The sequence below is a fragment of the Hyperolius riggenbachi genome, chromosome 8 (genome assembly GCF_040937935.1).
Source record: "Hyperolius riggenbachi isolate aHypRig1 chromosome 8, aHypRig1.pri, whole genome shotgun sequence".
NCBI classification, from domain to species: Eukaryota; Metazoa; Chordata; class Amphibia; order Anura; family Hyperoliidae; genus Hyperolius; species Hyperolius riggenbachi.
In genome coordinates, this window is record NC_090653.1 from 84,404,173 (window position 1) to 84,548,351 (window position 144,179).

General features: G+C 45.3%; 2 protein-coding genes across 2 annotated transcripts; both read right to left on the reverse strand.

Moving 5' to 3' along the window:
* Nucleotides 1-19,149: 19,149 nt before the first annotated feature.
* Nucleotides 19,150-45,853, reverse strand: LOC137528997 (cytochrome P450 2G1-like). The gene is made up of 9 exons (XM_068250850.1): nt 45,674-45,853; nt 37,771-37,933; nt 36,478-36,627; nt 35,665-35,825; nt 32,530-32,706; nt 31,507-31,648; nt 31,223-31,410; nt 21,657-21,798; nt 19,150-19,345 (listed from the first exon to the last, which is right to left on the reverse strand). The coding sequence occupies exons 1-9, from the start codon at nt 45,851-45,853 to the stop codon at nt 19,158-19,160; spliced, it is 1,491 nt and encodes a 496-aa protein (XP_068106951.1). The 3' UTR covers nt 19,150-19,157.
* An 11,276-nt stretch (nt 45,854-57,129) lies between these two features.
* On the reverse strand, nt 57,130-109,869 carry LOC137528995 (cytochrome P450 2G1-like). Its single transcript, XM_068250848.1, has 9 exons — nt 109,678-109,869; nt 100,914-101,076; nt 98,817-98,966; nt 93,872-94,032; nt 87,983-88,159; nt 78,407-78,548; nt 60,989-61,176; nt 60,039-60,180; nt 57,130-57,805 (listed from the first exon to the last, which is right to left on the reverse strand). The coding sequence occupies exons 1-9, from the start codon at nt 109,855-109,857 to the stop codon at nt 57,624-57,626; spliced, it is 1,485 nt and encodes a 494-aa protein (XP_068106949.1). The 5' UTR covers nt 109,858-109,869; the 3' UTR covers nt 57,130-57,623.
* Between the last annotated feature and the right edge of the window lie 34,310 nt (nt 109,870-144,179).

Genomic DNA, 144,179 nt, shown 5'->3' on the forward strand with positions numbered 1-144,179 from the left:
TTTATTCTTCCACTGTAGAGAGGGCATTAGCACCATAAACATCCTCTACTACTAGAGCCAACTAAGCAACCTACTGGAGCCTTGCAGGCCTCTCAGAGATGTGAAAAATTCAGATTAGGTCAGAAAACCAGGCCAACCATAAACACTTTAAGTAAACCTGTAGGGAAAAAAGTGCATTTTGGGGGTACTTACCTCAGGAAGAGAAAGCCTTGGTATCCAAATGAGTCAGGCTTCCCAAGTCAGCTCATTCCAGTGCTGGCTCCCCTACAGTGACACACACAATAATATTTACATGCAGTGGTACATGGAGGTGCACTAGCAGCCTCAGAAATAGCTAAGCCCGATAGGGTCCACTGTACTGGGCAGGTGCAAACCGTCTGTGTCTGAACAGTACAGTGGACCAGATCAGGCTCAGCTATTTCCAGCCCATCGGAAGGGTGATACTGCGCCTGCGCGCAGTGGTAACAAGGGAATTATCTTGGGAGCCAGAGCTCGATCCCCTCTGGTGAACAGGAAGGGGGATGACCCTTTAGGATCCAGAGGCTTCCCTTTCCTGAGGTAATTACCACCAGGAGCACTGAATTGTGGAAGATCCAGGACAGGAGGCGGAGGAGGACGGCGAGGGACCGAGCAGCCTAAAGGTGGCTGGAGGAAGCCCCAGGTATGTATAAAACTTTTTCTCATTCCTCTCAGGTACTCTTTAAGGCATACATGTAAAATGGCAGTGGCCAAATTATGGTGCAGGGTGAAGCCAAAAGACGGCTAACCCTGCGCCTTCTGAAAGTCCGAGGTGGCGTTAATGCTATTCCCCCTCCAGGTTGTTGCAACTCGGACACATACACACACAAAATTATTTTGCCAGCAGCCAAATTACCTCTTTTTTTTCTAATTTGAGCTTCGCCAATCACGGGCACCCAAATTAGTCACTGAGCGCTACTATAACCGTAATTCTCATTACGACCTATGGCGGTGTCAAAATCATTGGCGCAGCTCTGTGGCGAAATAAGCTCTCGCCCTTAAAGGAATACATAAGTGAAAATAAAAAATGATCTTTACTCACCCGGGGCATCCCTCAGCCCCCTGAAGCTGTATGGTGCCCTCGCAGCCCCGCTCCGATCGTCCTGTCCCCGCCGGCGGCTACTTCTGGGTTCGGCGACAGCCGCTGACAGGCTGAGAACGCGGGTGATTCTCCGCGTTCCCAGCCGCTATATCACCCTCTATGCTGCTATAGCGGCTGGCGCCGAACCCGGAAGTAGCCGCCGGCGGGGACAGGACGATCGGAGCGGGGCTGCGAGGGCACCATACAGCTTCAGGGGGCTGAGGGATGCCCCGGGTGAGTAAAGATCTTTTTTTTTTTTCACTTAAGTATTCCTTTAAGACCTGGTAGCCATTGACATCAAATCTGATTCACCTAGGAATAAATAGTATAGGTTTTCCATCATATTTCCATACGATTAATGCAATTAATGCCAACCTTACGGAAATCAGTGGGATTGTCATTGGACACCATATGAATGTGTCAAGATGTCATTCCTCATTGTGGTGTATTCTGAAACCAAGAAATGAATTTCTCTGATAACTACTCCGTGTTTGATATGTATTAACACCAGAGAATGTGATGCATCAGAATTGATCATATTTATTGTCTGATGCATGACCAGGGAATTATGATTTTCCTCATATTTCAGACTGATTTCTTCCTCTAATGAGAGAGGCAAAACTAGATCAGATGGCAGAGTCTGCACATCTCTCATTACGATCTCCACTCCAGGAGAGAGGGGGCTAAAAGGTTTGTGCTGCCGAGGGTCCTTCCATGCTCAACCCTGGATCTATCCTGGATCTATCTGTTGCCCGATTGGACTCCAGGCTCAACACCCTTTTATCTGAACTATTAACAATGGACTTTCTCCCATCCTGTCGGACTTACAATTCCAATAGACATGGTAATTCCATACACTGCACAAACTTTATTCAGTTTTTGTTTCTACTTTTAATTCCCAATATTTTACTATAGCATGCCATTCTGTTGTTAGATGATTTTCAACATTTGTAGTCTCTTAAGCATGATTTTGTAGAAAAATAAACAATTAAAATACTTTCAGCCTTTAGTGCTTGTTCTGAATATGCTCTGAAAAGAATCCTGTTTTCCGGAGAGAATGTTACAATAATTGTGTTATTAGCATATTGCTATGTCTAGCTATGTCTAATTGAACCTTTTTTCCTACAGGATTAGCTAGACTTAGAATTTCATCTTCTCACACTAATGAGAAGCAGTGGCAGCTTAGCCAATATCTGATTGCAAATTGTATTAATTGTGCAAACAATCAAAATTGTATTCTGTGTGGACTCACCTTGGGCTCTCCCCTCTGCGCTCCCCTCCAGCATCAATACGATTGTGTGTGCAGTGGCAGATACATACCTTCCGTGCGCTCCAGTGTGGACGTTCCTCTCTCTCTCTAGCCTCTGACGTAACTTCCTGTAAAAACAGGAAGTTGGGTCAGACACTACAGAGAGAAGCGTCCACGCTGGAGTGCACGGAAGGTATGTATCTGCCACTGCCCGCCACTGCATACACAATCGTATTCATGCGCAGAGGGGAGCGCAGAGGGGAGAGCCCAAGGTGAGATGGGAGGGACCATCCCCCCCTCTGTGCTGAAGTGCAGCATGGCTTTCCCCTCATCCAGCCCCCCAAAACGGCCCTAAGCGGGCCCAAGGGGGGGGGGGGCTGCAGGCCCTATTGTTACGCCAGTGTGTCAGCCTCCATATCCCTCTTACCTCGGGTTCCCTTGAAGAAGTTTCCTTGGGGTCTTAAATATTGCAGACTGCACATGGAGAACTTTCATATGGACTTGTCATTGAATTCTACACATCTGCTTAACCACGGGCCATGGGCTTAAACCCCCCTAGTGACCAGACCATTTTTCACAAAATAGGCCACTGCAGCTTTAAGGCCTCACTGCAGGGCCGTACAACTCAGCACACAAGTGATTCCCCCCCTCCCCTTTCCTTCCCACCAACAGTGCTGGGTGATAAGGTTGGTGGTGGTCTCTGATGCTCCCAGGATGTTTATTTTTTTTTTTACAAATATTTATTTCTTTTTTTTTACTAATAAAAAAACTGTTTTTTTTATTTTCATACCCCTCCCTCCCGCCCTCCCCTCACTAGCCAATCACCGTGATCGGCTGTCATAGGCAACATCCGATCACTCCTGAGCCTCTAGAGGGGACAGCCGTGTTACACAGCAGTCCCGAGTACAGCACTGCTGTAGGTTGCAGCGCTTTACAAACTAAATAGATGGAGGTTTCACCATCTAAAAGTCTCTTAGCGGCGATCGCCGCTGAGAGACTGATGACGGAGCGGAGCTGCGCGTGCATCGGCGCGCACAATCTCCTGCAAATCCTTGCCCCAGGATTTTACGCCGATCGGCGTTAGGCTATCCTGGGGCTGGCGCCACGTCCACGCGGCGGCATTAAATAAACCTCTCCTATACAGTTCTCTGGCTAAACACAGTTCCCTGGTGTCTAGTGATCCCCACTATCCTCCATACAGTTACCTGGTATCTAGTGGCCTCCTCCATCTTCCACACTAGTGTGTAGTGTGCCCCCTCCATTACCCATACTATAATCCCCGGTATCTTGTGTGTATAAAGCTATCTTGCTCTGTTATTGATATCTATTTCTTTCATTCATTATCCACTGTTGCACCCTTGTGGGATTGTACTGTAAGCCTTTGGGAAGGGTCCTCTTCCTTATATCTCCTACCTGTTCACGCACCTCCACTACTATACACCCATCCTATGGAACTGAGTGAACTCTTGAGTGAACTCGACTTACCTAATCCCCTTGCTCCCATCCAGTGACTGACTAAGCATTACCTTGTACTCATACTGTGCTGCGGCATCTGGTTTGCCTGTATTCCTGTATTGTCTTATTGCTGTATGTCACCCCTAAATATTGTCTGTAACCTTAACTAATGTGCAGCGCTGCGTAATATTTTAGCGCTTTATAAAAACAATAAATAAATTAAATAAATAAATACCCATTGCACTTCATGATCACCTGCATTAGCACTTTTTATGTATATTCCTTATTTGGACCTGTGATTAAACTATAACATCAATTTGTGTTTTTGAATATTGTTTTACAATATAGCACTAGCAGTTTAGGTAATTTGTCCTCCTGGTCATATTATTTGTGAATATATACTACATATGCTCATCATTATTTATTATATGGGTGGTTATTTTCGTAAGCCCCTCCCCGCCATAAGTATTTATGTTTTGAGATATGTTTAGTGTTAAGCAGCGATGTACAATAAAGATTTTTATTCAGCTCAAAAGAATAAGACGGACTCTGGCACTCTTCAAGTTAAGTTCCTTTATTACACCACAAAGCACAGGTACAACAAAATGGCCCTACAGTCTACAGCTGTTTCTCGTACGCGGCACTCCTCCACAGGACACGTTTATTAGGACTGACAATTATATCTGGAGTGGTGCAGTGTTTTGAGGCTTATGCCGTTGTTTTGTGAGGTGTGATGTATAGTTTTAACACATTTCTAAAACATTGCCAATAATGGTACATGTTCATTAGATAAAATACACAGAAACACAAGGGGGAGGTCCCTACCCTTGTAAGCTTACAATCTAGAGAGTAGTGGGGTGGAGACACTATGGGCTTGATTCACAAAGCGGTGCTAACAGTTAGCACGCTGGTGAAAATCCCTTTATCACGCCTAAACTCAGTTTAGGCATGATAAGTTTAGGCGTGATAAGTTTAGGCGTGATAAGTTTAGGTGTGATAAGTTTAGGTGTGATAAGTTTAGGCGTGATAAGTTTAGGCGTGATAACTATATCACCAACTGGGTTAGCACCGCAGTGCGCAGCTGATCAAAAGTTTTGCGCTAGCAAAGTCTGGTGCACTTCGCATAGAGTTTAATGGCGCTGCTTTGCGTGCAATCTAAACTTATCTAAACTTATCACGCCTAAACTTATCACGCTTAAACTGGCTTTTCACCAGCGTGGTGCAATGGTTATCACGCCTAAAGTCTCTAACTGGGTTAGCACCGCTTTGTGAATCGAGCCCTAAAGGAGTACACAATGGTGTTAGCGGACGAGGCATTAAGCCTCAAATTTTACCTATAAAAAAAATATAAGCTTGTCTGAAAAGGTCTGTCCTGAGGGTATGTTTTCAGGCTTGGAACATTAAAGGACATCGGAGGTGAAAATAAACTGATAAGATAAACAATTGTATCTATGCTTCTTCTCCTAAAAATTACTTTTTTAGATATCCCACAGTTTTATTTTATATTTAAATCTAGTTTTTAAGTTTTCAATGACATGTGCATTGAAGTATGTCAGAGCTCAAATCTATGAACCATTGACCATTTATTTTATTTCTTTCCTGCTCTCAGAAGCCATTTACTGACAGGAAAGTGTTTTATGACTGTAATTACTTATCAGTGAGGGTTATGCTATAGTTTGACTCATTCCTGACCCGGACAGAAACTGTCACTTACATACCTGATTTTTAACTCTTTCAGGCAGAGAACGAAAAAACGGAACACGGCATAGTTATTTGTGTGCTTGGCACTGTACATACACATAGCTATCTAATCATGCCACATGTCACCTTGGTTGTCCTTTAAGAACAGGTTGTGGGAGAGAGTTCCAAAGGAGAGGTGAGACTCGTGAGAAGTCCTGAATGCGAGAGTGAGAGGAGGTGACCAAGCTGGATCACAAGAGAGTCTTGTGGGAGGACTGACGGTTCTGGGAAGGATGATATCTGGAGATTAATGAAGAAATGTATGGAGGGGAAAGCTTACGTAGAGCTTTGTATGATAGTGTTAGAAGTTTGAATTGGATCCTTTGGGTGATTGGCAGCCAAGGGAGGGATTGGCAAAGAGGGGTGGAATCAGAAGAGCAGGAGGAGAGGTGGATGAGATGAGCAGTAGAGTTCAGAAGAGACTGCAGAGGTGCCAGTCTGTTTTTTTGTTAGGTCACAGAGGGGTAGTTTCTAATGGGTGAGCAAACAGGCAGAGAGGAGGAAGATGGAGAAGGAGGTGGTGGTTAGACTGGTGAAATGGGTTGCATTTTGAAGCTATTCCGTATTGTATCAGTTTTGATAATAAAATATGATACAAAACCTTCACATGATAAACGTGGTTGTAAATAATGTACAACCTCATATAATGTTTCTTATCTTTGACGAGTGTTCTTTGACCTGGATGCTTAGCACAATTTAACATTGAGTTATGCAATGATCAGTGTGCTTACTGTTTACCAGCAACCAATGTAAGCTGGTCATTTCTGACATCAGTTCAGCTGCTCTGTAAAATTACAATGGGTATCTAACTGACTATTACAGTATGGATCAAAAGGATCCATTCAGAATACCCATGTTGGGTATATTGTTTATATTGTACTGTTGTAAAATTCTATACATTTAAAATAACAAAAAAAGATACATGTCTTTGAAGTATTTTATGAGCTAGTTCCATATCTTGAAACCCCTACTCCAGATGTCGAGGATGCTAGCGGCAGTGACAATAACTAGCAAGTGTGTCTTGCTGTCAGGAGTGATTTGCATATTCAGTGGTGATACATTTTTGGGGTTTCTTCTGGCTTAGATAAAGCTGAATCTGTTTTAAGAAAGGCAAATGTATATTGAGCAAAGCTCAAGATGCCGCAGAATGAAAAATGGGGGGTGCAGGCATGTGTTGCCCGGGAGCGCTCTACGCATGTGCAGGGCCGGATTTAAAGCTCAGGAGCCTAGGCACAGAAGTTCTGGTGCTCTAAGCCCCACCCACCCAGACGCCACCCCAAACCACACCCTTTTTTCTTACAAAAGGTAGTGTAGATTTTACCAAAGACAAACAGAACATACCAATAATGTTCAGATAATACCAGTGACATGCAGACTTTAGTAATACTAACAACACAAACATTGTGAGAGATAGTTTCTAATTACAGGCTGGTACTAATAAGTAGATTTTAGTGCTTTGTAGATTCTAGTGATAGCAGGGTTGGACTGGGCCACAGTAGCACAGTATTTTCCCTCGGTGGGCCCCGCCTCCAGGTCTCTGGTGGCCCCCCCCCTCCTTGTCTGACAGAGCTCCAATTGCTGCCTGCAGCACAAACATTTCTCTTCTCAGTGCTGTAATCACTCATGCTGAGAGCAGTGGTGTAGCTAAGGAGCTGTGGGCCCCGATGCAAATTTTACAATGGGGCCCCCCAAGCACTCTATACATAACAATTGATACGACGCACCAAAACCTGCCAATGGCAACTACAGTGTCAGAGGTGCAAGAAGGGGATGGGTAATAGCTTGTTAATGATTACCACTGCTCAAAGTATCTATAGAAGTGATTATTATTAGAGTTGGGCCGAACCTCCGATTTTCGGTTCGCGAACTTTCGCGAAAGGTTCGGTTCGCGTTAAAGTTCGCGAACCGCAATAGACTTCAATGGGGATGCGAACTTTGAAAAAAAAAATAATTATGCTGGCCACAAAAGTGATGGAAAAGATGTTTCAAGGGGTCTAACACCTGGAGGGGGGGATGGCGGAGTGGGATACATGCCAAAAGTCCCCGGGAAAAATCTGGATTTGACGCAAAGCAGCGTTTTAAGGGCAGAAATCACATTGAATGCTAAATGACAGGCCTAAAGTGCTTTCAAACATCTTGCATGTGTATACATCAATCAGGTAGTGTAATTAAGGTACTGCTTCACACTGACACACCAAACTCATCGTGTAACGCACCGCAAACAGCTGTTTGTGTAGTGACGGCCGTGCTTTACTGGTGCGCACCATGGCGAGAGTGCAGGTTTTGGTGGCTTTACAGCCCATATGGTCACCTGGCTGATGTAGCTGAATGACAGAACAGTGACTGTCCAGCTGATCAAATTTGGTCTGACCACAATGAGGCAACGACCTTATTATCGTGGGTGTGCCCCCCGAGACACTCATCTAGGCGCCGGTCATTGCTCCATTGTGATACGCAAGCCCCTTCACCACGGCAAGGTAATGATCACGAAGGGGAATGGGCGCATGTACATGCCTTTTCTTTTGTTGTTGCAGCTGCCCGCAGTGCAGCCAGAAAAATTAGGCAGTCATGTACACGCACCCGAAAAATTATTACAGCGGCCGCTGCTAGCAGCGGCCTAAAAAATTCAGCAATCCGCCTGGAGTCCCGGACCCTGTTGGTGGTGGCGGAGAAGGTAGTCAAGCGGCCTGCAGGCAGACATGCTGTGTGGAGGGACTGGGAGCGACTTAGTCTTCTTGGGGCAGGCCAGGCAGCCAGTCACACGGCGTGCAGGCAGAGATGCTGTATGTGCGGGGACTGACTTAGTCTTGGGGCGGGCAGCAGCCCTCCGGGATCCATGCCTCATTCATTTTGATAAAGGTGAGGTACTTAACACTTTTGTGACTTAGGCGACTTCTCTTCTCTGTGACAATGCCTCCAGCTGCGCTGAAGGTCCTTTCTGAGAGGACGCTTGCGGCAGGGCAGGAGAGAAGTTGGATGGCAAATTGGGACAGCTCTGGCCACAGGTCAAGCCTGCGCACCCAGTAGTTCAAGGGTTCCTCATCGCTGTTCACAGCAGTGTCTACATCCACACTTAAGGCCAGGTAGTCGGCTACCTGCCGTTCCAGGCGTTGGTGGAGGGTGGATCCGGAAGGGCTACGGCGAGGCGTTGGACTAAAGAACGTCCGCATGTCCGACATCACCATGAGATCGCTGGAGCGTCCTGTCTTTGACTGCGTGGACACGGGAGGAGGATTAGTGGCAGTGGTACCTTGCTGGCGTTGTGCCGTCACATCACCCTTAAAGGCATTGTAAAGCATAGTTGACAGCTGGTTCTGCATGTGCTGCATCCTTTCCACCTTCCGGTGAGTTGGTAACAGGTCCGCCACTTTGTGCCTGTACCGAGGGTCTAGTAGTGTGGCCACCCAGTACAGCTCATTCCCCTTGAGGTTTTTTATACGGGGGTCCCTCAACAGGCAGGACAGCATAAAAGACGACATCTGCACAAAGTCGGATCCAGTACCCTCCATCTCCTCTTGCTCTTCCTCAGTGACGTCAGGTAAGTCAACCTCCTCCCCCCAGCCGCGAACAATACCACGGGAAGGTTGAGCAGCACAAGCCCCTTGCGATGCCTGCTGAGGTTGTTCTCCTGCCGCTGTCCCCTCCTCCTCCTCCTCCTCCTCCCCCAAAGAAACACCTTGCTCATCATCCTCTGAGTCTGATTCGTCTTCTGCACACGACTTCTCTTCTTCCTCCTCCTCCCCCCTCTGTGCTGCCGCAGGTGTTGAGGAAACAGCTGGGTCTGATGAAAATTGGTCCCATGCCTGTTCCTGCCGTAACGGTTCCTGGTCACGCTCATTCACAGCTTCATCCGCCACTCTACGCACAGCACGCTCCAAGAAGTAAGCGTAGGGAATTAAGTCGCTGATGGTGCCCTCACTGCGGCTCACCAGGTTGGTCACCTCCTCAAACGGCCGCATGAGCCTGCATGCATTCTCCATCAGTGTCCAGTTGTCGGGCCAGAACATCCCCATCTTCCCAGACTGTTTCATTCTACTGTAGTTGTAGAGGTAGTGGGTCACGGCTTTCTTCTGTTCTAGCAGGCGGGAGAACATGAGCAGGGTCGAGTTCCAGCGAGTCGGGCTATCGCAAATGAGGCGTCTCACCGGCATGTTGTTTTTGCGCTGAATTTCCGCAAAGCGTGCCATGGCTGTGTAAGACCGCCTCAAATGCCCACAGAACTTCCTGGCCTGCTTCAGGACATTCGCTAAGCCAGGGTACTTTGCCACAAATCTTTGAACCACTAGATTCATGACATGTGCCATGCAGGGTATGTGTGTCAGCTTCCCCATATGCAAAGCGGCAAGCAGATTGCTGCCGTTGTCGCACACCACGTTGCCTATCTCCAGGTGGTGCGGGGTCAGCCACTCATCCACCTGTTTCTTAAGAGCAGCCAGGAGAGCTGCTCCAGTGTGACTCTCCGCTTTGAGACAAGCCATGTCTAAGATGGCGTGACACCGTCGTACCTGGCATGCAGCATAGGCCCTGCGGAGCTGGGGCTGTGTAGCTGGAGAGGAGAACTGCCACTCAGCCAAGGAGGAGGAGGACAGCGAAGAGCATGTAGCAGGAGGAGAGGAGGTGGCAGGAGGCCTGCCTGCAAGCCGTGGAGGTGTCACAATTTGGTCCGCTGCGCCCTGCTTGCCATCGTTCACCACCAGGTTCACCCAATGGGCTGTGTAGGTAATGTAGCGGCCCTGCCCGTGCTTGGCAGACCAGGCATCCGTGGTCAGGTGTACCCTTGACCCAACGCTCTTCGCAAGAGATGACACCACTTGCCTCTCAACTTCACGGTGCAGTTGGGGTATGGCCTTTCTCGAAAAATAAGTGCGGCCTGGCATCTTCCACTGCGGTGTTCCGATGGCCACAAATTTACGGAAGGCCTCAGAGTCCACCAGCCGGTATGGTAACAGCTGCCGAGCTAACAGTTCCGCCACGCCAGCTGTCAGACGCCGGGCAAGGGGGTGACTGGCCGAAATTGGCTTCTTCCGCTCAAACATTTCCTTCACGGACACCTGACTGCTGCTGTGGGCAGAGGAGCAGGAACCGCTCAAGGGCAGAGGCGGAGTGGAGGAGGGTGCCTGTGAAGGTGGAAGGGAGAAAGCGGCAGAAGCAGATAATGCACCTGATGGAGGAGGAAGAGGAGAAGGAGGGTGGCTTTGCTTTTGTGTGCTGCTGCTGCTTTTGCTCAGGTGGCCATCCCATTGCTGTTTGTGCCTTTTCTCCAGGTGCCTTCGTAAGGCACTTGTCCCTACGTGAGTGTTGGCCTTTCCACGGCTCAATTTTTGTTGGCAGAGCGAACAGATGGCTTTGCTCCGATCTGAGGCACACACATGAAAAAATTTCCACACCGCTGAGCCACCCTGGGATGTGGGCACTATGGGGACCTCAGCAGCTGATGCTGAAGGGCAAGTTGGCTGGCTGTACATAGGTGGCAATACATGGTGCCGGACACTGCCACCAGCTGTTTCTGACGAAGAGCTGCCCCAGCTTCTTTCAGCAACTTCTCTCCTCCTCCTACTCTCTGACTCCCCCTCTGAACTGTCCCCCTCTTCATCTCCTCTATTGGGTACATACAGAGGATCCCTATCATCGTCATCATCGTAATCATCCTGCCCAGCTTCGCTTGCCTCAGACAAATCCAAACATGCACCAACATCAGTAGGTCCTTCATCCTCCTTACACGTTACATCCATAATGTTGCCGCGTAACTCAGACATATGAGCTGGTGAAAATTCATCTGGCTGTAACAACAATGGCTGTGCATCAGTGATTTCACCACTAAATAATTCTTGCGAAGTGTCAAATGCAGCGGAAGTGGTGCTAGTAGTAGCACTGGTGGCTGAGCAAGATGAGGTGTTCTGTGTCGCTAAATACTCAACCACGTCCTGACAATCTTGGGAGGTGATGGGACGTGCCTTCTTCCGAGCACTGTACTGTGGGCCAGGTCCACACGAAATTACATTTACACGACCTCGCGCAGACCTGCCGGGTGGCCTTCCTCTGGCTCTGCCACTACCTCTTCCTCTACCTGTTTTGTCCATATCGGGTATGCACGGAGTGGTATATCACACTGCGTGCACTCACGTAGGTAGGTGGGTTCACTTAACTGCACAGGTATGCACACTGATGCGGTGGGTTCACTGAACAGAACAGGTATACAGTGGCGGGTTCACAGAACAGGTATGCAGTGGCGGGTCCACTGAACAGAACAGGTATGCAGTGGCGGGTTCACTAAACAGAACAGGTATACAGTGGCGGTTCACTAAACAGAACAGGTATGCAGTGGCGGGTCCACTGAACAGAACAGGTATGCAGTGGCGGGTTCACTTAACTGCACAGGTATGCGCACTGATGCGGTGGGTTCACTGAACAGAACAGGTATGCAGTGGCGGGTTCACTAAACAGAACAGGTATACAGTGGCGGTTCACTAAACAGAACAGGTATGCAGTGGCGGGTCCACTGAACAGAACAGGTATGCAGTGGCGGGTTCACTTAACTGCACAGGTATGCGCACTGATGCGGTGGGTTCACTGAACAGAACAGGTATGCAGTGGCGGGTTCACTAAACAGAACAGGTATACAGTGGCGGTTCACTAAACAGAACAGGTATGCAGTGGCGGGTCCACTGAACAGAACAGGTATGCAGTGGCGGGTTCACTTAACTGCACAGGTATGCGCACTGATGCGGTGGGTTCACTGAACAGAACAGGTATGCAGTGGCGGGTTCACTAAACAGAACAGGTATACAGTGGCGGTTCACTAAACAGAACAGGTATGCAGTGGCGGGTCCACTGAACAGAACAGGTATGCAGTGGCGGGTTCACTTAACTGCACAGGTATGCAGTGGCGGGTCCACTGAACAGAACAGGTATGCAGTGGTGGGTTCACTAAACAGAACAGGTATGCAGTGGCGGGTCCACTGAACAGAACAGGTATGCAGTGGCGGGTTCACTAAACAGAACAGGTATACAGTGGCGGTTCACTAAACAGAACAGGTATGCAGTGGCGGGTCCACTGAACAGAACAGGTATGCAGTGGCGGGTTCACTAAACAGAACAGGTATGCAGTGGCGGGTCCACTGAACAGAACAGGTATGCAGTGGTGGGTTCACTAAACAGAACAGGTATGCAGTGGCGGGTCCACTGAACAGAACAGGTATACAGTGGCGGTTCACTAAACAGAACAGGTATGCAGTGGCGGGTCCACTGAACAGAACAGGTATGCAGTGGCGGGTTCACTTAACTGCACAGGTATGCGCACTGATGCGGTGGGTCCACTGAACAGAACAGGTATGCAGTGGCGGGTTCACTAAACAGAACAGGTATACAGTGGCGGTTCACTAAACAGAACAGGTATGCAGTGGCGGGTCCACTGAACAGAACAGGTATGCAGTGGCGGGTTCACTTAACTGCACAGGTATGCGCACTGATGCGGTGGGTTCACTGAACAGAACAGGTATGCAGTGGCGGGTTCACTAAACAGAACAGGTATACAGTGGCGGTTCACTAAACAGAACAGGTATGCAGTGGCGGGTCCACTGAACAGAACAGGTATGCAGTGGCGGGTTCACTTAACTGCACAGGTATGCAGTGGCGGGTCCACTGAACAGAACAGGTATGCAGTGGTGGGTTCACTAAACAGAACAGGTATGCAGTGGCGGGTCCACTGAACAGAACAGGTATGCAGTGGCGGGTTCACTAAACAGAACAGGTATACAGTGGCGGTTCACTAAACAGAACAGGTATGCAGTGGCGGGTCCACTGAACAGAACAGGTATGCAGTGGCGGGTTCACTAAACAGAACAGGTATGCAGTGGCGGGTCCACTGAACAGAACAGGTATGCAGTGGTGGGTTCACTAAACAGAACAGGTATGCAGTGGCGGGTCCACTGAACAGAACAGGTATGCAGTGGCGGGTTCACTAAACAGAACAGGTATACAGTGGCGGTTCACTAAACAGAACAGGTATGCAGTGGCGGGTCCACTGAACAGAACAGGTATGCAGTGGCGGGTTCACTTAACTGCACAGGTATGCGCACTGATGCGATGGGTTCACTGAACAGAACAGGTATGCAGTGGCGGGTTCACTAAACAGAACAGGTATACAGTGGCGGTTCACTAAACAGAACAGGTATGCAGTGGCGGGTCCACTGAACAGAACAGGTATGCAGTGGCGGTTCACTAAACAGAACAGGTATGCAGTGGCGGGTCCACTGAACAGAACAGGTATGCAGTGGTGGGTTCACAGCACAGGTATGCAGTGGTGGGTTCACAGCACAGGTATGCAGTGGTGGGTTCACAGCACAGGTATGCAGTGGTGGGTTCAATGAACAGGTATACAGTGGCGGGTCCACTGAACAGAACAGGTATGCAGTGGTGGGTTCACAGCACAGGTATGCAGTGGTGGGTTCACAGCACAGGTATGCAGTGGTGGGTTCACAGAACAGGTATGCAGCCAGACAGGAACAAGCTAAGCCTAACTAATCTTTCCCTGAGAGACAGTCTGCAGCAACTCGCCCTACTCTGACTAATGCAGGCACACGAGTGGCCGTAATGGCCGCCGCTGCCTGCCTTATATAAGGGGGGGTGGGGCTCCAGGGGCTAGTGTAGCCTAATTGGCTACACTGGGCCTGCTGACTGTGATGTAGAGGGTCAAAGTTGACCCTCCATGTGCATTATGGGGCGAACCGAACTTCCGCAAAGGTTCGCCTGCGGGACGCGAACGCGAACCACTGAAGTTCGCATGGAACCGTTCGCAGGCGAACCGTTCGGCCCAACTCTAATTATTATGAGCACAGGACCAATCGAGAGGTATACTGTAGTTGAGGGAAGGCCCTTCGGGGCCCCTTTGGCCTAAGGGCCCCGATGCGGTCGCAACCTCTGCAAAGTAAGACATTACTTTATATTGAAGGAGGGAACTCTATGCAAAGTTTTGCTGGGCAGCAGTGTCTCTGAATTACAATGCTGCTAAAATCATGTACATTTGGCCCTGTCCATAATACATCATGACCACGCCCACCTTCCGGTGCATGGTCACGCCCTTTTTTCACTGCAATCATGGGATGTGTGGGCCCCAGGTTGAAATTTCTTTGGTGGGCCCCCAGTGTCCCAGTCCGACCCTGAGTGATAGTAAGGTGGTGGTAGGCAATATGGGTGGTGAGTGAGTTGATGCAAATTTGGTTGCAAATAATCTGCAGGTTGAAAGTGACCCCATTCAAAATCAGCAGCAATGGTATTTGACTGGTCCAATGTAAATCAGTGAGGCATCTTTCAGATGGACCTCATGCTTGTCGACCAGTTTAGCATCCCAACTGCCACTCGCCAGTGAAATTTAAATGCAGCGGTAGTAACACTACGTGTGTCAAGCACAGGCACTTGATAGTGTTACAGAGCAGCAGAGGGCCGTGACATGTGGAGTCTCAGCATGGCTGCGGCTGCGCTCTCATCAGCCTCCATGGTGGAACCGCCTGTCTAGTGCCAGTATAGAGAGCTAGCAAGCACTCGGCATAATACAATATCAATAATATCAGTACAATATCTCCCGAATCATTGATTCTAGTGCCAGTCTGGTATTTCTTGATTCTAGTGGACGACAGGTAGTGATCAGTTTATCTTAGTGCCAGGCTGATAGAAATTGGCAGATTCTAGTGTCAGGCTGGTAGTGATCGGTTAACCACCCTGGCGTTCTATTAAGATCGCCAGGGCAGCTGCATGAGGGTTTTTTTTAAATAAAAAAAACACTATTTCATGCAGCCAACTGAAAGTTGGCTGCATGAAAGCCCACTAGATGGCGCTCCGGAGGCGTTCTTCTGATCGCCTCCGGCAGCCAAAAGTAACACGGAAGGCCGCAATGAGCGGCCTTCCGTGTTTTGTTTACTTCGTCGCCATGGCGACGAGCGGAGTGACGTCATGGACGTCAGCCGACGTCCTGACGTCTGCCGCCTCCGATCCAGCCCTTAGCGCTGGCCGGAACTATTTGTTCCGGCTGCGCAGGGCTCAGGCGGCTGGGGGGACCCTCTTTCGCCGCTACTCGCGGCGGATCGCCGCAGAGCGGCGGCGATCGGGCAGCACACGTGGCTGGCAAAGTGCCGGCTGCGTGTGCTGCTCTTTATTTGATCAAAATCGGCCCAGCAGGGCCTGAGCGGCACCCTCTGGCGGTAATGGACGAGCTGAGCTCGTCCATACCGCTAAGGTGGTTAATTCTAGCGGCAGGCTGGTAGTGATCGGTTGATTCTAATGGCAGTCAGGAAGTACATTGGTGCATTGTTCCCCTCCTTCCAGCCAGTGGGAAGCTGCTCTGTTGTTCCTCCTTACTCTATAGAAACAGCACACTGCTCAGGTATACCCGAGGGATGTTGCACTAAGGATTAAGGGAATGAGCTTGATCCTTACAGGTGACATTTATTATAAGAGGTGCCTCATCAGCCCTTAAAGTGTACCTAAGACTTAAGAAAATAAACGTTTTATACATACCTGGGGCTTCCTCCAGCCCCCTCCGCGCAGATCACTCCCTCGTTTGCTCGGTAGAAGCCCCGTTAGCTTGGAGGAAGAGGTGGAGGGAGGGATCTGCGCTGAGGGGGCTGGAGGAAGCCCCAGGTAGATATCAAACTTTTTTTTTCTAACATCTCAGGTTTGCTTTAACCCTCACTGATCTCCCCACTTCTCTGAGACTACAATATCTCTCTCCCCCTCCCCCCTTCTGAACAGTTTTCCCTGCTGAGGCAATCCTATTGTGCTTCCCTTTAATATTTCAAGTGGTCCCCCTCCCCATTTGACGCCTATGACCTGGCTTCCAGCAGTGTTTACCAAGGTAGACACCTCAGCACTGACCAGCTGTCACCTGGCCTGATCAGAGCAGCAATGGCATCTGATTAGGTCAGGTGACAGATGGACAGAGCTTTGGTGCCGCCCTATGGAAACACTGGGAAGCATCACAGGATTGTCTGAGCAGAAGACACTGTTCAGGAGGAGGGGAGAAGATCAATAAGGGTCCCAAGCCTCTGCACTGCCCATCAGTCACTGATGCTGGCTACAGAGCTTGCTGTACAAGGCAAGACTTCTGTGTGACTGCAAAGCTGGCTGTGAAAAGAGCAATATAAGTGGAGCAGTAATGGCACTTCTCCACTTAACCATTAAGGGTTCATTTTCCCATAAAAGGAGAAAACAAATTCACACCAGAATAAAATAAACCTTTATTTTAAAACTAAACAACAAATATACACAAGGTAACAAAAGTGGTGGCAAAGCTGTTACTTAATGAAAACGGACATAGTTAAAATGTCAAAATTGCTCTGATGTATAAGGTGTACAAGTTAAAGATACATATATATAAAATCCCGTTACTTACCTCAGCAGGGTGAAGCCTCTGGACTCTAAATAATGAGGCTTTCCCTGTCATCTTCAGCCTCAGGGATCCAGTGCTGGAAGCCCCCCCGGACAGCACACAGCAATATTTACAAATATTGCCGCATGCTGCAGCTTCTACTGCGCCTGTGCGCATCACCGGTAAACTTGTCAGTGGATATTTCAGGGCTGCCAGTGCTTGATCCCTGAGGATGAAGAAGATGGGAGAAGCCTCATTAGGATCCAGAGGCTTTCCCCTTCTGAGGTATGTACTCTATAGGGGCATTTTCTTTCATAACGGATTTACCTTACCCATAGGCTTACACCCCCCCCCCCCCCCCCCCCCCCCCAGTGACCAGGCCATTTTTTTAAATTCAGCTTTAACAGCTTGCTTCAGAGTCATACACTTAGCACACAAATGAATCTTGCCCCCATTTCTTGCCAGCAACAGAGCTTGCTGTTGGTGGCATTTGATTTCTGCTGCAATGTGTGTGTTCTTTTTCAATTAATTTAAATATTCTTTTTTTTATAATAAAAATTTCATTTTTTTATTCCTTCCCTCCCTCCCCTCTCTGAGAGCCAATCAGTGTGCTCGGCTCTCATAGGCATTAACCTATTAGAGCAATCACTTCTTGAGTCTGTCCTGGGGACAGCTCAGTGAGGGCTGGTGCACACCAAAACCCGCTAGCAGATCCGCAAAATGCTAGCAGATTTTAAACGCTTTTTTTTATTTTTATGAGGCGTTTTGCTAGCGTTTTGTGGATTGCTGCTGCGGTTTTCAGTATAGTAGATTTCATATATTGTTACAGTAAAGCTGTTACTGAACAGCTTCTGTAACAAAAACGCCTGCAAAACCGCTCTGAAGTGCCGTTTTTCAGAGCGGTTTGCGTTTTTCCTATACTTAACATTGAGGCAGAAACGCATCCGCAATCCAAAAAATGCCTCACCCAGGCATTTTTCGCTTCTGCAAAACGCCTGCCGCTCTGGTGTGCACCACCCCATTGAGATACATTGACCAAGCAGATCCGCAGCTGCAAGCGGATCTAAAAACGCCCAAAAAGCCGCTCGGTGTGCACCAGCCCTGACAGAGCTGGCCCACATACAGCACTGCAAGAGATCACAACACTGTACAAACAAATACTGTCTCGTTTTTTCTATTTTACAGACTGTCAGCCGTGACCACGGCTGGAACGCTGAACACACAACTCTGCTCCATGTCTCGGCAGAGTACAATCGTGCATGTGTGCTAGCGATTCATGCTAATCCACCACTCACCGCTCTTGGCGGTCCTGGGGCTGCCACCCTCCCGGTGACAATCAGCGTTAGGCGGTCGGGAGGGGATTTAATATGCTTTACCAAAGGAGGTGAGGGAACTTAATTTTGGATTGAGTAGGTATTGAATCTAATGCTGGGCATACACGGCAGCTTCTTCCTTATCAATCGAGCCGCTGATGGCTCGATTGATAATATCCGACGTGTCCGATCACCGCGGCTGTTCGATTCTGCGCTTGATCCCCGCTGGTGGACAATAGAAAAAAATGGGGATGAGCGGGAATCGATCCACACGCCCGCACGGACGAGCGGGGACGCGCCGGCATTGAGCCAGCGGCTCGATTCCGGTGCATAAACGCACCATGTATGCCCAGCATAACAGGTAGCATCTGCTACCAGTGAATGAGCTACTGTTAAAAATTGTTTATTATCCTGAGTCACTAGCAAATCAGCGGAGAATGACTGGCAACATCAGCAATTGAGAAATCCCATTGTTGATCTGAAGTGGCTAGTTATCACTGGCTCACAACCAGAGCCATTTCCAGACTTTTGCTACCTGAAGCAATACATACTGCTTCCTCTCTGACTACAGCGGCACCTCATGTGACCTGACAGCATGTAACAGGTCACACGAGACATCACTGTAGCCATGGATACAGGATGCTGGACGGGGAGGTGGAGATCCAATCGCTGGAATGCTGAGAGCAGGTAAGTGAAGCGGTGCTGTGCATCTAGGGTGGGGGAGACAGGAAGTGCCAGGATGGGGACATTTGGGGAGGGCTTGCTGCCCTCTAAATGTTGCCACCCTGAAGCACGTGATTCACATTGCTTCATGGAAGAACCGCAACTGCTCACACATTTGCCACAGGGTTAAGCTATAACTGTTAGCATTGTCAAGACGAAGAACTCATCAACTTCAACAATGTTACTATTTTTTTATTGTTGACTGTTTATATACATTTATACTTGACGAGGTATAAAGGATAGCTGGTAGTTGATGGGAAGATTTGCAAAGCCAGTCATTCGTGGGGCAATATCTTCTTCTGTGAATTTTGTCTCAGAAGAAAGCGTGAAATTTTGCAGAATGGTCGTCAGAAATAGAAATAGCTCCATACGAGCGAGGCCTTCACCCAGGCAAATCCGCTTCCCTGAAACAGAGAACACTGCATCAGTACCATTGATAAGCACTGCTATAAACAGGGAGGGACAAAAGCTACAAGCTGCAGATAAACAAAAAAATGCAATGGGTATACAGAGTGGTACATTTATCATTTAGGTCAGGGCTTTTCAACCCTGTCCTCAAGTACCACCAACAGTGCATGTTTTGTGGAAATCCACAGAGGTAGTTAATCAGCTCTGCAGAGACACTAATTACCTCACCTGCGGATGTTTGTGGTTTTCTGCAAAACGTGCACTGTTGGTGGTACTTGAGGACAGGGTTGGAAAGCCCTGATTTAGGCAACCATGAGCTCGAGTGTAAATATTATAATTCCCTCCCCAAATGCCTTGGTGAAGTCATACCTCCCCCACACTTCCAAACATTGCAGTCACATTGCTCCCTATAATAAACTCAACTATAATACCCGTTCAGCCATCATCCCCAAAACATACTGATAAATTCATTGGCTTTCCCAAAATTGGCCTCAGACTATGCCATGGATCAGTGGCATAACTAAGGAGCTTGGGGCCCCTTTTTCGAGTTTTACATGGGGCCCCAAGCACTCTATTAATATGGAGCCCCGAAACCTACTAAGGGCAGCTGTTGTGTCAGAGAAGTGTAATCAGAGTAAGGAAACAGTTTGTTAAGGATTACAATTATTTAATGCACATATAGCGGAGTTCATAATTAGCATAGCACCAATAAAAAGCTAATAAGATGGATGAGGAAGTTGCCCTTCTGGCCCAAGGGCCCCAATGCGGTCGCTACCTCTGCACCCCCTATTGCTACGCCACTGCCATGGACTTAAGACTGAATATGACAGGGATTAGATTGTGAGCACCTTGGAGAGATTCTTAGGGCTCAGACACACTATAAGTATTTTCCGAGCGCTTTCAGGTCATCAGAGCTTTCTAAAAGCTTTTTAAAAAACGCTCCCATTAACTTACATTAGAATTGCAGTAAAATTGTGGTAAAATCGCAGTAAAATCACACAATTTTACGTCAATTAGAGCATTTTTTAAAACGCTTCCAGAAAGCTCTGATGGCCAAAAAGTGCTCAGAAAAGAGCTTTTAGTGTGTCTGAGCCCTTAGTGGCGAGACTGTGGACTTTGCAAAGCACCGTGAAAGATGTCATCAGTATATAAATATGCAATGATTATAGAAAGGTCCACCCACCTACCCACTGCTACCACTATACCCCTTTTTAAATGTGGAACCATCATGCACCTTACATAACAAATATAGTAATCATATTCCTCAGATAATAATTATAGCCATTATGCTCCCTATATAACAAGGCCTACATTTAAAAAGAGCGTCTGGAAATTTGGGTTCTGCTAGTAGAAAATCGGCAATATTACTGATATTCCACTATTGGGTGCTGGAAAGTGCTAATAGTAGAATATTGCCAGTAATTTTACCAATATTCTACTATCACTTTACCTAACCTTCCTTCTTTCCAGTGAAGGAGGATAAAGAATCCATTCATTTATTGTCAACATTTTTTACCTTTTCTGTCAAGTAATAATGGGAATCTAAAGACATAACAACAAAAGTTGTTTAGGTGATACCTTTAATCACTAACTGTACAAATTAGTCATTAGAGGTATCATCCAAACAGCTTTCGTTAAGTATTCGGATTATCTCCACGACTAACAAAATATTCCCAAATACAAACAGTTGGTACGGTTTTGTAACAGCTTTGATACCACCCTACAAGAGAAGTAGTAATAGAAACAGAGAAGTTGTTGGGACACAGTCTTTGTACTGCTTAGAAATGTTTGACAGGTAATGTAATGTCATGTGAGAGGGAGTGGATAATTAAATACCATGTACTCTTTTCCTGGGGATAGAAGGACGTTCCAGCGCTGAGAACCCCGAAGCTCACAACCATTCAGCATGAGAATGAAGCCTGCACAGTAACATGGAGCTGCCGATTTAGCTTGTTCGAAAAAAGCAGAGTCTCTTTGGCATTGTGGCTGCATTTGTTCTCGTACAGGAGCGTGGCCATGAGCTTTGGGGGGTCTCTGTGCTTGAACAGCTTAGTGGATCCTCCAGAGGCGTCCCTCGACCAAGGTAAGGATCTTATTTTTTGTGCCTGCACAGTGCAATCGAGTCTGGATGGAGGAAGCCTCTGAATTATCCAAAGTCTTCCCTCTACCTAGGTAAGTACCCATTTGAGGCACCTTTTCACTACAAATACAATTTAAAGTCACAGAAAATGATTCACATGGCAATTCTTTATTTTGTCTATGTGCAGAAGATGCTTTCTTAGATTGCTCATGCAATAACATTTTTACCTGTGGAAAATGGCATGAAGGCATCACTCTTTTTAAAGCCTCCAGCCTCATCGAGAAAGTGTTCGGGGTTGAACTTGTTAGGTGTGGAGAACTGACTTGGATCTCTCAAGACAGTGCAGAGCAGAGGGAACACCTCTGTGCCCTGGGTCCAGAAAACAAGCAAAGCAAGGAAATCTTATTAGGGGATAATTACAGAATAGAGAGGAGAAATGCAAAACATGCCTAGTATCTATCTATCTATCTATCTATCTATCTATCTATCTATCTATCTAGCTAGCTATCTATCTATCTATCTATCTATCTATCTCTTCAGCCGAAACAAAAATATGTATATGCTATACTGTAAAATGTATATGTTATACTATAATATGTCTATACTAGTAAAATATGAGCCCTCCAGGAGCAAAAGTATACCATATAAAGAAGGTCCAACAAAAAAATCTAATTTACCATTACCATAACAAAGTATATTAAACATTTCCTGACCGCTGGTATGCAAATTTACGCCTCTAGAAACTTCATTTGCACACCAGGAGCGTGAATACGTGTACTAATTTGTTTACTTCGCTGTGGCCGAACGTCGTGGCGCTGCCATTCTTTTCTTTCGCAATCACACTGTTCCGTAATCGGTGAATGGGAACAGCTTGTTCCAAACCAGATCACAGTGCCTGTGATGAATGAGATTTGGCGTCACAAAAGTGAAAGTAAACAGTACTTCCGTGTACTGTTTACAGTATTTGGAAATTACATTTAGCACCATCTTGTGGCCAAAAAGTAAAAATGCTCCCACAGACATTATTATAAAGAAAAATGCATACATTTTAATTAATTTTTAATACCTTTCACTCCTACCCTATAGTTACCAAAATATACACGTATAAAAGAAAACGGTCCTGGGGGAGCCACCTTGCAGCCGCCGATCGGTGTTAGGCGGTCGTAAGGTGGTTAAAATGCATATAAAATATAATTAGCAAAAAGTACCACCCAAAGAAAGCCTAATTATCACATTTCAATGTGATAAGTAACAATAAAGTTATTGGCGAATGAATGGGAGAAGTGTGATGTGAAAATCGCTCTAGTTTTCTTATCAGCTACTATTGTAATCACTTCATCAACCCGTACCAATATAAAAATGTTTGTGTCCTTATTCAAACCTTTGTCCACAGCTTTGAACCAATTTATAAATGTTGTCTTTGCTATTCATCTTTCTTTCTATCTTGAACAATTTTTTTATATTGGTATGGGGTTGATGATATTCAATGCCCTCTTTCTCATCGTATATTGCACTATTAACTATATTAACTCTGAATTCAATATGCCCCTGTAATATTCTGAGTCCCAATTTTGTGAGGATTGAGTAAACTTATCTTTTAATTATAAATGAGCTAACATCCTCTCATCCCATGTAGATGTTCTGTTTCAGTTAAGTCATCTTAATTACATGTATTTATGCTTGCTAAAAACCTATGTATCCCCTTTTGATGTTGCATGTATATAGCTGTCTGTTCCAACATCTTGTAAGCAAACAGGATTGTAGTCTGAAGAAGGATACACAGCCAAAAGCTTGCTTACTCTTATTCTTTTAAGAGTTACAAAGTACCCAGCAAGCTCATGGTGTACCTGAACTCCTAGGAGTGTGTAAGGGGCTACAATGGACCAAAAAACCCTCTTACTAAATTGCTATGAAAAACAAAAGTTGCATTTCTTAAAACAGAAAGTATTTGCAATAATTCAGGTTGGAGTGAGCTCCGAGATGTCTCCCAGAGCAACACTGCTGAAATATGCAAATCACCAATTGTTGTCCCTGTAAGCTAAACACACCTCCAGATCCACAGGAATCCAATGATGTGTCAGCTTGTAAATATACAGAGCCACAGCAATGCAACATGCATACAGACTGTTTCAGATTGGTTGATCGTCATCATTGCATGCCGTAGAGCAGGGGTGCCCAATAGGTCAGATCGCGACCGCCTGATCGGTAGGCCGCGTCCCATTGAATTTAGCAGCCAGCAGCTGTATAACGCAGTTTCTGCTGCTGGCCGCTGGAGGAGAGAGCCTGGCCAATCAGCGGAGAGGAGGAGAGAGCCTGGTCAATCAGGCGAGGGGAGGAGAGAGCCTGGCCAATCAGGGGAGGGGAGGAGAGAGCCTGGCCAATCGGGGGAGGAGAGGCGCGCAGTCAATCAGGAAAGGAGAGGCGCGGCGCGCAGCCAATCAGGGGAGGAGAGGCGTGCAGCCAATCGGGAGGAGAGGCGCGCAGCCAATCGGGACTCGGAGAGGCGGAAAACTTCCGAGTTCCGACTCCACTCACGCTGCCCACCGGAGCCAGGCCTGAAGACCTGGACGCCACCGCGGGAAGACACCGGCCCTATACCCAGGTAACCTATACTGAAGGGACCTATACCCGGCTAACCTATACTGAAGGGACCTATACCCGGCTAACCTATACTGAAGGGACCTATACCCAGCTGACCTATACTGAAGGGACCTATACCCGTCTAACCTATACTGAAGGGACCTATACCCGGCTAACCCATACTGAAGGGACCTATACCCAGCTAACCCATACTGAAGGGACCTATACCCGGCTAACCTATACTGAAGGGACCTATACCCGGCTAACCTATACTGAAGGGACCTATACCCGGCTAACCTATACTGAAGGGACCTATACCCGGCTAACCTATACTGAAGGGACCTATACCCGGCTAACCTATACTGAAGGCACATATACCCGGCTAACCTATACTGAAGGGACCTATACCCGGCTAACCTATACTGAAGGGACCTATACCCAGCTAACCCATACTGAAGGGACCTATACCCGACTAACCTATACTGAAGGGACCTATACCTGGCTAACCTATACTGAAGGGACCTATACCCGGCTAACCTATACTGAAGGGACCTATACCCGGCTAACCTATACTGAAGGGACCTATACCCGGCTAACCTATACTGAAGGCACATATACCCGGCTAACCTATACTGAAGGGACCTATACCCGGCTAACCTATACTGAAGGGACCTATACCCGGCTAACCTATACTGAAGGGACCTATACCCGGCTAACCTATACTGAAGGCACATATACCCGGCTAATCTATACTGAAGGGACCTATACCCGGCTAACCTATACTGAAGGGACCTATACCTAACTACATTTCCGGGGAGGGGGGGGTGCATTTGAAACATTGGTAGATCTCCTGGCCTCGGCGAATTTTAAAGTAGCTCGCGAGCCAAAAAAGTGTGGGCACCCCTGCCGTAGAGTAATATGGCTCTATATGGGGTAGGACTTGAAACACCCAGAGGTACAGACTAACCAGCAAGCTCATGGTGAACCAGAACTCATAGGAAGTGAGTGTAATGATCTGCTCTGCTGTCTGCACAGGCAGACAGCTTTTTGACCATTTTGTAGATCTGAGTGCTGCAGGTCCCTGGAAAAGAGACCTGTCTTCGCTCTGCAAGTTGCAAAGTTGCTCTTCTGGTGAGGAATTTGCATCCACTTGTCATGCAAATTGCTTAGCTGCTTCCTTTGATGGCTTGCAGTATAAATACCATTTCCTCACAGAATTCCCTGCTGGTCATTATGGTTTGTTCCTGCTAACTTACCTGGAGTCTCAGCCCTTTGCTTACTCTTTGCTAATTTTTCTATCTTAGAGTAGTTCCTTGGGAGTGCCCTAGCATCCCTGTTAGCATAGTCAGGTTGTTTGTTACCTGTATTGCTTTGTACTGTCTATCTGTTGCGATTGTCTTGTCGCCAGCGGCGGGTCGACAGGAAATTGTTCTGTCTGTTTGGATCGCATTCGCCCTAGCGGTAGAGGCTGTGGTTCCTTCTGTATTCTGCCTTAGGAGTGTAGCCAGAGCAGCGGTTGCTACTGGTTGCTCCATCTGTCTGTCTGTTTGGATCGCATTCGCCCCAGCGGTAGAGGCGGTGGTTTCTTCTGTATTCTGCCTTAGGAGTGTAGCCAGAGCAGCGGTTGCTACTGGTTGCTCCATCTGTCTGTCTGTTTGGATCGCATTCGCCCCAGCGGTAGAGGCGGTGGTTCCTTCTGTATTCTGCCTTAGGAGTGTAGCCAGAGCAGCGGTTGCTACTGGCTGCTTCATCTGTCTGTCTGTTTGGAACGAACGCTTGCTGTCGTCTCTGTGAGGTAACCGTTTAGCAAGCGTTTGCGTTCTCTTTTGTTTTCGTGCTTCTTTGGTTAGACAGGGTTGGTACGCTTTGTCGCTATTGCGCTTCTTGTGTGGCGACCGTGCCACGCACGCGCTTTGTCGCTATTGCGCTTAACGTGTGATGACCGCGTGTAGTTAGTCCTATCTGCTCCTGTGTGTTGGATTACAGTTTGTTATCAGTTCTGTCTTTATTCTGTTCCTTTGCTCTGTATTACTCAGTCTGGTGTCGCTATTAGTAATTGCCATTCTTGCGATTGCGTTCCCACTTGGTTTTCGTTGTTGTGTGTTCACCGGGTGGTGACTAGATTGGTGGACACACATACATTCTGTCTCTGTGCTCTCTATCTCTCTCTCTCCAAGGGCTATCTTGCCCTATATTGCTTCACCTTGTACAATTCCCATCTGGCATCTGTGGCAGTGCAGAGGGTTTATTCCTCTGCACTCCACAGCTCCATCTGCCGGTGGAAATTTCCCTCTACAGGTGCATAGCACCATAGCTGGGTTCTGTTATTTTATACGCTTGTGGAGGATTTCCGCAGTGTCAGCACGCATCTTGTGCGCTGACCACGGAAATAATTCCCCAATCGTTACAGTATGACCAGCCAAACCGAAATTCCTAGTGTAGAGGGAATTTCCGATTTGTACGATTTTTCTCAGGTTTCATTACCCCATGCAAAAGCATATGTGGATTCTATGATAGGCAGAATTATACAGTATATTTATAAAAAAAAAAACCCTCCCACAGCCTCCCTGGCGATCTTAATAGAACGTATTTTGTAGTATATACAGGCGCTGATCCAAACTTTATCTCATGTGTATGTTCCACCAGCTGCTCAGGATAAACCACATCCACAATCGGTTCCAAGAAAAATGCATACAAATCCACAGCGCTTGGTACTCAAATCGGCATCTGCAGTAACCCCACAGTGCTCAAAAGCATATTTTCACAGTGACCATCACCAGAAATATATTGAGAAAGGTCACTTCTCCATCCAAGAATCACATAAACATTTATTAGAAGCTGAATCTACATCACATATACAATGACTTACTTCCAGGGTCCTTTTGACAGGGATCCTTAGTAGTTAAAAGCTTATAGTGTAACCCAGTACACATTTAAAATCCAAAAAACAATCTCATATAAGTTGCCCAGTCTCCAGTTCCTACCGGTTTCGGCCTTGCGCCGTCATCAGGGAACACTGGAGACTGAGCTGTGGGCAAAATATATAAAGATTACCTTGTAATCACTCGATCGGGGCCATTGCAGGCTCTCAGCAGAAAGTTTTCCACTTGCCGGTAATGCGCATACTACGTAATTTATATATGTCTAATGTATGTATTTATTTATTTCATTTATTTAAGTATTGCTGGGATTCGAACCCGGGACCCGGCGTTGCAAGGTGGGAGCGCTGGCCACTGCGCCACCGTGCTGCCCATGCTGCCATGTTATTTTTATGTAATTGAGTTGCTGAGCGTGGAGAGACTGGAAACTACACTTCCCAACATCCTCAGCGTCTCTTTCAGCCAATTACGCGCGAGCATGCTGGCTCATGTGACCAGCCCGACCAATTGCATTATTGCCCCAGCTCTGTAGTGATGTCATACCATCCCAGAGCCACTTGCACCTAACCACCTGACCGGAATGAGCCTATCAGCTATGCGCATTACCGGCAAGTGGAAAACTTTCTGCTGAGAGCCTGCAATGGCCCCGATCGAGTGATTACAAGGTAATCTTTATATATTTTGCCCACAGCTCAGTCTCCAGTGTTCACTGATGACGGCGCAAGGCCGAAACCGGTAGGAACTGGAGACTGGGCAACTTATATGAGATCGTTTTTTGGATTTTAAATGTGTACTGGGTTACACTATAAGCTTTTAACTACTAAGGGTCCCTGTCAAAAGGACCCTGGAAGTAAGTCATTGTATATGTGATGTAGATTCAGCTTCTAATAAATGTTTATGTGATTCTTGGATGGAGAAGTGACCTTTCTCAATTTATTTCTGGTGATGGTCACTGTGGAAATATGCTTTTGAGCACTGTGGGGTTACTGCAGATGCCGATTTGAGTACCAAGCGCTGTGGATTTGTATGCATTGATCTTAATAGAACGCCAGGGAGGTTAACTGCTCTGCAGGATTTTGCGTGCAGTAAGATTAGAGTTAGGGAGTCAGTGTTTGTTCCTGTAGATATTCCGGTGCATCCTGTTTTTGATGATGAAATTCAGTCTCAGCATATTGTAGACCCATCCCTGGGACATTTGCCCAGTCCGCAAGATGTATTTGATGTTTTGCCCTGTATCATGGATAGTTCAGAATCCTCGATGACTTTGTCAGAACACTTGGGAAATGATGCTCCTGAGGTTTTGTTTGATGTTCTGGAGGTCTCCAAGTTCCTCCCAAAGGGTGCAGAACTTCTAGGAGATGCCTCCTGCCCCCAGGTCCTTCTGAGGTATTGTCCACTTCAGTAGGCATTGCTGTTATGCTGACTACCTTTGCAGCTCTTGTGGAGCTTCAGTCATGCGTAGTCAATGTAGAGTTTTTGGTAGATACAATTACAGTCACAGAGACTTCTAAGTCTGAGTCCAAGTCTTCTTTTAAAAGACCAGTACTTGTGACCACTACTCGTGATGATTTTCTGCCCGGTCCTGGTTTTGGTCTTGTCGTGACAGACTCTGACGTTTGCAGTTCCTCAACGTGTCCTGAGGTTTCTCTTGTGCTAGTGTACCCCTATGCGCTCTGGGAGCCAGAATGCCCAAGTGTGTCTCGGTTACCAGCATGCTCAGATGCTTCCTCGGTGGAGATATTGTCTGCCTGCCTGCATGCCCAGAAGTGGTCCCTGAAAGCCCTGATCTTGATGGTTGTCCTGGTAATCCTAAATCCGGAATTGTCATGGGTTCCATAGGGGTTCTTGGTAGTTCTCCATGTGAGCCTAATGAGCATTCTGGCCTCTTGGGATCTCTGCGGAGCTTCAAAGTGTTCTGGGAGATTCTGGGAGAAATTTGTTTTGGTACCCTGGATGGGATCAACAGTGGCTTCTGTGTTGATAGGGACACTTCGAATAGGTATTGTGGGAGGTTTGGTATTTTTAGATGGTCCCTGGAAGGTGGTGGGTATTGCTCGGAGAGTTTCGATGGGTTCTTTTCTGGCACTCGCAGTTCTGATGGGTGTTACGCTGAGGCTTGTAGTACTGATGGGCATGTTTCAGTGGCTTCTGCTTCCGATGAGTTCGGTTTCGGGAGGATTGACTCTGGAATTGGGTCTTGTCGGGCTGACCCGACCTTCATGAGTGTTCAGTCAGATTTGTTTTTCGGAAATATCAGTTTTGAGAGACATCTGGAAGCCGTCCCTAGACGGGGGGGGGGGGGGGGGGGGGTACTGTAATGATCTGCTCTGCTGTCTGCACAGACAAACAGCTTTTTGACCATTTTGTAGGTCTGAGTGCTGCAGGTCCCTGGAAAAGAGACCTGTCTTCGCTCTGCAAGTTGCAGAGTTGCTCTTCTGGTGAGGAATTTGCATCCACTTGTCATGCAAATTGCTTAGCTGCTTCCTTTGATGGCTTGCAGTGTAAATACCATTTCCTCACAGAATTCCCTGCTGGTCATTATGGTTTGTTCCTGATAACTTACCTGGAGTCTCAGCCCTTTGCTTACTGTTTGCTAATATTGCTATCTTAGAGTAGTTCCTTGGGAGTACCTTAGCATCCCTGTTAGCATAGTCAGGTTGTTTGTTACCTGTATTGCTTTGTACTGTCTATCTGTTGCGATTGTCTTGTCTCCAGTGGCGGTCGACAGGAAATCGTTCTGTCTGTTGGGATCGCATTCGCCCTAACGGTAGAGGCTGTGGTTCCTTCTGTACTCTGTCTGGGAGTGTAGCCAGAGCAGCGGTTGCTACTGGTTGCTCCATCTGTCTGTCTGTTTGGATCGCATTCGCCCTAGCGGTAGAGGCGGTGGTTCCTTCTGTATTCTGCCTTAGGAGTGTAGCCAGAGCAGCGGTTGCTACTGGTTGCTCCATCTGTCTGTCTGTTTGGATCGCATTCGCCCCAGCGGTAGAGGCGGTGGTTCCTTCTGTAATCTGCCTTAGGAGTGTAGCCAGAGCAGCGGTTGCTACTGGTTGCTCCATCTGTCTGTCTGTTTGGATCGCATTCGCCCCAGCGGTAGAGGCGGTGGTTCCTTCTGTATTCTGCCTTAGAAGTGTAGCCAGAGCAGCGGTTGCTACTGGCTGCTCCATCTGTCTGTCTGTCTGGAACGAACGCTTGCTGTTGTCTCGGTGAGGTAACCGTTTAGCAAGCGTTCACATTCTCTTTTGTTTTCATGCTTCTTTGGTTAGTCAGGGTTGGTACGCTTTGTCGCTATTGCGCTTCTCGTGTGGCGACCATGCCGCGCACGCGCTTTGTCGCTATTGCACTTAACGTGTGGTGATCGCGTGTAGTTAGTCCTGTCTGCTCCTGTGTGTTGGATTACAGTTTGTTATCAGTTCTGTCTTTATTCTGTTAATTTGCTCTGTATTACTCAGTTTGGTGTCGCTATTAGCAATCGCCATTCTTGCGATTGCGTTCCCACTTGGTTTTCGCTGTTGTGTGTTCACCGTTGCCGGGTGGCGACTAGATTGGTGGACACACATACATTCTGTCTCTGTGCTCTCTCTCTATCTCTCTCCAAGGGCTATCTTGCCCTATATTGCTTCACCTCGTACAATTCCCATCTGACATCTGTGGCAGTGCAGAGGGTTTATTCCTCTGCACTCCACAGCTCCATCTGCCGGTGGAAATTTCCCTCTACAGGTGCATAGCACCATAGCTGGGTTCTGTTATTTTATACGCTTGTGGAGGATTTCCGCAGTGTCAGCGCGCATCTTGGGCTTGATTCACAAAGCGTTGCTAACCTACTTAGCACGTCTAAAGTCTTTAGACGTGCTAACCAGGGTGCTAAGTAGGTTAGCACCGGATTTCTCAATCAGATCGCGCGCTAACTTTGCGCGCGCAAAGTTTTACGCGCGCAAAGTTTTTATGCGCGCTAAGTTCAATAGGCTTTAATGGGCACTTCACGCTGAGCGCCCTGCGCTCTGTGCAGTGCGCGCGTAAAGTTTTACGCGCATAAAGTTTTATGCGCGAAAAGCTTGTTTAGACGTGCTAAGGGGGTTTTCACAGGCGTGCTAACAGTTAGCACCGCTTTGTGAATCAAGCCCCTTGTGCGCTGACCACGGAAATAATTCCCCAATCGTTACAGTGAGGGGCTACAATGGACCTCTTACTAAAATGCTATGGAAAACAAAAGTTTGCTTTCTTAAAAGTTTGGTTAGCCAATAAATGGTATCATCCTAATTCAAAACTTCTTGTTTTAAGATACAGTAAATGATTCAATAACATTAATATTCTGCAACACAAGTTATGCCCCTTGCCTTGGGAATGGTAAATCCTCTGAACTTGGTGTCCCTTATTACTATGTGTGGGACATTCAATGGAATTACATCACTGAACCTTTGGATCTCATGGATCACGGCATCCATATATGGCATTTGGCTGCGGTCATCAATATTTGGACTGCGGTTGTGTCCAATCACAACGTCTATTTCCTTGTGTAACTTTTCTTTAAAAATAAATAAATAATACATTAGAAATTCAGTTGCATTTGATCTAATTAAGTTATAGTGTATGATATAAGTGCTCAACTATAATGAATTACCTTGTATATCGGGATATTTTATAAGAATGAGGAATGCGTGTCTGAGTGTTGTACTGACAGTCTCTGTTCCAGCAAAAAATAAATTGAGCACCGTCAGAAGTAAGTTTCTCATGCTGAATTCAGAAGTGGGATCTTCGTTGTCCTGAAACAATAAATATTGTAGGCTAAGTGCAGGTAATGTCAGGTGTCAACAGATGTCATAGGGGGACTCCTTATCAAGAGTGTCTGAGACAAAATACTGTCTCAGACATCTTAAGAAATCACTAAATAGTGCAGTTTCCTTCTTGAACTGTTCTAAAACTGTTCTAAAACAGGACGCGTTAGGAAGGTTTCTCAGACAGTGCAGCGTGAGGGAAATTGCTGTTGCTGAGGTAACCAATACATCTGCTATATTGACACGGAAAAGAGAAGTTATAATAGCATACATATATTAGTTAGGGTACATTCTTTTAGGTTAACTGACAAGATGTAATGTAAATAAATATACAGTATAATATAAATGTATTACAGCTAAAAAAAAACAAAAACACAATTTTAGGAATTAGCAGCACCTGATTTTGTTTCCCCCTTATCTTGCTCATCTCTCCCACACACTTTTTGGGGGACATTTATCAAAAGTGTCTGAGACAAAATCTAAGGTGGGGTTAGGAACAGAGCAGCTTCACAGGATTCAGCAGGGGACGAGCACTTCACAAATCATGTCTACATTGCACTGCACAATCTGTAGAAGTGCTGTTAAGCACGTCTTAATCTGCAGCAGTTTAGGGATGGATTTCTACTTTTCTTAACTGTAGTGCAGTTCTACAAATTCATGCTAAACTGCAACTATTTAAGTAGGATTTAAGAATTTTCTTATCATCATGCAGAACAGTTCCCCTGCTGGGTAGAACTGTTTAAGAAGAAAAAACTGTTGGTAATGATACATTTTGATAAATCTGGTCCATAGTTTCATAAAGAGAAGGACTGCTTTTTTGGCAATGCTACAGGTGGTGGAGCTGTTTTGCTGAGTCATTTTGATTGTACCTTTTGCATTTTGGTGATAAAACAATCAATGTAATCTCTGGGTGAAGTTTGGTCCAGTGTTGCTTGGTTCATCTTGACTCTTTCGGACACAAATTCCAGAAGTGTTTCAGTAATGGTGGCTATTCTTTTGTGTGGTCCAGGAATGAAGTCCATTATCTTAGGGAACATTTCCTGCAACTAAATATAACAGTGCTTTTGAAGATGAAATGAAATGATTTGATAAATAAATTCACCATGCTTCCTTCAACGTGTCGCACACATTTTAAATTGTCCAAAATAATATCTCACTTAAAGCAAACCTGTTACCTGATCTGAAACTTACTTACTTACCTTCCATTTAGACTACTCCTCAATGTCTTTCATCCTGTTTTTCCACTGTGATCAATGGAATTTTCCATCCTCCATTTTAAAAATGGCGATGACCCCTGAACAGCTTCCGTGTCAGCACAATGTCAAACTGTAATATCGTCCACTTGAAACATAGGGAAACATGGACATTACCTTGCACATCGGTTTTCCTTTCAGTTATAACTGTCAGCAACTGATATATAACTGACAGCAACTGATATATTTCAGTTCTGACAAAATGTTGTAAGAACTGGAAGGAATCGTTGTTAGAAGAAAATGGTGAGTTTCTGAGAGGAATTGATGGCGAGGTAAGTATGTAATATTTATTGCAGGTACATCATGCGTTTATTTTAAATAATTGTACTTGGTTCAGGTTCCCCTTAAAGCAAGAGCCCATCTCTGCCATGGTGTAAATACATGCACAAGTTACTATTGTGCATAGAAAGTGTACTGGTTAAGGGCTCTGCCTCGGACACAGGAGACCAAGGTTTAAATCTTGGATCTTCCTGTTCAGTAAGCCAGCACCTGCTCAGTGAGGAGACCTTGGGTAAGACTCCCTAACACTGCTACTGCCTATAGAGTTTGCACTAGTGGCTGCAGCTCGGGCGCAGGAGAAAAGCGTGATATAAATGTTCTGTGTCTTGTCTACTATTGTACAATAGTAGACAAACCTGCTGCTCTGAGCGCAAGATACAGTATGTTATCTTCCTTTGTGGAAGTTCTAAATCTGGGTACACAACAATGCAATTTTCACTTCAGATCCTATTTCCAATTGAGAAAATTATCAGATCGGACACAAATTATACAACCTACTAACTGCCAGTGACCAGCCCAAGCTCAAAATCGATCACTTACTCAATCAAAAACAGATTGGACATGATGAAAAATATAGATCGAAATACCAGTTATCGTTCCGAGTGTATGTTCTTTCAATTTAGTTTTCATCAGGATCCATTTGGAAATATGATTAGAAATCTGAAACAAAGCCATACATGTATGCTAGCTTTCTTCTATATCCAATCCATGCCAGATCTAAACGGCGATCTGATCACTCGCCCAAATCAGATCTGAAGTGAAAATTCCATGGTGTAAGTGACATTCTTGCACTTGCATTACAAAACATTATCTCTGACTTCAAACTACCATGACATTAAAATGTTATACTAGAAGTTCAAATAGATCAAGCAATCAGATAATGCTGTTGCCTTGCCTCTTCACAAACATGTATATCTCTTGAAAACAGCATGAGATGTGCAAACAAAAGGTGTGTGTGGAATTATCTTCAAAAGTATCAAACATTTCAAGGCTTAACCTTCCTGGCGGTATGGACGAGCTCAGCTCGTCCATAGCCGCCGAGGCTGATATCTCTGGCCCTGCTGGGCAGATTTACTTGAAATAAACTGCGCCACACGCAGCTAGCACTTTGCTAGCTGCGTGTGGTCTTCGATCGCCGCCGCTCAGCGGCGATCGCCCGCGAGCAACGGCGGAAGAGGCCCCCCCCCCGCCAGAGCCCTCCGCTGCCCGGACCAAACACTTTCGGGCAGAACAAAGGGCTGGATCTTAGGCGTCTGACGTCAGGGCGTCGGCTGACGTCCATAATGTCATCCCGATCGTCGCCATGGCGACGGGGTAAGCCCAACAAGAAATCCCGCTCTCCGCGGGATTTCTTGTTACTTGTGATCGCCGAAAGCGATCAGAAGGGCGCACCATGTGCGTCCTCTAGTGGGCTTTCATGCTGCCAACTAAATGACATGGAAAAAAACCCTGCCGCTGCCATCCTAGAAATTTAAATAGAACGCCAGGGTGGTTAAGAATGTGACAGGGGATTAGGGATTGGAGGGCTAGAGTCAGGCCCATGATAGTTTTATTGAAAGGTTATGGTTATTGGTTAAGGTCTGTACACATACTGGATTAAAGTCGATTGAGGTGGCCGATACCGACCGGCTCTCATGATAATTTGGTATGTGTACACGTTCGGCTGAGCGACGCCCAATACCTTTGTTCTCCCAGCCTCCCATGTGACGTCACATCTGAGCTGCTCCATCGGCCCTCTGCCCCCACATCTCAACAGGACACGTTGTTATCCTACAGGCTAACAACGTGCCGGTACAGCCTCCGCGCAACGATGTCCCCAAGGGATCGGGTCCATATCCATCTAGTGTATGTACGGGCCTTTAGATGACAATTTGATAAGGTGATCAACAGATAAAGTTCTCAACTCGCATTAAACAAACACGATGCATACCGCAGATCTGGTCAAAAAGGATAGAGGACTGTGTGGACTAGTAAGACAATGTTATTAAGTTGAGTAGAACATAGAAGAGATTAGATCCAGTGAAGGCAGGGATGGATTTCTGGAGAGGCCACAAAGGGCAGGACCTTGGGTGGCTGCAGGCCAAGGGACATCTGGACATGACAAGGGGGTTACTACAAATGAAAGAGGAGGGTGAAAATGGGGAGTAACACATTAAGGAAAGTGATGCTCAAGGGAGCTGTTTATGAAAGAAAGGAGTTGCTGTACATGGATGATACACATGGAAGAGGGGACTGCACATGAATAATACACAAGGAAGAGGGGGCTGCTTATGGAATGAGGGGGGGGGGGGAGGGCACTACAGCACAAAAAAGAGTCACAACATACTTGGCCTAGGGCCTCAAGAAGTAAAAATCCAGCCTTAAGTGAAGGAAAGTTTGGGTTCAGATTCATCTTTATGGATTTCAATATGTTGTAGTGAGTTTCTTTTTCTATACACCTTTAACAGCCTCTGCATATTGACTTGACTGTACCTGTCCCCAGGTGGAGCTAATCAAAACGAAGGTTTCATTGAACATGTTAATAAGCTTCAAAAATGTCAGGTCTTCATAGTCAAATCGGTTTCCAAAGACCACAGAGCAGATGACATTGGCAACAGCTTGATTGAGGATATTTCTAGGTTCTATGGGCCTTTCTATGGATGAAAAACATGCAAGTTATTGAAATAATAAAACAAAGTGGTTCCACTAGTCAAAACAACCATATTTATTCTCACTAATGTTCTCCAGTGTCCACCTCTGCTCTCCAGCCTTAGCAAGTCCCTTTTAACCTATTTGGTGAACGGGAATATATGCTTCCTGAGCTAATGAGATTGACTTTTACCATGAAAAATATTTTTTTTTCCTCAGTTCATAGTGAAAAATACACTCTGTAGCATTATTTCAGAATCAAATATATTCACCATAAATTGTGACCGGAACATAAAGTTTTGAGATAAGCAGTGAGAATAGCCAAACAAAATTTGTGTTTTTTATCTACAGTAGACCTTTTTATTTTTAAACTGGAATTAGAAAAAACACATTATTTCTCAGTTTTACCATTTTTTTTCCTGGTTTTCCCATTAAAATTTATAGAAAACCAAATTGTTCGAGGACAAAAATGGCATACAATGAAAGCCTAGTTTATCTTGAAAAAAACAATACATATTTCATTTCTATGTCATAAGTAGGGATAAAGTTATTTCAGATTAAATAAGGACATTGCTAAACTGTCAAAACTGTTCTGGTCCATAAGTGGGAAAAAAGGTCTGGATGCGAAGTGGTTAAAGAATACAAGTAGACACATACGTTTGTAAGTTTTGATCTCCTTGACTAAGAACTGGGCCTCCTCCTGGATTCTTTCCTCGATGCTTCTCTTCCCCATCCCAAAGTTCCTCAGGGTGGAGAGGGAGAACCGGCGGAGCTGTTTCCAGCGCTCACCATTACTGAACACAACACCTAAAAAAAATCCAACCAGCACAGAATGGTGAACTTAATTAACATGTTACAGTCTGTAGTGACTATAGGTGCCTAAGTGAGCATATCATTAAGCAATTAATAATCTCACAAAAGTGTGTACAGCGTTCACATTTTTTTTAACAGGACAGGTTCTACTCAGAAGTCAGAACAGACTTCCCCATGGTCAGCTAAAGAAGTTGAGTGCATGTACTCAGCATCATAACCAGAGGTTGTCTTTTGCAAATAGATGAGTGCTGGCAGTATTGGTTCAGATGGTTTTAAGTGTGTGTGGTGGCAACCAGGTGAGAAGTACAAAGACAAGTGTGACTTGTCTACAGTCGACAATGGTGCTGGGAGTGACATGGGTTGGGGTTCCATGAGTGCTGTCGGGACTGTGGAGCTACAGTTTAATGAGGAAATCATGAATGCCAACATGTACTGTGACATACTGAAGCAGAGCATGATCCCTTCCCTCTGGAAACTGGGCAGCAGGGCAGTAGTCCAACATAATAATGACCCCAAACACACCGCTAAGATAACCACTGCCTTGCTAACTAAACTAAGGAATCAGCCAGTTCATCACTTTACTGCTCCTTTCACACTATATGAAGATTAAATTGCTATTGCTTCTCAATCACATCACAACGTATCCAAAAAGTTGCATCGCATGTTAACGATGAGGGGCGACCATACAGTGAGGCATACAGTGTGATGAAAGAATGCCTCACTGCCAATGTAAACACTCACGTTACCCTGTAAATGCGCTGTATGCAGTGAGCTATCCTTACGGAACCCATCACATCGCACCACGATTGATGTGATAACCCCATAGGAATATCATTGCATTTGCATTGTGATGAGATGACATTGTCCATTGCGATGCATTTGACATTGTGTGAAAGGAAGTAATTTGGAGTCAAAGGAAGTCCTTCTTTTTGGCGAGTGGCCACTTCAAGTGAATGGAGCTATGTGGATCGCTATTGTGGGGCAAATAACCGATTGCCGCAGTGAAAATTCAGATTGGCCTTTTATAAATATGGAAACATGAGAAATTAATATATTGCTTCTTCAGCAGCCTATATTTTTGAAATGACACATTGTTTTGATACAGGGATTTCCGATAACATATATAACAGTTCTCACCAAACCCATCAAAGATTTTGTCCACAGAGGCCATCTTCCCTCTGCCGCTGAACTCCTCCGCTTGGTCAACAAGAGCTTCCTTCACTGCCTCATAACCACTAAGCATTACAATTGGTCGATGTCCAAAGTACATGGTGTACACTGGACCATACTGATCTCCCACCTGTGCAAAGAGACAGCAAAAGATCATATAAGGAAGTTAGTAGTAATGTAGTGCATATTTACACAGATAATACAACCATGCACTTTCTTACCCACTTTCTCAAGCTGGTATTACAGTAAGCATGATGTAAGTTCTTTAAAATGAAATTAGGAAAATCAAATTACCCACCTTGCTTTACTGCTTTACTATTGGTCTTAGAATTGACAAATCAGCAAGAGTATGCTTATAAATATAAAAAACCTGATAAATGGTAACTACTGGAAAATGGTCATATAAACAAACATAAAAGGCCTTGAGTGAGTTTAGAAAAGCAACCAAAATGATGCTTTATTCAATAGATAATTTGAAATACATATGATAAATATTTATTTAGTTGACCACTTAATTATTAAAAAATAATGAATACTACATAAACTAGCTCTAAGTAAATGTTAAATAACGATTTGCCAACAATATTGAAAGGATATTGAAACCAATTGGTAAAAGAGTACCTATATGTAAAATCCAGTAGGTTACTTGCCTACATAACTTTCTGAACTTATCATGGACAGCCCTAGCTGAAATACCTTTAATTAGTACACCTAGGTAGGGTAAAAACTTTTTTATGAACTGAAGCAATGTGTCTACCAATGTGTGTACCAACCATACACAATAGTTCAAGTTTGAGGCCCCTTGTACACTTTCAGACTTAGTCAAATGCTTCGTACGCTTCCCTAACGCTTCCCCACCATAACCAAAATCACTGCAATCCCGACGCAAAGTCTGCAGCATGTTACTGCATGATCCATGCCTACCACACAGATGTGGCTGGATTGTGTAATAATTAAGAGCTCTACCTCTGATATAGTAGACCTGGGTTCAAATCTCGAGTCTTCCTATTCAGTAAGCTAGCACCTATTCAGTAAGGAGTTCTCAGGCAAGACTCCCGGACACTTCTACTGCTTACTGAATGTGTTCTAGTGGCTGCCTCATAAGCGATTTGAATCCAACAGGAGAAAAGCGCTATACATATATAGGAATTATTATTATTCAGTAATACAAGTCAATGGGTGACGCAGTAAGTTGCATGATGGGAGCGTGGTGCGACACGGCATGCATGCGCAGAACGACAGGACTCAAAATGACATACTTCCTTCCCAGCTGGGAGTACTTCCCTAGCCGGGGGTGGTGCTATGCATATGACCCCACCGTGGCGCAGGGTCATATAAAGCCTAATGTTTGTGGTGTGATATCGCAAATTTCTAGTGTAAAACTGGCCTAAAGGGTACTTAAACTGACATGTGACATGATGAGATAAACGTGTATGTATAGTGCCATTTCTGCACAGAACTAGGCTGTGTTCTTTCTTTCTATGTAAGGGTTAATAATTAAGGTATGCAAATTACAGTTTCTCTCCAGTCTGACCTAGCCGGACTATGGTGTAATGCTTACTAATAACTAATTATAAGTCATAAAACTTCATCTTCATCTCACTTCCTCAGAGAAAAGATGTTAAGTGCATAGAATAGATTAAAAGGTCAGTAGTTCATAGATTGTGGCTCTGGAACACAAAGTCTCTGTTATAGCGCAATTGTTTGTCCGTTTTGCCTCTTCTGAAAAGTTTGAGTTGAACAGATCCTATTTATTAATACTTGTCAACGTGATGCAAACAGTTGTTTTTCACTTTAGCGGTGCTGCTGATATTTCTTTTTTTACTTGTCAACGTGTAATTTTGCAGACCCTGCAATTTTTACCAGACTAGTGGATGCTTTTCCCATACAGCCTATGGTGGAAAGGCATCTGCTCCAGGCTCCAACAGGACCACAATGGACCAGTGGAGCAGACACTACACTGTCCTCACCTGCTGGCCGTTGGAGGCCCAGCTCAAGTGAAAACCTAGCCTTAAAGACTGTATCATTCTGAGACAATAAAAACATTAAATCTACTTTATCAGCTTTTAAACACAAAATTTAACTTTGGGATTCTAAAAAACAAAAAAAACAAAAAAAAAAAACACTTAGAAATAGGACAATGCAATTGTTTATCTTATCAGTTTATTTTTTAGTTCAGTTTTGCTTTCAGAAGATTTAATTTAAATTTATTGAACCTGCTGTGGAATGGTTTTACTGTTTTACCAACGTTGGTACATTTGGTAATTTGGATCTAAAGACCAAAATCCATGCAACTGGAACTGGTGAAAAGGGTTTGCCATTGTTGTACAGCAGTGACATCTAGTGGAATTACATTGAAACAAGCAATTAGGTGCATTAGAATTCAAGTGAAGTGAAGGAAAACTGCTTAAAGGGAAGGTCCAAGCAAAAAAAAAAATGAGTTTCACTTACCTAGGGCTTCTACCAGCCCCATGTAGCCATCCTGTGCCCTCGTAGTCACTCACTGCTGCTCCAGTCCCCCGCTGGCAGCTTTCTGACCTCGGAGGTCAGGGCCACATTGCATACATTTTTACGCATTCCAGCTAGTGCAGGAACAAAAACTTACGCGTTGCACCACTAACGTGTAAAAATGTATGTTTTAATGTTCCTGCACTAGCGGGAATATGTAAAAATGTACGCAATTTGGCCCTGACCTCCGAGGTCAGAAAGCTGCCAGCGGGGGACTGGAGCAGCAGTGAGTGACTACGAGGACACAGGATGGCTGCATGGGGCTGGTAGAAGCCCCAGGTAAGTGAAACTCATTTTTTTTTTTTTGCTTGGACCTTCCCTTTAAAAAATGCTAAGATCAATTATATTACCTACTTTCTATAAGCATCTAGAAGTAAAGATGGGTTTATCTGGTAAAAACTTTTTTTTAAGCAATATAATCACATAATAAAATTGGCCAGAGTTTCTCTAAAGTCCCTTCATTCTCATTGTTTCGTTCTGAAAATGCATTATGAAATTGATCTGAATTTTAAAATCAGATTCCTCCATGTGGTTCATTCCTTTGAATTGGAAATAGGGCACATTTTGTAACCAAGATGTATCATGATCTGAGCTACCAAATTCTAAATAACTTTTTGCCTTCTAGGTGGTCTTCTTTGTTGTCATCTTGTCTGAAGTAGCCAGTGTGCCACCATGTTGATTGCATTCTTCACTATGGTGGTTGAAAGGATGCTACTTCCAGATCTTCAATCTCCACAGCTCAACTGAGGTGACCCTGCCTATATCTATAGACCCAGCTTGGTAAAGTGCTTGCAATAGATGATCGCCACCTTCCTCCTACATGCCTCTCCTTTCAAACCTCTCACTGCTGGCCATATTTATGCGAAAGCTATACTTCTCTCTAATATTTTTGATCTGTAGCTAGGTCTGGGCAATGCTTTCTGCATATTTTTTTCTGTTCCTGCCCATCTCCAGAAAACAGAAGGACTATTCAGGAAAAAGGAGGACACTAGCTAATGATCAGACCTGATGTACAAGTCACATAAGTAAAAATTAGAGATGTAGAGATATTAGAAGAATTGGTGAATACTATACTGTATATACAGATAGCTGGCTTTCTGCTTAGGCCACAAAGACCCTGGACTATGATGTTAGGACCAGGGGCGTAACTAGACATCACTGGGCCCCCCTGCGAAACTTTGGATGGGGCCCCCCCCCGCGAAACTTTGGATGGGGCCCCCCCCCGCGAAACTTTGGATGGGGCCCCCCACCCACCTCGCTTTCTGCACAGGAAAACTGAGGACCAATGTGTTTTCTCCATGCAGATAAAAATACCTATACTTAAAGGAAACGTCAGACGATCTATGCTACACCCAGATCTACTTACACGAGGCTTCCTCCAGCCCCTTGCAACTGACAAGTCCCTCGTTGCAGCTTTGCTCCCGGTACATACATACACACACAGCTGTATTATTTTACTACATGAGGGCACATGCTATATGAAGGAACAATGACATGCTGAACATAAGATATAGTATTTATTCACTGTAACTTTGGCAAAACATTTAGAATGTCACTGATTGATACTGTTATTACAGGATCTTCGATTTCATTGAGACAACAAGCTCTCAATGAAGCAGCAACAGTAATGCTGGGCATACTCGGCGCGTTTATGCGCTGGAATCGAGCTGCTGGCTCGATGCTGGCGTGTCCCCGCTCGCGCGTGGATTGATTCCCGCTCGTCCCCGCGGGCACTTCCTTATCTGCGCTTCGTTTCTTCCATTGTCCGCCTGCGGGGATCGAGCGCAGTATTGATCCGGCGCGGTTATCGGACACGTTGGATATTATCAATCGAGCCATCAGCGGCTCAATTGATAATATAAAACGAGCCGTGTATGCCCAGCATAAGACATCAATCTCTACTCCATTGTGTTGTAAAAGTAATTAGAGGCCATAAGGTCATTAGCCCATGCGTGCGAGATAAGAATCTAGGAATCCTTTCTTCTGAAAAGGGAAAGTCTACAACTTTTTTTCAAAATGTGACTCCTTTGTTTGTTAGGTTGTACATGGAGTCATTAGAACTTAGCTGCAGTGTGAGGCAGATGTTTTTTACGAACCCTAGGGACAGTGTACAAATTCCAAAGTGTGTATGAGTCCTTATCTGTGTTGTGGGCACATGCAGTGAATATAACAATGGTGCGAGAGCAGAATATGTTTTTTCACTTCATGCCCTTAGCTGTCAGTCTCTCAAACTTTTCCCCCCACGGGCCCCCTGTGGCTTCTGGGCCCCCCTGCAGAGGCATCCCTTGCAAGGTGTATTGTTACGCCCCTGGTTAGGACAGTTCGGGCAGTTCTGCTGCTGATCTTAGCTCAGGCCACCCTTCCTTGCTTTGGTCAGCTCTGAGTTCATGACCCTCAATGGAAGGCTGCTGTCAATTACTGCTGCTTTTGCATCACTCCTAGACCAGCTATTTAAGGTGATGGACAGTAAGGTCATTGTTTCATTGACTGTCATAGTTGTGTCATGTGATGGATGAGGGGAAGTCATGCAGCACTGCTGGAGCATAGAAGGAAAGAAACTCCCAGGTGCGAGCACTGAGCAGCGTTCCTAGTCCTGTAGTAAAACAGATGGAGACAGTAGTCAAGTGGGGAGGGGAAGAGTTTGTGGCAGGGGGTGAATCATGATGTCATGCTTCCGTGGGTTCCAGATGAATACAGCAAGGTTCAGAAAAAATTTGTCTTAAAAGTGCTTTGGCATTTGCCCCCTTAAATAAAATTAGAAATAGTGTTTGTGACATATATATATATATATATATATATATATATATATATATACACACTAGATGATGGCCCAGTAATGCCCGGGTATGTAATTTATTTGTACATAGCAAGAAAATGAGCAGCGCTACTTAAAAACAGACTAGTGCCTACCTGCAAAAGAGTGCAAGCCCCACTTGTGGGGTCGAATACACACCGAGCATACACATGACCTGTCTACCACTGGAGGAGGATGTTGGTTTCCTGTAACAGCTTGCATGCAACCTATTAAGTACTCGTCCCTCCCACTGCGAAGAAGTCAATCCTCCATGGGAGGGGCCTAACACTAACTAAATCCTAACCTATGTATATGCATAGCCTGGGTGCGCTACCAAATAAAATTGAAAAATCGAAAATTGCGCAAAAGGTGGATCAGCGCAACACCAGGCCGCCTCCGAATGGCCTCCAATCAGAGATGCACTGAGCCCCCCCAAGAACTACAATTTATTTGGTAGCGCACCCAGGCTATGCATATACATAGGTTAGGATTTAGTTAGTGTTAGGCCCCTCCCATGGAGGATTGACTTCTTCGCAGTGGGAGGGACGAGTACTTAATAGGTTGCATGCAAGCTGTTACAGGAAACCAACATCCTCCTCCAGTGGTAGACAGGTCATGTGTATGCTCGGTGTGTATTCGACCCCACAAGTGGGGCTTGCACTCTTTTGCAGGTAGGCACTAGTCTGTTTTTAAGTAGCGCTGCTCATTTCCTTGCTATGTACTAATTTAATTCGTTTTTGGTCAGCTGCTCCCACTTAATAGCCATGCTTTTGGTGTATATGTAGAGCTTCTGTTTGGGTTCAAGGTGCGTTTGTAGTTCCTGGGGGGGCTCAGCACATCTCTGATTGGAGGCCATTCGGAGGTGGCCTGGTGTTGCGCTGATCCACCTTTTGCGCAATTTTCGATGTAATTTATTTGGCTGGTGTTGGCTCCTCCCACTTTTTCTAACCCTAACACACAATTACTCAATGACCTAGTTTGTGAGATTTGCGGTCTTTGGCCTCAATAATTTGCATTAAAATGAAACAAATCTGATTGGCTGTTTGTGGCTCCACCCCTTTTCTGAATTTGAACCCCAGTCACCCAATGACCAACTGTACCAGGTTTGAGGCTTGTGCCAATAACAGTGCAAGAATGGCAGCAATTAAATATTCCCCTTGAAAATCATTAGGTGAATTTTGATTTGCTTTTGTAGGCTGCACCCCCTTTTCTGCATATTGATCCCAGTGACAAACTATACAAAGTTTGAGAACTCTACTATAAACAGTGTAGGAATGGCTGCAGTTTACATTTTCCCAGTGAAATTTAAATTTGTCTCCGCCCACTTTTTGTTTATGGGGATAAAAAGTATCCTATATGTTATTCCAGGTAATGTACTATGTGTGTTCCAAATTTCATTCAAATCCGTTCAGCCGTTGTTGCGTGATTGAGTAACAAACATCCACACTTTCGCATTTATAATATTAGTGAGATTTATATACTATCTAAAGTACCCGACTGTCTATCCGCTGTATCTACATTCATGTCATCCCGTTTCCTTAACCTCAACATGAGCAAAACGGAGATTATTTCCACCTTCACTCTCTGTTCCACCTCCCATAGTCACAATCAATGTAGCCAAGACCACAATAACATCAACTCCTAAAGATCGCTGTTTGGGGATAATTCTGTCATTTATGCTACATATCAACACATTAACTACCTCCTGCTACTTCCATCTGAAAACATTTCCAGAATCCATCCCTTTCTCTCACAAGAGGTAACCAAAATGCTTGTGCATGCCCTAACCATCTTCCGTCTTGACTACTGTAACACTCTACTCTGTGGTCTACCAAAAAGCAGACTGGCACCTCTCCAGTCCCTGCTAAACTCTGCTGCCCATCTCATCCACCTCTCTTCCAGGTCCTCTGAGGCAGTCCCTCTCTGCCAATCTCTCCATTGGTTACCAGTTGCCCAAAGGATCCCGTTTAAACCTCTCACGCTTGCATACAAAGCTCTACACAAGCTGTCACCTCCATACATTTCCTCTTTAATCTCCAGATATCTCCTTGCCTGGATACTTCATTCCACATAGGAGACCCTTTTGTCCTCTAGCCTTGTCACCTCCTCTCACTCTCACATCCAGAACTTCTGCTGTCCCCCTCCTTTGAAACTCTCAGCAATATATATATATTATTTTTAATGTAACGCATGCGCCGTTTTTGTTCCATCACTGTGCGACTAATACAGCGCACCAAACGCAGGGCTAAAGAATGTACTATAATGTACACGTTATAGTCTTTCAATGCGTTGCATTGGGGGCACGTTATGCGACCTTAACTTCGAAATCAAACGCACCATCCCACTGTGAAAGAGGCCTAAGAATTGTTTATAGTATTTAGTTTTTCTAGTAAGGTGCACATTATAAAAGCTATTCTTACTTAATTATTTTTCCAATGATACTTTGTGGAATTCTACTAAACTAAAATAATAAATGAAAGTATTTAGTTCCGTTAGTTAATACTCTCCTGACATGATGTCCTCATACAGACAGGTAGACCAAAATTAAAAAAAATACAAATCACATACCTCCATAAGAGACTTCACCATTTCCCCTCTTTTGATCTGCAGTAGATTTCCAATTAAGGGGAGTGGGGTTGGCCCCGGGGGCAAATTTCGCTTCCTATATAGCTTGTCCCATGTGGAGTATATGAAGAGACAGGATATTGCAATAGCTAGAAGCAGGGTCCCCACTCCGGTTAGGTCCATGATGTCTTTGGACTATGCACTAGTGAGCTACAGATCCTCTATATATAGAGAGAAAATCTGACTATTCTTCACGTATGGTAAGTTATATTCACACTCCTTTTAATTCCATTATGTAATTTACATAATAATGATGTGGGTTTTTTGTACAACTTGCCTACAGAATGAAAAGATCTCTTTGGTCTCTGTAAACTGAAAGAGAGTCTGCTAGCAGGACACCAAGGTCATATTAAGTATCACCAGCAATTACACCTTAATCCTAATCCTTATTAAATGTGCCTATCGCTTGCTGAAATCTGAATCAAAGTCTAGTGTTTGTTTTATTTTGTATCGGTTCCTTAACCACTTAAAGAGACTCGGTAACAAAAAAAGGTCCCCTGGGGGGGTACTCACCTCGGAAGGGGGAAGCCTCTGGGTCCCAATGAGGCTTCCCCCTCCGCTGTAGCTGCAGGCAGTCCAGCGCTGGCTCCCCCGAAGTGCCCCGGAATCCTCCCTCGACAAGGCTGACAAGCGATGATTTATTTACCTTTCCTGGCTCCAGATGGGGCGCTGTTATGGCAAACCGTACGGAGATAGGCGGAAATACCCGCTCTATGTTGGGTCTGCTGTACTACGCAGGAGCAGGAGACTTGCGCCTGCATAGTAGAGCGGGCCGACAGAGATCGGGTATTTCTTCCTATCTCAGAGCGGAGAGTGGATACTGCGCTGGAGCCGGGTAGGTAAATATTTACATGCCCGCTGTTCGGAGGGGCACAGCGAGACTGCCGTGGGACACAGGAGGACGGGGGAAGCTTCCCCCTACTGAGTTGAGTACCCCCCAGGGGAACTTTTTGTAGTTACAGAGTTTAAGTACCAGCGGTCTCTGCCCCTTTAAGTACCAGAGACCGCTGGTACAGAAACGGCGGAATCCAGGCGAATCACCGCACATACCCGCCACAACCGCCCTCACCGCCACACGTCGGGAGCCTGGGCCACCCACTCTGCCGTCTCTATGATGGCAGAGTTCCTGTGAGCCAGCCAGGAGCCGCTTTCATTGGCTCCTGACCTTGTCTTTCAATGTAAGCCAATGGGAGTTGCTTACATTGAAAGACAAGGTCAGGAGCCAATGAAATCGGCTCTTGACCCGCTCACAGGAACTCTGCCATCATAGAGACAGGCAGAGCGAGTGAGCTGTGACGGGAGATGGCGGAGATTCAGCAGCGAGATTGGCAGGAGCGACGAACACAGCGGATGCGAGCAGTGGCAGTGAATTGAAATCTACGCCCTGGCAGTCATTAAAATAGGGCTTAGATTTCAATTAGCGCAGTCCGTAAGTAGTTAACCTCCTCAGTGGTAATCACGAGTTCAGCTCAGGGTGGAAAAAACATGCCAGGAGCAGTATCCCCGACCCCGAGCTGAACTCATGGTAGCTGCTGGGTGGTCTGTGCAGGGCAATGCACGCAGAGGTCGTTTTAACTCACCTCCCGGGGGATCCCGACTTCGGCCGCCATTCTTATTCCTCTCCTCCGAGGCTCTGCTTTGAGGGTCTCCAGGAGAGTTTCCTTGCTGCACCTTGGTGTTAAGTTGGCGTTGTGTTAGCGGTGGGGTGTCTGAGGCCTGTGGGCTCGTGGCGGCCATGTTAGGTCTCTCGGCTTCTGCGAGCCGTCTCTCCAACGGCCTTAAGAATCGGGTAATTCTTGACGGATTGTGCCGGGATGGAGTCTGCTTAGTCTTCCTCTTCTTGGATGATCCCATGTGAGGGGAATTGTGCGGAAATATATCTTTTGAATGCTGTAGAAGAGTGTAACGGCGGGAGCTCCAAAAACTTGCGTCCTCACTCCGCCATGTGCAAGCCACACCCCCCCTCCGAGGCTCTGCTTACCCCTGGTGAGATCGCCGTCTGTCATTACAGCTCCACCAGGAGGACGGAGGGAAAACTGCAGCGCTGGATTCCAGGGACGTGAGTGAGTGCTGGGCTGCAGATCTCTCAGCGGTGTGATTTTTTCCAGGTTTTAAGATCTAAAAGCCTGCAAAAAAATTGCACCGTGTTTAGACCCTAAAATCCGGAAAGAATTGCCAAGAGGGTTAAAATATTTAAATTTGACCATTGCTTTATCTCTTATAATCCTGTATACTGTTGTTTACAGTGGTTTATGTTGCAATGCTTTGGTTCATTCTTTGAAGCTAAAAAGTGGTACACAAAAACAAACATGATTTTTTTGCTTATTTGCTTAACCACTTGAGGACCCACCCTTTACCCCCCCTTAAGGACCAGCGCTGTTTTAGCTGATCTGTGCTGGGTGGGCTCTGCAGCCCCCAGCACAGATCAGCGTGCAGGCAGAGAGATCAGATTGCCCCCCTTTTTTCCCCCCTATGGGGATGATGTGCTGGGGGGGTCTGATCTCTCCTGCCTGCTGTGGGTGGCGGGGGGGGGGCACCTCAAAGCCCCCCTCCGTGGCGAAATTCCCCCCCTCCCTCTCCTACCTGCTGCCCCCGGGAGATCTGGGCTGCACAGGACGCTATCCGTCCTGTGCAGCCTGTGACAGGACGTCCCCTGTCACATGGCGGCGATCCCCGGCCACTGATTGGCCGGGGATCGCCGATCTGCCTTACGGCGCTGCTGCGCAGCAGCGCCGTACAAATGTAAACAAAGCGGATTATTTCCGCTTGTGTTTACATCTAGCCTGCGAGCCGCCATCGGCGGCCCGCAGGCTATTCACGGAGCCCCCCGCCGTGATTTGACAAGAAGCAGCCGCTCGCGCGAGCGGCTGCTTCTTGATTAATTAAGCTGCAGCTGGCGACGCAGTACTGCGTCGCTGGTCCTGCAGCTGCCACTTTGCCGACGCACGTTATGAGTGTGCGGTCGGCAAGTGGTTAAATACGACTATTTTGAGAGTTTTAGAAGACTGTTACATACAGTATCTCACAAAACTGAGTACGCCGCTCACGTTTTTGAAAATATTTTAATATATCCTTTCATGGGACATCGCTGAAGATAAGACATTTTGATACAATGTTAATTAAGCTCAGTTCACACATAAATCTGTACATTTCCAGTCCAGTCTAGTTTCCTATTAGTTTAACCTTACCGGAAATGTACACCTTTTATGTGTTAACACACCCATAGAACACTGATGCAAAAATGTTACAAAACTGACAGGACTGGACTGGAAATGTACAGATTAGAAACACATACAAGACTGATACCAACAGAAAATAAGCAGACCGCACTTCTGTGCTGTCTGCGATAATCCTAGGCAGGGAGATGCGTTCCCCCATATAGCCTATGGGGATCGCATCTGACCCGGGAACAAGCTGGACCACATCGGACCATCATATCTGATCCTTTTTTTGTCCGCTCTCTGCTCATTGCTAAATGGACAGTGAACACCTCTGTGCCTGCGCAATGCTACTGCGCAGGTGCAGAATGCTTTCAGCCATGGGAGCGCGACAGGGGGGGGGGGGGGTTCGCACGTGGGCAGACTGCGCTTGCACCAACTGGCCAAAGATAACAGGGCTTCTACCGGAGGATCCAGGAGGCTTTGGACGGCGGCGTGGGAGTGATCTGTGCGAAGGGGGATGGAGGAAGCCCCAGGTATGTATAAAACTCTTCCCTCTTTTTGTCTCGGCTAAATTCAGTAGAGGAAAGATTTTATAGTGGGCAAACATTGACTAAATCATTTATAAATATATATTGTAAACATTAACTGTAGCCTAAACATAACCTAACCCTAAGAGAGTCAGAGGTCCATAAGCAATTCACTTTTTCTCCTGACTTTAATCCAATAATAATAATTTTTCTTCTCTTTAAAATAACTTTTCAGCATGTATTTTCTTGCTTTCTCATAGCATAAGGCATTTTATTGACAAATTATAAACGTATCAACTAGGTGAAGACTCGGGAGAAAAAGGCAATTGCATATGGGTCAGAAACCCTTACATTAAAGAACACCTGAGGTGAAAATAAACAAACGAACTAATAAACGATTGTATCTATCTTCCTTCCCCTCAAAATGACTTTTTGAGATATTCCACATTTTTATTCTATGTTTAAATCTACTTTTTAAGTTTTAACAGTTTTTTTGTTTTTGCTCAATGACACATTCATTAACATATGCCAGAGCTAAAACCTATGAACTATTAAAAACTATGAAAGTATTTTATAGTTGGAATTTCTTATCAGAGAGGGCCACACTGTAGTCACTTCCTGTTTTGTAACTATTATATTTTTTATTAGATAGCACTGAAGTAGTGACACTTTGATACAGCATAAACTTCAAAAGAACTCAACACACAGCTATTAACTAATTAATGCCTGTCCATTGGTGCATAATTTGGGTGCCCCCATCCCCCACCACACCCTAAGTTCTTCTTCAATTGTCTTGTATTGCAAAACATTTTTTTAAATGTCCGTTTTGCACTAAAAGTGCAAAAACAGGATGTTTTAAGATGTCCATTTTTGCATTAACTAGTTAATGTCTTGACCAATGGCAACAAAAGTGCGCACACCCCTAAGTGAAGAATGTCAGAATTGTGCCAAAAGTGTCAATATTTGGATCATCCGTCATTATTTTCCAGCGCTACCTAAAAGGACAACTAAAGTAAAAAAGAATATGGAGGCTGCCATATTCATTTTCTTTTAAATAATACCAGTTGCCTGACAGTCCTGCTGATCCATTTGGCTTATTCAGGGTCTATGGCTAAAAGTATTAGAGCCAGGAGGCCGCAATAGCAGCATAGGGGGCGATATACAGGCTGGGAACGCGAACAATCACTCGCGTTCCCATGCCTGTCGGCCGGTGACGGCCAAACCGGAAGTGTTCGCCGGCGGGTGCAGAAGCATCGGAGCGGAGCTGCGAGGGCACCGATCGGCTGCAGGGGGCTGAGGGAAGCTCCAGGTGAGTTCATCTCATTTTTTTCCGTGGCTTTAGGTTCACTTTAATGTTCCCTTTAACTCTCTTGGACATGAAGTTCAATAGAGCTTCACAGGTTTCCACTGGAATCATCTTCCACTCTTCTATGACTAAGCTAGTGGATGTTAGAGACCTTGTGCTCCTCCACCTTTTATTTGAGTATCCTCCACAGATGCTCAATAGGTTTTAGGTCTTAAGACATGCTTGGCCAGTCCAGCAGTCTCAGTTTCTTTACCAAGGCACTGGTTGTATTGGAGATGTGTTTGGGGTTATCATGTTGTGGCATGCCATATATGGTCTAAAGATGAACATGCTGATCCCCCATCACTTCAATGTCTGCAGCAATGCTGCCAGTGCTAATATGTCTATTTGCAAAAGGCAACTTCTGATTATGACACCAAGCACATGCATCCAACTTCTTCGGCCGACCATGGTGAGGCCTGTTCTGAGTGGACCCTGTCCTTTTAAAACGCTGTACGGTCTTGGTCACAGTGCTGCAGCTCAATTTCAGGAAGTCGGTAATCTTCTTGTAGCCTAGGCCATCTTTCTGTAGGGCAACAATTCTTTTTTAAGATCCTCAGAGAGTTCTCTGCCGTAAGGTGCCATGTTGAACTTCCAGTGATCAGTATGAGAGAGTTTGAGAGCGATAACACCAAATTTAACACACCTGTTTTCCATTCACACCTGAGAATTTGTAACAATAATGCATAACATGACCTCGGGGAGGGAAAATGTCCAACTGGGCAGAATTTTAACATTCTTCATCTAGGAGTGTATTCACTTTTGATGCAAGCGGTTTAGACATTAGTGGCTTTGTGTTCAGTTATTTTGACAGGACAGCAAATTTAGACTGTTACACAAATTGTACACGAACTACTTTACATTGTATCAAAGTGTCAAATCTTAAAGGGACACTGAGCAGTGCATACAAATTAAAATCCTCACTTATACCTGGGGCTGCCTCTAGTCCCCATAGCCTGTTTCTAGGTTTCTAGGCGTCCTCTGGGTCCCCTCTGTAGTCCTGCTGTTGGCTCTGTTAAGCTGGCAATTTTGGCTGAAGTCATAAGCAACTACACCTGCGCGGCCCATCCACACACCCAACTCTATCATGCGCCTGTGCAGTAGCAGTTGCCCATGACTTCAGCCGAAGTCGCTAGTCTAACGAAGCCACCTTTAGGATGCCTTAGGCAAGTGCAGATATTATTATTATTATTATTATTTAGTATTTATATAGCGCCGACATATTACGCAGCGCTGTACAGTATATACATATCTTGTCACTAACTGTCCCTCAAAGGAGCTCACAATCTAATCCCTACCATTGCCATATGTCTATATTATGTAGTGTAAGTACTGTAGTCTAGGGCCAATTTTTAGAGGGAGCCAATTAACTTATCTGTATGTTTTTGGAATGTGGGAGGAAACCGGAGTGCCCCGAGGAAACCCACGCAGACACGGAGAGAACATACAAACTCTTTGCAGATAGTGCCCTGGCTGAGATTCGAACCAGGGACCCAGCGCTGCAAGGCGAGAGAGCTAACCACTACGCCACCGTGCTGCCCATATTCATAGTTACATAGTTATTTGGGTTGAAAAAAGACATACATCCATCAAGTTCAAGCAGAAAACAAAGTACAACACCAGCCTGCTCCCTCACATATCCCTGTTGATCCAAAGGAAGGCGAAAAACCCTTACAAGGCATGGTCCAATTAGCCCCAAAAGGGAAAAATTCCTTCCCGACTCCAGATGACAATCAGATAAAATCCCTGGATCAACACCACTGGGCATTACCTAGTAATTATAGCCATGGATGTATTTCAATGCAAGGAAAGCATCTAAGCCCCCCTTTAAAGGCAGATATAGAATTTGCCAAAGCATTCCACATCTTAATCACTCTTACTGTAAAGAACCCTGTCCTAAATTAATGGCTAAAACGTTTTTCCTCCATGCGTAGATCATGTCCTCTAGTCCTTTGTAAAAGGCCTAGGGACAAAAAGCTCATCCGCCAAGCTTTTATATTGCCTAACCTTTCTTGGTAAGTGAGACCTTCCATCCCCATCTGAATTTTGTTGCACGTCTCTGCACCTGCTCTAAAACTGCAATATCTTTTCTGTAATGTGTTGCCCAGAACTGAATTCCATATTCCAGATGTGGCCTTACTAGAGAGTTAAATGGGCAATATTATGCTAGCATCTTGAGTTTTTATTTCCCTTTTAATGCACCCCAAAATTTTATTAGCTTTAGCTGCAGTGGCTTGGCATTGAATACGATTATTTAACTTGTTGTCGATGAGTACTCCTAAGTCCTTCCCTGAGTTTGATGTCCCCATCTGTATCCCATTTGTTTTGTATGTGCTAGACCATAGACCTGAATTGACTAACTGCGCAAGTATGCAGAGCTCGAATAATGGGCAGATTACACACCTTGCATTTAAAACAGGTACAGTATTATAAGCTTGTAAATAGTGATGGACGCAAAACTGAAAAAATGTACCTTTATTTCCAAATAAAATATTGGCACCATACATTGTGATAGGGACATCATTTAAATGGTGTAATAACCGGACCAAATGGGCAAATAAAATGTGTGGGTTCTAATTATGGTAGCATGTATTATTTTAAAGGCATAGGTAGAAGAGATCAGCAGCACCATGTAGATGTATTTAAGCTCTTTATTGCATAAAGATAACGCCCAGGGACAGCGACAGATGCTGTTTCGGAGACAAGCTCCTTCCTCAAGCTGTATAGGCTCACTCAAAAGAGATAACAAACACAAAGGCATTTATATACAGTTTCAATAGGGTCACATGGACCAATCAGATAACATCACAATACAAAAAAGCATGAATATCCAATCACAGGGCAAAGCATAATGAGAGGACCTAATGGGGAACAGATATGTAAATCAGCAGCCGTTATCACAGCATGATTTAAAAAGGGTCATATCCCTAATGGCCAATCAGCACTTACCAAGTCAGGAGGACCTGATGGGAAACCACAGCACTGTCATAACGCTCCTCCCAATCTCCCAGAGGGCAAAGCGAGAAGCGTACTGCCGAAAACCGGAACGAATGACGTCATACGCTTCTATGCGATAAAACGTCCTAACAATGCGTAAAACGTACGAGTAAGATCCTCAACAGCATCCATGCGTAAAAGCGTCCTAACGAAGCGTAAAAACGTATGCATAAAGTTAAATGCGGAACCATACAAAATAGCCGCTATGCCGAACGCAAAAATACGCAAAGTGACGCGTAAAACGCATATAATGCAGAACATGCTGACAAAGTCAGCACCGTAAATCATCAAACGATGACCAAAAGCAAAAAATGCTAGTGCTGTGGTAAAGTAAGGCTGAGTGTGCCATAATAGATAACCACCCTTACAGATAAATCGTTGTATTAGATGTAAAGAATACAATAACAATAAAGAGACCCACACATCAAAAAACAGCAACTCCCAGTATACTCAAAGTGTAACCCACAAGGGAAACAGACATAGCTGGACTCGGCAGTCAGCACACCACTTTTTTAAAGGCATAATGGCTGAAAACTGAGAAATAATGCATTTTTTCCATTTTTTTCTTAATATTCCTGTTAAAATGCATTTAGAAAAAAATAAATCTTAGCAAAATGTACCACATAAAGAAAGCCTAATGGGTGGCAGAAAAAAAAGAAGATATAGATCAATTTATTGTAATAAGTAGTGATAAAGTTATTGCCGAATGAATGGGAGGTGAAAATTGCTCGGATGCATAAGGTGAAAAACGACTGAAGGCTGAAGTGGTTAATGAGTTTTGCAGTCATAATTACAAAACTTAAAGTTTTAAACACTCGGATTTCACCATTTTGCAAGAGGTTCTATTAATCTTGTACATAGCTTTAAGCAAACATTGTGCCACATATGAACATGATGCAAGTCGTGTAATACAATTTTACAAGTCTAATGTGGTGAAGGGAAAACTCTGTCCAACGTGCTAAACTGCAATTTTATGTTACATGAAGGAGATTATTATTATTTATTGTATTTATAAAGCGCCAACATATTTCGAGGCGCTGGACATTGATTTACGTTACAGACAATATTTAGGGGTGACATACAGCAAAATGACAATACCGGAATAGAAGAAAGACCAGATCACACAGCACAGTATGAGTACAAGGTAATGCTTAGTCACTGGATGGAGCATGGAGATTAGGCAAGGTAGGTTCACTCAGATGCATAGCATGGGTGTACAGTAATGGAGGTGCATGATCAGGTTGGACACAAAAGGAGGAGGACCCTGCCCAAAGGCTTACAATCTAGAGGTTGCCATATCATTTCCACTACAGGAATTCTATTCATTTCCACTACAAGTTTCAAATTAAGCAGATGTATTCAGCAAAGGACACATCAGTAAATGAAATACAGTACATTAAATACATTAAACCATAGCAACCTTTCAAATGCAGTGTGTGTCTAATGTGAATATACCTGAAGTGAGAAGTACATGGTGGCTGCCATATTTATTTACTTTTAAACAATACTGGTTGCCTGGCAGTCCTGTTGATCTCTTTGGTTAGAGAATCTCTTTGGTTGGAGTAGAGAATCACACACTTGAAACCATCATGCAGCTAATCCAGTCAGTCTTCAGTCAGAAACATCTTATCTGCATGCTTGTTTCAGGGTCTATAGCTAAGAGTATTAGAGGCAGATGATTGGCAGGACTGCCAATATTTTATTTCTTAGTTGTACTACTCGTACAATTCATTATATCATAAGTTTATTTTCACTTCAGATTTTCTTTAATGCTCTTTATTCTCTTACTTCCCATCCTGCTTTGCAATGTAAAAGCAGCAAGCCTACATTTAGCAGCCATAAATGAATGGTGCCTGTAGGATGTCTGGAAGTTTGGACCTTGTAACAGTTAAGATGTTGGGGAAAAAATAAAAAGATTATTTAGATCTTCATGAACCAACACAGATGTTTAACAGTGTTTATAACAACAGGTAGAGAGGTGACATCTTAGGTTTTGTTCCTACATGGAGTAGATAGCGCTCATTTGCTAAACTACAGGAAGGAAGGACTAAGTCGAGGTGTCCACAGCATCCATGGATTAATCATGTAACTTAGGAAAAGGATGTGGCAGGTAGCCTGACAGTACTTTAACTGCTGTGTGCATTGGAAAAGGCTGGAATGCCATATGCCTTTATGCCATACTTTAAAGGTCAATTGCACTAACAGCATACCTGTCTTCTTTGGACTCCTCCATTTTCCTGCATGAAGAAAAGGGTTAAGGTAAAATACACCTTCTCTAGACTGATCTAGGACATCCCTTTTGTGGGATATACAGCTGCTGCCTTCCTCTTTGATAAAAATGGTTCATGACCCTCTCACCACTAGATGGTGCACTGGCAAAATGAGCAGTCTTTCCATTATCCTGAATAATAAAGGAATTCTGGACATCTTCTGTTTACATTTCTGTTTCATTCTTAAATGCTGTTGTAAAATACACTATTGGGGGCGCCCTATATTTTAATATCAGGTGTATATATATTTTAGGAGTAAAAATGATCTTACCTCCTTAAAGGAAAAACCACTAGGGTAGGTATACGTTTTGTTATTCATTCATGCACTAAAAATACAATGTGTTTCACGGGTGCTGGCCTGCTTCTTCAGGTCAATACAAAAAGTGCCTTAACTGAAGTATCCATGTTTGTGAGTGCCTCTTACCGTGGATCATGCCAGGGCTTAAATGTATGGCGTTCCTTTTTTCTAAATGGTGCAGAACAGAAACAGACAAATTAGTGCTACAACGTTTAAGTCACACCATTGCCTTCTACCGTTCTAAAAAATGCCCTTTTTGTTCAGCTGGAAAGCCTACTACTGTAGACTAAAACCAGGAGCAACCCCTGCAACTGTGATGGATTTCCTCCAATCAAGGGGGCCATCTTTCAGATTAGGTGTTTTTAAAGGATACCCGAAGTGACTTGTGACATGATGAGATAGACATGTGTATGTACAGTGCCTATCACACAAATAACTAGGCTGTGTTCCTTTTTTTTCCTTTCTCTGCCTGAAAGAATTAGACATCAGGTATGTAAGTGGCTGACTCAGTCCTGACTCAGACAGGAAGTGACTACAGTGTGACCCTCACTGATAAGAAATCCCCCTTTTTATCTCTTTCTTGCTCTCAGAAGCCATTTTCTGCGAGGAAAGTGTTTTATAGTTGGAATTTCTTATCAGTGAGGGTCACACTGTAGTTACTTCCTGTCTGAGTCAGGACTGAGTCACCCACTTACATACCTGATGTTTAACTCTTTCAGGCAGAGAAAGAAAAAAAGGAACACAGCATAGTTATTTGTGTGCATGGCACTGTACATACACATGTCTATCTCATCATGTCACATGTCACCTCGGCTATCCTTTAAGGCTACCCTTGTTTTGGGTGTGAAGATCACTTGTTTTATGACCCTTGCAATATGGGCCCTTAGGCCGTGAGGGTCACCAAGGGCTGGCAAAGGGTATGGACATTAATGGGGGCCCCATCAAAGTGTTGCAGGGGGCCCCATGATTTGTACTTATGCCCCTGCTAGAAAGCGTAGCTTTTATCAAGAAAATATTTATCAGGCACTCAGGAGAGTATATAATTACATAAAGGATAGGTACGCCATACATGCATTTACCCTTTAGCCTCAACCTCAGGGTTTGTTTACATCTGTGCAGAACTGCTGGAAGCCAGACATTGCCTATGGTTTCATGATGGAAAGTGAAATGTAAAAGAGAAGAGACACATAATATGCTTCTTTATCTAACAAATTACACTTTGTACCCTTTATAATAGTGTGATTTCTTTCCAGAGTGGTAGACTGTCTGCGTGAGACCTCATCATGTTTGGACATTTAACGAGGGACAAAGGAAAGCTCATAAGCAATTGGGATATTGGAGAACCCAGTTAACTTTGGCTTGACGTCAGCATTAGTAAACGTCGTCTTTGAGGTCAGCTTGAAGTTCTGTAAGATGGTAGTGAGAAACAGGAAGAGCTCCATCCTAGCCAGACCCTCGCCAGCACAGACCCGTTTTCCTAGTCAATTTAAAAAGGAAACCTTGGTTAGAAGGAAAACAAAATCCTTATTTCAAGACTAAACATATGGTAGATGTGCTAAAAACTGCATATGACTCCTCTCTTTATTTTATTCCTCACATACATGCCCTAACCAGCTCCTGTCATCTCCAACTCAAAATTATATCTCGTATCCAACAATTTCTCCCTCAGAACACAACTAAAATGTTAGCACATACTTTTATAATATCTAATTTGGACTATTGTAATATACTGCTTTGTGGACTACCAACTAACACACTGGCACTGCTCCAATCTGTACTGAACTCGGCTGCTCATTTCTTTCATCTTTCTTCTCATTTTTCCTCTGGTGCCCCTCTCTGTCAAGCCCTTCATTGGCTGCCAATTAGGATCTTAACCCTAACCTACAAAGCTCGCCACAGTCAGAGAGACTGTGGCAAGCTTTGTAGGTTAGGGTTAAGATCCTTGTTAGGGAGAGACCCTTGTTCATCTCCTCTGTAGTTTCCAGATACCAGCCCAACCATAATCTCAGTTCTGCACACAACCTTCTTTTGTCCTCTCTAAAATCACCTGCTCGCATTCATGTATAAAAGAGTTATCACGTGCTTCACTCCTCCTCTGAAATCCTATTCCACAACACATCCATCACTCTCCAGCTTCTGAAATCTTTAAACGTTCCACAAAACTCATTCTTTCTGACATGCATACACTCTAACTTAGGCCATTCCCCCTTTGACCTCTGACCAAGTTGTACTCCTTACTAGATAACCTTAAAACACACTGCCTCTATTTGCCTGTCTATTTTGTATCAATTTGTATTTTATATATTAGTGTATACCATTGTCTGTATTATGTATCCCATGTTTTTTTTTCTTATTTTGTACAGCACCACGGTATATGTTGGCACTTCATACATTATTATTAATAATAATAATAATAATAATAATAATAATACTAAATAATGTCTCTTCAGTAGATATTAAGCTAGGCTGTCATAGCACTGGTGCTGAAACAATGATACGGGAAATATGTCAGCCAATATTGTTAGTATACATTTTTGATATTAGCTTGCTTCGGCTTTTGTTTAGTTTGAAATCAGTTAGGGCCCATTTCCACTAGTGTGGAAACCGGGCAGAATCCACAGTTTCCCCGCAGGCAAATCGGAAACTCTGCCATAGGAAACAATGGCGCCGCCGTCTGTTACCTTAGCGATTTGGCTGACATTGCCATCAGTTTCCATGCGGGAGGCTGCGAATGGCATGGCTTATGGGATTCGTCAGCGTTCCTGCAGACGAGGAAGTGCCGCCTTGCGTCTCCCAGCCGCGCGCGACACTAGTGGAAACGGGCCCTTAACGTCCAAACTACACATATATTGAACTGCAGTATACCTACAGTATCTCACAAAAGTGAGTAAACCTCTCACATTTTTGCATACAAACTGGGCATATTATGCCATACAGCATCATCAGATCTACCCCACAGAAATGATAATAAACTAGGATAGATGTTGTTTTTAGTGTTTACTGTCAGATTTAAGAGAAATATGAAGTGAAAAAATAAAGGAGTATTTCTGCTTGTTTCCATCTTTACTGTTTCTCTGTGATGCCGAAAGTGACATCACTTCTGCCCTTTTTTTTTGTCATCCCAGCTAAGTGTGTTCATCCCCATGTAAACCCTTTAAAACACATTGGGGAAGGGGGGCGGTGTTTAAGTTATTTTCTGGCCATAGTGTCCTTTTCTTATGTGAAATGGGAAGTTTCTGTTATTTGTATATTGATATAAAAGACTTCCCACAATCCTTTTGGCACTGCACAGTTCTGCAGAGGCACATGCACCAGGTAAAAATAAAAATAAAAATTAGGGGACGTATAGGAACCAACTTTAGAAAGAAAGGGGTTTACATATACTGTATATTTGTGGCACTAACTATTTGTAGGCATTTTTTATTTTTGGATGTTACATCCCCCTTAAATATATATATTCACTGTATATAAGTATCGTATGTTGTTATTGCAGGTTATAGAAGGCATCAGGAGTCTCAAGGTATCTAAAGGCCAGACGGGTTGGTACTGGTTAGGGTCAGGGCCCCATGCTCAATGGTGACTAAAGTAACATAGTGAACAAGAGGTTTGTAATGCTTTGGTAAAGGCAGGCATGCTGTTCTTTTTTTTATTTTTCTCCCGCTACTAAATAGTCAGCCCATAAGAGATCTATATGCATGACAGATGTATACCTGTGGAGAATGGAACAAAAGCATCTGGTGCCTTAAGGCAGCCATTGTCATCCAGGAAATGACCAGGGTCGAACTTTTCTGGGTTTTTAAAAAAGTCAGGATCTCTCAGGCACCAGAAAAGCATTGGATATACATCAGTACCCTGTTTAAAAGATAAACCGATAGTGAGTAATGAAAACAGCTAGGGCATCCTATTATTATTAGCATTGGTGTACATTTAAATCTTCAAGCAGGTGATCCATTAAACTAGCAGCTGGGTTACTGATTTGGTGATTTGGTACTCCCAGTTGTCACAACTAACATACATGATCAGCATAAAGTTCAATTTCAACATACATAAAATGGAGTGTAGAGCCTTCCCTTGATTTAACTTCAGTGGACTTGTGTCCCCCAGTGCTTCCGCAAACAGACGGCTTGGTACTGTACAGAGTCATCCATCTTCGGAAGCACTCGGTGACACAAGTCCCGAGGCATATTTGACCAGTTGGTTGTATACCTGCAACATGGTGACAGCGCTGGAACAAAGGAATCTTGGGACGATGTCAGGGCCAGGCCGAGGCAGAAACGAGAGAGGCTTCGGCCTCAGGGCGCAGTGTAGGAGGGCACACACAACTCACTCAGCTATCATTCCTCTATTGTGTTTGAAGCAGAGATTAAGGTTTTGGCGGGGAGGGGGGGGGGGGGGGAACCCTGAGGTGCCTCTTAGTCTAATAGCAATCAGTGTGTGATGGCTGGGGTGGGAGGAAGGGAGGGGCGCACTTTGGTGTCTCAGCCTTGGGTGCTGGAGGACCTTGTCCTGGATCTGAGGCCCGGGAAGGCTCTCCAGGACCCAGAGCCTTCCCTCTACACATTTACTTTGAATTAATGATTCCAATGGCTTGTTATGTCACAGTATCAGCTTAAAACACTAAGAACAACGTGTCACTGAAGTGGAAGCTTGAACTGGTTACCTTCGGTATGGTGTATCCATGGAATTCAATATCTCTTACTGGAGTATGTGGAAGATTCAGTGGCAACACATCACTAAACCTTTGGATCTCATGAATCACAGCATCCATGTATGGCATCTTGCTTCGGTCCTCAACACTTGGAAGCCGGTTGCTTCCAATCACTTTATCTATTTCGTTATGCAGCTTCTCTGTAAGACAAATATGTTGCAGGCCTTCATATGTCTTGACCTTTTTTTACCTAACGTCTTACGTACGAAGGTTCTGATGATAGTTCCTATTCCACTTTAGCAGTGAATCGACTTCTTTCCTTCCTGTAGTTAGGCTTTATTAGAAATGGAAGACAAAGGGAGCGCTGAGTGTTTGCTTAGAGCAGGGGTCTCAAACTCAATTTACCTGGGGGGCCGCAGGAGGCAAAGTCAGGATGAGGCTGGGTCGCAAAAGGGATTTCACAATTGCGGCGCATCGCCGCCTCTGCCCGCCCCTCTCACACTTCCTTCACAGAGAGGGGCGGGGAGAGGCGGCGATCCGTGCGACGATTGACGTCAGGAGGGGCAGAGCTGAAGCTGAAAGCTCTGCCCCTTCCAGGAAATGCCGGCGGATTGCCCCCCGGGCGATTTGGGGGCTCTGCAGCCCTCGTTTAGCAGTGGGGATGCGGCGGATTACTTGGGAGCACTGAAGCGAACTATAAGGAAGCTTTTGCCGGTGAGGGCCACAAAATATTGTATCGAGGGCCGCAAATGGCCCGCGGGCCGCAAGTTTGAGACCCCTGGCTTAGAGGAATAAATGCTGATCTAATGTCAAAACTTGATACACACCCTAATATGTTTTAAAGCATGGGTCCCCAACCTGGGGGCCGCGGCCCCCTGGGGGTCCTTGGGCAGATTTCTGGGGGGCCGCGGCTTCTCCCCCTCCCCCCGCGACCGCCGCTCCTGTTACCTTATGAGCGGGCGGCCTCTTCCTTCCTTATATTCCTCCAGCCACGGCTCTCCTCTTCGCAGCATGTCGTATTACAGCAGCGCTTCCTGCGCGGCTGCTGTAAGGAGCCAAAGGAGCCGGGACAGCGGTTCCCATGGTAACAGTGATGCGTATCGCCGCTACAGGAAGCCGATACCCCGCCTCCTTCCCTTCCTTACAGCAGCCGCGCAGGAAGCGCTGCTACAATACGACATGCTGCGAAGAGGAGAGCCGCGGCTGGAGGAATATAAGGAAGGAAGCGGATGCCTGCTCATAAGGTAACAGGAGCGGTGGCCGCGGGTGGGAGAGGGCACCTCTGCTAGCTACACTGGGGAAGCTATACTGGGGTAATTACTGGCTACACTAGGCTAACTGTACTGAGCTAACTGTACTTGCTACACTGGGCTAACTGTACTTGCTATACTGGGCTAACTGTACTTGCTACACTGGGCTAACTGTACTTGCTATACTGGGGTAACTATACTTGCTATACTGGGCTAACTGTACTTGCTATACTGGGGTAACTATACTAACTATATTGGGGTAACTATACTACCTAACTAACTATACTGAGGCAACTATAGTCCTTATACAGGGGCAACTGTGTTAGCTACTTATACTGGGGGCAATACCTACTTACCTATATACTACACTCAAAATCAGGGAAAAGAGGGGGGCTGCCACCGCCACTAACCACGCCCCCCCCCCCCCCCCCCCGGGGGGGCCCCAGAGAAAAGTTTGGTTGGGATAGTGGGCCCCGGGCTTAAAAAAGTTGGGGACCCCTGTTTTAAAGGACGAGTACCAAAAGTACATTTGATGCTAGCCTGTTTTTGTGTGTAGGAACGGTTAACAGATGACACTAGTCCTTTCCTTTTGTCATTACTGGCTCTGCTTGTACCTAAATACTGGTTACTATACAGTATGTGTTCCTGGTAGAACCCATTTTATAGTGATAGGGGGAACTTCCATATTGTCAGTTATTTCTAATTTTGCACATCCTTTATTAATGCTGGTGTATTTTAGTAAGGCTCATTTACAGTAGTCAGTGAGTTGACAAGCATGAATAAAAACTTATTAATGGGTGTGAATGGGTTTATGAGTTTCCATGCATTTCCATGAGTTTTAACTCCTGGCAAGTTGAAATGCACTGCTCAGCAACTCACTGTTGTAGTGTGAATGATAAAATAAAAGTCTATGGACTTTCATGTTCCTTTGTAAAATACACACAATGACCTCAATTCACTAAGCTTTATCAAACACTTTGTCGAACGTTTGATAATTTACCACATGGGTAAAATCTAATTTTGAATTCACTAAGGTGTAATACAGGGTGAGCCATTTATATGGATACACCTTACTAAAATGGGAATGGTTGGTCATATTAACTTCCTGTTTGCGGCACATTAGTATATGTGAGGGGGGAAACTTTTCAAGATGGGTGGTGACCACAGTGGCCATTTTGAAGTCTGCCATTTTGAATCGAACTTTAGTTTTTTCAATAGGATGAGGGTCATGTGACACATCAGACTTATTGGGAATTTCACAAGAAAAACAATGGTGTGCTTGGTTTTAACTAGGGATGGGACGAATCCACAATTTCTTCTAATCCGAATCCGGATCCGAATCTAAAAAGGTTCTCGAATATCTCGAACCTTTCGAATCCCGAATCTAACGAATCCTGCACATACGAATTGTGCGATCCGTGGTATAGTTGCCCGCAGTATAGGTACCCAGGCATAGGTAGCGAGGTAAAGGTGCCTTCAGTATAGCTAGCTAAGTATGGGTGCCTTCAATATTGGTAGCTTATAGTATAGGTAGCAAGGTATAGGGGCCTGCAGTATAGGTAGAAAGGTATATGGGCCTTCAGTATAGGTAGCAGGGTATATGGGCCTTCAGTATAGGTAGCAGGGTATATGGGCCTTCAGTATAGGTAGCAGGGTATATGGGCCTTCAGTATAGGTAGCAGGGTATATGGGCCTTCAGTATAGGTAGCAGGGTATATGGGCCTTCAGTATAGGTAGCAGGGTATATAGAGGCCTTAAGTATAGGTAGGTATGTAGGTAGGTATAGGGGCCTTTAGGTAGGTAAAGGGACCTTCAGTATAGGTAGCAAGGTATATGGGCCTTCAGTATAGGTAGCAGGGTATATGGGCCTTCAGTATAGGTAACAGGGTATATAGAGGCCTCAAGTATAGGTAGGTATGTAGGTAGGTATAGGGGCCTTTGGGTAGGTAAAGGGACCTTCAGTATAGGTAGCATATAGGTAGCAGGGTATAGGGCCTTAAGTATAGGTAGGTATGTAGGTAGGTAGGTAGGTATAGGGGCCTTTAGGTAGGTAGGTAGTTAAAGGGACCTTCAGTATAGGTAGCAGGGTATAGGGCCTTAAGTATAGGTAGGTATGTAGGTAGGTAGGTATAGGGGCCTTTAGGTAGGTAGGTATAGGGGCCTTTAGGTAGGTAAGCACGTATAGGGGGCCTTTAGGTAGGTAGGTGAGTAGGTAGGTAGGTATAGAGGCCTGTAGGTAGGTATAGTGGCCTTTAGGTAGGTAGGTAGGTAGGTATAGGGGCCTTTAGGCAAGTAGGTACGTATAGGGGGCCTTTAGGTAGGTATAGTGGCCTGTAGGTAGGTAGGTAGGTAGGTAGGTATAGTGGCCGGTAGGTAGGTAGGTATAGTGTCCTGTAGGTAGGTAGTTAAAGGGACCTTCAGTATAGGTAGCAGGGTATAGGGCCTTAAGTATAGGTAGGTATGTAGGTAGGTAGGTATAGGGGCCTTTAGGTAGGTAGGTATAGGGGCCTTTAGGTAGGTAGGCACGTATAGGGGGCCTTTAGGTAGGTAGGTATAGAGGCCTGTAGGTAGGTATAGTGGCCTTTAGGTAGGTATAGGGGCCTTTAGGTAGGTAGGTATAGGGGCCTTTAGGTAGGTACGTATAGGGGGCCTTTAGATAGGTATAGGGGCCTGTAGGTAGGTAGGTATAGTGGCCTGTAGGTAGGTAGGTAAGTATAGTGGCCGGTAGGTAGGTAGGTAGCCCCCCCCCCCCCGTGCCTCCTCCGCTCACCCCCAACGGCCTCCTACGCTCACCCCCACTGCCTCCTCCGTCCCCCGTGCCTCCTCAGCTCACCCCTGCATAAGTATCTACTCGCCTGTCCAGTGAAGCGCAGAGCGGCAGACCTCGTCGTTGCTTCTCGGTTCCCTCTAGTGGCCGGACCGGCTTTTACTGATGACGTCATTGTAAAAGCCATCACTAGAGGGAACCAGGAAGTCAGCGAGAGGTCTGCCGCTCTGCGCTCCGCTTTGGATAGGTGAGTTGATACAAAGTATGCAGGCGGGCGGAGGAGGACGAGTGCGAGCGGCGGATGCGCGGCGATGCAGCGTCGGGATTCGGCGGATTCGTAAAGTGGAAAATGGCGTCGGGATTCGAATCCACGAATCTTGAATATTTCCCAATATTCGAGGGATTCGTGAATTCGCCGGATTCGTCATCCCATCCCTAGTTTTAGCGTAACTTTATTCTTTCATGAGTTATTTACAAGTTTCTCTTTGTTTACAGCCATTGACATGTCGCCAAGATTAACATGTGAGGAGTGGATAGAAATTGTGTTGATGTCTGGTGAATGCAGTAACCGGGTCATTGCAGCAGATTTCAATGCAAGACACCCTATGAGACCACCCATCCTATGCTACAGTTAGCAAACTGCTTGCTAAGTTTCGTGAAACTGGTTCAGTTTTGGATTTGCCAAAATGTGGACACATGAAATCTGTCACTAATGAAGAAACATCAGTGGCTGTCCTAGCTTCATTCAGCAAATGCCCACAGCGTAGCACTCGCTGCATGTCACTGGAGAGTGGCATTAATCGAACATCCCTTTGGCGTATGTTAGCTACTCAAAAATGGCACCCTTACAAACTCCAGCTACTGCAGCAACTCGACGAGGATGACCCAGAACGGTGCACTGAATTTGCAGAATGGGCAAAACAAAAATTGGAACAGGACCCTCAGTTTACGCAGAATATTTTGTTCAGTGACGAGGCAAACTTTTATGTTAATGGTGAAGTTAACAAACAAGACCCACCGCTATTGGTCTGACACTAACCCACATTGGATAGATCCCTCCAAAACTGTTGGAACAAAAAAATTGATGGAATCGTATGGTATCATGTGGTATATGGGGTACAAAAATAGTGGGGCCATTCTTAATGAAAACCTCAAGGCCACTGTATATGCGAAATTGCTACATGATTATGTGTTTCTCTCTTTATGCACTGAAGCTGGCAAGTTCCCTGAGTTTTTCCAGAAAGATGGTGCACCACCACATTATGGGTGTCAGGTCCGAGCATTCCTAGCTGAACAGTTTCCCTTAAAGTGGATTGGTCATTGTGGACCAGTTGAATGGACCCCAAGGTCTCCCGATCTGACCCCCTTAGACTTTTATCTTTGGGGTCATCTGAAGGCAATTGTCTATGCTGTGAAGATACAAGATGTGCAGCACCTGGATGCACACCACTGCTCAACTGTTGTCTCTTGGAGCACACATCTGCTTAGTTCTGCTATTTGGGGGCCCCATACCTACCTAATTACTGTAATGTAACTCATAATATAACAGCTAAACTACCTATATGGCTCACCTTCAGACTTGAGTTTCACATGCCTGGGTTATAACACACAAATACAGAACATAGATAAGCCTCCTCTATCAAAATAAGTACAAAGTAAACTTGCGCTCAACAAGATGGTAATGGCCCTTTAGATTATGCCCCAGGTGCTGCTCTCCTAGACTGGATGGAGCCAGTTGCTGGTTAAAACAAGAGGGTGGGGGGAGACAGAGAGCGCTCCAGTGGTGCATTAACTCAGATGTAAAATATCACACACTTTAAAAGTTACACTTACAATAATGATGATGATGCTGCGCTTTGCTTATCAATCCTCCAGTGGAGTACCTCAGCCTAATCCTGCCTGGCCAGGGCGGGAGGTGTAGATGGTATTACAAGAGGACGTCCGTCTGGGGGAGAGAGCTGTGCGCTGTAGCTACTGTCTGACGTCACTACCGGTTTCGGCGTTAGTCCACGCCTTCCTCAGGTGACGTTCGCCTCAGACAGTCCAGTATACATAGATTTGCCCTCATGGCAACTGTTGCCAGGGGGCGGTTTTAAAATTCACAAAACTTTATTAAGACTTTTTTGTAAAAACAAAGACAAACTTCCACCGTCAAGTGGATAACTACAATGTAGCTTCAATTCAACTTGTATATTTTATAAAAACATGGGCGCAAAGCTAATTAAACCTAACCCCCTGTTCCTTAATAGTTACAGTTGGGGTACAAGCCCATTTTAAAAAGAATCGCTTACTACTAACTGACTGAGCAAACCGCTCACACCACCGGTCTGCACAGCGCCGATGTAATAACTAATCAGACATTGATGCAGACCTAAATGTAAAAACAAAGAGGTTCCTCTCTGTAAGTGCACCAACTGTGTGCATAAATTATGGTTATAAAACATAGCACCACTTTGCGAAAAATCATTTTCAATGGTGGGTGTAATTGGAAAAATTATTTCCCATATATATATGTGTATGCTCTGCTAAAGGAATAGATTAATAAAATGATTTCTATGTAAGCCAATTACCAATGTGCATTTCATCCACTATGAACAAAAATCAGATCTTGCTACAGGCATAATTTCATATGTGAAACTTCTTCTCCTATATTCCGCTTCACCTATGAGCTTGCTGACTGAATGCTCACTTTGCGCTTCGTCTATGGTCAATAAAATCAATAAAATCAGACCTTACTGCAGGCAAATTTTCTTATATCAAATGTCTATTCTGCCGTGCTGTTGTGCCTTTTAATCTACCTGATCTGAGAGCTACCAATAATTAATACAACATCCGAAATGCCTGTGGGCACGGAATTACCGTGCCCATGACGTACTTCACCAAGAATAACGGCAATCAATCGTCAATTCATTCATATGCCCTGACGGTGACAATTTTTATATCAATGTGCAAACTACTTATATATGGATAACAAATATATGTTTCTCTCTATCCTGGTATATGCCACTGGCACAGGGGTTCAATTCAGACCCTACTGCAACTAGAGTTCAGCTCATACCGGTAAATGGTCACTGCAAACATGCCGAAGGTCAATATCACTTTTGGACAAATATCATAATACCTAATTCATAATCTACAGTAAAATATTGGCCATCTTGTAGTTGAAAAGTGTGCACATGTGTATGTATAGGTCCGGAAACACTCACACACCTGCGCACACCTCACAAACTGTATCCAAATACAACACTAATACCTGCTGTCATCCATAATGCACCCTTTGTTACTGGCAACACAATCAAAGGCTCAGCACTCAGAGCTGCCTCGGTGCACTTCCATCCTAACAACCTCAAACAGATACACCTCCCAAACTGCAACCTCAATATCCTACAGATGGTCACCAGTTCTATGCCTTAATCTCATTTTTCTAGGACCGTCCAGTGTGTCAACAGGGCCCTGTTTACTTCCCTTCTGGTTACACACAGGAGGTGGATTCAGGTTATGAAACTTTGAACCTCTAGATCGTCATTTAGCCCTCTTGGGGATAGTGTGTCCATTCTAAAGATCCAGTAGACTTCCCTCTCACATAGTCTTTTGTATCTCAGGCCCATCGGGAGGGAATCCGATATATGTTCCAAGCCAGTGATTGTTAGACTTTCCGGATCTCCTTGGTGACATTGATGGAAATGACGTGGGACACTATGTTTATCGGATTTGGCCAAGATGTTGCATTTATGTTCTCCTAACCGAGTTCTAAGTTCACGGGTAGTCCTACCCACATATCTTTTATTACAACCGCATTGTAACAAATAGATGACAAATTTTGTCGCACAGTTTATGAATTGTTTTAGAGGTATGGGGGGGCCTTCATGATTTGGAATGATTTTAAGCCTATGTAGCATAAATTGGCAACATCCACATCTGCTTGATCCACACCTAAAGTTTCCCGTCACATTGCTTTTCAACCAGGTGATCGGTTCTTGTACATCAATTTTGCTCGGTGCGATCACATTTTTGATCGATTTTGCTTTCCTGTAGATAACTTGAGGCACCTCTGGCAAAAGATCTTTCATTATGGGATCTTGTAACAATATAGGCCAATTCCTTTTTATAATGCCTTGGATTTTTCTTGAGCTTCCAGTATACTTGGTGATAAAAGTGGGCCCATTTCTGGAGCTTGTGGTTTTCGCTTTACTTCCATAACCCTTTTGTTTACTGATCTCATTCCTATCTGTGTGAATCTGCTCCAGCACTTCATCTTTTTCATTTTTATCTTCAGTGATGTTGATGTCCTGGTATTCTGACATGGCAGCATCAATGCGATCATCCTTATAGCCTTTTTCTTTGAATTTCTTTCTTAGTATACTCGATTGATTTTGGTAATCAGTGTCATTAGAGCAATTTCTCCTTAATCTGCAGAATTGACTCCTCGGAATGTTGCTTATCCATCCGGGATGATGACAGCTATCTGCATGGAGATATGAATTGCCAGCTGTGGGCTTGAAATGTGTCCTGGTTTGTATATTAGAATCTTTATCTATGAAGAGTTCAAGGTCCAGGAATACTAGTTCACTTTAGTGAATAACACAAGTAAATTCCAGCCCAAAATCATTGTTGTTACAATAAGTGACAAAGTCCTGAAATCTATCTTTAGTCCCTTCCCAGATCAACAAGACATCGTCTATATACCTAGTGTACAGCACCAGGTTAGATCTAAATGGGTGGTCAGACCAAATAAAGTGTTCTTCCCAGAATGCCATGTAGATATTAGCAAAACAGGGGGCAAACCCCGCTCCCATGGAGGTTCCGCACTTCTGTAGATAATAATCCCCCATGTAGGTGAAATAATTGTGCTCCAACGCAAATTTGAGAAGATCCAATATGAATTGGGCCTGACCTCTATTAAGGGATTCATCTTTGGACAAAAAATGTCTGATAGCCTCCAGACCTTTAGTGTGAGGTATACAAGTGTACAGGGAGCAAACATCAAGGGAGGCCCAGTAATAATCTTTTTTCCAAACATACTGCTTGATTATTTCTAAAGCGTGTAGAGAATCTCTCGTGTACGATTCTGTATGTTGTACTACAGGTTGCAGGAAATGATCAACATAATCCGATAAAGGTTTTAGTATACCTTCCATCCCTGCAACAATGGGCCTCCCTGGTGGTTCTGTTGTGTTCTTATGAATCTTTGGGATATGATAGAAATATGGGATCAGTGGATTCTTAGGCTTAAGAAAATTATACTCATCCTTATTTATGATCTCGTTAGTGATTCCGCTATCAAGGATCTTTACTAGATCTTTAGAGAACTCCTGTGTTGGATCTTTTCTTAATTTGACATAAGTGTTGTGGTCCTGAAGCAATCTCTCCCCTTCTTCCTTGTATTTTGTAAAATCCTGGATTACAATACCCCCTCCCTTGTCCGCTTGACGGATAACTATATCTTTATTGTTTTTCAGGCAGTCCAGCGACTCTTGTTCTTTTTTGCTCAGATTATTGAGTTTTTTATTTTTGTTATTCTTTCCTGTTCTACAAAGCGTGTCAAATTGCTCCTTGACCACCTGATAGTAGGTGTTGATGTATGAACCTTTTGCATGAGTGGGATAGAATACTGAAGCTGGTTTGAAGCCAGTATGTTTAATAGATTCATCAATATAGTAGTGGTCTATCCCCAAATTTTCATCAAGGGCTTCATCACCCAATTCGTGGAGGAATTGCCAAACCTCTGGGCTTACGTCCTGATTTGGCTCAACTTCAGGGCTCAGAATTTCTGTCATCTCCATATTTTTTGACTTCTTTTCTTTAATAGCAAAAAATCTTTTTAGAGTTATGCTCCTCACAAATCTGTGTAGATCCTTGAATAGTTCAAATGAATTTGGTTGACTAGTGGGAGCAAAGTTGAGACCCTTTCGTAATAATGACAAGTCACTAGCTGTAAGGCTGTACTCTGAGAGATTGTAGATTTTTATTGTTGAAATGTCTATCAGATCTCCAGATCCTGTGTTCTTCCTTTTTTGGAGCTGGATTCTCCTACCCCCCCGGTTCCTCGTCTTCTTCTCTTTGCAATCCCCTTTTTAGTGCCATTGGTGTACCTTGTGGTCCTAAAAAATGATGTTGATTGATATGGTCCTGGCCAGGATCTCTGATTGCATCTCCAGTGGTCTCCACCCATTTATCCATGCTGTTCTCAGCACTGTCTGTAGGGCCCTTGATTGTAATATTAGTTGATGAAACCTCTGGGCCTGAAGACTGAATGATTTTAGCTGTATTTGTCCAGGCTTTTTCCATACATGCAGAGATGGACTTCTGATATCCTGACAGATCCTCATATTTAGTGTTCCCACCATGTTGCGGCCTTTTTGTTGGATAGTATCTGGAAGTGGAAGGCCTCCTTTCACCACCTGAGTTGGGGGGATGATGATTGTATATCTTAGGTCTGGCTCCAGAGCCATAATAGTCCTTTCTCACATTTACTTTATCAAAGGGGCGGGTTTGATTGTATCTGTTTTTCTGTGAATTTTTTGGGGGGGTGTAGGGTCTCCCTCCAGATACCCTAAAGCGTTGATTGTTTCCTCCAAATTTATATTCTCTTTTCCTCTGCCTCCTCTTAGCCCTGAACCAGTCACTACGTTCCTCCCTCTCCTTTGTATTTGTAGGCTCATATGTCTGACTTGGAAGGGCAGGCTTTGTAGTTTCTGGAATTGTGTTGTTGTCCACACTATTTATGGACCAATCATAGATATTCCCACTGAGATAGTCCGTTTTGTCCCTCTCAAATTTTTTGAGTTTTTTCTCCAGAAGTGATCATGCAGAGAGATAGAAATCTACGCAAGGTGAGAGAAACAATTCCCCGCATTTGCAAGGATTTGGAACCATTTAAATCACATCGTGACTATGAATATTGGGATACCAAAGTAATTACATCAGTTAAATCTTTCGAAGATCAACTTCTGGAGAAAAAACTCAAAAAATTTGAGAGTGACTGGTTCAGGGCTAAGAGGAGGCAGAGGAAAAGAGAATATAAATTTGGAGGAAACAATCAACGCTTTAGGGTATCTGGAGGGAGACCCCACACCCCCCAAAAAAATTCACAGAAAAACAGATACAATCAAACCCGCCCCTTTGATAAAGTAAATGTGAGAAAGGACTATTATGGCTCTGGAGCCAGACCTAAGATATACAATCATCATCCTCCCAACTCGGGTGGTGAAAGGAGGCCTTCCACTTCCAGATACTATCCAACAAAAAGGCCGCAACATGGTGGGAACACTAAATATGAGGATCTGTCAGGATATCAGAAGTCCATCTCTGCATGTATGGAAAAAGCCTGGACAAATACAGCTAAAATCATTCAGTCTTCAGGCCCAGAGGTTTCATCAACTAATATTACAATCAAGGGCCCTACAGACAGTGCTGAGAACAGCATGGCTAAATGGGTGGAGACCACTGGAGATGCAATCAGAGATCCTGGCCAGGACCATATCAATCAACATCATTTTTTAGGACCACAGGGTACACCAATGGCACTAAAAAGGGGATTGCAAAGAGAAGAAGACGAGGAACCAGGGGGGGTAGGAGAATCCAGCTCCAAAAAAGGAAGAACACAGGATCTGGAGATTTGATAGACATTTCAACAATAAAAATCTACAATCTCTCCGAGTACAGCCTTACAGCTAGTGACTTGTCATTATTACGAAAGGGTCTCAACTTTGCTCCCACTAGTCAACCAAATTCGTTTGAACTATTCAAGGATCTACACAGATTTGTGAGGAGCATAACTCTAAAAAGATTTTTTGCTATTAAAGAAAAGAAGTCAAAAAATATGGAGATGACAGAAATTCTGAACCCTGAAGTTGAGCCAAATCAGGACGTAAGTCCAGAGGTTTGGCAATTCCTCCATGAATTGGGTGATGAAGCCCTTGATGAAAATTTGGGGATAGACCACTACTATATTGATGAATCTATTAAACATACTGGCTTCAAACCAGCTTCAGTATTCTATCCCACTCATGCAAAAGGTTCATACATCAACACCTACTATCAGGTGGTCAAGGAGCAATTTGACAAGCTTTGTAGAACAGGAAAGAATAACAAAAATAAAAAACTCAATAATCTGAGCAAAAAAGAACAAGAGTCGCTGGACTGCCTGAAAAACAATAAAGATATAGTTATCCGTCAAGCGGACAAGGGAGGGGGTATTGTAATCCAGGATTTTACAAAATACAAGGAAGAAGGGGAGAGATTGCTTCAGGACCACAACACTTATGTCAAATTAAGAAAAGATCCAACACAGGAGTTCTCTAAAGATCTAGTAAAGATCCTTGATAGCGGAATCACTAACGAGATCATAAATAAGGATGAGTATAATTTTCTTAAGCCTAAGAATCCACTGATCCCATATTTCTATCATATCCCAAAGATTCATAAGAACACAACAGAACCACCAGGGAGGCCCATTGTTGCAGGGATGGAAGGTATACTAAAACCTTTATCGGATTATGTTGATCATTTCCTGCAACCTGTAGTACAACATACAGAATCGTACACGAGAGATTCTCTACACGCTTTAGAAATAATCAAACAGTATGTTTGGAAAAGAGATTATTACTGGGCCTCCCTTGATGTTTGCTCCCTGTACACTTGTATACCTCACACTAAAGGTCTGGAGGCTATCAGACATTTTTTGTCCAAAGATGAATCCCTTAATAGAGGTCAGGCCCAATTCATATTGGATCTTCTCAAATTTGCGTTGGAGCACAATTATTTCACCTACATGGGGGATTATTATCTACAGAAGTGCGGAACCTCCATGGGAGCGGGGTTTGCCCCCTGTTTTGCTAATATCTACATGGCATTCTGGGAAGAACACTTTATTTGGTCTGACCACTCATTTAGATCTAACCTGGTGCTGTACACTAGGTATATAGACGATGTCTTGTTGATCTGGGAAGGGACTAAAGATAGATTTCAGGACTTTGTCACTTATTGTAACAACAATGATTTTGGGCTGGAATTTACTTGTGTTATTCACGAAAGTGAACTAGTATTCCTGGACCTTGAACTCTTCATAGATAAAGATTCTAATATACAAACCAGGACACATTTCAAGCCCACAGCAGGCAATTCATATCTCCATGCAGATAGCTGTCATCATCCCGGATGGATAAGCAACATTCTGAGGAGTCAATTCTGCAGATTAAGGAGGAATTGCTCTAATGACACGGATTACCAAAATCAATCGAGTATACTAAGAAAGAAATTCAAAGAAAAAGGCTATACGGATGATCGCATTGATGCTGCCATGTCAGAATACCAGGACATCAACATCACTGAAGATAAAAATGAAAAAGATGAAGTGCTGGAGCAGATTCACACAGATAGGAATGAGATCAGTAAACAAAAGGGTTATGGAAGTAAAGCGAAAACCACAAGCTCCAGAAATGGGCCCACTTTTATCACCAAGTATACTGGAAGCTCAAGAAAAATCCAAGGCATTATAAAAAGGAATTGGCCTATATTGTTACAAGATCCCATAATGAAAGATCTTTTGCCAGAGGTGCCTCAAGTTATCTACAGGAAAGCAAAATCGATCAAAAATGTGATCGCACCGAGCAAAATTGATGTACAAGAACCGATCACCTGGTTGAAAAGCAATGTGACGGGAAACTTTAGGTGTGGATCAAGCAGATGTGGATGTTGCCAATTTATGCTACATAGGCTTAAAATCATTCCAAATCATGAAGGCCCCCCCATACCTCTAAAACAATTCATAAACTGTGCGACAAAATTTGTCATCTATTTGTTACAATGCGGTTGTAATAAAAGATATGTGGGTATGACTACCCGTGAACTTAGAACTCGGTTAGGAGAACATAAATGCAACATCTTGGCCAAATCCGATAAACATAGTGTCCCACGTCATTTCCATCAATGTCACCAAGGAGATCCGGAAAGTCTAACAATCACTGGCTTGGAACATATATCGGATTCCCTCCCGATGGGCCTGAGATACAAAAGACTATGTGAGAGGGAAGTCTACAGGATCTTCAGAATGGACACACTATCCCCAAGAGGGCTAAATGAAGATCTAGAGGTTCAAAGTTTCATAACCTGAATCCACCTCCTGTGTGTAACCAGAAGGGAAGTAAACAGGGCCCTGTTGACACACTGGACGGTCCTAGAAAAATGAGATTAAGGCATAGAACTGGTGACCATCTGTAGGATATTGAGGTTGCAGTTTGGGAGGTGTATCTGTTTGAGGTTGTTAGGATGGAAGTGCACCGAGGCAGCTCTGAGTGCTGAGCCTTTGATTGTGTTGCCAGTAACAAAGGGTGCATTATGGATGACAGCAGGTATTAGTGTTGTATTTGGATACAGTTTGTGAGGTGTGCGCAGGTGTGTGAGTGTTTCCGGACCCATACATACACATGTGCACACTTTTCAACTACAAGATGGCCAATATTTTACTGTAGATTATGAATTAGGTATTATGATATTTGTCCAAAAGTGATATTGACCTTCGGCATGTTTGCAGTGACCATTTACCGGTATGAGCGGAACTCTAGTTGCAGTAGGGTCTGAATTGAACCCCTGTGCCAGTGGCATATACCAGGATAGAGAGAAACATATATTTGTTATCCATATATAAGTAGTTTGCACATTGATATAAAAATTGTCACCGTCAGGGCATATGAATGAATTGACGATTGATTGCCGTTATTCTTGGTGAAGTACGTCATGGGCACGGTAATTCCGTGCCCACAGGCATTTCGGATGTTGTATTAATTATTGGCAGCTCTCAGATCAGGTAGATTAAAAGGCACAACAGCACGGCAGAATAGACATTTGATATAAGAAAATTTGCCTGCAGTAAGGTCTGATTTTATTGATTTTATTGACCATAGACGAAGCGCAAAGTGAGCATTCAGTCAGCAAGCTCATAGGCGAAGCGGAATATAGGAGAAGAAGTTTCACATATGAAATTATGCCTGTAGTAAGATCTGATTTTTGTTCATAGTGGATGAAATGCACATTGGTAATTGGCTTACATAGAAATCATTTTATTAATCTATTCCTTTAGCAGAGCATACACATATATATATGGGAAATAATTTTTCCAATTACACCCACCATTGAAAATGATTTTTCGCAAAGTGGTGCTATGTTTTATAACCATAATTTATGCACACAGTTGGTGCACTTACAGAGAGGAACCTCTTTGTTTTTACATTTAGGTCTGCATCAATGTCTGATTAGTTATTACATCGGCGCTGTGCAGACCGGTGGTGTGAGCGGTTTGCTCAGTCAGTTAGTAGTAAGCGATTCTTTTTAAAATGGGCTTGTACCCCAACTGTAAATATTAAAGAGAACCCGAGGTGGGAATTACTTTTACTATTGGGGCACAGAGGCTGGTTGTGCGCACTAAGACCAGCCTCTGTTGCCCCATCGTGTGTCTCCATGTCCCCCCTGCTCGCCGCTATACCCCCCGCATTGCTGGCGACACGCAGCGTGTCGCCAGCTCAATGTTTACCTTGCGCTGTCAGTCAGCGCTGCTCCCCTGCCTCCTCCGCATCGGCACACCCGCCCGTGTCCCTTCCCTCCCGCTGATAGGAGGGAAGTGACGCGGCCGGTGGCGCCGATGCGGAGGAGGTGGGGGAGCGGCGCTGACAGACAGCGCAAGGTAAACATTGAGCTGGCGACACGCTGCGTGTCGCCAGCAATGCGGGGGGTATAGCGGCGAGCAGGGGGGACATGGAGGCACACGATGGGGCAACAGAGGCTGGTCTTAGTGCGCACAACCAGCCTCTGTGCCCCAATAGTAAAAGTAATTCCCACCTCGGGTTCTCTTTAAGGAACAGGGGGTTAGGTTTAATTAGCTTTGCGCCCATGTTTTTATAAAATATACAAGTTGAATTGAAGCTACATTGTAGTTATCCACTTGACGGTGGAAGATTGTCTTTGTTTTTACAAAAAAGTCTTAATAAAGTTTTGTGAATTTTAAAACCGCCCCCTGGCAACAGTTGCCATGAGGGCGAATCTATGTATACTGGACTGTCTGAGGCGAACGTCACCTGAGGAAGGCGTGGACTAACGCCGAAACCGGTAGTGACGTCAGACAGTAGCTACAGCGCACAGCTCTCTCCCCCAGACGGACGTCCTCTTGTAATACCATCTACACCTCCCGCCCTGGCCAGGCAGGATTAGGCTGAGGTACTCCACTGGAGGATTGATAAGCAAAGCGCAGCATCATCATCATTATTGTAAGTGTAACTTTTAAAGTGTGTGATATTTTACATCTGAGTTAATGCACCATTGGAGCGCTCTCTGTCTCCCCCCACCCTCTTCCTCTATCAAAATACAGTAGTAAACTATCTCCTACAATTCCCTCAGTGACCACAGCCTACAAATGTAAGGTGGCACTTTTGCAATTGAATGGGCTTATTCCAATGAATGCAGTGACAGGCTTTCACATTGATGGTCCACCATCATCTCATAGTACATCACAACCACCACTTTCATTTGGTCCTCGTGTTTGTACATCACTTACCCTTCAGGCAACAACACAATTCATCTACACGAACAAACACAATTATTAGTCTCTACTCCTAAAACACTTCTTGTGGCACATTTTGCACCACTCAGTCAACATGATGCTACATTCGACTACCAAACGTTATCAGCCCCAAATGATCCCTTTGAGTACATGGGCAGTTATTTTCTCAACTGTAAAGGTGGCCACACACCATACAATTTCTTAAATATCTGTTCAATTCAAGAATTGCAATCAATTTTCTGACTGATTGTAAAATTTCAAAAATCGGACCACATATGTTCAATTTTTCCTCAATTATGATAAAAAATTATTGAAAACTCTGAGAAAATTGCTTTTGTTTATGTATTAATAAATTGACAATCTACCACACATCATTCAACTTTCATAAAAATTGATCAGAAAAATCCACCATTCCAGATCAACTTTTATTAAATAAAAACAGGAAATCCGATCAGATTTCTTGCTCGAATAAAAAAAAAAAAAAAAAAGCTTTCAATTTTTTGGGAAATTTGATCTTTTTTATCGAATTGCCATAAAATTGGGTTATTTTTTTGTATCGTGTGTGGCCACCTTAAAGCAATTAGATTGTAACAGGAAAATTGCCAGGAAAATTAGGACCAAGACAATTGTGCGAGTCCAAATGCTGTTGAGGATAAAGTAAAAGGTTTAACTGTCATTCTCAAACCTACACTTTTTAAACATTAGACTTGTAGAATATAGTTTATTTTATAGTTTTACCTTAAAGCTGAAAATACAAAGGCAAGCTTAGCAGAGGAATAACAGCAACCATTCCATTAGGCCATGACTAATATGAGAAGAACATTGTCTTTCTTATATAATATTAACTTTTCATTAGATACCTTGTATCTCAGGGTAATGGAGTAGAAGAAGAAGACCATGCCGTAAAGTGCCACTAACTGTTTCTGTCCCGGCAAAGAACAGTTGGACAATGTTTAGCAACAAAGTCTTTATGTTAAATTGAGAGGTCGGGTTTTGGCTTTCCTGGAAATAAAGTGACACATTTACAAATGGTTAATAAAGACTAACTATACAAAATACAATGCGCAATAAATATACAGTATGATAAGGCTTAAAGGGCACCTGAAGTGAGAGGGATATATAGACAGAAGTCAAACCCCTGACCTGCATGCTTGTTCAGGGTCAATGGCTAAAAGTATTAGAGGCAGAGGATTAGTAGGGCAGCCAGGCAACTGGTATTTTTTTTTTTAAAGGAAGTAAATATGGCAGTCTCCATACTTCTCTCACATTAGGTTTACTTTAACTAGTTAGGCCATGTGCGCTCCCGTGCCCGATCACGCGCGTGCATGCGTGCTCCCGGTCTGAGGTTCGTTAGCCCAGGGATTAATAAATCGGGACATGGTGCCCATCATTGATTTTTTTCCCTGGCAGAAAAAGCGACGGCTTCTCTCGGAAGCCTCGCTCTTTCTGCCTCTTACGTCCCTCTAAGCACAGGATATGCTTAGAGTGACGTCATGTAAAGAAACTCATGGTTGCCATCTTGTGGCCAAATAGTAAAACTAAATCTACATATTAAAAAAAAAAATAAACACATATTTACATTAAAAAATTACTATTTACATCCCACCCTCCCAAAAATACCCAAATAAAATGTTTAATAAAAAAAACAACAACATTACCATAAAAAAAAGTAAAAATTAACTAAGGGTCTAAACTTTTTTAATATCCATGTAAAGATTAAATATTTCTATTTTTTTTTTATTAAAAGCTTGTAAATAGTGATGGATGCAAAACAGAAAAAATGCACTTTTATTTCCAAATAAAATATTGTCGCCATACATTGTGATAGGGCCATAATTTAAACAGTGTTATACCCGGGACTATTAGGCAAATACAATACGTGGGTTTTAATTATGGAGGCATGTATTATTTTTTCTTACTCTTCCTGTTAAAATGCATTTACAGTAAGGTAGCTCTTAGCAAAATGTACCACGCAAAGAAAGCCTAATTGGTGGCGGAAAAAAACAAGATATAGATCAGTTCATTGTGATAAGTAGTGATAAAGTTTTAGGAGGTCTGAGTTCAGGTCCACTTTAACTTTTTTTTCCTGAGTTTTCTCACGGGAGACAATTTTTCATCTCACATATCTAAATAATAACTTTTAAAGCAAACCTGAACGACAAGTAACTTCTGACATAATGAATTGTATGTGTAGTACGGATAAGGAATAGAACATTAGTAGCAAAGAAAAGAGTCTCATATTTTTATTTTTAGTTATATAGCTTTTTGTATATAATATTGCATTATTCAGTCATATTTGCGGTTTAAAAATCACACTCTTGTCTTTTAAATGATAAAACAGAGCAGAGCTAAAGGGTCTTTGAACTTTCCTGCAGTAAAACCTTATCTCAACCTGTCTCTCACTGTTTCTTTGATGTATAAGTGCTTCAGAAAACACAACTGTCTGTGACCCAATTTGTGTGGAAGAGCTCAGAGAAGCTCTTTTGCATAGACAACAATTGACGTTTCTTAACCCTTCCTGTACAGGAAATCAATGTGAGCCTATTTTCTTTGGTACTAATGTTCTATTCCTTATCCGTACTACACATACAATTCATTATCTCATAAGTTACTTTTCGTTCAGGTTTGCTTTAAATGTTATTCTTTAGATATGTGAGATGAAAAATTGTCTCCTGGAAGAAAACTCAGGAGAAAGAAGTTAAAGTGGACCTGAACTCAGAACTCCTCTCTGCTCTAAAAGATATGCAACAGCATAATAACTTTTAAACAAAAAACATTTCTTTGTTACAGCTGATACAAATCCTAAAATAAATCTGCACAGTTTCTACTTCCTGATTCATGGAAGCAGAGATATTGTTTACAGCCTGTGCTTATCTGCCATAGGCAGTCATGTGACACTGTTTTCAACAAAACCAAAAATCAGCGCCAAGGAAATCAATAGTTCGATCGCTGGCAAGAAGGGACAGAGTCCAAAAGTCCACACATAAAAACTATTAAAAAATCAGCGCAGATCATAAGTGAATCCACTGTTTTCACAATCAATCGTCTTTCACCAAAGTGGTCATTCAGTTTTCATATCCAAGTGGTAGACCGTCACCCAAAGGATTAGAGGGAGCTTACCAATAAAACATGTAAATAAACGGTAGAGCTAAGTGTAACCCGTTTATTAAAAAACATAGCACATAGCCATAAAAATAAATACAATTCAATAAAACTTACATACGGGGCCCAAGCAATGGGAACCCCAAAACAATATTGCGCTTGTATGCTGGTCCACAATCAGTAAGAAAGTATAAGAGGTGCCGCCTGTCTCTGGTCCTTTTTACCACTGAATGCAAGACATACAACCTTATAACATGGGTTGTCAACAGTTGGTAAGCTCCCTCTAATCCTTTAGGTGATGGTCTACCACTTGGATATGAGAATTGAATGACCACTTTGGTGAAAGACGATTGATTGTGAAAACAGTGGATTCACTTACAATCTGACTTTTTAATAGTCATGTGACACTGGGGGGAGATCAAATTACAACGAGTGATTAGACACAAATGAGGGGGAGTGTAACGATCGGTGTAACACAGAGAGGGTCTGATTACCGGCGAACTGCAGTATCACCGAGAATGCAGAATATACCCGATTATTGATGATCTGCAGTATAATACAAGCAGAGTTCGGCAACAGGGTATCAGAAATATCGAGGTACAGAATCAGGAGGCAGATGCGGAGTCTTTAGGGCAAGCCGGGATTCGGCAACAGAGTATCAGAATAGCAGGGTACATGGTGTAGCACCCCCCATTCAGGTAAAATAAACGCTTAACACTTACAGTAACATAAATAAATACACACACAATTGGCGAAAGGCCGCGGCCGTTTATTGGGGTACACCAATCTGGATAACTCATCCAGATACCATTAGTAAAGAATCAAATTAATTTATTGACCAAAATTGAATCAACATAACCATACAATTCTCAAATCAAATATAATAACATAAATCAAATGTCCGCCCACAGGGTGACATTACCCGGGACTGTACCCCGTACGCAACCGCGACGAAAATAGGGAGGGGGGGAGGGGAGTGAAGAATCTTGTACAAAGCTTGTTCAGCCGGCTGCACTTGCTACGCAGCCGGTTCTTTATATACTGCCTCCTCTTCTTTCATTGGCCTATTCGCGCAGCCCGCGAATTAAGGCCCAATCAGCGCTGCTCAGCCCAGTCTTCCTCTTGCTGCCAGGGTGGGCCACCTGCAATTAATCAGAGAAGAGCCAGTACCTGCGAAATTTAACCCCTTCAGGGGGGGCTCCACCACGCAGGTGCTGGCTCTAATTGCCTGCTCCTTACATGGTGTAGCACCCCCCATTCAGGTAAAATAAACGCTTAACACTTACAGTAACATAAATAAATACACACACAATTGGCGAAAGGCCGCGGCCGTTTATTGGGGTACACCAATCTGGATAACTCATCCAGATACCATTAGTAAAGAATCAAATTAATTTATTGACCAAAATTGAATCAACATAACCATACAATTCTCAAATCAAATATAATAACATAAATCAAATGTCCGCCCACAGGGTGACATTACCCAACAACCAGTCCTGCATAGCCGGACTGGTCCCCCAAACCCGCGGCTCTTTCTATACCAGTATGCAAATTACTGTTAAATATATCAAGACCTATAGGAGAGAGGTGAATGCCATCTCTCCTAAACAAGCCAGCCACAGCACCCTCCAGCTCCACATGGCGGATAGTCGTTCCACCTAATTCCGGCATAATTCTGTTAGCCAAAAATCTATTAACACGTTTTCTTATCTTTTCAACAAATTTTTGTTTATTTGATAACCATAACATTCTAGGAATGATTTCCGAGAAAATTAACTTAACATTAGGAAGTTGCGCAGCCAGTGACCTTAAATCCATTTCCAACATACGCATGAGTTCAATTGTATTTATTTTTGCCAGGTCATTTCCGCCAATATGGATGATAAGGATGTCCGGGGCAGGCCAGACAGAGAGCTTCTTATTAACTAAAGAAATCAGGCCCGCCCGGCGGAGACCCCTCGTACCTTGCCAAAGAACCTGAAACTGATCAGGGCAGAGGAAAAGATTGGTGGAATAAGGCCTGTTCCGAGCTCTCCTATTCGCCCAATATACAAATGAGTGACCTATCACCCATATGCATAATTTACGACCTGAAAAATAAATAAATAAATCACAAACACATGTTAGGCCTAATATATATGCGGAACCTTTCGGATTCCCATCTACCGATCCTTTGGATTATCTCATCGGGCATTCCTAACCTGGCCGCTTCTGTAGCGGCTCCAATTCTGAACGAATGAGCCGTGAAATTGCAATCCTGGAGACCCAGCCTAGTCAGACATTTCTTTAGAATGGCTCTAAACTGAAATGAAGAAACAGGGGAACCATCCCTGTGAACCAGGAATGACCGTGCCATAGGCTTTATTGCCAAATAATCCCGCACTGCCGCAACTGGGCAAGAGACAGAACCACCCAGGGCACCTAATTGAACCCATCTGCCCTTTCCTGTCTGATCAGTTTTTGATTTACAAATAAAAAGGCTCACTCTATTATCCTGTAACACCACATGCTCAGAACTAAGATTGGATTCCGAAGACTTATTCGGGGACACCAATTCGGAAATGCGCAGTGCACCAAAAAATGCCAGCGCGAAAGCCGCGGAAAATAAACGGCATTCAAAAACGTCAAAGCAAATATCTTTTAAAGAAAATAACAGCTTTTGCAACATGGCAAAAGAAACTGGCCTGCGCCTATCTGGGATCCGGGTGCCTCTACCCAGGCCTTTTAACAATTGCTTTATTATGCCATAATGGTGATGGCCAGGGCTCTGCCACATACGCCTAAAGAAAGATACGCCAGCCAGGGCTTTTAAGATAGAGGTATAGGAGGAACCCAAATTAACTTCTTTACATATAAAAGACAGGAAAATTTCAGCTGAATCCTCATAAGGGGATATTGCATGTTCTAGCGAAAAAACACACCATTTCTTCCAAGCTAGTTCATAACTTGCCCATGTATTAGGAGAAACCGATTTCTTAACGCTGTCTCCAATTAATGCTAAATCAAGTCCCAAAGGTGACCGGGGCATGATAGGCCAAGGGCATCCGCTTCCGGCGCCAGCATTCTGAAAGAGGGCCATAGCTGTCGAGACAGGGAATCGGCAATTAAATTATCTTTCCCAGGTAAGTATACTGCCTTAATCCAAATGTTGTAATGCAGACAGAGGAAAACCATGTGCCTAAGAAGCTTGACCACCAGCTCGGATTTTGCAGACAGACAATTAACAGAAAACATTACACCTCTGTTGTCTGTCTGCAATTGTATCCTGCTGTTAGCGAATTCCTTGCCCCATAAAGACAGGGAAACAATAACAGGGAAAAGTTCCAAAAGCAAAATGTTCTTAAGAATCCCTTTATCTGACCAGGAGGGAGGCCACCGCTCAGCTGACCAATGGCCCCTCCAATAGGCTCCATAGCCCACCGAGCCCGCAGCGTCGGTATAAAAGTCCATATCCTTGTCTAATACAAACTCACGCTGCCAAAGAGATCTGCCATTGTAGTATGACAAGAAGTCAGACCATACTATCAAGTCATCTCTCACTTCTTTCACTAGTCTAATGTGCATGCGGGGGGACTTCATGCCCGCTATGCTTTTAGCCAATCTCCTAGAAAAGACTCGCCCCATGGGCATAACCCTTGAGGCGAATGCCAGATGGCCCAGCAGAGTTTGAACTTCTCTCACTGTTGCCTTCTGCTTACCTAACAAGGAGTTCAATAAGGTTTTCAAAGCTTCTATCTTCTCCCCTGGGAGACGGAATTCCATTTTCTCTGTGTCAATCGTTATGCCTAGGAATTCCAATGTAGTTGTGGGCAGCACCGTTTTGTCGTCAGCTAACGGAACCCCAAAGTCTAGCATAGTGTCTTGAAATATATCTAGCGCTGTCTGACAAGCTGGAGAATCCCCAGGACCAATTATTAGGAAATCGTCCAGGTAGTGAACAATTGCACTCTGGGAAATTTTCTGCAAAACTACCCATTCCAGGAAGGATGAAAAGGACTCGAAATAATAACATGATAAAGAACATCCCATAGGCAGACATCTGTCAAAATAAAATTTATTATTGAAACAGAAACCTAAAGAATTGAAACCTTCTGGGCATATCGGCAATAGTCTAAAAGCGGATTTTATGTCTGCTTTGGCTAAAAGTGCATTTGCTCCAAACCTTCTAATAACAGTCAAGGTCTGCTCAAATGAGACATAAGTTACTGAAATTAAGTCTCTATCAATCGCATCATTCAGCGATGCATCTCTTGGGAACGAAAGGTGATGAATTAATCTGAATTCATTTTTGGACTTTTTTGGGACAACGCCGAGGGGGGAAATTCGAAAATTTTTAAAAGGTGGGACATCAAAAGGGCCCGCTACCCGACCCATCTCCACCTCCTTACAAATTTTGTCAAATGCAGCCTTTGGGAACCTATCAACTGACTTAAGGTTAGGGACCACCACACATCCTTGGCCTGTAAAAGGGGGGATCCGAAAACCCTCCATAAAACCTTTAACTAGAAGAAAGCTGCTCTCCTGATTTGGGTACTTGCTTAGCCATTGAAGCATTCTTTGAATTCTCACTGGGGTCACCGCTTTTGAGAAAAAGCTCTTTACCCGCCTGAATGGCTAATTTTTTAAAACACCGAGATGCCGAGTGCGAACCACCACAGTGGCTGCACTCATGCCTGTAACGGCAATTACTAAGAAACTTGCATTGGTTGTCATTAAAGGCGAAACATAGGCCCTTTTTAAAAGGCGCCACTGCCTGAGGAGAATTTGGTTTCGGTAATGCTGTACGCTGGGGCAACATGAAACCCAGCCACAGACCGACTTCTTTCGTACCCCATGTTAACTCAGGATGAACTGCTTTCCTCTGGCGAAACGCTTCATCGTACATGAACCATGCGCTCCCGCCAAATTGTCGATAAGCCTCATTAACAATGTCTACATGCTGGAAAAGACTCGAGCATAGCTCCGGTTTACGCTCGCCCATGACACCAGCGTATATGCAAAAAGCCTGAAGCCAATTATTAAAGGATCGGGTAACAGGCCTTTTCCTTTCATCCTCATCTTTTTTGTCTTTTCCCAAATCCTTATAGGAAGGGAGCAATGTCAAAATATCCACGAAATCCCCACTCCAAATCTTTTCTTTAATTGTCAAACTGAGATGAAAACCCAGCGGGGAAACTTTGCATGGCAGGGCCTCTTTATAATGCTGCTCCCCGACCCCTGGTCTAACAATAGGGACAGAAGGCACCTGAACTGCAACCGGAGCTATAGCTGGAGGATTCCACACTACAGACGGAGAAACCATTTCAGAATCATTCACAACTTGCACTGATCCCTGCGGCTCAGTCTGCTTACAGTTAACCTTATCAGACAACACATTAACCATACTAAACAATGCATCTAGTTTAGCATTAACAGAAGTAATAGCATTAAGATCAATTAACTCACCAGGAATAGGTGCTTGTAATGTCTCCCTCTCCTCCTGCTGCGCTGCCTGAGAGCTGCTGCCAGCATTGAGATCCTCTGCAGCTTCAGCTGCAAGTGTGCTCTGGTGAGTCTCCGCCTGAGGCATGTGTGACTGGCCTCTGCTTCCTGCTTGTTTTTTCTTGGTGGCATAGCGACGAGGAGGGGGTGGAGAAAAGACCCTTCTAGCTTTCCTAGGGCGTTTTCCCTGCCCTGCATGACGCAGGGCTACTTCCCCTTCCTCCTCCCCTCTGCTCCTGGCCACCTCCTCACTCCTCTCGTTCGCCCACTGTCTTCTGCCCTCCCTTTCCTCCTCCTCTCGACTGGAGCTCCGGCCCCTCACTGAGCCTCGAGGAGAGGTTGGAAGAGCTATGCTGTTCTGTGTAGAGGGAACTCCAAGCGGCGCTGAAGGACCCGCCACCGCCGCCATCTCGCTGCTGCTGGCTGCAAAAAGGTCCCTAATCCACTCTTCTCCGTCCTCCGCTCTGGCCCGACTTGCAATTGCGGCCACGAATGCATCCATGGTGAGTCAGTGAAGAATCTTGTACAAAGCTTGTTCAGCCGGCTGCACTTGCTACGCAGCCGGTTCTTTATATACTGCCTCCTCTTCTTTCATTGGCCTATTCGCGCAGCCCGCGAATTAAGGCCCAATCAGCGCTGCTCAGCCCAGTCTTCCTCTTGCTGCCAGGGTGGGCCACCTGCAATTAATCAGAGAAGAGCCAGTACCTGCGAAATTTAACCCCTTCAGGGGGGGCTCCACCACGCAGGTGCTGGCTCTAATTGCCTGCTCCTTACAGGATCAGAGTTCAGAAGAATGGTCAGACAAGCAAAAGGTCATAACAGATAATCACAATCAAACTAGTACTTTAGACTATCAACAGAATCTAGCTAAGTGTAGGATTACAGCTCCAGCTGGTCCCGGCACACTTTAGGATCTGACTCAGGTCTGAGTGTTACCACATAGTGATCGCAACGCCAGACAACCAGCAACTGAACAGCCAGCAGTATATATACACAGCTACTCTCCAGCACCTCCCTAAGTGCTGGACCAATGAGAGGACACGGAATTGTCAGCTGACCAGCTTGGTCAGCTGACCTACTTCTGGCTGCCATATAAGTTCTGCCTCTCTGCGCGCACGCGCATCATTCTGAATCTTGGTGGACTATCAGTCCCAGCCACACCAGTACTGTCTTGCAATGTGCTTGCTGACTCGTGCGCGGGGTTGGTCACACCGCCTTCAGCCCCGGCGGCGGCCTCCCCGCGCTGGGTCAGACTGCTCGAACCAGGCCCATGGTCGCTAACCGCCACGTCCGACGCGGCGGTTCTTCCGCGTTCCGCCATGCGCTGACTCATGGCGGCGGCTCTTCCGCCTTTCTTTACAGGGAGTTACACAGGCTAAACTCTTTAAATAAATACAGGGTGCATTTCTGTTATGTTTTCCTTGTGTCCTGTGCAAGAGTTCCAGTCCACTTTAATTGCATATGGGCAGTGTCAGACTAGGAGTTGGAAAAGCTGAGGAAATCAACTTGCTGGCCAAGCAGCAATAATCAGGTGTTGCTGCTCACAGTGAAGACTTGCTGCAGGTTTCTATTGGGAGTGATATCACATGATTACTGCTGCTTGGCCAGCAGGTGGATTTCCTCAGCTTTTCCTCCTCCCAGTCCGACACTGCATATGGGCCAGTGCGTCTAAGATAAAATAAATAAGATGTTCCCTTAATTGAAAACACCTGTTACTTCCCAGATGACCCTTGTAAACGCTGGACAACAAAAATGGCCATAGACTTTTGCAGATGTCAAACTATTCATATAAACATCACGCTACAAGTTGTTATCTGAGCGATTGCATGAACAATATCCTGTGTGTGTACCTGGATCATTTTGATGAGGAAACAATCGATGTAATCCCGGGGATTTGAGGGGTCCAGTGTCTCCTGGTTAAGCTTCACTCTCTCAGACACATATTCCAGCTGTTCATGCAGGATTGTGTCAATGTTCTGGTGAGGTCCTGGGATATAGTCCAGTATCTCTGGCATCAGGTCATGCAGCTGGTAGAAAAGCAAAATAGCAGACGGACCATTATAACTCATCAAGAGTCAGCTCACACCAGGTCCCTGCTGGACCATTTCCCAGAGCAGACGGCAGCAGGCTAAGAGTGCCTATACATTATTCGGCTTTCAGCATTAAAGAGGAACTGCAGTGAAAATAACATAATTAAAAAAATTGCTTGTTTTTTTTTTTTTTTTACAATATTCATTTATAGATGATTTAGTTAATGTTTGCCTATTGTAAATTCTTGCCTCTCCACGACTTACATTCTGAAATATATCTCTGGTGGAGACATCTTTTGTTCTGCCAGGTGATCTGCACAGAATGTTCGTTGATAAGAGTTCTGTGCACAGAGGGAGATACTGCTTGCTTGGCAGTTGGAAAAAGCAATTATTTCCCACAGTGTAACGAGGTTCTCAGACATCAAACTATGGTCCTGACATCACACTGTTGGAGGGGTTTCACCACAATAGCATCCATACAGATCCCACCGATGCTCTATTCATGAAAAGGAAAAGATTTCTAATGGGAAAGGGGTATCAGCTACTGATTGGAATGAAGTTCAATCCTTTGTTAAATCTCCCTCTTTAACCTTCCTGGCGGTAACCCCGAACGTAGTTTGGGGTAAGCCGCGCAGGAGGTTTTCTCAGGCCCTGCTGGGCCGATTTGCAAAATTTTTTTTTTGCTGCACGCAGCTAGCACTTTGCTAGCTGCGTGAGCACACCGATCGCCGCTGCCCCTGCGCCGATTCGCCGCTATCCACCGCGCCGCCCCCCCTAGACCCCTTGCGCAGCCTGGCCTATCAGCGCCAGGCAGCGCTGAGGGTTGGATCGGGACTCCCGATGACGTCACGACGAGGATGACGTCGGTGATGTCATCCCGCCCCGTCTCCATGGCGACGGGGGAAGCCCTCCAGGAAATCCTGTTATTTGAACGGGATTTCCTGATCGCCAATCGCCGGAGGCGATCGAAGAGGCTAGGGGGATGCCGCTGCACAGCGGCTATCATGTCGCGAGCCCTAGGCTCGCTACATGATTTAAAAAAAAAATTACAAAAAAACGGCTGCGCTGCCCCCTGGCGGTTTTTAATAGACCGCCAGAAGGGTTAATATCCAGCCAATGAGAGTAATCAAATCTAGCAGATATTGATGCAGCAATATGCCACCTCATCGATCGCTTTGATCGATTTCTAGATGAAATCTTAGCTGCAAGGGCTTGATCGTATGCACAGCAGTAAGGGCATTCATGTGTCTGGTAATGCCTGGTGCACCTCCCCCCCCCCCCCCCTGGCCCATGGTGAGTGTTGCATGCGAGCACCTGTATCACGTGCGCCAGTGTCATGTGGTACAGGTGCTCGTGGTGACAATTAAAAGAAATGCTGTACACAGAAGGAGGTGAGATTTTGTGCCGTCATGACAGTCAAGCCATCAACACTCCCTACGGGCTAGAGGGGAAACACATACACTTGGGGGGCAGCCCTTGCTGCAGTTTAATGCAGCCAAAAGACAGCATTTGTAAACCCACACGTGTCAGTGTTCCACATGCCATGCGGTTACCCTGCAGCAAGAAACTTCCTTGTGTCACATCTAAGTACGCATGTGCCTAGAAAGTGCCCAGGCAGTGCATAGGAACAGTTGGCACCCTGCAGCTTCTTGTATATAGCAGGCCTTAAAGCAGGGGTAGGGAACCTATGGCTCGGGAGCCAGATGTGGCTCTTTTGATGAAAACATCTGGCTCACAGACAAATCAGTAGGGGTTGATTCACTAAGCTACACTGCTCAAGCAGCACAGCTTAGTGTGGCAGCGCAAGTAACATTTTCAAAGTAGGCACGCTACTGCTGTAGCATGCACTACTAACTTACTCATGCTACCCCATAAATAAACGGACCCTGTCAGGTCCAGTGACTTTGTAGAACGAGATTCCCGCACTTTGGCCCAATAGGCTGCCTGTCAAGTGACACAGGCAGCCTATTGGGCAAATCAAAGTGCAGGGATCTCATCCTAACAAGTGAATCAACCCCCAAATCAGCTACCTAATTGTACAAGCTATTAGTTGGTATTTCTCCTGTGTGGCTCTCGGGGAAATTGCTGATGTTGCTGAAACCCAAGAGAGGCTGAAGACGTGTCTGACACTTCCGCTGCCTGGCGGATCAACTGCGTACACATCACCATGGCAACAGGGACGGGAGCCCTACTGTCCCAGTTTGAAATATATTGTATGGCTCTCACGGAATTACATTTTAAAATATGTGGAGTTTATGGCTCTCTCAGACAAAAAAAGTTCCTGACCCCTGCCTTAAAGCATACTAGAGCTGAAACCATTAGCAGAAGCGGCCCGGCTGTGCACATCCCACAGCGCACGACCTTTCTTACCTAAAGTCCCCCGGCAGCCTCTTCTGGGTCGCCAGAGCTGGGAATCAGTGCACAGTCGCCAGCCTGGCTGCACACGTCATACAGTGCGCAACTGTGGCCGGGAGCCCTCTGCGCATGTGCATGATGTCACAATTATGTCATGCGCAGAGCACCCCCCACCACGAGGTCACGCGCCGTGGGACGTGCACAGCCGGGCCAGTGCCTGTGCACCAATGCTGTTTAGGTAAGAAAGAAGGGGGACAGAGGAGGACGGGGGGAGCAGTGGCCATCAGGACAGCTCCCCATACATGTCTGCTCCCACCGTTCTCCTACTGTTTTCAGCTCTGATATCTTAATTCCAGAAAGTTATTTTCCTTCCCTATAAATAAATCAATACATTATTTCATAATCTCGTGTTTTGTGTAGTCTAGAATTAATATAAGCAAGCTTTGTTTTTACATAGTGCCACTGTTAGTAGCAGTTTCACAACCCCACCTCTGACGCTACTCCCCAAGTGACCTGCTTCTTTCATCACTTTTTGTTATTTTTACAGTTCAAATTGTTCTGGACTGAGTGACCAGTATTTCTCAATAGTAAAATCAAAGCAGGATTAAACACTGTTTTTGAAATAATAAATAATGCATTCTTAATTAATTAAAATGTATATCAATCATTGCACCCCCTCCTCCCCCCATAAATAATTATTACATAGTCAGCAGAATGTACATGTTTGAACCTACAGTCCCTTATTTCCTAAGCTAAGAAAGCGCTTGCAATTTTTCTGCATTTTCCTGCAATGTTGGAGCGATTTTTCTAATGATTTTGGTGCAATTATGTTTTTCATGCAGAAGTGAGCTCAAGATTGAATATAAAGAAAAGAAAAGTATTTACCAGTATTTGCCAGGCTTTGGGCAGAGGAAAATGTGTTACAGTTACAGTACATTTATTGTGAGGGTACCAAATATATATTTTTTTAAATTCGTTGTGTATATCGTTTAATACTGCTTTACGTGTCATTTAAGGTATATGCTTAAAGGAGTGGTCCAAGGATAAAAAAAATAAAAAATCCACTTACCTGGGGCTTCTTCCAGTCCCTGACATCCATCCTGTGCCCTCGCCGCAGCTCCGGTGGCTCCTGGTCCCCTCCGGTGGCAAAGCCGACCTCACCAGGTTAGCTTCCGCGTCGGCTCTCTCTCCGCTCCAGCGTGCAGTTCACTGGTCGTGCTGACGTCATCTGCACTGTACAGCGCAGGCGCAGTAGTCCTGCGCCTGCACTGCACAGTCCAAATGACGTCAGCGTGATTCTGAGAGCGCTCGCGCAGGCGCATTGGGAACCCTGCGCCGAGGGGACCCAGGACCACCAGCGTGGAGCAAAGCGTAAGCACAGATCGGCAGGCAGGGGCTGTAGGAAGCCCCAGGTAAGTGGATTTTTTTATTTTTATTGAGCTTGGATGTGTCCTTTAAAGAAAATCTGAAATTAAAATAAACTGAAAACTAAGGATGAGTGGGCTTGTTCACACTTAGCGCTTTTGCAGCACTTTGCTTATCACCGGCAATCAGCAAAGTGCTACTGCTAATGTATCCCTATAGAAGCCCTAGCCGAAAGACAAGCGGAGAGCGGGACACCACATGATACGCGCCGGAGGTGGGAGGACATCAATAAAGATATTGAGATACGCAAGACACAAGCGCAGGAGTCTTTAGGTGCAAATGGCAGCAGGCTTTGACTGAATTGTTATGACATAATATGCTATGATGTTCTGTGTTTTATCTTTTATTTTGGAAGTGAGGCTGCTAAGCCATTCTGTTGATGAAGTGTGAATACCACCAGTGACTAACAGTGGGCTACATCTGGTGAGCCGCTAGAAGTGCTTAGTGTGTTGGGAAGTTAAAGAGGAACTCCAGTGAAAATAATGTAATAAAAGAGTGCTTCATTTTTACAATAATTATTTATAGATGATTTAGTCAGTGTTTACCCATTGTAAAATCTTTTAAATCCCTGATTTACATTGTGACGTTTATTGCATGGTGCCATTTTTACTGTTGGCAGGTGATGTAGCTGCTGCATGTTTTTTTGGCAGTTGGAGATGGCTATAAACAGCTATTTCCCACAATGCTGTAAGGTTCACAGACAGGAAACTGCCAAGAGTACGTACTCATAATTTGTGGGAGGGGTTTCACCACAATATCAGCCATACAGCGCCCCCTGATGGTCTTTTTGTGAAAAGGAATAGATTTCTCATGTAAAAGGGGGTATTAGCTACTAATTGGGATAACGTTCAATTCTTGGTCGGAGTTTCTCTTTAAGTGCACGGAGTGGTCACCTATTCACTGCATGGAGTGTTGAATTGACACCTGGGAGGATTGTTCTTATTGCTGACTGTGATTGATTGAATTGAGACAGTATTACACTATTGGCTTGATTCACAAAGCCGTAATAACTCTTATCGCGGTCGTGCTAGTGTTTTGCGCACGCTATAACGCGCGTAACGGTTTTCATGCACAATCGCAAATTTTCACGCAAAAAACGTTGTGCGCGTTATAGCGCGTGCAAAACGCTAACGCGACCGTGATAAGAGTTATCACGGCTTTGTGAATTAAGCCCTATGTCAGATTCGTTTACAAGTACTACTGTAGTGATTGAGAAGGAGTGTGCGGCAACAAGCTTTGTTGAGCTGAGTATTGTATTTGTATCCTTATGGATACATGCACACTGCAGCTTTTGGAATTGTGATGCACTGCATGCAGCACTTTGGTGACGATCATGCTGTGATTCTCGTGGTAAAACGAGAGATTTGGACCGCAGAATTGCGATGGCAATAAAGTGCCCAGTGTGATCTAGCCCTAAGATGTGAAACTGCACCCGCTCGTGACTGCCAAGAGGACCACAGCAAGAAGAGTTTACTGACCTGGGTGTTTGGCTCTTGCCACAACACTCCATCCTCCCCATACTTCCTGTTACAAAGCTGGAACTTCTGCTGTGAAACAGGAAGTATTGGGAGAATGGAGCGAAGCATGGAGTGGAGCAGCAAGAGCTATGTGGGAGGAGGGGTGGGGTTTAATCTCGGTGCCCTGAAACACTTTTGAGTGTGGGACTGTAAAGAGCATATTTGGTAAAATTATATTACTTGGAATCTCTGGTTAATTTAAATAACCATGTACCACAAATTAGCAGGGAATGGCTCTTCAATTATACAAGAAGACATTAAAATTGGTGTGAATTACATTGCTGGCCATTATGACTAATGTAGATGACATGTTGTATGATATTGTGACATACATTTACATTGTTGAACTAAATAATTTATATTTTATGTGCTCACAATTTTTTGGTAATCCTTCTGAATGCTCATTAATTACCTGTCCCCAGGTGGAGCCCATGAGCCGAAATGCCTCATTAAAATTTTGAACAATTTTAAGAAATTTCAAATCTTTATAATCAAAGCGCTGGCCAAACAACACAGAGCAGGCGACATTGGACATGGACTGCAGCAGGATATTGGTGGGATTCACTGGAGATTCTAAAAGAAAAATAGTTTTGTTTAGCCTCAGTCGGATTTAGAATGCAGCATGCTATAAGTGCTATACTTCAGTGGAGACATGATACTCATTAATAATACTTCAGCCCACAGTAAAGGTGGCCATACACTGGCCCGATTCGCGGCCGTTTCGACAGCAGATTCGATCCTGGGATCGAATCTGCTGCCAATCGTTCGCGCTAAACGCACCCGCCGATCCGATTTCCTCCCGAAATCGGATCGGTCCGTCGATCGCGCCGTGCGGGAAATTACCCTCGATCGCCCGCGGGTAGGGAGCGCGTCGCTAGCGGCGGCCGATCCGATCAGGTATACATTACCTGACGCTGCCTCCCGGGCGTCTTCTCCGCATCTTCTCCGCGCTGCACCCGCTCCATCCCGGCGCTTCCTATCACTGCAGTGACCAGGAAGTTCAAATAGAGGGCGCTCTATTTGAACTTCCTGGTCATGGAGTGACACAGGAAGCGCCGGGATGGAGTGGGTGCAGCGTGGAGAAGATGCGGAGAAGATGCCCGGGAGCCAGCGTCAGGTAATGTATGCGCGGGGGGGAACAGGCGGCAGCGGCGGCTCCACAGATTGTGATCGGTTTCAGGCTGAAATCGATTTACAATCTGTTTGCAGTAAAGGCAGCCATACGATCCCTCTCTGATCAGATTCGATCAGATAGGGATCTGTCAGCTGGTCGATCTAATAGCAAATCGACCAGTCTATGGCTACCTTAAAACATTTTGTGGTGCCAGATATTAAAAAGGAAGTTTACCGAACAGGAAGGAAGGAAATGATTAATATTCACCTTAAAATGTGCTCATATTGTTTGTTCCACCATGAGTCTGCAGGCCACAATCTTTACTACTGGCAGACAAGAAAAAAACAGTACGATAGGCTAAAAGGTTTTTTTTTTATATTTTTTTTTTGCACAGCGGGAGATACTAATTGCTTGGCAGTTGGAAACAGCTGTAATTTGCCACAATTTCCACAAGGGGCAAGGAAAGGGCGAGTTGCCATGGCCCTGGCATCATAAAAAAGGTGGTCATGTGACCTTAAGCTGAGTTAATATTAGGGAAGAGTAGACAAAATTTGCAACGTTAGATTAGCAGTGAGCCTGGTTGAAGCCTCCCAAATATATCACCATCCCCAATTTTGGTACGGAGTTTTTGAGAGAATCTATATTAAAGTTTAAACAGGAAAGCGCATTCCTATACATTAGTGATCCATTTGAGCTGGTTTTGGCTCATTGCGAAGCCCTCAAATATGCTATCATCACCAAATTTCAGGTTCACTAGTGACGAAATCTCTAGAAAGACCTTGTAGTTTGTGAGAAAACTGATTTTAAAGATTTTTGGGAAAACCTTTTTATGCCTTGTGCATCATCCTTTGAGGGCTTATATGTGTCCCCATGCTTAAATGTATAAAAGATTTTTTTCCCACAGTTGACAAAACTTTTCAAATTTGAAGCAACAATACACACACACTGCTCCTCCTTCCCGAGCATGGCCATTCCCTTTACAACAGGATTATCCACAAAGCAAGCTAGGCAGGTGCCTGGGGCCTAGTGGGTGCCAAGAGGCCCAGCTGCCACCTTCGTTCACCCCTCTCCCACCTCAATTGACCAGAAAGACTATTACCTTGCCTTGGGCCCCATTTTCTTAATCTTTATTTGCCTTGTCTCCAGGGAATTTGGGATCTTGCTAGCATGGGGCTTTACCCGAGTGACACCAGCCCACGTGGTCCATGAGATTGGGGGTAACCTACTAAGGGAAGGCGGTGAAATAGAGCACCCTGATTTGAACAGATTCACTCATCCCTAACATAAAAGTTGTAGGATTGGTGCTGCTTGACACAACATCATCATACTGTTCAGAGTGCAATTGGACTGGCACAGACAGAGCTCTCTGGAAAGATTACAGACTGCAGCTCTGGCAGATTGTACTGGAAATGGCTGCTGAAGGTGTTTTAACCTCCCTGGCGGTCTATTAAAACCACCTGGGGGCAGCGTAGCACTTTAATTTTTTTTTTTAAATCATGTGGCTAGCCTAGCGCTAGCTACATGATAGCCGCTGTGCAGCGGCATCCCCCCTTCCCTTCCGATCGCCTCTGGCGATCAGAGCAAACAGGAAATCCCGTTCAAAACGGGATTTTCTGTTTGGCTTTCCCCGTCGCCATGGCGACAATTGGGATGATGTCATCCACGTCATGGCGTCGGAGGGAGTCCCGATCCACCCCTTAGCACTGCCTGGCGGTGATTGGCCAGGCTGCGCAAGGGTCTGGGGGGGGGGGGCAGCGCGGCGCAGCGGATAGCGACGAATCGGCGCGGCGGTGATCGGTTTGTACACGCAGCTAGCAAAGTGCTAGCTGCGTGTAACAAAAAAAAATTTGTACAAATCGGCCCACAAGGGCCTGAGAAATCCTCCGCGGCTGCTTAGCTCGGGCTTACCGCTAAGAAGGTTAAAAGTGATTTATTTGACATCAGCAAAGAGTCTGTACACAGATGAAAACAAAGTTTACTGCCACTTAGCAGAAATATGCCTGGTACAAACCTTGCAATTTCCCTTCAGAAAGACAGTCGAATCAATTATTTCCGACATGTTCAATCTGATTTCCAATCGATTTTCCGATCACTTCTATGAAAAATCGATCAGAAGCGATCGGAAATCAGGTTGGACCTAATGGAAATAATCGATTCGACTTGGCTGTCTGATGTAAAATTGCATGGTGTGTACCAGACATAAGTATCGCCAACCTATCGTCGGGTCGGCGCATGGGCATGCACATGTACCTGCATAGGAACATGCCCATGTCATCGGACGCATACTGCACAAGCACAGTACTACTGAGCAGCCACAGTATGCACCCGGTGACATGGAAGCATGCGTGCGCGGCTACGCAGAAGTGCCGACTGGCCGATGGGTTGTCGATATTTACAGGAAGCCATTGGGACACCGGGGAGGACTAGAGCTGTGGCAAGGGACCCTAAGGACTTCTAGGAGCTGGAAGAAGACCCAGGTAATTAAAAACAGATTTAATTATTCACCTCGGGAGCCCTTTAAAGTGGACCTGAACTCCTCTCTGCTCTAAAAGATACACAACAGCACAATAACCTTTAACCAAAAAACACTTATTTGTTACAGCTGATACACATCCTAAAATAAATCTGCTCAGTTTATACTACCTGATTCATGGAAGCAGACATATTGTTTATAGCCTGTGCAACGGCGTAACTAGAAATCCCCGGGCCCCCCTGCAAAAAAATTCCGCCCCCCTCCCTCACCTCGGGCTCTCCTCTCAGAGCTGCCCCTCCTGAAATAATTAGCGGCAGCGGGCGGGCGGCGAGTCGACTGGACACATACCTCCTTAGCGCTGGAGGTCTCCCATCAGTAAGTGCTTCATGTCACTTCCTGTGTAAACAGGAAGTAACATGAAGCTCTTAGAGATCGGAGACCTCCGGCGCTAAGGAAGTATGTGTCCAGTCTGCCGCCGCCCGTCCGCTGCCGCTAATTATTGCAGGAGGCAGGGGTCGCATCCCCTATTGTTACGCCGGTGAGCCTGTGCTTTCAAATTGGCTTATCTGCTTATCTGCCATAAGCAGTCATGTGACACGGGGGGGGGGGGGAGATCAAATTATAACTAGTGATTAGATACAAACTAGGGGAAATTACACAGGCTAAACTCTTTAAATTCATACAACAAGCAGGGATATATGAGATCCAGCACTGCATCAATTGTAGTTAAAAGAGCTTTATTGCTAATGGCTCTTCCAGTTGCTTAAAAATATTCCACATGCAGTAAAAACATGTATGGTGCACATACCCGTTGTGGTCAGGAGAGGTTGTGGGGCATGATGGTGGTTACGGCTCGCCTAACGAACATTTCGCTTTGGCAGCGTCTTCAGAGGCAGTGTGGCTCTTTAAATACACACAGGGTGCATTTCTGTTATGCTTTTGTTGTGTCCTGTGCAAGAGTTCAGGTCCACTTTAAGGACTTTGCAAACATTTGTATTTGAACTTCGGATTTAAAATCCTCTTGGCATAAAACATGGTTTGTGTTTCTGGGATATGGCATGTCTTGCACTAATCCAAACAAAGGTGTTCTCTTTACTTATGTGCCCAATGAATTTAATAAGCATTTTGTCTTGCTTCTGGAGTTTGCCTTTGGTATCTAATCTGTTTTACTCGCTCTCTTTTATATTGTGTTCTCATATTCCAGTTTGCTTCAACAGCTCTTTTTTGCTAACCATTATTTCTTTGTTTTGAAAATAAAAACTCAATTGCATTGCAAACGGTATTCCAATGGCAACATCTACTCTAATAGGGGGACTCTATGCCCCCACCTCGAATTACGTGGCCATCCTTCATTATCTCATACACATAATAAGTGAAACTTGGCCAAGGCAGAAGATAATAACTGCCTCTGCTGAGAATTCACCGGAAATGTAGCCTAACACTTCCTCCTTTATAGCCGGAATTCGGAAGTAAAGGGACTAGAAACTGGATTTCGCATTTCAGCGGCATCCTTAGAACAAAGCTTTAAACTTACAAGGAACAGCAAACGATTCCATCAGATTACAGTGCTATTTATATGTCAAAACAATCTTTGTCAAATGAGTATGACATAAAAAAAAATGTGAGCATAAGCAGATATCTCTATAGTTGTAAATATGTAATAATAATAATTGATAATGACATGCTAATTATAATAATGCATGGTAATAATAATAATACTGATAATACTAATTATGCACATTTTTAGTATACACAATAAGAAGTTCATACGTCTGAGATTTCTGAGCTCCTCTATTAGAAACTGGACCTCCTCTTGGATTCTCTCTTCAATGCTCCTCTTTCCCATCCCGAAGTTCCTGAAAGTTGTCAGTGTGAAGCGACGTAGCTGCTTCCAGTTTTCGCCATTGGCAAAGATCACCCCTGAAGTCCAAAGAAAGCTTCATGAAACTTCAGGAAACTTAGAATCATCATTAAGTGTCATACTCATCACTCTATGTAGCCTGGTAGGCCCTGTCAGGTTCCACAGGCATAGAAGGGGCCGACATGTTTGTTTATATCATGGCGTCACGCCGAACGGTATGCGCATGCGCATCTGCGCCTAATCGGGCCTATGCGGATGTTAGTGCGCGTGCGTGACCTCATGCTGATGGGGTTACACATGCGCGTCTCGATGCGAACATTTGTACACATGCACAGCGTACGATACTTGGCGCCAAGCAGCCTATTTAAACCTGCTCTGCTAGCACATCAGTGCTGTCTGTTCATACAACTTGCCAGCAGTTGTTCCTGTGACTCTGCCAGCTACTACTCTGATTGATTACCTGTTATCTGACCCCGGCTTGTTCCTGACTACGTTTGATCTCCGCCTGCCTTGACCCTCTGCCTGTTCATCGCTCACGAAAGTACTCTGCCTGCCTCGACCCTCGGCTTTTTTCCTCGTTACGACTGAACTCTGCCAGCCCTGACCCCGGAACTGTCTCGACCACGTTATTGCCTCCTGATTCTGTACCTCGCTTAGTCCACATTGCAGTGTTGCTGTTCTCTGAACCACTGTTTGGGACTACCTGGAGCGCAACCTGGTGGGCACTAGGCAGCGAAATCCTTTTGGCCCCAGTGGGCCTTAGGGTGAAGACCCGTGGTCATTTAGACCCTGTGCTCTGGGAAGTTCTCGCCTCAGTGGTAAAGTCAATAGTATTCCCTGTGAAGCTTAACATTAAGACTTTCTTGTATACCTAAAAACATGAATCAACTAAAACTAACACAGAGACAAATAACATTTATATTGTGTTTTTCTCCTGGTGGACTAAAATTGCTTATAGAGCCCGCCACTAGGGCATTAATAGGAGGTAGTGGTGGTAGGGAGTTCAGCCCAAGGACTCCTTACTGAATAGTTGCTGGTTTACTGAACAGGAAGACCCAGATTCGAACCCTGTTCTCCCATGTCGAGGAAGAGCCCTTAACCATTACACTATCCAGCCAATACTGCATCTGGTGGCTTCTTACCTGTCCAAGGTACATCATGCACTTACCACACTGTTATTAGGGGAGCTTCTTAGTGCAGGAAAAAGAGGAGGGGAGTGGAAAATGAGAAGCACTCACAGTGTGTGACCGTTTATCATACTCAGCTTCACACACATATTAACCTGCTCACCTCTCAAGGCTGACTAATGATATATATCAGCAGATAAAGCTTAGTATAAAGCTTAGTAGGCGCTTAGAAACCAGATGGGCTGTAGGTCATTTTTCATTAGCAGTCCCTTCCACTCCTATTACCGTGGAACGGTCAGCCGATGTCACACCGTCAGTGGACAGTTTGAGATAGGCGTATATTTTAGGATTTAGACTTTTAGGGCTTGTTCACACTGCAGGCGTTTTTGTACATATTGTTTATAGATGTATATCACTTTACTTTTATGCAGATTTGCACTATTACTACAGGCCTTTAAAGAAGAAGTGACCTTCCATGGTTGTGAAATGGGCATCAGGGTGCATATAATCCTATTACCATGATGTATTGTTTGTTTTACCTGTCCTAAGGGAATTTTTATTGGATTTATTAAAAGCTATGTTTTATGAGATATCACCTTGTGCATTGTAAATCATTCTTTGTGCTGTCTTGTTCTCCAAATTGTTGTACCTAGACATGGGGCATACTCAGGTTCCAGTTGGTTTTTGCATTGTATAAGCTGCTCATGTTGCCATTTCTATAACATTTTGCAAATCACTTGTTCAGTCAATATAGTCTGAATGATCTGAAATGTACCAACAGTACATCATATTGTGACTACAGAGTGACCATAGACACATTCTGAGGGTCTCGAGTAAGTAGAGAACATATAGAAGAAAAGAAAAGACATTAAGATTTACCATGTCCTTTGAAGAACCTGTCTACTGTTGGCAGGCGGCCTCGGTCACTAAATTCTTCTCCGCGGTCAACCAGAACCTCTTTCACCATTTGGTAGCCACAGAGAATTACTACCGGCCGTGATCCAAAGTACAGTGTATATATTGACCCATACTTCTCTTTCAGCTGAAATTGTACAGTGAGAACATGAAAGCAAATGAGAGGTATATGGAGGCTGCCATGTGTATTTCATTTCTCTCACTTAAAGGACAACTGAAGTGAGAAGTATATGGAGGTTGCCATATTTATTTCCTTTTAAACAATACAAGTTACCTGGCAGCCCTGCTGATCTATTTGGCTAGAGTAGTGTCTGAATCACACCAGAAACAAGCATGCCGATAATCTTGTCAGATCTGACCATAATGTCAGAAACGCCTAATCTGCTGCATGCTAGTTCAGGGGCTATGGCTAAAAGTATTAGAGGCAGAGGATCAGCAGGATAGCAAGGCAAAGGAAATAAATGTGTCAGCCTCCATATAACTCTCGTTACAGTTGACCTTTAAGTAAAAGCATAGTGGAAATTTTAAGAACATTTATATTCCATTTTTACTCCTAACAAAAATATATGAGTCAAGTGGTATTTGAGATAATCTACCGGACAACACAGGGTACTTGGCAAACTGTGGTTTTAATAATAATAATGTTTGTAAACGTGGCTCTAAATAACACTGATTACAATCCAAGTATCTCTATTTTTTTATTATTAACCCTTTATATACGGTCAACATGCCATGCATTGTTGTTGAGTAAATAAACTGGGGGTGGAGGAAGCCCCAGGTATGTATAGTTCATCCTCTCTGGTTCCCTTTAATCATCTCCCGTCTAGACTACTGCAACACCCTGCTCCGTGGTCTACCAAAAAACAGGCTAGCACCTCTCCAATCCCTTCTAAATTCAGCGGCATGCCTCATTCACCTTTCCACAAGCTCCTCTGATGCAGCCCCACTGTGCCGTTCCCTCCACTGGCTACCCATTACCCAGAGGATCCAGTTCCAACTCCTGACTCTAACATACAAAGCCCTTCACAAGTTGTCCCCTCCATACATCTCCTCACTAATCTCTAGATATTGTCCCTCCCGCAACCTTTGCTCCTCCCAAGTATTCTCCTGGCCTCTAAGCTGATTACCTCCTCTCATGCTCGCATCCAGGACTTTACACGAGCATCACCCCTCGTTCGGAAGCGCCGGCGAGTTACTAGCACCCGGATCGCCGCATGTAATACGTATAATAGGCTTTGTAATGTATACAAAGCCTATTATACAGGCTGCCTCCTGCCCTGGTGGTCCCAGTGTCCGAGGGACCACCAGGGCAGGCTGCAGCCACCCTAGTCTGCACCCAAGCACACTGATCTCCCCCCCCCCCTGCTCCCTGATCGCCCACAGCACCCCTCAGACCCCCCCCCCCCCCCCGCTGCCCACCCCCCAGACCACTGTTTACACTTAGTCACCCCCCTAATCACCCATCAATCACTCCCTGTCACTATCTGTCAACGCTATTTTTTTTTAACCTTAAACTGCCCTCTGCTCCCTCCTGATCACCCCCCCACCCCTCAGATTCTCCCCAGACCCCCCCCCCCCGTGTACTGTATGCCTCTATCCCCCCTGTAATAACCCACTGATCACCTGTCAATCACCTGTCAATCACCCATCAATCACTCCCTGTCACTGCCACCCATCAATCAGCCCCTAACTTGCCCCTTGCGGGCAATCTGATCACCCACCCACACCATAAGATCGCCCGCAGATCCGACGTCAGATCACCTCCCAAATGCATTGTTTACATCTATTCTCTCCTCTAAACACCCACTAATTACCCATCAATCACCCATCAATCACACCCTATCACTCGCCCACACGCTCAGATTGCCCTCAGACCCCCCCTTATCAATTCGCCAGTGCATTATTTACATCTGTTCTTCCCTGTAATAACCCACTGATCACCTGTCAATCACCTATCAATCACCCATCAATCACCCCCTGTCACTGCCACCCATCAATCACCCCCTGTCACTGCCACCCATCAATCAGCCCCTAACCTGTCCCTTGCGGGCAATCTGATCACCCACCCACACCATCAGATCGCCTGCAGACCTTCCGTCAGATTACCTCCCAAGTGCACTGTTTACATCTGTTCTCTCCTCTAAACACCCACTAATTACCCATCAACCACCCCCTGTCACTGCTACCCATCAGATTAGACCCCTATCTGCCCCTAGGGCACCCAATCACCCACCCACACTCTAAGAACGACCTCAGACCCCCCCCCCCCCCCTCGTGTACTGTATACATCTATTCTCCCCTGTAATCACCTGTCCTTCACCCGTCAATCACCTGTCAATCACCACCTGTCACTGCCACTTATCAGATCAGACCCTAACCTGCCTCTTACGGGCATCTGATCACCCTCCCACAGCATCATATTGCCCCAGACCTACCCTCAGATCACCTCCAAAGTGCATTGTTTACATCTGTTCTGCCATCTAATCACCCACTAATCACCCATCAATCACCCATCAATCAGCCCCTGTCACTGCTACCCATCAGATTAGACCCCTATCTGCCCCTAGGGCACCCAATCACCCGCCCACACCCTCAGAACGCCCTCAGACCCCAGCCCTGATCACCTCGCCAGTGCATTGCTTGCATCTATTTCCCCCCTCTAATCACTCTTGAGACACCCATCAATCACCTCCTGTCACCACCTGTCACCCCCTAGCACACCAACCCATCAGATAAGGCCCTAATTTGCCCCGTGTGGGCTCCTGATCATTCGGCCAAACCCTCAGATCCCCCTCAGACCCCCTTCCGATCACCTCCCCAGTGCATTGATTGCATCTATTTTCCCCTCTAACCACCCCCTGAGACACCCATCAATCACCTCCTGTCACCCCCCTAGCACTCCTATCCATCAGATCAGGCCCAATACAACCTGTCATCTAAGAGGCCACCCTGCTTATGACCGGTTCCACAAAATTCGCCCCCTCATAGACCACCTGTCATCAAAATTAGCAGATGCTTATACCCCTAAACAGTCATTTTGAGACATTTGGTTTCCAGACTACTCACGGTTTTGGGCCTGTAAAAATGCCAGGGCAGTATAGGAACCCTACAAGTGACCCCATTTTAGAAAAAAGACACCCCAAGGTATTCTGTTAGGTGTATGACGAGTTCATAGAAGATTTTATTTTTTGTCAAAAGTTAGCGGAAATTGATTTTTATTGTTTTTTTCACAAAGTGTCATTTTCACTAACTTGTGACAAAAAATAAAATCTTCTATGAACTCACCATACACCTAACGGAATACCTTGGGGTGTCTTCTTTCTAAAATGGGGTCACTTGTGGGGTTCCTATACTGCCCTGGCATTTTAGGGGCCCTAAACCGTGAGGAGTAGTCTAGAAAACAAATGCCTCAAAATGACCTGTGAATAGAACGTTGGGCCCCTTAGCGCACCTAGGCTGCAAAAAAGTGTCACACATGTGGTATTGCCGTACTCAGGAGAAGTAGTATAATGTGTTTTGGGGTGTATTTTTACACATACCCATGCTGGGTGGGAGAAATATCTCTGTAAATTGACAATTGTGTGTAAAAAAAAAATCAAAAAATTGTCATTTACAGAGATATTTCTCCCACCCAGCATGGGTATGTGTACAAATACACCATAAAACACATTATACTACTTCTCCTGAGTACGGCGGTACCACATGTGTGGCACTTTTTTGCACCCTAAGTGCGCTAAGGGGCCCAAAGTCCAATGAGTACCTTTAGGATTTCACAGGTCATTTTGCGACATTTGGTTTCGGTTTAGGGCCCCTAAAATGCCAGGGCAGTATAGGAACCCCACAAATGACCCCATTTTAGAAAGAAGACACCCAAAGGTATTCAGTTAGGAGTATGGTGAGTTCATAGAAGATTTTATTTTTTGTCACAAGTTAGCGGAAAATGACACTTTGTGAAAAAAAAAACAATTAAAATCAATTTTCGCTAACTTGTGACCAAATAAAAAAATCTTCTATGAACTCACCATACTCCTAATGGAATACCTTGGGGTGTCTTCTTTTTAAAATAGGGTCATTTGTGGGGTTCCTATACTGCCCTGGCATTTTAGGGGCCCTAAACTGTGAGGAGAAGTCTTGAAACCAAATGTCGCAAAATGACCTGTGAAATCCTAAAGGTACTCATTGGACTTTGGGCCCCTTAGCGCAGTTAGGGTGCAAAAAAGTGCCACGCATGTGGTATCACCGTATTCAGGAGAAGTAGTATAATGTGTTTTGGGGTGTATTTTTACAGATACCCATGCTGAGTGGGAGAAATATCTCTGTAAATGGACAATTGTGTGTAAAAAAAAATCAAAAAATTGTCACTTACAGAGATATTTCTCCCACCCAGCATGGGTATGTGTAAAAATACACCCCAAAACACATTATACTACTATACTCCTGAGTACGGCAATACCACATGTGTGGCACTTTTTTGCAGCCTAACTGCGCTAAGGGGCCCAAAGTCCAATGAGCACCTTTAGGCTTTACAGGGGTGCTTACAATTAGGCACCCCCCAAAATGCCAGGATAGTGAACACACCCCACAAATGACCCCATTTTGGAAAGTAGACACTTCAAGGTATTCAGAGAGGAGCATAGTGAGTCCGTGGCAGATTTAATTTTTTTTTTTTGTCGCAAGTTAGAAGAAATGGAAACTTTTTTTATTTATTTTTTTTGTCACAAAGCATCATTTTCCGCTAACTTGTGACAAAAAAATAAAATCTTCTGTGAACTCACCATGCCTCTCAGTGAATACTTTGGGATGTCTTCTTTCCAAAATGGGGTCATTTGGGGGGTATTTATACTATCCTGGAATTTTAGCACCTCAAGAAACATGACAGGTGGTCAGAAAACTCAGAGATGCTTCAAAATGGGAAAATTCACTTTTGGCACCATAGTTTGTAAACGCTATAACTTTTACCCAATCCAATAAATATACACTGAATGGTTTCTTTTTTAATCAAAGACATGTAGCAGAATAACTTTCGCACTCAAATGTATAGGAAATTTTACTTTATTTGAAAAATGTCAGCACAGAAAGTTAAAAAAGTCATTTTTTTTGGACAAAATTCATGTCTTTTTTGATGAATATAATAAAAACTAAAACTCGCAGCAGCAATCAAATAGCATCAAAAGAAAGCTGTATTAGTGACAAGAAAAGGAGGTAAAATTCATTCAGGTGGTAGGTTGTATGTAGGGATGGGACGACGAATACGGCGAATCCACCGAATATTAGGAAATATTCGAGATTCGTGGATTCGAATCCCGACGCCATTTTCTGATCGCCGAATCCGCCGCATCCCGACGCTGCATCGCCGCGCATCCGCCGCTTTACCCGTCCGCAATTGTCCTCCTTCCTCCCCCTGCAGCCTCCTCCGCTCGCCCGCCGCATAAATAAGAGGAAGCAGCCTCTCACCTCCAGCGTGGAGCCCGGAGCGGCAGACCTCCTCCAGACTTCCTTATTTCCCCTAGTGACCGGCTCTTACTACGCGTCATCAGTAAGAGCCGGTCAGGTGGCCACTAGGGGGAACCAGGAAGTGAAGGGAGAAGTCTGCCGCTCTGGGCTCCACGCTGATGCTGGAGGTGAGAGGCTGCTTCTCCTTATTTATGCAGGGGGACGAGTGGAGAAGGCTGCGGGGGGAGGGAGGAGGATTACCCAGCTACCTATACTGCAGCCCCTCATAGCCTGCTACCTATACTGAAGCCCCCCATAGCCTGCTACCTCTACTGAACCTCCCATAGCCTGCTACCTATACTGAAGCCCCCCATACTGAAGCCCCCCGTAGCCTAACTATACTGAAGTCCCCCATGCTGAAGCCCCCCATAGCCTGCTATCTATACTGAAGCCCCCCCATAGCCTGCTACCTATACTGAAGCCCCCCATACTGAAGCCCCCCATAGCCTGCTAACTATACTGAAGCCCCCCATACTGAAGCCCCCCATAGCCTGCTAACTATACTGAAGCCCCCCATACTGAAGCCCCCCATAGCCTGCTACCTTTACTGAAGCCCCCATACTGAAGCCCCCCATAGCCTGCTACCTATACTAAAGCAACCCCATAGCCTGCTACCTATACTAAAGCACCCCCATAGCCTGCTACCTATACTGAAGCCCCCCATACTGAAGCCCCCCATAGCCTGCTAACTATACTGAAGCCCCCCATAGCCTGCTACCTATACTGAAGCCCCCCATACTGAAGCCCCGCATAGCCTGCTACCTATACTAAAGCACCCCCATAGTCTGCTACCTATACTGAAGCCCCCCATAGCCTGCTAACTATACTGAAGCCCCCCATACTGAAGCCCCCCATAGCCTGCTAACTATACTGAAGCCCCCATAGCCTGCTTACTGTACTGAAGCCCCCCATAGTCTGTTACCTATACTGAAGCCCCCCATAGCCTGCTAACTATACTGAAGACCCCCATACTGAAGCCCCCCATAGCCTGCTAACTATACTGAAGCCACCATAGCCTGCTCACTGTACTGAAGCCCCCCATAGCCTGCTAACTATACTGAAGCCCCCCATAGCCTGCTACCTATACTGAAGCCCCTCATAGCCTGCTACCTATACTGAAGCACCCCATAGCCTGTTACCTATACTAAAGCCCCCCATAGCCTGTTACCTATACTGAAGCCCCCCATAGCCTGTTACCTATACTGAAGCCCCCCATAGCCTGCTACCTATACTGAAGCCCCCCATAGCCTGTTACCTATACTGAAGCCCCCTATAGCCTGCTACCTATACGGAAGCCCCCCATAGCCTGTTACCTATACTGAAGCCCCCCATAGCCTGCTAACTATATTAAAGCCCCCTATACCCTGCTACCTATACAGAAGGCCCCTATACCCTGCTGCCTATACTGAAGCCCTCCATAGCCTGCTACCTATACTGAAGCCCCCTATACCCTGCTACCTATACTGAAGGCCCCTATACCCTGCTGCCTATACTGAAGCCCCCCATAGCCTGCTACCTATACTGAAGCCCCCTATACCCTGCTGCCTATACTGAAGGCCCCTATACCCTGCTGCCTATACTGAAGGCCCCTATACCCTGCTGCCTATACTGAAGGCCCTTTATACCCTGCTGCCTATACTGAAGGCCACTATACCCTGCAACCTATAGTGAAGGCCCCTATACCTTGCAACCTATAGTAAGGGCCCCTATACCTTGGTAGCTATACTGAAGACACCTTTACCTAGCTACCTATACTGCGGGCACCTATGCCTGGGTACCTTATACTGCGGGCAACTATACCATGGATCGCACAATTCTTATGCGCAGGATTCGTTAGATTCGGGATTCGAAAGGTTCGAGATATTCGAGAACCTTTTTAGATTCGGATCCGGATTCGGATTCGAAGAAATTGTGGATTCGTCCCATCCCTAGTTGTATGCGTACGTACAAAAAGGGCGCCCGGACAAAAAGGGCGCGGGGTGTAAACGCTAATTAACAATTAATCATTAATAGCGTTTATAAAAATAGTGTGCTATATTTCGTTTACAAATAATGTTTAACAAATTTATAAATCGTTAAATAATGTTTATGAAATCGGCAATTGTGAAAACTTTAATCTTCTCTGTTTCAAAAGTGAAACTTAGAATTACGTTTATTAAAATAACGATAATATATGATTAATTGTTATAATTGTATATTATTGTGAATAACCTTCATTTATGGTTTGTTCTTATAATAAAATCTGAAAATATTCTTTATAACGATGATATAAATATAACTACGTTCGTAATAAGTGTTGTAAAACACTAGTAAATATTACTAAAATTGTAGTAAAACTATACCTAAGTCTACTCTCACACAGAACCCTCCCTGTACCTATCCCTAACCCCTAGACCCCCCTGTTGGTGCCTAAACCTAAGACCCCCCTGGTGGTGCTTAAACCTAAGACCCCCCTGTTGGTGCCTAAACCTAAGACCCCCTGGTGGTGCCTAAACCTAAGACTCCCCTGGTGGTGCCTAAACCTAAGACCCCCCTGTTGGTGCCTAAACCTAAGACTCCCCTGGTGGTGCCTAAACCTAAGACTCCCCTGTTGGTGCCTAAACCTAAGACCCCCCTGGTGATGCCTAACCCTAACCACCCCCCTTAGTCATCGCTTTATTATGTGGATAATAATGTTTTACAAATTGTGACTCCAAAAAATATATTGCAATTTACATTACGTACTGATCGCTTTATTTTGTGAATAATGTTTTAAAAACAGTAAGGTATAAAACTTTAAATAATGTTTTAATTAGTTAAATAAGATAAATATGTTTAGTATTTTTATAAACGTAAATCACCACGGCGCCCATTAAACGTTATTTATTATGGGAGTTAATGGCGGCGCCCTTTTTGTCCACTAGCTGCCTGCGCCCTTTTTTCCCAGCTCCAAGTTGTATGACCGAGCAATAAACCGTGAAAGCTGCAGTGGTCTGAATGGAGAAAAAGGCTCTGGTCCTTAAGGGGCGAAAAGACTGTGGTCCTCAAGTGGTTAAGGTATAGGACAGTAGGTAAAGGGAAGTCGTGTATGGGGAGGTAGAAGTGGTGATCAGTGGGCTAGGGCAGGTGTAGATTACAAATGCAAAGAAAAATAAAATAATGACTCAGAGAGTGAGCAAGATGCTGCCCCATTAAGCTGACAATCCATGAGAAGTTATAATACATGAAGTAAAAATGTTAACATCAGTAGACTCACCTGGTTCAAAGATTTCACCAGTTCACCTTTATGAATATGCAAGACGTTCCCAATAATCGGCAGTGGCATTGGTCCAGGGGGCAAATTCTTATTTCTATAGAAAGTATTCCATGTTGAGTAAAGAAACATATAGGAAATAAGAATAGTCAAAATCAGGATTATGTAAATGGTCATTTCCATGCTGTAGTCTAATAGATCATAGAGCTAGCTGTAACCAAAGCTGTAATAAAAGCTAAGAACATTTATACTGACAATTATGCAAATGTATTTGCACTGGTTGCTGGCCAATTTATGAAATCTCTGCATCATAGTATGTGTTGTGCTGTACCACAATGCCTGATAACCCAGAGGCAGCAAGTCAACGATTCACAATGAGAACAGTCAACAGGGACAGCAGAGTTAAATAAGGTAAAGTCAAACGGTAAGGTAAAGTCATACAAAGTGTTTGCTTCTATTGCATATAATGCTCAGGGGAGACCACTGACTAGCTCATAGTACCAAAATCAATCTTTATTTTTCCCATTGCCCCTTCCCATCCAATTCCGCTTTAGTATTCCCCTCTTTACCTTAACCTTTACACAGACCCATGACATTTTAAAAAACCCATTTATCTTCTACTGTTTGTGACACATCGCTGTATCCCTTACAGAGATGGATTAAAATTTGGTGACCCCCTCTGGTCCTTTTGATAAGCTGAGTGGAGAAAGGTCAAAGACGGTGGAAGGTGGGCCCCTTGATGACCACTAGGCTCCAAGCACCTGCCTAGGTTGCCTGGTGGCTGGAAGGTGTAATGGTTAAGAGCTCTGTCTCTGACACAGGAGACCAGGGTTCGAATCTCGGCTCTGCCTGTTCAGTAAGCCAGCACCTATTCAGTAGGAGACCTTTGGCAAGTCTCCCTAACACTGCTCCTGCCTATAGAGCGCGCCCTAGTGGCTGCTGCTCTGGCGCTTTGAGTCCGCCAGGAGAAAAGTGCGATATAAATGTTATTTGTCTTGTCTTGGTGGATGATCCTGCTCTGATCCCTTCTAGTGTACATCCCCATGGACAGCTGTTTAGCAAAGCTTTTAGCTCAGCCTTGACAATTTCAATGATGAAATTCTAAATATTTAAACAATTTCTACCACAAACCTTGTACCTTACCAATTTAGACTCTCCTCCCCCATGGTCCATGACCATGGGGGTCATAGACCATAGAGCATGGCCCACTTCTTTTTGAAGGGATAGAGGTGGAATGTTATGCAGTGGCTAAGTCAATCAGCTGACCTGAATCCCATTGAGCATTCATTTCACTTTCTGAAGACAAAACTGAAAGAGAACCCGAGGTGGGTTTGAAGAATATTATCTGCATACAGAGGCTGGATCTGCCTATACAGCCCAGCCTCTGTTGCTATCCCAAACCCCACTAAGGTCCCCCTGCACTCTGCAATCCCTCATAAATCACAGCCACGCTGCTGACAAACAGCTTGTCAGAGCTGGCTGTGTTTATCTCTATAGTGTCAGTCTGCTGCTCTCCCCGCCTCCTGCAGAACTCCAGTCCCCGCCTGCATCCCTTCCCTCCCTGCTGATTGGAGGGAAGGGACGTGGGCAGGGACCGGAGCTATGCAGGAGGCGGGGGAGCAGCCGAGATTGACACTACAGATGCAAACACAGCCTCACAGCACGGCTGTGATTTATGAGGGATTGCAGAGTGCAGGGGGACCTTAGTGGGGTTTGGGATAGCAACAGAGGCTGGGCTGTATAGGCAGATCCAGCCTCTGTATGCAGATAACATTCTTTAAACACACCTCGGGTTCTCTTGAAGGGAAAATACCCCAAGAACAAGCAGGAAATGAAGACTAAAGTTGCAGTAGAGGCCTGGCAGAGTATCACCAGGGATGAAACTCAGTGTCTGGTAATGTCTATGCGTTCCAGACATCAGACTGTAATTGACTGCAAAGGATTTGCAACCAAGTATTAAATGGTGAAAGTTTGATTTATGATTATTATTCTGTCCCATTACTTCTGGTCCCTTATAAGGGTTCTGTGGAGGGTTGAACAAAACAAAAACTGACACTTACCTGGGGCTTCTATCAGCCCCATCCTGATGCATTTAGCTTCTATCAGCCCCCTGCTGCAGTTAGCTTCTATCAGCCCCCTGTATCTGTCATGTCCTGCGCAGTCCTCCTACGATCATCCATTCCCCCCTGCGATCCCGGTCTAATGATTCCTCTAACGAGACTGCAACTGCGCGACCGAGGCCACGAGCATGCTCGCTCCCGCTTGCATCTCTGGGAGCTTACGGCGCAGTTGCAGTATGAGAAAACCTTACTCTGCCCCAGTGCAGTAAGCTCCCTAAGACCCACGTGGGAGCGCACTATTTGTCTTGTTAGATGAATAATTGACAGATGCCAGCGGCGGGGAATGGGGGATCGTGGGAGGACGGCATTGGACATGACAGCTACAGGGGGCTGATAGAAGCCCCAGGGAAGTGTCAGTTTTTTTTTTTTCTTAAGACTCCACAGAAGCCCTTTAACAAGTGGGAGGTACATATGCAAACTGTTGTAATTCCTACACCGTTCACCTGATTTGGATGTAAATACCCTCAAATTAAAGCTGACAGTCTGCAGTTAAGAAGCAAATCGTGTTTGTTTCATATCAAATCCATTGGGGTTGTGTATAGAGCCAAAAATGTTAAAATTGTGTCGATATCCCAATATTTACGCACCTGACTTATAGCGCCAACATGTTCCACATCGCTCTATAGAGTATATTGCCTTGTCACTTAACTGTCCCTCAAAGGAGTGTAGTTGAACAGAATGAAATAATGGAAATATCACAATTTCAATTTTACTCATATGAATGAGGTAAGAGCATATAAACAGCTGGAGATTTAAGGTAATAATATAGAGAGGTCAGGAGCTGAGAGATAGAATTAGGTGTCCTCATTAGAGCGGACACTAAAAACCAAATGAACATATTAATTGTCCCAGATCATCAGTGTAGATGGAAAAGAGAAGAGGTCCAAGAACAGAACCTTGTGGTACAATAGACAAGCAATATATGAATTGTATTTTGTTATATGCAGCGTGGTCAGTTCCAGTGGGGGCCTGGGTCCTGCTCACAGCCGTCTCTGTCACCAGGCGACTATAAATTTTGGCCTGGAGCGCCGTGGGTGGGCATGGGCGCTCTATCGCTGCAGTGTGTGTGTATTTATTTTCATTATCAGGTCGGCGCCGGGCCGGCTGTGACAGGCAGCTCAGCCTGTGCTGCCTACTGGTCCGATCCCTCCCTCTCCCTTCAGCGAGAGCAGCCGCGCGCTAGTTAGCTATATGTGCGGTGCCGCCGCCTACTGGTTTGCCCCCTCTCCTTCTCCGTGCAGAGCGGCCAAACGCTAGTTTGTTTATACGTGCGCAGCCGCCGCCCCTAACTCTGTCCCCCGTCTGTCACACGTGCTTGTGTGAGGCACCAGGGACCAGTGTCACCGCCAGCTGCGATACACTGCACAGATCCACCCTCCCCCTCCAGTCTTGTGGTCCTGCAGCTACAAAGGGTGGTGAACACGTGGTTTTTTTCTTTCCCTCTTAGGTGTGTGTGTGTGTGAGTGTGTGGTGTGTATAGTGTGAGTGAGTGTGTGCGCGTCCATGCGTGTGTACAGTCAGTGTGTGTTTCTATACAGTGTATGCACAGTCTTGTATGTGTACAATGTGTATTTATGCATGTGTGCATGTACCATGTGTGCATGCGTGTATGTACAGTGTGCAGTGTGTGCATGCATGTATGTACAGTGTGTATAGTGTGTGCATGTGTGTATGTACAGTGTCTGCATGTGCATGTGTGTATGTACAGTGTGTAGTGTGTGCATGCGTGTATATACAGTGTGTGTATATACAGTGTGTGTATAGTGTGTGCATGCGTGTATGTTCAGTGTGTGCATGTGTGTATGTACAGTGTGTGTGTCTGCATGCGTGTATGTACAGTGTGTATGTACAGTGTGTGTGTACAGTGTGTGCATGCGTGTATGTATAGTGTATCAACAGTGGGTGTGTATGTATAGTGTTTGTATGTACAGTGTGTATTTTCTGGTGAAACAGTGCCGCAATACGTGTATTTTCTGGTGAAATGTTGCCGCATTATATTTGTTTTCTGGTGAAACGCTGCCAAAATTTGTTTATTTTCTGGTGAACTGCTGCCACATTGCCATTGTTTTCTGTTGAAATGTTTCTCACATTACGATTATTTTCTGGTGAAACACTGCCACAATACGTGTATTTTATGGTAAAACGCTGTTGCAGTATGATTATTTTCTGGTGAAACATTTATTCTCATGGGAGGCGCCAAGGGGGGTCGCCACAGGTTTTCTCGCCTGGAGTGACAAAATGGCTAGAGACACCCCTGGTCCTGCTTTACATACTGTTAGAGTAAGATAATAACAAGATAAGAGAAAAAGGCATTAGAAACATTACCATATTTATAGTCATGCCCTGCATCATTGAGGCAATTGAATTCACAGAGAAATCCTGCACTATTGTGTGAGATTGCCAGTTTAGCAATAAGCAATAGTTCCATACATCGTAAGAAATTAGAATAAGAGACATTGGCACATTCCTGTACTATGCTGCAAATTCAAGACTTAAAGGGATACTGTAGGGGGGTCGGGGGAAAATGAGCTGAACTTACCCGGGGCTTCTAATGGTCCCCCGCAGACATCCTGTGTTGGCGCAGCCACTCACCGATGCTCCAGCCCCGCCTCCAGTTCACTTCTGGAATTTCTGACTTTAAAGTCATAAAACCACTGCGCCTGCACGCCCGTGTCCTCGCTCCCGCTGATGTCACCAGGAGTGTACTGCGCAGACACAGACCATACTGGGCCTGCGCTGTGCGCTCTTGATGACATCAGCGGGATCGAGGACACGGCAACGCAGGCGCCGTGGTTTTCTGACTTTAAAGTCTGAAATTCCAGAAGTGAACCGGAGGCGGGGACGGAGCATCGGTGAGTGGCTGCGCCAACACAGGATGTCTGCGGGGGACCGTTAGAAGCCCCGGGTAAGTTCAACTCATTTTCCCCTGACCCCCCTACAGTATCCCTTTAACAAAACAACAATTTGCCAGTGCGCATTGCTCAAACAACATTTTGGACCAACACCTGTTGAGCCAGCCTCTCCATGTACTCTGCATTAAATAGAATGTTCCCATAGTTTGTTCAGCACTGGCAGTTTGTTGTTTTGTTGGACAACAAAAGGGGTGAAGTACTCAGTTCAAGGGAATATTCGAGCTGGGAAAAAAATGACACCTACTTACCCGGGGCTTCCTAAAGCCCCTAGTAGCTGCGAGCGCCAATGTCAATTGCTCGCACGTGGTGTGGAGTGTGCTGCGCATGCGCAGTAAAGGCCTCTGCACCGTCGGGGACCGGGAGCCGGCGGCTAAGAGCGGAGCTGCGGCAAGGAAAATAGTGGCTGCTGGGGGCTGCAGGAACCCCCGGGGAAGTAGGTGTCATTTGTTTTCCCAGCTCGGATATTACCTTTAAGCCAGGTATGCTTCACATATATTATCTCAATATAATATGCATCCAGTAATCAGTAACTAGTGTAAGAGATGTTGGCAGAATATCAAGACTACAGACAGGCCCCTATTCACACATAATATACAGGTGAAACTCGAAAAATTAGAATATTGTGCATAAGTTCATTTATTTCAGTAATTCAACTTAAAAGGTGAAACTAATACAGTATATGAAATAGACTCATGTAGCAAAGTGAGATATTTCAAGCTTCTATTTTTTGGACAGTAAAAGACGCTCCGGACCATAAGATGCACCTAGATTTAGATGTCAAAGAACAGGGAATAAATACCTACGAATCCTGGTTTGTCCATAGTCCAGGAGCATCTTGTGGATCCTTTCCCCCTCTCCCCAACTATTATGTCCCCTTGTACGTTTTATGTCCCTGTGACCTCCTCTGTCTTTCCTGTGTCACCTTGTGTCCCTCTGTGTCCACCTTTGTCCCTTTGTGTCCTCATTTGTCCTTGCTGTGTCCCAGTCACCGTGTCCACCTCTGCCCCTTGTGTCCTCATATGTCCTTGCTGTGTCCCCTTATGTCATGCCAGTGTCCCCTGGTGTCGGGATCACTCACCCTTTGTCCTGGTAGCTGCAGCCTTTGTTCACCTGCTGTGCACATGAGGTACTGTTCTGTCTGGTGCAGCTGCTGTGCCGGAGGTACTGTTTTGTCTGGTGCAGGTGTTGTGCCGGAGGTACTGTTCTGTCTGGTGCAGCTGCTGTGCAGGAGGTACTGTTCTATCTGGTGCAGCTGCTGTGCAGGAGGTATTTTTCTGTCTGGTGCAGCTGCTCTGCAGGAAGTACTGTTCTGACTGGTGTAGCAGATGTGCGTGGAGGGGCTGCTGAACATGGGCTGTCATGCCGCTGCTCCCTCTCATACACGGAGAACGCGTTCCGCCTCCACCAGACTGCGGGAAGCCCAGAGCAGCCTGCAGCTCTGCCTCTTTCCTGTCAGTGGCCGCAATCCATCCAGACCACCTTGGACTGTTGCAGGCTAAACAGAGTTTGCTCACATTTGTTGCCAGTGATTTAGACATTAATGGCTATGTGTTGGGTTAGTTTTCATGGGATGAAAAATGTACACAGTTATACAAATTTACACAATTAGACACCTCTAAGGGGGCAAAGAGCACAAAAACTTTCGCTGCCCATGAGGGGTAAGTCACACTGGCTTCCCCACCTCGACTGGCCCGCTGTATGGTCCGCACCTCCTGGGCCACATCGACCTCAGCCACTTCGCCTGATTCATATGACCTTAGCTACTTCGAAGCCTGAGCTAATGGCTGCCCTGCATAAGGGGACTCACTCTTCACAGTCCTTCTCATATATATATATATATATATATATATATATATATATATTATAAATTTGCAAAGGAAAATGTTTTTTTTAATGAGTTATGAGTTTTTCCTTACCATTTCTTGTCATCAAGTTTCTCAAACAATAACTGTAACGATGGGTGTCAGCAACCAGAGAGAATCTGATTCTTGGCGATCTGCAGTATCCCCAAGAATCCAGATATAACAGATTATTGGGGATCTGCACTATCGCCAATAATCAAATATGTCTAACCTCTAGACACCAGAGTGTGTAAGTGTTTGGTGCAACAGTAACCTTTGGACCACCGGGGTAGCAGGTGGTCCAATCAGTAGAGAAGACTCTACTGCTGTCAAGGACACCTGGAGAAGAAGTCCCTGACTGATAATGAGCAGTGTCCCCTCTGAAGAGCAGAGGACCCCTGCGGGAGGGCTGAACCCCCTGAGGGAGTAACAGCCCGAAGGTCAGGCAAGCCGGGTCGGCAACAGAGTATCAGATATGCACGGTACAAAATCAGAGATCAGAAGAATAGTCAGGAAAGCTACAGGTCATAACAGATATCAGAATAAGGCCTCACACCTGGGGTGTGAGGGCTGTGATCTCAACACCCTGGAACTATGCTAGAGAATAACACAGATGATATACAGTATTCCTAGTCTGGGGTGTGAGGGCCGTGATCTCAACACCCTGGAACTATGCTAGAGAATAACACAGATGATATACAGTATTCCTAGTCTGGGGTGTGAGGGCCGTGATCTCAACACCCTGGAACTATGCTAGAGAATAACACAGATGATATACAGTAACTGGCTAAGTATACATTACCAGGTCCTCCTGGTTCCACCACACTGAATGATCTGACTGAGGTCTGAGTGCTAACACGTAAGCATTCGCAACGCCAGACAACCAGCAACTGAACAGCAGGAGATGTATATATAGTAAAGCGTTCCACAGCGCCGCCCAGCTCCCATCAACCAATCACTGACTAAGCAGGAATCAGCTGACCGGCCTGATCAGCTGATCTTCCTCCTATTGGTATAAAGAGCTTGCCTTGCAGCGCGCGCGCGTAGCTCTCCATTCCGTGTGCACTACTAGGTCCAGACAACCCAGACACATGTTGCTGCGAGGAAACCGCCGCACTGGACGTGGAATCCGCCGCCCTACCGTCAGAACATGCGGCTGCCCCCACGCCATTCTTCCTATGTGCATCACTAGTTCCAAACAACCCAGACGCATGCTGACGCGGACAAACCGCCGCATCAGACGCGGAATCAGCCGCCTTACTGTTAGCACACGCGGCGGCTTTTCCGCTATTCCTCACAATAACAAAGTCTTTTTGAACAATTTTTTTTAAATGTTCCCACTATTATTTTTATTATACCTAGCAATTTTGATGATGATAGCATGTATGGAGGATTTGCTTAAGTTAACACAAAATGTAATAAAAATTATGCAAAATTTTGAAATCATGGGCCCTGATTACATTTACATATGAAATAAATTACAATTTTTCCCAAACTTTTGCATTATTATTGCATTGCAACTGCAAATTTTTGTGTAAAATTACAATTATGCAAAATTCATGCTCATTACTAACATAGTTGTTTATTGGAGTTTGTACATACATGTACTTATGTTACCCCAGCTTATTCTGTTCTATTCTTCCAGGGTGGTGCCACTTTTTTCCCCTGACCCAGTTTCTGCACAGTTTTAACCACTTAAGCCTAACTGGATGAACATTCCCGGGGGCCGCGCGCGTTCCCACTGCCGCCCGTTAGCCCAGCGATCAGTGAATGGGATTATAGATCCCATTTATTGATCGAAGCCCCCCGCAGAAAAACCGACAGCCTCTTATCAGAGGCTGCGGTTTTTCTGAGTTAAAAAAAGTTTCTCATCCTCCTAATGCTTCCTGGAAGCGTACAATCACGCTTCCAGGACTTTTTGACTGTGGCCATCTTGTGGCCATATAGCAAATCTACACCCACATCTATTTTTTATTAAACAAATACATTATTTTACATTTAAAATTAGCTGTTTACCTCCTACAACACAAATTACCCAAATAACATTTTTAATAAAAAAAAATTACAAAAATTGCAATAAAAAAAAACAACATAAATAGTTACCTAAGGGTCTGAACTTTTTAAATATGCATGTCAAAGGAGTATATTAATATATATATTTTTTTAAATATGGGCTTGTAAATTGAAAAAATGCACCTTTATTTCCAAATAAAATATCGCCGCCAAACATTGTGATAGGGACATAATTTAAATGGTGTAATAGGTGGGACAAATGGGCAAATAAAATACATGGGTTTTAATTATGGTAGCATGTGTTCAAACTATAATGGCCAAAAACTGAGACAATGATTTTTTTCCATTTTTTTCTTAACCTCCCAGGCGTTCAATTTCCCCAGGATTTCTGTGCAAAAAGTGATCCAATTAATTTTCGTAAACTTTTTTGTTCCTTTAACTTGCTAAAATGTGTCAAGCAAGGGTCTAGTTAGTATACAGTGCAGGAGAGTATTGACGTGTATGGACGCCAATACTGTTCACAGCATGTTTTGTATTGATGTGCATAACCGTCAAGGCCGTTAGGGAAGTTAATATTCTTGTTAAAATGGATTTAGAATAAATTAATTATTAGCAAAATGTATCACCCAAAGAAAGCCTAATTGGTGGCGGAAAAAACAAGATATACATCAATTCATTGTCATGAGTAGTGATAAAGTTATTGGCAAATGAATGGGAGGTGAAAGTTGCTCTGATGCAAAAAATAAACAACCCTGTGGGCTTAAGTGGTTAACATTGGTCTTTACTGGACTCTGGGGGCCTTTAAGGAAGTGGCGTTATGTGCATGCAATGTACATCCGCCACTACCACAGTCTTGCTTTAATAGCTCTAAGCACACATAATCCTTTGTTTCATTATATGTCATTTATATTAATGATGTCTTAACTGCCATTTCTACTGTATTATATGTTGTTGCAATTACGTGTTTTTAAAGAACAGCTTCACACGGAAGCAGGAAATTTGGGTGCCCACGACCAATGGACGATTTGAGTACCGCTATAGGAGCTAATGCAAATATCAGCTATTGGGCGGCGAAAGCAAAAATTTGGGTGCCCGATAAATATCATTTTGAAAGTTAGAATGTATAGTTTTTTAAATTTTGATCATTTTGAAAATTATCACATTGAAGTTTATCATTTTGAAAATTATCAGGTTAGAAAGGGGAGGGGGGGGGGGTTAGGTATCAGGAAGGGGAGTTTTAGGATTAGGCATCAGGAAGGGGGAGTTTTAGGGGTAGGAGTCAGGGAGGTGGATTTTAGGGTTAGGCGTCAGGAAGGAGGGTATTAGGGTTAGGCATCAGGAAGGGGAAATCACATTACATTCCTAAATTGGTGGAAGAAAGTGCTTTAAAACGTCCGGCAACCGGTGTGTGTTCACGTCCATCATGTAGTGTAAGGGTTACGCCCGCTTCATACTGACAGATGCGTTTAACGCACCGCAGTCCGCAAACAACAGCACAAAACTTTGATGATTATGTCAGATGCGCATATCTTTGTTTTTACTAGTTTAGACCTTCAGGACATAAATATCGGTCCTCTTGGCGTCAATCTTTGTGCAGTGGTGTGTAGTGGCCACTGTGCTTGTGTGCACAATTGTGGGAGTGCAGGTGATCATGGTTTTCCAGCCTCTATTGTCAGGCTGAGGTAGTTCAATGACAGTTAAGTGACCAAAAAAACACTGATTCTGCACTGAGGTCTTATACAGGGGGCAGTAGTGGATACTAGATGCTAGATACTAGTGGTGTGAAGAATTATTGGGTTATGGTCAGTGCACTACTAGGACCAGCAGACCTGTCATCAACAGCTAACTTATGCACTAGCCACATAAGAGCAATACCATAGCAAGAAAAACAATGTATCAGCCCTAAGAATGGCTTAACTGTTCAGGAAAATGTGGTAACAGCAAGAATCTGCACTGAGGACACAGAACACAGGCCTACCTAACTCTCTCTCTGTCACAACACACTGTCTCTCATCTGACTAGCACAGAAGCCAAACACAGACTGCAAAATGTCTTCTGTGCTGGCTTTCTGATAGGTAGGGGGCGTTCCAGGTTGGAGGGATAGCTGATTGGCTACCATGTGTCTGCTTTTGCCTCCCATTGCCTCCCATCGCTCTGTGCAGCCTGCGGGACCCACTGTAGCTGATGCCGTCATCTTCTCCTTCTAATGCTGGACCCCTGGCAAAGCATCGTTGAGGCTCCCTATCCATCCACTAGGTGATTGGACCAATGAGATTCAGGATGATTCTCATTGATCAACTTAGTAGACAAATGGGGCGCCCCATCAGCAGCTTCAAAGATGCTTTTGAAGGGCAAATGGTGCCAGTAGAGCCTGGCATGCTGGCATGCTATAATATAGTATATGCTGTAGCATACCACAGGCGTGTGGCTGAGACAGATGAAACCTCAATCAATATTTAAAGAGGAGCTGTTAGGTATAAGGTCTCAGAGAAAAAAAACATATATATCAGTAGCTAAAGATTGGCTGTACTTACATTACATATGCATTTCACTGTCCACGTTTGGATTTCACAGAATTGTTATATAGTATTTGCAGAGAATGATGCTCCTGACAGCTCATGGCAGGTTCCATGTTTATCTGTCTCCGATGAAGCCAAATGTGTCGTCATGTCCTGCCTGCTTCCTGATGATTCCACTCAGAAAAAATACAACACTACTGTGCAGTGAATATTAATTAGTCATGTGGCTAGGAACAATAGCAGACTCCTGCAGTGTACTCTGCCCAGAGATTTTTCAGTGCTGGCTGTTGTAACATGACCCTGTAACTTCTCACTAGCAGCCGAGGGGAGGACCCAAGCAGTCCCAGAATGCTTTGCAGTATGCTATGCGGCCTCTCGTCCTTTTAAGAGCTTGGGTCTAACATCCTTGCTGTTCAGCACACATCAAAAATAAGAGAGATTTTTAACTTCAGTATTACCTTTTTGGCTTCCTTCTAAACTGTTTGACACAGGAAAATAGAGGTTTAAATTAGCTTTTGCAGCCCGACAGTTACTCTTTAAAGGAGAAGAAATAAGAAAGCAATAAAAGAAGTGATATATGAATAGAAGAAAAACACATAAGTATTTCCCCCATAACAAAGTTTATTCTTCTGGGGTTTTTGTTGTTTTTTTCAACAGATATAGGGTCAAAAGTGATCTTTTATACCAATTTACCTGAAAGGGGCAGGGCATCTGGGGGTCCTCTTATTAAAGAAGCATCCCAGATTCCAACATAAGCCCTCCAAGACACATGCACCCCTGTTTCCTCCTGGGCACAAGGTGGGGAAGGGCCCCTTATCCATTATATGGACAAGGGTTCGGGGGGGGGGGGCTTAGTTGTCCCTCGCTTACAGAGTCCCCCGTATCATGTACTATGCAGGCTGGTATGGCTACGCCCCATGCAGGTTGACTCAGCCATCATGGCTATACCAGCCTGCATGGTTAATAAGAGGTTAAACAAAGTTTTTTCTTCAAATTGGTGGTGTGAGAGCAACTGTGTCTCAGAGACGCATTCAAATTGCCACTTAGCCAAAAAAGAAGTGCTGTTCACTGCCTGTAGACTGTGAAGCGTAACTCAGCTGATGCCTTGCACAGGACTGCTCAAACACAGGCCTACCTAACTCTCTCTCTGTCACAACACACTGTCTCTCATCTGACTAGCACAGAAGCCAAACACAGACTGCAAAATGTCTTCTGTGCTGGCTTTCTGATAGGTAGGGGGCGTTCCAGGTTGGAGGGATAGCTGATTGGCTACCATGTGTCTGCTTTTGCCTCCCATTGCCTCCCATCGCTCTGTGCAGCCTGCGGGACCCACTGTAGCTGATGCCGTCATCTTCTCCTTCTAATGCTGGACCCCTGGCAAAGCATCGTTGAGGCTCCCTATCCATCCACTAGGTGATTGGACCAATGAGATTCAGGATGATTCTCATTGATCAACTTAGTAGACAAATGGGGCGCCCCATCAGCAGCTTCAAAGATGCTTTTGAAGGGCAAATGGTGCCAGTAGAGCCTGGCATGCTGGCATGCTATAATATAGTATATGCTGTAGCATACCACAGGCGTGTGGCTGAGACAGATGAAACCTCAATCAATATTTAAAGAGGAGCTGTTAGGTATAAGGTCTCAGAGAAAAAAAACATATATATCAGTAGCTAAAGATTGGCTGTACTTACATTACATATGCATTTCACTGTCCACGTTTGGATTTCACAGAATTGTTATATAGTATTTGCAGAGAATGATGCTCCTGACAGCTCATGGCAGGTTCCATGTTTATCTGTCTCCGATGAAGCCAAATGTGTCGTCATGTCCTGCCTGCTTCCTGATGATTCCACTCAGAAAAAATACAACACTACTGTGCAGTGAATATTAATTAGTCATGTGGCTAGGAACAATAGCAGACTCCTGCAGTGTACTCTGCCCAGAGATTTTTCAGTGCTGGCTGTTGTAACATGACCCTGTAACTTCTCACTAGCAGCCGAGGGGAGGACCCAAGCAGTCCCAGAATGCTTTGCAGTATGCTATGCGGCCTCTCGTCCTTTTAAGAGCTTGGGTCTAACATCCTTGCTGTTCAGCACACATCAAAAATAAGAGAGATTTTTAACTTCAGTATTACCTTTTTGGCTTCCTTCTAAACTGTTTGACACAGGAAAATAGAGGTTTAAATTAGCTTTTGCAGCCCGACAGTTACTCTTTAAAGGAGAAGAAATAAGAAAGCAATAAAAGAAGTGATATATGAATAGAAGAAAAACACATAAGTATTTCCCCCATAACAAAGTTTATTCTTCTGGGGTTTTTGTTGTTTTTTTCAACAGATATAGGGTCAAAAGTGATCTTTTATACCAATTTACCTGAAAGGGGCAGGGCATCTGGGGGTCCTCTTATTAAAGAAGCATCCCAGATTCCAACATAAGCCCTCCAAGACACATGCACCCCTGTTTCCTCCTGGGCACAAGGTGGGGAAGGGCCCCTTATCCATTATATGGACAAGGGTTCGGGGGGGGGGGGGGCTTAGTTGTCCCTCGCTTACAGAGTCCCCCGTATCATGTACTATGCAGGCTGGTATGGCTACGCCCCATGCAGGTTGACTCAGCCATCATGGCTATACCAGCCTGCATGGTTAATAAGAGGTTAAACAAAGTTTTTTCTTCAAATTGGTGGTGTGAGAGCAACTGTGTCTCAGAGACGCATTCAAATTGCCACTTAGCCAAAAAAGAAGTGCTGTTCACTGCCTGTAGACTGTGAAGCGTAACTCAGCTGATGCCTTGCACAGGACTGCTCAAAATGGTGCCCTCTGCACTAAACAGCGCTCCAGACCAATGTCTGGATTATCTTAGCATAAAAATAGCCCTGCATTTATATACACTTGAGAAATGTCTTTGAGCATTAAAAATAATAATAAATAGTTATACTTTCTATTACATTTTATTATTCTGTTATTAGAAAGGACAAGTTTAGCCACTTTTTTAATCCACAATAATTAAATTATTTGATTTCGTTATAGGGTTTTATACTGGGAATACACGGGTCAATTCTGGCACTCGATTCTGCGCCCAAGCGTTTTGCCCGCTCGATTCTCTTATCTTCCGCCTGTTTTTCTTACCTTTTTTTCAATTCACCTCAATGATGAATCGAGCAGCAAAACGATCGAACGGTGTTCGGATATGTTGGAAATTATCTATCGAGCCATCTTAATGGCTCAAAATCGAGCCATGTATTCCTAGCATTAGAGGTCCTCCTCATTCCAGGACATTTTATCTACATTTGGTTTTAGGGGGGTTAATTTGTCCTTGTCCAGTTTACTGCAAGACTGCATGAACTTTAATCCTGACACACGGCACTGAGAAAATTTCCCAATAAGATTTCTCAGGTGACATCTGTCTGTCAGAGGTTTCTCAAATAAACATGCATTCAACTCAAACTGAATGTTTCTACAGATGACCAACATGCCTAAAGCTACATACACACTTAAGATAATTATCATTCGGAACAACAGCTAATTAGCAGAGGAACGAGCATTCGCCAACTGAAATGCCAATCTCGGAATTAAACAAGCTCCTACAACATATACGGACTGGGTATATGTTCAAACGACTGACCAGTAATAAAATATTGCGCACACGTACAGAAGTGACATCAGAGTTTGCTAGGTGAGGATTCTGTGCATGAGCAAAATCGTTATCTAATGGAATCCATTCACAATTTTAGGAATAAACGATCATCATTCATACAGACCCACCTGACTGATTCACATTTTCCACCGATATTAGTCGTTCATTGTTACTTTTAATGATTGTTTGTGAAAGTTTTGTGCAAATTATCTGAGGGCTGGTGCTCACTACAAGAGCTTTTTAAGCACTGGACATTTTAACAGCTCTTGCTAATGCAATACTATGGGGGATTTTTACAAAATCTCATTGATCCAGTGTGAACACACATAGGATAACATTAGCAAGAGCTTTTAAAATCACAAAGCGCTTAGAAAAGTGCTTGCAGTATGAACAAGCCCTAAAAATTGATCGTTTCTGAGCCGTTTCAAACAACCATAGTGCGAAGTGTGTACCTAGCTTAGGCTATAGCTATCTCTACAGAGCCCAATTACATTGGCCAGTTTTGTGTCCAGGTTCTAGTGTAGAATGACATAGCTTATTTTGCAGTTCCAACAAAAACATGTTAGTTTAAACTAGAACAATAACAAATACCACAATGTTAAATGAACCAAATTTCAACATGTATTGTACGCCAAAGTAAACCTTAGCTTGTACATTACATAAAATACCTTGGCAGTCAGCCTATGTGAACAGAGAGGCAGATATACAGGATTATACAATAGTATAATAAAAATGTAACTGCAGCGGAATAATACAGACTTAATTTCATTTTACGATTAGCACACAGCGTTCTAGTAGGAAGGGTGTTATTGATCAAAAACATTCTACTTGCAGGGCCGGTTGTAGACCTTTTGCCACCTGAGGCAAACTTGTGAGGCTGCCGCCCCTCCCTCCCCTGATAGGGAGTATAATTGCCCCCAGTATAAGTAGCCTGGAAGGGGGAGCAGTGGGCACAGAGGTGGGGAGGGGGTCAGACCCCCCCTCCCTCACCTGGGGCTCCACCTCCAGCTAATTGCACAGCATTTTTATCAGGCAGTGAGCAGGGAAAGCAATGACGCATTCCACAGCTGGCGTCACTTCCTGCAATGCCGCCCACTGTACTACGGAAGTACAGTGGGCAGTATTGCAGGAAGTGATGCGGGCGGTGGAACGCAAGCAGGTGAGTCATTGCTTTCCCCGTTCGCTGCCTGATAGAAATGCTGTACAATTAGCTGGAGGGGGAGCGCGGACGGGGAAGCCCCGGGTGAGGGAGGGGGGGTCTGATCCCCCCCCCTCCCCACCGCTGTGCCCACTGCCCCCCCCCCCCATTCCTGGCAGCTATCCCCTCCAGCTCGCCCCCTTCCCCCATGGCCAGGCGGCTGCTCCTCTCCACTTCCGCCGCCTGAGGAACCTTACTCTCCCGCCTCATGGGTGGCCCGGGGCTGTCTACTTGTGCTTAAAAAATTGAAACTATATCTTTACAGTTATAAACATCCATACAGTAATTTACAAGTGGCCTTTGACTACTTCCTGTGGATATCAATACAACAGAATGTAGCAGCCATCAGTGAGTTAGAGGAGTGTAAGGTACACATTGGAGACAATGGCCCACATGCAATTCATTTTTTTGTCTGTCTTTTCTCCTAGGAGATATTTTCAACTTATTTTTCAAATAACTTTTCAGCACTTTGCAAATGAAAAAGTAACAAAAAGTAGGTGAAAAGGTACTGTCAAAATTATTTTGAGTATTTTCTTGCTTGCTGGTGGTTTAAAGGGCATTTTGTTGACTATGGCCCATATGCAATTAACTTTTTCTCCTGAATTTTCTCCTAGGTGATATTTTTACAACTTGTCATAAAATGCCGTTTAAGTCACCAGCAAGCAAGAAAATACTCAAAATAAATTTGATAGTACCTTTTCACCAACTTTTGGGTACTTTTTTCAATTGTAAAATGCTGAAAATTTAGTTTATATAGAAGTTGAAAATTATCTCCTAGGAGAAAACTCAGGTGAAAAACGTAATTGCATATGGGCCTACGTGTGAAAATATCACCTGGGAGTAAACTCAGGAGAAAAAGTATATTTCATATGGACCAATGTTAGTGCATGAGTCACCCAAATAACGCACTGCGGCGGAACCCGCCGCACCACACTTAAAGGGAACCTTAACTGAGAGTGATATGGATGTTTCCTGTTAAATAATACCAGTTGCCTGGCAGTCCAGCTGATCTCTGACTGCAATAGTGGCTGAATCACACCCTGAAACAAGCATGCAGCTAATCCAGTCTGACTTCAGTCAGAGCACCTGATCTGCATGCTTGTTCAGGGGCTGTGGCTAAAAGTATTAGAGACACAGGATGAGCCGGCGATTCAGGCAACTGGTATTATTTTAAAAGGAAAAATCCATATCCTTCCCAGTTTAGGTTCCCTTTAAAGCGGAATATAACCCTGCATTTCAACTTTGCTCTAAAACATTATTTACAGCATATTATATGCAACCAGCATTTTGTTTTTACTAGACCAACAACAACAACAACAACAAATAACATTTGTAAAGCGCTTTTCTCCCGTGGGACTCAAAGCGCATAAGCATGGCTCCGACCATCGTGGTACAGGGGAAGAATTTTATAAATCTGGAAATGCCAGGCTAAACAGGTGGCTTTTCAGTCTGGATTTGAATAGCTCCAGGGATGGTGCTGTCTTTACTGGGTGTGGTAGGGAGTTCCAAAGAGTAGGGGCAGCATGACAGAAGGCTCTGTCTCCAGATTTTTTGAGGTGCACTCTGGGAGTGACCAAGTTTATAGAACTTGCTGATCTGAGGTTGTGAGAGGTGTGGTGCAGCTTCAGCAAGTCCTTCATGTATCCAGGGCCCAGATTGTGCAGGGATTTGAATGTCAGCAGTCCAATCTTGAAGAGTATTCTCCATTGTACTGGTAGCCAGTGCAGTGAGCGAAGGATCGGTGTAATGTGACAGTGGCGAGGCTGGTTTGTTAGCAATCTGGCAGCAGCATTCTGCACTAATTGCAGGCGACGCAAGTCTTTTTTGGGGAGGCCAGCATAAAGGGCATTGCAGTAGTCCAGCCGTGATGTGATGAAGGCGTGGACTAGGGTTTGAAGATCCTCTGGGGGAATCAGATGTTTAATCTTTGCAATGTTCTTCAGATGAAAGAAGGAAGATTTAACTACAGATGAAATTTGGTTTCTGAAACTCAATTCCCCATCGATTAGTACGCCAAGGCTGCGCACAAGGTTGGAGCTGTTTATGTCTGAATTCCCAATCCTGATTGGTGTTGCTTTAGGATAGAGCTGTTTTGATGGCGAGACCAGCATTGGAAGGGTTACACACAGAGCTTTAAAGTTCCTGGAGAGAAATGCAGACGCATCCAAAGTTCAGATAGATACATTTAACTAAACAAAATGTAACAAGTGAGGAATGTTACACACTCTTTGGCTGTCCTCCAGCTCCTGCACAGTCAGAGAGAGTGAGTCACATTCCACACTGGTTACATTCTGTGTACTTAAACGTATCTATCTAAGCTTCGCCTGCGGGGAGCAGTTGTCTCCAGGAACTTTAAAGCTCTGTGTGTAACCCTTCCAATGCTGGTCTAGTAAAAAAAAAATGCTGGTTGCATATAATATGCTGCAAATAATGTTTTAGAGCAAAGCTGAAATGCAGGGTTATATTCCGCTTTAATGTGAAAGCCCCATAGAAATATCATTGCAAAGCGTTGCTATGATATTGTCCATTGAGCCACAATGCAACGGACTCCGTGTGAAAGGGCTCTAAATTTCCTGGTCCTAATGGATGACTATTATGCATAGAAATTCTTAATTCCCTTGGCCGGCACTCTCAGATCTCTGTCCCCTTTGCTGGATCAACTTTGGCCAACCTGTTTAGCCAGTTCATCTCCGGGCCTTCTTCAAGAGAACAACATGCAGGGCAGTGCTGGGTATTATAATTAGATACACATTATTTCAAGACACCTCCTTAACTTGTATCTTGTCCTCCACGTGAACATGATGGTCATGTGTCACATCTGACTTGCTGCTGCCATTACTCTGCACCTTGTGTGTGTGGGTTGGAGAGGCCTGACACAGACCCCCATTTTGCCACCACAAGCAGGCAAATTGGGCCCCCATGGCTACAGGGCCCACAACAGCCCCTGTGGCTGCTAAAGTGATCCCTACGCCAGTGAGTGCATATAAATATATATGTGTTTTAAAGATAATTACGGTACTTTGATCTGAGGGCTGACACGGACCCTAATTTTGAAGCCGCTGACAGCCACACACACTGGAGCAAGACAAAAGGAAGGACACAGCACTCAGAAGCTGTGTAGCAACAAGCTGTATTGGCGTCACAAGATACACAAAATGTTTCGGGCGGAGCCCTTCCTTAGGAGCACACTGGAGCTCCAGTTGCTACAGGCCCCACAGCAGCCAATATGGCTGCTATGGTGATCTCAACATCACCAAGTGCAGATAAATACTATAAGTGTGTTTTATACATAACTAATTGACCTAAGCCCATTTAAAAATGGGCTCTAGGTCTCTTCACGCGCTCCAGTCGCCAGTCAGTGCACGCGTGCGCACCCGCCCACCGCTCGCCCCCGCCTGCCCGCACCAACCGCGACCCTTCCCTGCAAGTCCGCCCTGCTCCCTGGCTCGTCCATCTGTCCCAATGGTTGACTGTACGGCGCACCTGCGCAGTACAAAACACCACGGACACACAGACAGGGAAAGAGGATGACGCAGGGACAGTTAAAGGAATACTATCGATTCACATATTTTTTTCAATTGACACAGGAATTGTTTGGGAAGTGCTGCTAAGTACTGGTGTATACATTTTAGTAGCAACTTCTTTGTTTACTGTTATCAAAATACATTCAAAGTTTACTGACGCCAAAACTGAGGGCTGACTGAGCCATGAGGAGAGGGGAAATTCCCCTCACACTTGATCAATTAACTCTATGTGTAGCTCTGTGTGAGACAGAGAAGAGAGCTCCCAACAGCTGCAGATCCTGTGTCCTGTGTGTTTCTGACCGAAGTGTCTGAAGAGAGCAGAGGACTTGTCACAGCTTTTTCATACTGTTTTTGCTTTCAGAGTTTGATATGTTTGATATTTGCTTTCTGTAGTCTGATATACAATGCTGGCTGTGCATTGAAGCAGACACCCCTTCTGCAATTGATTTGTCCCAATAAAGCTAAATCGTACCCTCAATAAATTACAGCTTTTGCCTCTGATATTTAACATGAAAAGTAGGAAAATGTTTACACAGCTACTTAGACATTATTTGCACACTGTCATTTTAGAACACTTGGGTATCGATAGTATTCCTTTAAGTTTTATTGTATAGGATTACACACTACTTTAATCTGAGGATCTCTGTCTGAGGACAACTTTTTTTGTTGTTGTTATTTCAGTATGTTTTCACAAAAGTGCAAACTGCAAAACAGGGCTGGATTGCTAACGTTCTCCTGCACTGGAGCTCACAACTAATCCAGCAAGCTGGAGCTAGATTAAAAAGCATAAAAAAAAACAAAAAACTGTTCATAGTTGGCTTAGATCATGCCTGGGACCCTTGTTTTGTTTTTTTGTTTGTTTTTTTTACCACTGAACAGCTACCATGCCCGACCTACAACAAGTGTTATTATTAAGGCTCCCACTTCCCCCAAAAAACAAGTGTCATGTGACATCACTCAAAGCAGGTTAATGTTGCCAGGTCCCTATACTTGCCTGATGACCTCTGCAAATGGGGGAGTGGCAGCAAGCAGTAGCTGCAAATACAATTAGGCAACTCTGCCCGCAATGTGGTGCTGTCAACCCCAGCAGCACCCTAGCTTCTTACTTAGCCTGCTTATGCCCAGAAATGACTGATCATATCAGACGCTCTTATGACCAAAAATAGCTCTGGGCATATCAGACAAGATTTATGCCCCAAAATGTAGAAACTTAGTGTAAATGGAGCTAAGTGAGTGCACTCACCTTTAGCAAATCTATTATAGGTTTATTAAAAAATAAATAAATAAATGTAAGTTCATGAATGCTACTGCAATCCCAACCAATCCTTTAAGAACCACTTGGAGGTTACCAATACCTGCCACTTCACAGCAAACATGGTCCTCAAATCTGGTAGGCTCAGCATCCGTTTTTTACCGCGTATGCGGAGACCTTAGGCAAGTCTCCCTAACACTGCTACTGCCTATAGAGCGCGCTCTAGTGGCTGCAGCTCTGGTGCTTTGAGTCTGCCAGGAGAAAAGCACAATATAAATGTTATTTGATTTGTCTTGTCTACGTGGTATTTTACGGCATGCCGTAAAAGCAGTTTGCTATTCTGGTAGGTTTTAGTCAGAATTTACCGCATGCGGAAAATTAGGTCATAAAATGTGCGGTCATTTTGTGGTATTTTACTGTAAATCAGAATGCTCATTAAAAAATAGCGGGCATATTAGCACAGAATTTACCGATCGGTTTAAGGTGCCATTAACACTGGGAATCGCAAAACACTAGAAAAAAAAAATCACTAGCGTTATGCAAAGCGATTTTCCTGTGATTTTTTTTCTGTACAGGAAAGCGATTTTAGGGCGATTGTGTTTTGTGATGCTTTAACATTGAAATGCAATCACTCCAAAAATGCTGCATGAACCAAGATTGAGATTTCAGCAAATCGCTAATCACTGGTGATTGCTACAGTGTTAACACTACCAATGATTTGCATTGCCATAGTTTTTTATACAGACAAACTGAAATCACTAGTAAAACGTTCCAGTGTGAATGAGGCCAAAGACCTGCCTGTTCTTGGCGGTAAAGTCAAATTTGTATGCATTTTGCAGTTCATGGTGTTCCTATTCCCGTTTTAGTGGAGTTCCTATTCATCCTGTGTAATATATGTTAGGACAATAAACAAGGCCGGTATTCGTACAGGAAAAAAGAATCATGCAACACGGGAGTCAAGATCTGACTCAAGGTTCCTACAAATGTACTAGAGTGGTGTCGTAGTTAGGGATATGTTAGGGATAGCGGAGACAACGCCGCCACGCCAGGCAGCATGGCGACGGTCTCCGCTTCCCAGCCGGCAAGCTCCACCGATCACGCGGAGATGCTGGCGCAGGCTGACGAGGACGACGCCGCCGTGTCTGGTGACATGGCGGCGGGTCCTGCATTGCGACAGGCGGACTTTAGTCCACGTGCGGACGCGGATCCTGGGCCTGGCCTCTCCAACGTCCAGAGGCAAAGGGTCTCGCGTGCGCGCGCAAAGAAGCAGGATTTTTACCTCCTACGTAGGAGGGTCAGCTGACTCTCCAGTCAGCTGACCTCCAGAGGTCTCCTGATTGGCTGGGGCTCTGGGGCGGTGCTGAGTAGTCCTCCAGCTACATAAGGACTTGCTGGGCAGTAGCAAGTTGTCTGCTGTCGTGAATACACTCTGTGTGAACGTTCAGACCTTAGTTCAGTTCCCTGGTGTTGATGCTAAGGATTTCACACCTTAGTTAGGATTGTATTTGATATTTACCTGTGTCTTGACTCTGGCTATCCCTGACTACTCTCTCTCTTTACGATTGTGTACCTTGCCTATCTGATTCCTGTTGCCAACTTTTGCCTGATTACCGATTACTCTTCTGCCTACTGCTCCTGTACTGCTGCCGCCTTCTCTGTTGCCGAACCCTTGCTAGTCTGACCTTTCTCCCTTCAGTGGAACGTCTCCCACTGGAGGGTTTTCTCTGAGGCTTGCCTCTCCGAGACGCCTGCCCCAAGCAGACGATTGCTGCTCGGGGCCGAGATCCCTCTCTCGGCCTGGTTAGAGGATCTCACACACAGGGTTCCCATTCAGAGGTAACCACACCTCTGAGGAATTGCCGTGTGGTGGATATTTCCACGGTATTGTAACGTTACTGTTTATATTTGTTATCCTTGTCCTAGTGTTCAGAGGTTAGTGATATATCTGTATTATTGATGATTCTGCAGATCATCCATAATCAGGTATATATCTGCATTGCTGGTGATACTGCAGATCATCAACAATCAGATTATCTCTGTGTGTTGACACCGAACGTTACACGAACGTTACAATATAAAAGAAAAGTAGTAATACAACTCCAAATATCTACTACCCAGAGTCCCAGATCTACTTCACCAGGGCAACCTTCAACATCCCAACTCAGGAATTTTACGGTTGATGACCTGGAGACTGAAAGGTAAAAGCTATTAAAGATAGGCTGCTCGAACGATGTGATTACAACACTCCAAAGTTCAAGGAAACCAACCCCTAATAAGGTATACTGCAACATTTGGAAAAAGTTTGTGGATTTCGCCTTAAAGGAAGGTTTTATACCAACAGAACCACAGGTTAATAACATAATGTCTTTTCTACAATCTGGTCTAGACTTAGGACTAAGTCTAAGTTCTCTAAAGACCCAGGTATCGGCAATTTCCTTATTCTCAACAACTCCTGGTCTAAGGTGCTATTGATCCAACAATTTCAAAGAGAAGTCCTAAGAATCAGACCTCCAAGGAAAACTTATTTCCCAAAATGGGATCTACCTTTAGTTTTAAGATTTTTAGAATCAGCACCTTTTATACCAACAAAAGACTGTTCGATCACCAACCTAACTCAAAATGCTTTTTTTTATGGTTGTGGTAGCCTCTTCACTGTCTTCTATAGTGATAGGGTGGTGTTGAGGCCAAGACCTGAATTTTTACCTAAGGTTGTTTCAAATTTCCATGTCAACAGAGAAATAACACTGCCTGTTTTGAAGAAAGATGATAGTTCTAACCAGGATTGTCACCCGTTAGATATTGCTGAAATATATAGGAAAAACTAAAGCCTTCAGAAAAGCTGAGAATTTATTTCTTATACCGGCAGGGTGTAAGAAAGGTTACAAAGCAACTACAAGGTCAATTTCCTCTTGGATATGTAAACTTATTCAGAGAGCATACACAGCTGATGGACGTTCTCCTCCTCGTGAGTTTTCTGTACATTCCACGAGGGGGATAGCTGCTTCTTGGGCAGCTTATTCAAAAGTGTTGGCAGACACAATCTGCAAAGCGGCCAGTCGGGCCTCATTACACACTTTCATAACTCACTACCGGGTAGATCCAACTGCATTATCTTCAGTGGAATTCAGTAGAGCAGTATTATCTGCAAAATAAATTAATGTCGTTTTGTTTAAGGATCATGATACATTAATAAATTGATTTTCTTTCGAAGCATATTTACCTCCCTGTCAGATATAATGTACTTGGAGTAAGCTAAGATAAATCCCAGTAGTATGATGACATGGAGGCACCAGGGAAATGGAAAATTGTATACTTACCTACCGGTAATTTTCCTTTCCTGGTGCATCTCCATGTCATCATACGCCCTCCCTAGTGAGTTGATATTCAAAAGAATGGTGATTGCCGTGGCTTCAAAAGATTTATAGACACCTGCTCCTATTAGGGCTTGGGGGCGGAGCCATACCCAGTAGTATGATGACATGGAGATGCACCAGGAAAGGAAAAATTACAGGTAGGTAAGTATACAATTTTCCGTTTTACTGCATGCTTACCACTGAAATACCGCACTTTTTTCCTTACTTTCCACCGCATTTTCGGAAATGTGGAAAAATCTTTCGGAATTGCTCCCAAAAAAATTGGAAAATACCGATTGCCGCATTTTACCGACAAAAAAAAAAAATATTTACCACACATAGCTACTAGAATTGAGGCCAATGTGTTAATATATCCAGTCTAGACTTGTATTCTCCAAACTTCTCCAGCTCAGGAAAACCTAATTAAATCATCCTTTAAGTAGTCACTAGCTGATGGCCCGGCACTGCCCGGGTATGTATTTGGCTGGTGTTGGCTCCGCCCACTTTTACTAACCCTAACACACAATTAGTGGTGCTCAAATACCCCTTTTTAAAATTCGAGTTTGGTCGAATTCGAATAGTAAATTATTCGAGGTCAGTCGAATATTCGAGTCGAATAATTTTTACTATTCGATTCGACCTCGGACTTCGAGCTGACTATTCGAGTCGGTATTCCAGCTCATTATTCGAGCTGACTATTCGAATTGGCCTTAAATAGCTTCCAACACTTGTTTTGAGGGTGAATGATGCAAGAAACATCTTTTTTTCCAAGTAACAACAGCAAGTGATTATGTGGGGATGTTCCTTTAAAAAAAAAAAGGTGGAAAGAGAAGTTGTGTCCAGAATTTTGTTCAGTACTGTATATACTTCTTCTTCTTCTTCTTCTTCTTTATCTTCTATATCTTCTTCTTCTATATCTTCTTCTATATCTTCTTCTTCTTCTTCTATATTGTCTTCTTCTTTTTCTTCTTCTTCATCTTCTAATCTTCATCTTCTTCTTCATCTTCTTCATCTTCTTCTTCTTCTTCATCTTCTTCATCTTCTTCTTCTTCATCTTCTTCATCTTCTTCTTCTTCTTCATCTTCTTCTTCTTCTTCATCTTCTTCTTCTTCTTCTTCATCTTCATCTTCTTCTTCATCTTCTTCATCTTCTTCATCTTCTTCTTCTTCATCTTCTTCTTCTTCTTCCTCTTCTTCTTCTTCTTCATCTTCTTCATCTTCTTCATCTTCTTCATCTTCTTCTTCTTCTTCTTCTTCATCTTCTTCTTCTTCTTCATCATCTTCTTCATCTTCTTCTTCATCTTCTTCATCTTCTTCTTCTTCTTCATCATCTTCTTCATCTTCTTCTTCATCTTCTTCATCTTCTTCATCTTCTTCATCTTCTTCTTCTTCTTCTTCTTCCTCTTCTTCTTCTTTTTCTATATCGTCTTCTTCTTCTTCACTTATTTCTCTTTCCATTTTTTTTTTAAAGAAATGCAGCTATTTTTGAGCGTAACAAATAGCTGGTGGGCGCACGCATGTTGGAAGCGCCATTGTATGTGCTCCCTGGCAGTGGAAACACACAGACAGCAGGAGGTAAATTCAGCAGCAGGAGAAGGAGGATGAGTGTGTGGCAGCAGGCAGTTAATGAGGCAGGCAGCGTGACATAATAGCCCTGGTACCTAGCGGTGATACCAGGGCTGTAAATAAACACAACAGGAGGTCCCAGACAGCGGTCGTGCAGCCCACATCGTGTCCAATACACAACTGGGACAACACAGTTTTCAACCCGGGCACCTCAGAAAAATTAAACCTTTTTTTTTTTAATGGTTTTTTGGTTTTGGTTTTACAACCAATTACACAGATATAGCTATTATTTGACGTAATAGCTGGTGGCAGAGTGGCAGCAGAAGGTAATTCTGTGTACCCTGGCAGTGGGAAACACAGACAGCAGCAGCAGCAGGAGGAGGAATGGAGGAGGAGCAGTGTGAGTGTGGCAGCAGGTAGGCAGCGTGACATAATAGCCCTGGTACCTAGCGGTGATACCAGGGCTGTAAATAAACACAACAGGAGGTCCCAGACAGCGGTCGTGCAGCCCACATCGTGTCCAATACACAACTGGGACAACACAGTTTTCAACCCGGGCACCTCAGAAAAATTAAACCTTTTTTTTTTTAATGGTTTTTTGCTTTTGGTTTTACAACCAATTACACAGATATAGCTATTTTTTGACGTAATAGCTGGTGGCAGAGTGGCAGCAGAAGGTAAATCTGTGTACCCTGGCAGTGGGAAACACAGACAGACAGCAGCAGCAGCAGGAGGAATGGAGGAGTAATGTGAGCAGCTATTGTTTGACGTAATAGCTGGTGGCAGACTGGCAGCAGAAGGTAATTCTGTGTACCCTGGCAGTGGGAAACACAGACAGACAGCAGCATCAGCAGGAGGAATGGAGGAGTAGTGTGAGTGTGGCAGCAGGTAGGCAGCGTCACATAATAGCCCTGGTACCTAGCGGTGATACCAGGCCGTAAATAAACACAACAGGAGGTCCCAGACAGCGGTCGTGCAGCCCACATCGTGTCCAATACACAACTGGGACAACACAGTTTTCAACCCGGGCACCTCAGAAAAATTAAACATTTTTTTTTTAATGGTTTTTTGGTTTTGGTTTTACAACCAATTACACAGATATAGCTATTTTTTGACGTAATAGCTGGTGGCAGAGTGGCAGCAGAAGGTAAATCTGTGTACCCTGGCAGTGGGAAACACAGACAGACAGCAGCAGCAGCAGGAGGAATGGAGGAGTAATGTGAGCAGCTATTGTTTGACGTAATAGCTGGTGGCAGACTGGCAGCAGAAGGTAATTCTGTGTACCCTGGCAGTGGGAAACACAGACAGACAGCAGCATCAGCAGGAGGAATGGAGGAGTAGTGTGAGTGTGGCAGCAGGTAGGCAGCGTGACATAATAGCCCTGGTACCTAGCGGTGATACCAGGCCGTAAATAAACACAACAGGAGGTCCCAGACAGCGGTCGTGCAGCCCACATCGTGTCCAATACACAACTGGGACAACACAGTTTTCAACCCGGGCACCTCAGAAAAATTAAACCTTTTTTTTTTTTAATGGTTTTTTGGTTTTGGTTTTACAACCAATTACACAGATATAGCTATTATTTGACGTAATAGCTGGTGGCAGAGTGGCAGCAGAAGGTAATTCTGTGTACCCTGGCAGTGGGAAACACAGACAGACAGCAGAAGGGCAGTACACAGCAGCCCACTGTAGGTGTAAAATGTGTGGCTGCAGGCGACGTAATAGTCAAAGTGAACCAGGCTGGCTTAGTGAGCAGGAGCCAGGAGGTGGTAAAGGGTGGTAAGGCACATTAACGATGGTTCTTAGCCAGTTCATGTCCCCCTCTCGCCGACAACAGGGGCCAGGAACTCGCCTTCCACCCACGCCTGGTTCATCTTCAGAAACGTCAGTCTGTCCACAGACTTGTGAGACAGACGTGAGCGTTTCTCGGTGACCACGCCACCAGCTGCACTGAAGCAGCGCTCGGACAGCACGCTGGAAGGGGGGCAGGACAGCACTTCCAGGGCGTACTGCGCCAGCTCGCTCCAGATCTCCAGGCGCTTGACCCAATACTCCATGGGATCAACAGGGGCATCGCTGTCAAGCCCGCTGTAGGACCCCATGTAGTCAGCCACCATGCGGGTCAGGCGCTGGCTGTGACCGGTGGAGGATGCTGCTGCATGCACCTCCTCTCTAGTCACTGCTGCCTGGAGCCTCTACAGTCCTGTAGAGCTCGTGGCTGAGAGACAGCAGGTCTGTGGGGCGCTTGCTGCTGGATGCAGGCACCTGCTGCTGCCTCTGTGCTGGCTGCTGGACAGTGGGGGTGGAAGGCTGGGGGAAGGCTTCCTCCAAGCGCTCAACAAGGGCCTGCTGCAAGCTCCTTATTTGTTGCGCTGGGTCTCCTCCTGCAGGCGGCAGGAACTGGCTCAACTTCCCCTTGAGGCGTGGGTCCAACATCATGCTGATCCAGATGTCCTCCCTCTGCTTCATCTGGATCACCCTGGGGTCCCTGCGCAGGCACGTCAGCATGTGCGCTGCCATTGGGAAGAGGCGGGCCACGTCTGCTGGCACATCGACGGCAGTGCTGCTGTCCTCATCCTCCTCCTCTGCCTCGTCAGCCTCATCCTCTCTCCACCCCCGCACCAACTCAGCTGCACTGTGCTGCTCCCCCTCATCAGCAGCAAGGTCAGGGACCTCCACCAAGTCCTCCTCCTCCTCCCCCTCAGAGGTGGACTGTGCAGCTGCTTGCCGCTCCTGCTGGTCCAAGGCTGCCGCTCCCTGTTCCAGCAAAGCATCGAGGGCCCTGTTCAGCAGACAAACCAGGGGCACCCACTCGCAGACCATAGCATGGTCCCTGCTCACCATGTTAGTGGCCTGCAGAAAGGGAGCCAGCACTAAGCACACCTGCTGCATGTGCCTCCAGTCATCATCGGGGACGATGGACGGGATGTTGCTGGTCTTGTCCCTTCTCTGAGCGGCGGAAACAGTGGCCAGGGCAAGGTACTGTTTGACAGCGCGCTTCTGTTCAACCAGACGCTCCAACATCGCCAGGGTGGAGTTCCAGCGAGTCGGAACGTCAAGGATCAGCCGATGGCGTGGCAGATCCAGCTCCTTTTGCACGTCTTCCAGGCTCGCACAGGCTGCAGCCGAGCGCCGGAAGTGACGCACAACGTTCCTTGCCGTTTCCAGCAGTTCGCCCATCCCCTGGTAGGTGCGCAAGAACTTCTGCACCACCAGGTTCAGCACGTGGGCAAGACAGGGGATGTGGGTCAGGTTTCCCCTGTCTATTGCGGCAACCAGATTGGCCCCATTGTCGGCCACCACCTCTCCGACTCTGAGGCCTCTGGGGGTCAGCCAAATCCTCTCCTGCTCCTGGAGTTTGGCCAACACATGGGTTGCCGTCAGCTTGGTTTTCCCAAGGCTGACCAAGTGCAGCAGCGCTTGGCAGTGGCGGGCCTTCACGCTGCTGCTGAGGCGGGGGGTTTGGCCAGGTGTGCCGGAGGATGGCAGAGGATCGGAGGAACCTGCTGCAGTTCCCCTGACCCTGCGGGGTGGCACCACCCACTGTGTTGCTGCTGCTGCTGTGCCCGCTGCTGCTCTCCCATCCTCACCCCCTTCCACCAAGCTGACCCAGTGGACAGTGAAGGACAGGTAGCGGCCTGTCCCGAAGCGGCTGCTCCAGGAGTCCATGGTGACGTGGACCCTTTCACTAACCGCGTGCTCCAGCCCTCGCTCCACATTGGCCATCACAAAGCGGTGCAGTGCAGGAATGGCCTTGCGGGAGAAAAAGTGTCTGCTGGGGAGCTGCCAGTCTGGGGCTGCGCAAGCAAGCAGCGCACGAATGTCGCTCCCCTCCTGCACGAGCGTGTACGGCAGGAGTTGGGAGCACATGGCCCGTGCCAGCAAGCCGTTCAGCTGCCGCACGCGACGGCTGCTGGGAGGCAGAGCCCTAACCACCCCCTGGAAGGACTCGCTCAAAAGGCTCTGGCGTGGCCTTTTGCTGGCACGGGAATCAGCAGACACAGCGGAGGAGGCCACTGAGGACTGGCTGACAGAACAGGCCTCAGTGTCGGCGGCAGGAGTTGCAGAGGGGGGAGGAGCAGTGCGTTTCCGCACTCCTGCTGGTGCTGCTGGAGGAGCAGGAGGGCGGGTGGCTGCTGTTGCTGCTGCTGCTGAAGGCTGTGCAGTGATGGGTGTGGTGCCACTGCCAGCACCAGATGCCTTCAGCCTCTGGAACTCCTCATGCTGGTGGAAATGTTTCGCAGCAAGGTGGTTGATGAGCGAGCTGGTGCTGAACTTTAAGGGGTCTGCACCTCTGCTCAACTTCCGCTGACAGTGGTTGCAAGTGGCGTACTTGCTGTACACAGTGGGCATGGTGAAATATCGCCAGATTGGTGACAGAAACATCCCCCTACGGCATGGAAGCGCTGCTGCCTGTCTCCCTGTGGTGGTTGGGGGGGGGGCTTGGGTGCGGCTGGTGGTGGTACTGGCAGATGCTGCTGCTGCTGCTGCTGAGCCTGAGACACCAGCAGGCTGTGGGACCTGCCTACTGCTGCCAATGCTTGCAATGATGCGCCTCCTTGCAAGGCCCACAAGCGCATCCTCCTCCTCAGAGCTGCTGAGGACGACATCCCCTGGAGGTGGTGGCACCCAGTCTCTGTCTGTCACCGGGTCATCATCATCCTCCCCCTCCTGAAACATGTCCTGCTGGGATGATGACCCCCCAAACTCCTCTCCTGATGCATGGATGGGCTGCTTGACTGTCGCCACAGTCTTGCTGTCCAATCCCTCATCCCCCAAAGTGCCCATCAGCATCTCCTCCTCAAGATCGCCAACAACAGCAGACAATTTACTCATGATGCCTGGGGTCAAAAGACTGCTGAATGACAGGTCGGCGAGTGACGGTGAACTGGCCTCCTCCCCAGACCCTGCTGGGCGGCTGCTGCGAACAGGGGTGGTGGTGGTGGTGGTGAGGGTGGAGGCCTCGGATGCAGAGCTGATGGCGGGCTGCTCATCCTCCGTCATGAGTTGCACCACAGTGTCTGCATGCTTTTCCTCAATGGGACGTTTCCGACCCGGCTGGAGGAAAATCGGAGCAGGTGCTACACGCTGCTGCTGCTGTGTCTCTGCAGCGTGAGTTGCAGATGCTCCTGCTGGGCGGCGCCCAAGGCGTCCACGGCCAGTGGCTATGGGAGGAATGTTAGCCACTGACGCTGCTGCTGCGGAACTGTGCATGGTGGCGCGGCCGCGGCCTGCCACAATGCTGCTCCCTCTCCTCCTGATTCCCTTGCTGCCCTTCCCCTTGCCCAAACCGCGCTGGCTGCCACTTCCAGACATCTTCGATGTTTTGGGCGTATAGACAAAAGTTTTTTAAAAGGGCGGGTGAAAAGTGGGGTACTTTAATGGAGTGGGTTGGTGGGTGAGGTGACTGAGTGAGTGTCCCTAGTACAGTAAGTAAGTAGTAACAGTCAGGAAGTACAACTAGCAGTTACAATAATCAGTAGTAATCACAAGTAAATTTAGTGTGTGTACACTACAGACAGTGAGTGCACGCACGTGCAAACACGCGCAGGAGCTAGCCTATGAACAGTGACTGAGTGAGTGTCCCTAGTACAGTAAGTAAGTAAGTAGTAACAGTCAGTAAGTACAACTAACTAATTACAATAATCAATCAGTAATCAGAAGGAAATAGAGTGTGTGTAGTGTGTGTACACAGACAGTGAGTGCACACACGCAGGAGCTAGTAGCCTATGAACAGTGACTGAGTGTCCTAGACTCCTAGTACAGTAAGAGTAAGTAGTAACAGTAAGTACAAACAACTAACTAATTACAATAATCAATCAGTTATCAGAAGGAAATAGAGTGTGTGTAGTGTGTGTACACAGACAGTGAGAGTGTGTGTAGTGTGTGTACACAGACAGTGAGTGCACACACGCAGGAGCTAGTAGCCTATGAACAGTGACTGAGTGTCCTAGACTCCTAGTACAGTAAGAGTAAGTAGTAACAGTAAGTACAACTAACTAATTACAATAAGCAATCAGTTATCAGAAGGAAATAGAGTGTGTGTAGTGTGTGTACACAGACAGTGAGTGCACACACGCAGGAGCTAGTAGCCTATGAACAGTGACTGAGTGTCCAGGAGCCAGGAGGTGGTAAAGGGTGGTAAGGCACATTAACGATGGTTCTTAGCCAGTTCATGTCCCCCTCTCGCCGACAACAGGGGCCAGGAACTCGCCTTCCACCCACGCCTGGTTCATCTTCAGAAACGTCAGTCTGTCCACAGACTTGTGAGACAGACGTGAGCGTTTTTCGGTGACCACGCCACCAGCTGCACTGAAGCAGCGCTCGGACAGCACGCTGGAAGGGGGGCAGGACAGCACTTCCAGGGCGTACTGCGCCAGCTCGCTCCAGATCTCCAGGCGCTTGACCCAATACTCCATGGGATCAACAGGGGCATCGCTGTCAAGCCCGCTGTAGGACCCCATGTAGTCAGCCACCATGCGGGTCAGGCGCTGGCTGTGACCGGTGGAGGATGCTGCTGCATGCACCTCCTCTCTAGTCACTGCTGCTGGAGCCTCTACAGTCCTGTAGAGCTCGTGGCTGAGAGACAGCAGGTCTGTGGGGCGCTTGCTGCTGGATGCAGGCACCTGCTGCTGCCTCTGTGCTGGCTGCTGGACAGTGGGGGTGGAAGGCTGGGGGAAGGCTTCCTCCAAGCGCTCAACAAGGGCCTGCTGCAAGCTCCTTATTTGTTGCGCTGGGTCTCCTCCTGCAGGCGGCAGGAACTGGCTCAACTTCCCCTTGAGGCGTGGGTCCAACATCATGCTGATCCAGATGTCCTCCCTCTGCTTCATCTGGATCACCCTGGGGTCCCTGCGCAGGCACGTCAGCATGTGCGCTGCCATTGGGAAGAGGCGGGCCACGTCTGCTGGCACATCGACGGCAGTGCTGCTGTCCTCATCCTCCTCCTCTGCCTCGTCAGCCTCATCCTCTCTCCACCCCCGCACCAACTCAGCTGCACTGTGCTGCTCCCCCTCATCAGCAGCAAGGTCAGGGACCTCCACCAAGTCCTCCTCCTCCTCCCCCTCAGAGGTGGACTGTGCAGCTGCTTGCCGCTCCTGCTGGTCCAAGGCTGCCGCTCCCTGTTCCAGCAAAGCATCGAGGGCCCTGTTCAGCAGACAAACCAGGGGCACCCACTCGCAGACCATAGCATGGTCCCTGCTCACCATGTTAGTGGCCTGCAGAAAGGGAGCCAGCACTAAGCACACCTGCTGCATGTGCCTCCAGTCATCATCGGGGACGATGGACGGGATGTTGCTGGTCTTGTCCCTTCTCTGAGCGGCGGAAACAGTGGCCAGGGCAAGGTACTGTTTGACAGCGCGCTTCTGTTCAACCAGACGCTCCAACATCGCCAGGGTGGAGTTCCAGCGAGTCGGAACGTCAAGGATCAGCCGATGGCGTGGCAGATCCAGCTCCTTTTGCACGTCTTCCAGGCTCGCACAGGCTGCAGCCGAGCGCCGGAAGTGACGCACAACGTTCCTTGCCGTTTCCAGCAGTTCGCCCATCCCCTGGTAGGTGCGCAAGAACTTCTGCACCACCAGGTTCAGCACGTGGGCAAGACAGGGGATGTGGGTCAGGTTTCCCCTGTCTATTGCGGCAACCAGATTGGCCCCATTGTCGGCCACCACCTCTCCGACTCTGAGGCCTCTGGGGGTCAGCCAAATCCTCTCCTGCTCCTGGAGTTTGGCCAACACATGGGTTGCCGTCAGCTTGGTTTTCCCAAGGCTGACCAAGTGCAGCAGCGCTTGGCAGTGGCGGGCCTTCACGCTGCTGCTGAGGCGGGGGGTTTGGCCAGGTGTGCCGGAGGATGGCAGAGGATTGGAGGAACCTGCTGCAGTTCCCCTGACCCTGCGGGGTGGCACCACCCACTGTGTTGCTGCTGCTGCTGTGCCCGCTGCTGCTCTCCCATCCTCACCCCCTTCCACCAAGCTGACCCAGTGGACAGTGAAGGACAGGTAGCGGCCTGTCCCGAAGCGGCTGCTCCAGGAGTCCATGGTGACGTGGACCCTTTCACCAACCGCATGCTCCAGCCCTCGCTCCACATTGGCCATCACAAAGCGGTGCAGTGCAGGAATGGCCTTGCGGGAGAAAAAGTGTCTGCTGGGGAGCTGCCAGTCTGGGGCTGCGCAAGCAAGCAGCGCACGAATGTCGCTCCCCTCCTGCACGAGCGTGTACGGCAGGAGTTGGGAGCACATGGCCCGTGCCAGCAAGCCGTTCAGCTGCCGCACGCGACGGCTGCTGGGAGGCAGAGCCCTAACCACCCCCTGGAAGGACTCGCTCAAAAGGCTCTGGCGTGGCCTTTTGCTGGCACGGGAATCAGCAGACACAGCGGAGGAGGCCACTGAGGACTGGCTGCCAGAACAGGCCTCAGTGTCGGCGGCAGGAGTTGCAGAGGGGGGAGGAGCAGTGCGTTTCCGCACTCCTGCTGGTGCTGCTGGAGGAGCAGGAGGGCGGGTGGCTGCTGTTGCTGCTGCTGCTGAAGGCTGTGCAGTGATGGGTGTGGTGCCACTGCCAGCACCAGATGCCTTCAGCCTCTGGAACTC

Bases quoted from the DNA above. Each gene is read 5' to 3' on its own strand.
- LOC137528995 (XM_068250848.1), bottom strand. From the start codon at position 109,857: ATGGAAATGACCATTTACATAATCCTGATTTTGACTATTCTTATTTCC. The intron at 94,033-98,816 runs GTATGAACTTCT...TTTTTCTTTTAG, and splicing joins GGAGCTCAGAAATCTCAGAC to AATCTCCAGTGAATCCCACC. The intron at 60,181-60,988 runs GTAACCAGTTCA...TCTTTTAAACAG, and splicing joins ATGGATACACCATACCGAAG to GGTACTGATGTATATCCAAT.
- LOC137528997 (XM_068250850.1), bottom strand. From the start codon at position 45,853: ATGGACCTAACCGGAGTGGGGACCCTGCTTCTAGCTATTGCAATATCC. The intron at 31,649-32,529 runs GTACAATCAAAA...TTATTGTTTCAG, and splicing joins TTATCACCAAAATGCAAAAG to GACAACGAAGATCCCACTTC. The intron at 31,411-31,506 runs GTAATTCATTAT...TTATTTTTAAAG, and splicing joins AAAATATCCCGATATACAAG to AAAAGTTACACAAGGAAATA.